General features: G+C 44.1%; 2 protein-coding genes and 1 long non-coding RNA gene across 8 annotated transcripts; 2 read left to right on the top strand and 1 right to left on the bottom strand.

Annotated features, from left to right (window-relative positions):
* Positions 1-55,861: 55,861 nt before the first annotated feature.
* On the bottom strand, positions 55,862-106,549 carry CDC7 (cell division cycle 7). 6 transcript variants are annotated; one of them, XM_075936506.2, is made up of 12 exons: positions 106,396-106,549; positions 100,039-100,139; positions 93,897-93,980; positions 82,689-82,824; positions 81,516-81,609; positions 81,290-81,432; positions 77,237-77,519; positions 76,547-76,642; positions 74,731-74,909; positions 63,956-64,038; positions 60,123-60,272; positions 55,862-57,840 (listed from the first exon to the last, which is right to left on the bottom strand). In XM_075936506.2, exons 2-12 carry the CDS (start codon positions 100,130-100,132, stop codon positions 57,443-57,445), a joined length of 1,740 nt encoding a protein of 579 aa, XP_075792621.2. In that variant the 5' UTR covers positions 100,133-100,139; positions 106,396-106,549; the 3' UTR covers positions 55,862-57,442. The 6 variants fall into 6 exon arrangements, with proteins under 6 accessions (XP_075792621.2, XP_089636653.1, XP_089636654.1 ...); XM_089780527.1 differs by having other exon boundaries at positions 77,267-77,519; XM_089780528.1 differs by having other exon boundaries at positions 77,381-77,519.
* Positions 84,175-93,280, top strand: LOC149523928 (uncharacterized). The gene is made up of 3 exons (XM_089780530.1): positions 84,175-84,592; positions 84,667-84,726; positions 91,899-93,280. The coding sequence occupies exons 1-3, from the start codon at positions 84,305-84,307 to the stop codon at positions 91,932-91,934; spliced, it is 384 nt and encodes a 127-aa protein (XP_089636656.1). The 5' UTR covers positions 84,175-84,304; the 3' UTR covers positions 91,935-93,280.
* Positions 105,674-127,112, top strand: LOC142830580 (uncharacterized). The gene is made up of 2 exons (XR_012905952.2): positions 105,674-106,247; positions 124,732-127,112. It is a non-coding gene; the product is annotated as an uncharacterized LOC142830580 (long non-coding RNA).
* The last annotated feature ends 1,647 nt before the right edge of the window (positions 127,113-128,759 follow it).

Below are 128,759 nucleotides of genomic sequence, written 5' to 3'. Positions count from 1 at the left end.
ATCTGATGTTAGTACTATAAACTATTCCCTTGTTCTTAAGCAATAATCAATATGTATGACACAGTTATATTAGGTAATTTTTTTCAGGGGACAAGGCAACGCACTGTGTTTGTTTATTTAAAATACAGAGAAAATATCAGCATATGCATAAATTCACACACAACACACACAAGAGTCCTGTGGTTTTATAATTACCAGGTTTTACTGTTGCTTGAGTCTGGCCAGATAGAACATGAGCGGGGAGCCAGGCTCTGTCAGACATTCTATTATTGTTGCAGCATGAACCCAAAATTTCTTTGCCTTGGCCCTTATGCAAAGACTAAGGATCTTGCCGTGTTATGTTTGGACCATTAATTACAAACTGATGGTTTCTGCACAAAATTGTTTTTGCAGTCATTTTTTATATTTTTATTATTGTGTACTCTGTTCTTTTGTTTTAAGGTGAGTACCTTTGCATTTTAGGGTCACCAATTGTGCAAATTTTTAGCTATAGAGAGATTAGCATTTTAATTTTTTTATGTAAACAGGTTTGTTTATGCTGGTGTCTTACTTTTTATTTCCTTACATTTAACACACACATTCCTTAGGCACACAGAATATCTCAAAGACTTAAAAAAACAATTTTTTTTTTTTACAGAACAAAGCTCAACAGTTCTAACCTTACTAAAAATAGAATTAAACAATTTCCTTTTGTTAATACTAAAAACAAAACAATTTTTCTTATTAATTTAAAATGCATCATCTTGTTGCCGGCACCCCCTCAGGCACTGTGTACCGGCAACAATATGGCAAAATTAATACAAATACTACCACTTAAAACAATTCCATCAGTTAGGATTTGGCCTACACAGTGACTGATCTAACAAAAAATACTTAGATTACAACTTAAGTAATCAGTGAAAACAGTACAATAAGCTAAGAATCTTTAATAGTTAAAATACATTATAGTGATAATCACAGGGAAAATAGCACTTATTTGACAAAGTGCTCTGTCAATTATGTGGACACCAAAGCAATTATGCAAAGTGGGAGACAGCTCTCCATATTACCTCTGCTAAGGGGGGATTCCGATCTGGTCTACACTACAGACTTAGATCAGTAAAAGTATGTCCCTCGGGGGTGTGGAAAAGTCACGGCCCTGAGAGACATAGTTATACTGACCTAGCCCTTTGCATAGACAGTCCTATGTCAGTAGGAAAGTTTCTCCCATCAACAGAGCCACCAATGGAGGAGGTAAATGGGGAAGCTGCCCCAGAGCCAGGTGATTTAAAATGGCCTGGAGCTGAGGACTGTCACTGCAGCTACCATGGCAGCAGTAATGGCTGGAGCCCCAGCTTTCTGAATTGCTGGTGGAGCTCCCCCCACCCTGTGGTATGGTCCAGCGGGAGGCTACCCTGCCAGCACCACCTCTAGGGGGCCTCTACCCAAACTCCCTAACACCTTGCCCAGGGCCCAGCGAAGTCTGTCACGAGCCATGTCTATTGACACAGCTACCATAACTGAGGGAGAACTCAGTGGGCATAAAATAGCTTCATTAAAGCTCTACAGCATTTTACACTCAGGCAGCATTTGAAGTGTAGACTGGCCCTCAGACCTTCACTCCTTGATCATTCACAGCCGGAAATGTAGGTCTGAAATATAGCAGGGAGGCTGGGATTTAAAGATTTTGTTTTAACAATTAGTGTGTCACTGAATATTGAATCCAAAGCCGCAGGGCGTGTTTTCAGGAACATGCTTTATTATATTTTAAAAAACTTGTATTTTATGGTTTAATGGGAGTTTGCTCTGCTGATTTATGAATTTTTACTTACAAAGAACCAAATATAAGACATTGAACTTTCAAATCCTTATTGGACTACTTTAAGAGTATATTTAATACAGAGCAGTCACACTAATAAATCAAGAACTAGTATACTCATTATCTGGCCTTGGACAAGTAATCAAATAAGATACAGAAGGTCGTTAAAAGCAACCTCTTGCTTCAGTATCCTTGAGATGATAACTACTGGAATCAAACGTTAAAAGAAGTACATTTTGTTCAGACCTGCACTCTGACACCTGTGCTTTATACAAAGTAATATTATAGTTTGACCTTTAAGAAACCTCCCAGCTGGGGGAGGGAGGGCATGGGGTTGTGACAATCACTGGTGCTTTATGGAACAGTTATATCTATGAGGCTCTGGCAGAGCTCTTGACTATGGCATTCACTCTCATTTGGTTTGAAACAGCCCAAATGAGGTGACCTTCAGGGCATTCTTCAAAGTTCATATTTTTGGCAGGCATTAATAAGAGTTGAGTTGGGGGGGAGGGTGTAGGTGTGGTGGTAATGCACACACTTTGTCCTGGTGGGGAGTGGGAATCTGGGAGGGAAGGAAATTCTAATATCTTAAGGAACAGATTTTTATTTGAGTCTCAGCTATCTCTCCAATAATCTATCATTATTAATTGGTTCAGTATCCAAACAAGCATTGTAATTTGTGCATTTCTCATTTCCAGCCCACTCTTGTAAAATGCATTCCCTCCCACTCATTTCAGTCTTTCCTTCAGCCTTTTCTGCCCTTTTTTGATAGTTCCCTCATAAGATTGAGGGTTTCTTCTGACTTTCTGCCCTGCCTCATTTCCTCCTTCAAAGCTCTGCCTCACGGTGTCCCTTCTTTGATGTGAGGAGAGTGAGACATAACATGTAGTTAACATAGTCTATGGACTCTGTTTGTTGCTGAACTGGGGGAAAGGATCCATATTAAATTCCAAGTCTGAGCCATTCATGCAAGTTTAGGCCATGTGGTCAGTTGTGATTAAAACAAGACTGGCTGTATCAACAGATGGAGGAGAGGTAGGGATCTAGCTTTTCTTTGGATTTGACCATTCTGCCAAGATGTCCTATGTTCATGATTAACATCTGTCCTTTGAAGCTGCTGCCATCTCTTTTCCTTTCTCTGTGTGCACTGCTGAGAAAATGTAAAGATCCAGCATTGCCAATCACAGGTACTTACAAATCATGAGTCTGGCCCCAAAAATCAGGGTGATTATCTAAACAATCATGGGATTTTTGCTTTCAGGGCTTTGAGCTTTTAGGCATCACGATTTCAAGGTTTTCTCTGCAACCAAAACGGCTAGACACTTTTTAAAAAATGAAAACTAAGTTGTCATGAACTGTATCCCTAGGACAAAACTCGACACTATGGATACAGTCATAATAGTTGCCAGCACTGATTTAGATCAGACTCTATCTCTGTCTTTCCCTCTTTTACACGGACAAAAAAACAAAGCAGGGGATGATTCCTGCTCAACTGCTTTCCTGAAAGCACACTGCTCTGTAAATTATTACGGATTTCTGAGGAGGAACTCTTCTCTGATCACTTTTAAATATAATTTTGGGATGAAGAAACAGTCTTTGTGATACTGTATATTTCCAAAGGCCTATCTCTAACATAATGCACAATTCGATATGTAAACCCATATATGACAGACACTATTTTCCTCCTCTTCTTTATTTGTGCTCTGCTTGAGTGAATAATGTTTTAGATACTAGATTGTCAAGATGCTGTTACCCAGATAACCTTTAATATTACCAGATATTTTCAACCATACACAGTGCTAGGAAGCAGAACAAGTGCAAGAAGTGTTGATATTCCATGGCGTTATATCCTGGTATGAACTTGCTTTCAGTGTTGATGGATCCTCCTGATAGTTAGCCTTGAAGGAAGCCCTGTCTCTCTTAGGACTAGTTTAATGAAAGACAAGTTAGCTGTCATTGCTCTGGAGAGCGTATACTATGAGAGGAAACCGAGGTCGAAACTGGAGAGCTGCACTAGCTAGGGTGGAAGGAATAGCTGAATATTTAAATAAATTAGAGCAAACTAAAGGGACCAAGAACAATTTGGAAAGAAAGTAAATAGCTTACCACAACATATGGGTTAAAATGAGGTTAATAAGTTAAATGATGAGGTTAAAAAGTTAAATGCTGTTTTGGTCTGTTTTGTTTCTACACGAGTCAGTTTAACAGCAGGGTCAGGGAAGCAGTGGTACTCTTTCAAATGCTGCTCTCTAACCAAGCTCCTTCAAGTAAGAATAGTCATATATGTTTTGTGTAACATTGCTGTAAGTTGTTAAAGATCTGTTGTGTTCCTCCGCTGCACTACTGGCATTTAAGTGGCAGATAAAGTGGTCCTTTCCTCTGCACAGTGAAGAATAATCAGTATTTGTAAAGCACTTGAGAACCTCAGATGAAAGGTGCTATGTTATGATGTTAGGCCAGAAAATCAGCCAAAGGGTTGATAGATGTTATATAAGTGTTCCCTTCGGATACAGAGTAGCACTGATTTTATAAAGCAGGTGGGAGTGGTGTTAGCTCCTAGGCTGTATCTGGATGCTCAGGTAGCAGATATGACCAAGAGTGTTATGCTTGGCAAAAAGAGTGCAACCTTTTCTGTCCAATGCGGACTTTGCCACAATTTAACACAGGCTTGTTACCTTAAGCTTACAATACTGTAATGCCTTCTGGATGGAGCTATGACTGGAGGCTGTTCGGAAGCTGAAAGCGCTTATTAAATGGAGCTGCACTTTGAGAGCACATCATGACAGTATTCCATGATTTGCACTGGCTTCAGTTCATGCTGTTGGTTCTATCCTGCAAAGCCCTAAGTGGCCCAGGACCTGGCTACTTTAATGAGTTTTCTCTCTCTCTCTCTGCACAGTTTACTGCCACATTTGAGATCAGGAGAGGTGCTTGAGCTGGAACTCCCACAGTATAAATGAGAGGACAACGTGGGCCAAGTGTTCTCTGTGAAGGGGGCCAATATTTGGGGACAATCTACCGCCAGTGCCAGAATTTGAGGCTGTTGAGATTCCAAGAATGATTCAAAGCCCAACTTTCCCCTCCTCTTCTGAGGCTGTGGGGAAGGGTATGGGCTCGAGGTGGCTATATGCATACTGTGGTTTTTAATTGTTTGGGATGCACTGGATGGACACCGATGCCTGAATTAAAGTTTGAAAAAATTTAATTAAAAATCAGTGGTATTGAACAAACGAAATGCATACACTTGACAACAGAAACCTTAAGGCAGCCCTGAAAGAGTCTCTTTAAAAAATGTTCTAATTCAAAGTGGGAGTTGGAAATAGATGAGCTATGTAGTCACCTTCCACCCCTAAAATTCCTCTTCTTGCCTCTGTTCTTCCTACATAGAGGCATTTTGTAAGCAGTTCATTGTTTGAACTGGGAATGCCTCTTTATGAGCCAACGTGATGCTTTTTAGGCCTCCAGAGTGTCATTGACAGTGAGGAGCTGTATATAACGGCTGCAGGGATACAGAATTTACACTGCAGTATTTATGATGTCTAAATAGTTGTGTGGAGTTGAAGCACATGTTTTATATTATATTTCATGATAGCAAATTAACCCTGTGTGGCCTAGAATAGAAAGAATTATTAGTACAATATTAAGGCTCGACCCTGTAAGGTTTGGTGGGCTGTTCAGTCTGAATGGAAGTTGTTCAGTGTCTGAAAGGCATGTACTAAAGTATGTTGTTGTTGCATTCTTATGTTGTTATTATCATACTAGGCATATTTTACTGTGTCTTTGTTCTATGCTTCTTTTAAAATCTATCCTTGGAAAATGAGGATTAGAATCTTAATTAAAACCTTATTTATGACCTAGAATTAATAGGTTTAAACTCAGACAAAGGCACAGGCAGTTTAATGTAAAAAATTATTATAAACAAGTTTAAAAATCCAGCATTTTTGTTTGGGTTGTAAATTCTTTGCAGCAAAACTATCTTTTTGGTCTGTTTATACAGTGCCTAGACCAATGAGTTCTTGAGCCTGAGTGGGCCCCTGAGTACTATCCCAAACAAATAACATCAATAATAATTTTCACTTTCTTCTGTTTGGTCTAAGGCTGTTTCAGAAAGTCTCTTGAGGAGGGGAGGCTTCAGCTATATCTACTTATTGTAAATTACAGTAGTATGCAACTAGGGTGCTGCACTTGATGAATTAAGAATAGAAAATTATGTGATAGGAGATAGTGTTCCCTAAAGGGGAATACATTTGATGTAAAAAGATCAGCACCGGGTTCTATCTACAGAGATTTTCCGGGCTGCTGAGTATCCAAAGCTCCCCTTGAAACCACTGAAATCTCATGAAGCTGTTGAAATTAGGTTTTAAACTCCCTGGAGCAGATGGGAATGGACAATCACAACACAGGTTTTTACAGAAGTACTCTTAAAAGCCTGATTCAAAGTCCTTTGAAATCAATGGAAAGCTTCTCATTGACTTCAAATGATGTTGGATCAGACATTGAATAAGATACAAATGTAAATAGTCATGGTGCCAGTGCTGAACAATATTCAGCAGAGTTTCTGGGGTGTTAGACTTATAAAGCCTGTTGCAACTTCTTGTGTGCAAGCTCTCTGTGTAAGAATCCTAACACCTCTCAGGATTGGGCTCTTAATGGTCAAATTTTACAGTTCTCTACTCAAACAACAATCCGAATGCCTTGACTGCAAGATCTTTGTCTTTCGCTGATTCCAAATGAAATGTCTGACCATCAGAAAAGAAAGCAGAGAATTTTCTGTTATTCAGGGAATTTACTTAGTTGCTATGGACTGTTACACTTCAAAGGAACAGGAACATTAAGAAATGGATTACAGCTACTTAATAGGCTTCCCTTCTGCAGAGTCCTGGGGTTAAAGTAACCTCCCTGGGTAATATAATCTTCTCTCAATGCAGAGGCATAATTCCTGTTAATGTTCAAAAGAGTTACAGGCTCATACAGAGAATGTTCTCTGCTATTTGCATAGGTTTAACATTCACTGTTTCTGATTAACCCTGATGGATGGGTATTTTAACTCCAGACAGGCTGAGACCATGTGGCAGTGTAGTAAATCTAATAAAACTTTAAACTATTTAATGTATTTGTGGCCAAATGAAGCACTGCTGCAACAACCTGATGACTTACTCATTCCATGTTTTTGAAGTAATCCTCCATGGAGAAAATACTCCCACCACAATTGTCCAAAACATTACTAGTTTACAATAGCAACACTACAGTATTTTTTGTTTCATATTGCTGCAGTAGGCCTTTTTAAAAGGGGAAGCAACCTCTGCCCTTCAGCCTTCTCTCTGTATGCTTTCTTCGGACCAATCTTTGGTTAAGAAGAATTTGAAGAAATCAATTTTCTGATATTGATCTTGCCCTCGGCATAAATTTTTACGAAAAGTATAGCACATTTTCATTTTTCTGCCCACAAAGAAGAGAGAGACTGATTTGGCTCTGCTGATTTCCTTTACAAAATTTAGTGCTTCAGAAATTGTACTATTTTGCTCTAACACTATTTCAGTGCATTTGTGAAATTATTTCAGAGGCATACTGCTTGTATCCCATTACATAGGATTCCTACCTCCAGCACTCATGAAAATCCTTGTAAGTGTGGTGTCATTAGTCCTGTTTAAAGACAGCTGTCTCCTAACCTCTTAGACTGTTTCTTTTTTTCTCCTGGGAAATTCTAGGGGGTTGTAGATTAGGATGTATGAGGAGACTGCGGGATGTTTTGTAGCTACGGCCACATCCGTCACAAACTTCAAAATCTACTCGCACTTTGAAAATGTGTGTTCTCCTCCAGTCACGTTTCCATTTGTGGCACTGGAGATCGATCTTCTGGCATTCGATTAATGGGACTAGTTAACACTGAGGGTAGCTCTGGTCAGCACTGGTGCTCCTCTCAGTCACAGGGAGTAAGGGAAGCTGATGGGAGAGTTTACTCCTGTTGGCCTGAAGACAGCACCAAGGTCAGCTTAAGCCGACTCCAGTTACATATTTTACGTAGCTGGAGTTGTGTACCTTAACCTGACCTGACAGGTCTAGTGTAGGCCTGGCCTCAGATGCTGCAGATTTTTTGAGACTGCTCCAACACTGAAGCTGCCCTCCCACAAATCAGTCTCTTTAAATCTGTATTTGCTGCCATTCTGTATTACAGTGAAAATGTAGGCTTAATCAATGAAAATAGAAATGTTGCCTTTTTAGTGTCTGCAGAAGTTTTTATTCACATTTGCCCTGCCTGTTTTTTTGAATATTGATTATTTTATTTCTTCCCTTTATTTTATATGACTGACTTGGTATACTCTATGTCCTGGATGGGTAAATGCTTAAAGATTGTTTACACATAGGAACAACAATTTAGACTCTTTCCATGATAAAAAGCACCCTCAGCTACATCTCCCTGGGCATGCAAATGCAGCTGGAGATATGACAGGCCACCCCATTTTGCAAAGCTGTATAACAAAAGGAAAGCGGCCTTCTCCAACAGAGGGTGCTAATGGCACCTCGGATACCAGCATAACTTTAGGTTTTCAGAACTGGATGAAATGTTAATATTGATGCACATTGGAAACATAAGCCGAACTATATGTATAAAATAATGGGGACTAAAGTTAAAAGTTACCACTAAGGAAAGAAATCTTGGAATCATTGTTGATTGTTCTCTGAAAACATCTATTCAGCAGCAGTCAAAAAAAGCTAACAGAATGCTGGGAATCATTAAGAAAGGGATAGGGAATAAGACTGAAAATGTCATATTGCCTCTATATATCTTCATAGTAGACCCACAACTTGAATACTGCATGCAGATGTGGTTGCCTCATTTCTAATTAGATATATTGGAACTGGAAAAGATTCTAGGCTTATTTTTAAATCTTTGGTTAGAAAATGAGGATCAGAATCTTAACTACAACCTTATTTATGATCTAGAATTAATGGGTTTAAATTCACAGACAAAAACTGCAGAGGCATTTTAGTGTAAAAACTGATTATAAACAAGCTAAACATCCAGCATTTTTGTTTGGATTGTAAATTCTTTGCAGCAGGACTATAAACACAGACCAAAAAGATACAGTGCCTAGACCAATGAGTTCTTGAGCCTGAGTGGAGCCCCTTGGTACTATCCCAAACAAATAACATCAATAATAATTTTCACTTTCTTCTGTTTGGTCTAAGGCTGTTTCAGAAAGTCTCTTCAGGAGGGGAGGCTTCTGCCAAATCTATTTTTTTGTAAATTACAGTAGTATGCAACCAGGATGCTGCACTTAATGAATTAAGAATAGAAAATGTATGTCTGGGAGATAGTGTTCCCTAAAGGGGAATACATTTGATGTAAAAAGATCTGCATCAGACTCTGCTTACTTGGTGATGCTTACTGGTAACCAGTTAATTGGCACCTACTCTGACCAGAGCAGTCCAGCTGGGACCACAGCGCTGTGTCCCCACCTGCAGCGTGGTGGGCCCTGCCTGGCCAGGCCAGAGCAGTCCAGCTGGGCCCACTCTTGCTGCATGCAGAGGGCTACTCCAGCCCAACTGGGCCTGCCATGCTGTGAGCGGGAGTAGCCCCTCTGCCCAAAGCGCGCCATAGTGGGCCAGTTACCTGGTTAAACATGTAGTTTAACCAACTGAGATTTTAGATTCCTACTGGCAATAAATCACTTGATGATTACCTGTTCTGCTCATTCCTTTTGGGGCACCTGGTACTGGCCATAGTCAGATGACAGGATACTAGGCTAGATGGATCTTTGGTCTGGCTCAATATAGCCATTCTTATATTCTTCTCTGGAAGAAGCCTCGGCCAACTTGTCCTCCTTTAGGCCTGGCAAAGAAATTTGTAAAATGGTCAGCAAATAAGTAGTATCTCTCTCTCTCTATCAATCAATCTGTTTTAGAGTGTGCCTGTCTGTCTGTGTTAGTCCATTTGTTCAAGAACTCCCCCTAACGGGTAATAGCTGGAACCACCACATTTTATCTTATCCTAACTTAAAGCAAGGTCAGGGTTTAGTTGTGTTAGGAAAACAGGAAGTCCCAGGAATGGGACTGTTTTCCATAGCATGGAAAGGGAGAGTAGGGATGCGATACTCATAATGGCCAATGAGGGCAATGAGTGCAGGGGTGAGCTACACTGCAGAGTGACCACTGGGAGCAGACGCACCATCTTGCCTGCCACCAGACTGAGTAAGTAGCCTTCCTGCCCCAAACACTTCCCACCCCCCTACTCCTTGGGGGGTAGCGCTGCAGCCAGAGAGAAAAGCATCCCTGCCAACTGTGGGTTATTGGGGGGAGAGCCCCTCCAGATGGGGCCCCACCCTTCACTCCAATCTCCTCACTCAAACACACACAAACACAGAGCTCCCTGCCCTCAGCTCCTTCACCCTGACTCCTGCATCTCTGACATGCCCAGTCCCCTGCCCTGAAGGACCCAGGTAATATGAGGTAAGTCTTCTAGTAGAGTTATAAAACACAGTACTGTTCATATTAGCTCATTATTCCCTATGTCCACTCTTCCATTTCAAACTGAAGGGAGTGATAAAATAGAAATCTGTAATATTCCAGAATAAATTGCTTGCCATCTAAATGAGCACCTGCTCAACTCCATACTCTGTCTGCTCCACAAGAATAAAAAAAGAACCACTGTAAAATGGTGCAGTGAAGCTGCATTAGCATTCTTTCATAGTCAATAGTATCACAGGCAGTTGATAAATGTAATAGAATCAACATAGATGCATCATCCTCATCCATCCTCAGTAGAAAGTTATCAAGTTTAGTTTCTCTAGCTTCCCTTTTAAATCTTTGTCTCCCAATTACAGGCAGTCCCCGGGTTACGTACAAGATAGGGACTGTAGGTTTGTTCTTAAGTTGAATCTGTATGTAAGTCGGAACTGGCATCTAGATTCAGCCGCTGCTGAAACTGATCAGTTTCAACAGCGGCTGAATCTGGACGCCAGATCCGACTTACATACAGATTCAACTTAAGAACCCCAGGTGTCCCCAAGTCAGCTGCTGCTGAAACTGATCAGCAGCTGATTCCAGGAAGCCCAGGGCAGAGCAACTCTGCCTCGGGCTTCCTGTAGTCAGCCACTGGTCAGTTTCAGCAGCGGCTGACTTGGGGACGCCTGGGGCAGAGCAGCTCGGGTGCTGCTGGGTTGGTTCAGTAGCGCGGCCGCTCCTCGGCGCTACTGGACCAACCCAGCAGCACCCCAGCTGCTCTACCCCAGGCGTCCTGATTCAGCCGCTGCTGAAACTGATCAGCAGCGGCTGAATCAGGACTCCTGGGGCAAAGCAGCTGGGGTGCTGCCGGATTGGTCCAGTAGCGCCAAGGAGCGGTGCTGCGGGACCAACCGGCAGCGCCCCACCTGCTTTACCACAGGCCCCGGGCTTTGCTCCACATCTCCCTGGTCTGCTGGGGGTGGGGAGGACACAAGCTTCCAGATCAGCGCCGCGGGTCCGGCCCGGGTCCTCCGCCGCTTTGCTCCCCGTCTCCCTGGTCTGCTGGCTCCCCCAGCAGACCAGGGAGATGGGGAGCAGCTTTTCTTGCCCCGGAGGAGGTGGGCGGCGGGACCAGGCGTCCCGCCGCTCCAGTCCTCCGGGGCGAGAAAATCCCCGTTTGTAACTGCGGATCTGACATAAGTCGGATCCGCGTAACTCAGGGACTTCCTGTATCTTATTCAGGAATCCTAAGTTTCAGTCTGCCTCCCAGTAGTTCTCTAGGCAGAATAGTCAGGGATGAACAGTACTATAGAACTGTGATAAATTATACTGAGGGCCTGTTTTAGTTTAACTCCTCATTTTATAAGGCGTAAGAGTAATTTCAAAAGAAGGGTTTTCTTTCAAAATAACCGTGTCTAGACTGCGTTTCTTTTTTCGAAATAACGCCCAGATGCGATTATGCAAATGAAGCATGGGAAATTCAAATCCGCACTTCATTTGCAATTTCACTCAGCTGCATTTGCATTCCTCTCTTGAAAGAGTAATGCAGTGTAGACATACCCACAGTGTGCATAAAAAGTGTGTCCCAAAGATTACTGTGACTGAGAGAAACACATGACAGTGAATTGCAAAGCGAAGTAAAATTCATAAAACAAAACTTCACAGGCCTCCTAACAAAATGAAAATTGTAAGATTCTACCTGTAGTGAAGATAGTAAGGCCTTTACAAGGGCCTAATTATAACTCCATGGCATGTTTCCAATTTGCAGTGTAAATAGATGTTATGTTCCAGGGCTAGCTGCATCTCTGTCCTATACAGTCCTATAGTTCTTCCACTTTTACACCAGGCCATGGACCACCATGCTTACCCAGCAGGTCTCAATAGGTTTGACACCTGTCATCCTTCCCTTGAGAGTCTATGACCAGTGGCCTTCTGGCTAGCTTGGCTTAAACTTTAAAGTAGTCAGGGCCAAAACTGAAACTGTTCTTTGATGTGGTTCAGCTAGAACAATTCATCCATCCCAAAACTCTACTAGGAGCCTGACCCTGAATTCCCTCAAACACTCAAAACTCTCATTGAAACTAATGGGGCTTAGGCTGTAAGGAACGAGAAAATGGGCTCTGGGTCTTCAGCTTAATGAGGCTTGCTAACAGGAAATTGTTGATTGATTTTTTTTTTAATCATCTCTGTAAACCTTTAGGGCAAGATGGTGCTCTCTGATTCTTGGATTCTGTTTGTGAATTGTCTGGAAACAATATGGAACTGCACCTACCTACTAGTGAGAGCACAGTGGTGAGCACAGCTGCTGCTGCAGATGCCATAGCTGTGGTTTTCAAACTCTTTTCTCATGAACCAGATGAAGAAAATTGTTGATGCCTGTGACCCAACATAATTTGAATATAGTGTTTGCTCTGGGGTGGGGCTGCAGATGAGAATTTGGGGATATAGGCGGGAGCTCTGGCTTTGGGAGGGTGTCAGGGCTGTAGAAGGAAGGGCTTACTTTCAGCAGCTCCACAGTGGGGGTGTTAAGGCCGGCTTCTGACACCACAGACCATGCTGAGCCTCAGAAGCAGTCAGCAGCAGGTTCCCAGCCAGTGGGAGTGCGGAGTAGTGCTTGGGGACAGGAGCTGTGCACGGAGCCCTGTGTACTCTATTCTTCCCCACCTAGGAGCCGGGCCTGCTGCTGGCTGCTTCTGGGGTGCGGTGCAGGCAGCGGTGCCAGGAAGGGAAGGTAGCCTGCCTTAGCACCCCCCACTGGTCACCTGATCACCCTGCAGCAGCAAGACTTGGGTGCCTGACATTCCACCACCAGTACTTGGTCATGACCCATAGTTTGTAAACCACTGTGCTATACGCTCTTAATAGATGGAATCTGTCCTCTCTCCATTAACTGTGGAACTCCTCTAACCATTGAAGAGGAAAGGGAGTGCAGGTTCAGGGCCCTGTCTGCCCACCAATACTTCTGTAGTGCTAACACAAGGCAGACTTTGTATTCATGTGAGCTCAAGGACTGCAGTTGGGATGTTCCACAGGTCGGAGAGGGAAGGCTCATTGTGTTCTCCTGGGGGCCTGTGCAAGCATTAACACAGCTCTTAAAAAGCTTCCACTGAGCAAGTAGATTTTTGTTTATAAAAAAACCTCTTTAGAAGTAAAGCTCTGTAAAGAGAATAAAAGAGGAGTCTGTTGACCAAAGAAAAGCTCACCTTGTCCCCATGACATGTACCAGAGTAGGTTGTTTATTATTAATGTATTAGTTTTACTGTGTTGTAATAACAAATCTGTGTATGCAGGCCCACACACAGGGACTTATGTCGAGGTGTGTGTGTGTGTGTGTGTGTGTGTGTGCGCGCGCGCACGCACTTTTTTGTAAATGTGGACCACAAGGCTGTGAATGCACCCCTCATGGTCCTCCAAGTAAGCGGAGAAATTAGCCCCAACCTTCCCCCAGCTGGTCAGAGCATGGGGGAGGGAGGCTCAGGAAGCGCACCACTCCTGCCTTCCGCTGGTCGGCCAGAGCATGCTTACCTGAGAGCTCATGAGGGGGATGTGCTTTTGCACCCTTCACATCCTCCCGCATACGGGCTTGGTATGTGTGTATATGAGGTTGTTTTTAAAAGACAGCTGGCCAGTTGTGCCTAAGTTAAATAGATCTTTAACCAAACTATGAACAAGAGCTACTTTAACGCTTTCTTCGATAGAAAGAATGAATTTATCTAGTTCAGAGCCCCAAAATAATTTTTGGAAACCCTGTACAATCTTGCAACATGGTCTCTCCCCTTCCCCCCCCGCCCCACCCATATACAGCTTGCAGCCTGGGCCAAGCCCATCACAGCCTCAGAGCCCCACTAAAGTGTACCCCTCCTCTTCATGTGGGGGCTCTGGATGGAAGATTTAGTGATGAGAAATAACTATGCTGAATGAAGGTCAGGTTACTCTCTTAATCAAGTAGCTTTGCCAAATATTTACTGGAATAGGACAGATTTGTAAAAGTATAAATAATTTGTTACTTGTTTAAATAAAAGATCCTTGCAAACCTTATTTGGTTATGATTCTTTGATAGTGTTTATGCTTTTTTTATAGTAGGATTTCCATTGTGATTCTCTCAGTAAAAAATAACTGTACTTTGCCAGATAAATTATATTTCATATACATTTTGATAGAACGCACATTGCCTAGTAAATTATGAGACATTAGAAATACAGCTACAAACATTTGCTAATTACATAGGTAGTGGTAAGGCTATTGCCGTGAGTGGTATATAACCAGATCCTTAATCTCCAGAGCTGTACAAATTATAGCAAGTTTTGTATCCTTGGAAAACAAGTCATTGCAAGCAGTGGAGAAAAATACAAACTTTATCTCTCAAAATAAATGTAAAAAAAAAATCTCTTGTGGAAAAATAGTTTTTTTGTCGTTCATGCTAGAACATTTTTTATTCTTTAGCTGGGCAGAGCCAGAGGTCCTGTGTGTATATATAACATGTCCAGTTTTGGTAGATGCAGTAAGTGTTGTGGCTGAGGCAGTGTTTAGAAAGTTTGATAGGTGCTTTCCCTAGCCATCCAGTCTGAAGAATGAAGTCCTGCTGTTTATTAGAGAGCAAAAAGAATATACTGTAGTTTGTTTAAAGCACTTGAATGGAAATGCTGATATATTTACAATAGACTGACCTGCTTCAAAAGCATAACTTTCTTTTTTAATGTGGTGTACTATAGGGTTCGGAAAAGTGTGGGTGAATGGCCAATTTGCAGGGGTATTAAGGGCCCTCCTTACCCATTTGCAGAATATGCACCTGTGTAGGGCACCCAAAAATCTGGGGCACCACTGGGTCTTATTGTCCACCCACCCACCTTTACCTATTCTTGTTCTGTGCTACTTCAGCCAGGTGAGTCTAACACTCTACAGTAAAGCTAATTAACTTAAAAGTGAAATAGCTACCAGACCTACCAGCAGAACATTGAACCTGTGAAAGAGCCATTCAAGTGGTAATGAAGCCATTTTAACAGGTATTTGTAACCACCAGGGTAATACTGTCAGTTTCTCAATTTGTGTTAATCTACAGGTCCTTAATTTAAAATGTGCTTTAAAAATATTTTATTAGTATGTTCCTGAAGATTATAAAATCATCTCTCTAAAAAATTGTGCCCCACCCCCAGCTGCTATTGGGAATAGGGCCACTAGTTTAATAGTATTTCATATGGCCCTATAAATCCTAAGGATGATTGTGGGGGTATTGGGTAGTTCTTGGAAATCCAGCCCAAAAGACAAGACCATAAATTATGGCTGGTACAGTGTCTGATAGAAGTTAGGAGGACTCAACGAGAATCTAAAGGACAACTAGCCAAAGACAAACAAATGACAACTCTTTAAGCACATCAGAGTCAGGAATCTTTGAGAGAATCAGCAGATCTGCTGGAATTAAAGTGAACAGTTTAGGAGGAGGAGGACCTGGGATAAGCTACATGTTTTCTTTTCCTCGGCCTTCACTACTTAGCAGTCCTGATACTCTTTTTCAAGTAATAAACAAGAATTCTGTGAGAATTATATGTCAGAAGAACAGATGCAGGAATACACATGATACGCTATATTATTAGGAACCAACCAGGGCCAGAGACTAGTCAGCCTTGAGTTCTGAAAGAACTCTCAAATGAAATGTCTAACCTGCTAACAAAAATTGTCCTGAATGACTGGAGAGTGGTAAATGTTGTGCCTTGTCTTTTAAAAAGGCAGTAGGGTTATCCTGAAAATAACAGGCCAGAGATAGTTACTTCAATCCCAAGAAAGCTGACTGAAATAATTAAAAATAAAATTTGTATATACATAGAGTAACATGATTAGATTATAACACGCAAGCATAGCTTCTGTAAAAGACAGTTGTGCCTCTTTAATAAAACAGAGGAAAAAGAGAACCAGATGTCAGTTCGTTTAGACTTTCAAAAAACCTTGTTAAAGCCTCTTTACAAGAGAATGACAACATTAAGTTGCCATGGGGTGTGAGAGAGCATTGTTAAGATTTAGAAACTGCTTAAAACACAAAAAGGACAAAATAGTTCTCAAAGCGGCAAAATGTTAAACTCTAGAATTGGTGGTGGTTTTTTTTATTTACAAGTGGTATGGGGAAAAGTGAGGATGCAAAAATTGTTGCCCACTAACTAAAGAAAATGTCCATAGATTACAGTATTCCATAATAGTTCATTATGAGGGTAAATGGCATTTCTTCTGAGGCCAGAAACTGGATTAAATGGACCAACTGGTCTAATCTGAAATGTCAATTTCTAGATTTAAAAACAAAAATGTTTACACTGCCTGACCCAGAGAGTTAAAAGGCTTGCTGACTATAAGACCAAAGTGCCTTTGAGTGAAAAATATCTCTGGCTGAAGAAAGGGTAACTGACTGAAAGTTTTTCCACTCAGAGGGGATTGTAACATGTTGGAGAGGCATTCAGACAGACACTGTGTTTTCAGACAGTCTGCATGTAAAAAGTAGTTTGGCTAGAGAATTTGAACTCTGAGTTCTCTGTCTTGAAAATAATAATATGTCTGTGTAAGTGTTGCTGCTATTTTTAGTTCCACAGTTGTGTAACATTTACTTGTTTTGGTAAGTACTTACACAAGTAGTCCCATTGGCTGTTGGGGGATTGCTCACGTGAACCAATGTATGAGACCGTAAATTCAGGCTTTCCCCATCTTACAGTATTCCCTGTGTTATAGGAGGTATTTGTATATTTTACTGAGAGCCTATCATGGACTTGTGTCTACTAATTTCTCTCTTGTTGATGAGGTAAGCTACTCCATGACTTAAAACCCTTCTGAATGATGTAGTACAGGTTGGACCTCCCTGGTCTAGACTTGAGTGATCCCAAACAAAGGAGTTTTCCATACCAGGGAAGGTCCAGGCTCCCCTCCCAGCTATCAGCCCCGCTCCTGGGTGCCAGCCCCATTCACTGGACTTTGCTCCTGGCCCTGGCCAGGGCTGCACTCCCTGCCACCAGCCCCAACTGGGGCTGTGCTCCCAGTCTCTGGCTCTGCTGCCACCAGCCAAGGCTGCATTTCTGACTCTGGCCACCCCCATTCCCAGCTGGGCTCTCTGGTCCAGCAATACTGTGGATCTTGCTGGACCATGGATGTTGCGGGACCAGAGTGTAACGGATTTTAGAGATTCAATCTGTATGATGATTGGAACGGAGAAAGGTCAGATTTCAGGAGAGACCTAGTTTTATATTTTCCAGAGGGTCTCACAGTAAACTGAGTACAGACTCCAACTATCAGATGTTAGTGCCCCAGCACATAACACTGGCTACTCAACATACTTCTTAAGATGCCTTTCCTACAACTCTGCCTGCCTGAAGCACCATTGATTGAAAAAGAAAGGCTGTTTGTAAGCAAGAACTTAGTTATGAAAATCCTTTCAATTCAAGATGGAAAATAATAATACAATTTTGATGCCCTAATGGGAAAATGTTAATTATTTTGCATTTCTACAAAGACTTAAAACTATGAATACTACTTTTTCAAACCAAGTATGCAATAGGACAGATGAGGCCAGTAAAGAACTTGACTGGCAACTGACTTTAGACTTAACATCCACTTAGATTTTGCAAATCTAGGAGTTCCCTTGATTCATTATCCGATTATTATGAGACTTATTAATACCAAAGGCTTTTAAGGGACAAAAGATTAATCCTAGACAAAACAATACAAATTTGTCAAGCCACTGAAATTAAACAAATTCAACTGGAAACACATTTGGAAAAGGCAAAAGTACACAAGGAAACAATGTTGCTGGATGAAATAAAAAACAGGATTAGCTAAAAGAAAGGAAAATTGAACTAATGTAAAGAGTGGGATAAGGAAGCACAAAGGTGGTTCCAAACTGTGGAAAAACTGTATTTCCAGAGGCCCTGCTTGTGAGAAAATACATAAAATTATAAGATAATATACAAAACTGCTATGCAAATAACGGCTACCAAAATGGGAACAGATATTGCTGGAAATTAAATGCATCTCAGATTCAAAATAGAGATTTTTCACTGGGATTGTAAATGAAAGAAACCACAAGCAGCAGTATTTTGAAAGTTGAATCAAGTAATTTGTATGTGATACAAAAATACCATTATTACAAGCAAATTGCACGTTAGAGCTCAAACTAATGTGCTTACGAAACATAATTTGCAGAATCTGAGTACTAAATAAATGACAATATCTAAGACAGCAAGACTTACACGGAAGAATGGGTTCCTTCATGACATTTAATTGTAATTCAAGTAGAATATAAAGGCAAAGTGAATTGACTCACTTTTGTAATATCAGAGGGGACAACCAATAATCTAACTTCAGTGTGTGAAAAATCTGGAGAGAAAAATTACATATTGATTGTGAAACAAAGTGAGTAAAATATAGATTTCTAGGTGTTGGGTGTTTACAAGTTACTACAGCAAGAGCGTAACACTGCATAGGTTCAGTGATTTCATTGTGTTTTAGTACTTTAGGGTATGTCTACACTACCCCGCTAGTTCGAACTAGCGGGGTAATGTAGGCATACCGCACTTGCAAATGAAGCCCGGGATTTGAATTTCCCGGGCTTCATTTGCATAAGCGGGGAGCCGCCATTTTTAAAACCCCGCTGGTTCGAACCCCGTGCAGCGCGGCTACACGGGGCACGAACTAGGTAGTTCGAGGAGTCATTTCACGAGGAGTAACGGTAGTTTGAACTAGGAAGCCTAGTTCGAACTACCTAGTTCATGCCCCGTGTAGCCGTGCTGCACGGGGTTCGAACCAGCGGGGTTTTAAAAATGGCGGCTCCCTGCTTATGCAAATGAAGCCCAGGAAATTCAAATCCCGGGCTTCATTTGCAAGTGTGGTATGCCTACATTACCCTCCTAGTTCGAACTAGGAGGGTAGTATAGACATACCCTTACTGAATTGAGGCCTATATGACCAATAGAAAAAGCAAGGCCAGAGACAGATTTCTGACAAATACCATTTGATGGGGGAAGGTTTCAGAATACAACCATATAAATAATGAGTTAGGACAGCATAGATTCCTGTTTTCCATTTAGTTTATACTCTTTACCTATACGTGATTAGAGCAATGTTAGAAAGAATTCCTGGTGCATAGTGTCTGTTGTCAGTAATCTGCATGGCCACACCAAGGGAACGTGACAAAAGTCTATGTTCTGAATTCAAAATTGTGAGAATAAGAAACATGTTTGAAATAGAAATCCAGTCCATGAAGAAAATATGTAATTCAGAGCAAGGAAGGCCAGAAACGAAATGTGACACTAGAAATGCCCACACCCCAGAATTCAAAAGATGCCCAATGTGTAATGGTAAAAATATATTTCCCCGGCAAAATTATTAGCAGCATTTTAGCTAAAACAATTTTGCTGTCCTTTCAATGGTGGGAATGTACAAAACTTAAATGAAAATGGGCTGCTTTGAAAACAACTAAGTAAAAGAGGATTGTTAAATTACTGTAACACAGAACTGCTAATCAGACCAGTGTTATCACAGGATGATGTAGTAATCCTAGAACTACAACAGTAGAAAAAGAACGGATTCCAACCAGGTATACCCAAAAGGTACTGAGCAGAGCTGAAGATACTCCATGCTTACATGGAGCTATTACATGGTGCATTGGCTGTATAGACAGGTATTGTATACACAGTTATGATTGAATCTTTCACAGCTTTTGTGTGTCATGTGTCTCGGATTGTAACAGGACAGGGACTTGTGTGCATGCCCTTATGTGTGACTTTTAGACACTATAGTTATTGATTAATTACACATTATTGTTCACCTAATTCAGGCATGTCCAAAGTCCGGCCCGCGGGCCAATTGCAGCCCGTGTTCCGATTTAATACGGCCCCCGCTTCCTCCCCCTCTCCTGGCTCCCTGGCGCTCTTTTCAACTGGCGCGCCGCTTCCGGCCGCGCCGCCGCCGCCCATGGCCTCCACGGTCCTAGAGTCTGCCCTGTAGGGCACGTCCGCAGCCCCGCTCCCCCGCTCGGCTGCGGGTTCGCCTTGCCCCCGGGCCGCCGTGAGGCCGGCGTGCCCTACGCTCTCCGCCCGCCTCCGACCCTGCGGGCCCTCCGCCTTGGGGCTGAGAGTGCGGGGACGGCCCTCACGCATGTTCACTTCTTCAAATCTGGCCCTCTTTGAAAAAAGTTTGGACACCCCTGACCTAATTTAAAAAAAAAAAACCCTAAAAGTGACTGAGGGAGTGGATCAGAATCCTTTTGAATGTAATCTAGTCTATATAAAGTCTTGATATGATTGTCACTGAAGTTACAAAACAAAAAGGGATTTGAAAGTGAACCTTCGCCGTGAGCAGCATGTGGCTGACAAGCATGTCTGACTCAAGGCAAAGACACACTGTGCATATACACTTGTTACAGACCCACCAATGTCTCACAGGAACAGGCCAATAAAATCTGAAATTGTATACAGAGTAATGAATATTATTAATAGCAGCAACAGCAGGATGGATACATTAGGACTTACAACAAATGAAGAAACCTTATTGAAAGGAAACTGTATCATAATTGCCTTTAAAGACAGCGAAGCAGGTTCTGTAGTTGAAGCATGAGTAAGCTAGAATTGCCATCAGTGTAAAATGGGAGTTGGCAAGAACTGTGTGTCCAGGGAACCTTTCTTCACAGCAGTCAAACCAGTGGTGGGCAAAAGGACCTTTCAGCCATAGAGGCCCTGTCACTCCCTGTCCCCAGGCCAATCAGGGAGTCTCCTCCTGTCCTGCTCTGCAAGGAGTGCACGATACTTAGAAGCACTGTATGCTCCTGGCAGGGTGGGAGGAGACTTCATGTGCTCCCTCCGCTGCCATCCCTGATTGGCCTGGTGGTTGGGGGAAGCACACAAAGTATCCTTCCACCCTTCGAGGGGTGCGGCGCTTTTAAGCACCACATGGTCTTTGCAGGATGGGGGTAGGGTGGGAGGAGACTCTGCGGGCTCCCCCCTACTCCCAGGCCAGTCAGGGCTTGGGGGCAAGAAGAGCACGTGAAGTTTCCTCCTGCCCTGCAAGGGGTTTAGCAGTTAGTCAGCTGGCAGCTGTTGCTCAGTTTTCAAGTGCGGCGCTCCCTTGCAGGGCCGGGACATTGACCTAGGGACAGCGGGGGGAGCACATGAAGTCTCCTCCCACTGCCAGGGGCACGGGCAGCTAAAGGGAACCATCAGCTGTTCAGAACAGCTGACGGACTTTGTGTGCTTCCCTATCCCCAGACCAATCAGGGTCTGTGGGTGGGGAAGCACAGAAGTATCCTGGTCATGCCCCTTCCACTTGAGGCCCTGCCCCTTCCGGGGTGGCCCGGAGCCACTTCAAAAATTTCTGAAGTGGACCTTAGTCAAAAATGATTGCCCATCCCTGAGCCAGATTATTCCATACTTTGATATGGGAAGTAGAATTTTTCCTTTGAATGAGTCATTTCTCATGTCGGTCAATTTAGCTTCTTTTATGACTCTCCATCAACCAATAAGCACAACCCAATGTAGTAGGCGGCATGTTCCCTCAACACATCCAGGACTTTTTGTAGCCTGAATGGGCTGACTTCAGGGACAGGAGATGGATGGTGTTAGGCTTGTGCAACGGGTCCATAGTTCTCCACTGCTTGAGATATTGATAAATCATTCCAGGCACGTAATGAATTCTAACAAGTCAATTTAAAGGATAATTTTTCATTGATCAAAGACAGCTGTTCAAAATGAATATTAATTTGAATGAACAGCCTATATAGAAAAAGTAATGTAACCAGGCATGTACTTAATCTGTACTTCAGAATCTGTAAAATATTTGATTCTTCTAGACTACAATTGGTTGAAATGCTCCTATTGTGCACTAATACAGCATTTCTCAAACTGTGGGTCCTGACCCCCTGGGGGGTCGTGAGCAACTTAGAGGGTGGTTGCAGCAATGGAGGGGGGTGGTCGCAGTATCACAAGTTTGAGAACCCCTGCACTAATATATAGACACTAGCTCAATGACCTACAAGTAATTAGACAACAATGACCTGTAATTCATAGTTACAATATGATGTATACAGGCCTAACCTACATTGCCGTATTTGATTCCAGCTGAGCCCTGCTTCACTAAACTGGCAGCATGTTTGCTTTGATGCCCTCCTTATTTTCCTTTCCCAGACAAGTGTTTCATGGAATAATCACCATACATAGCACATCCAAAGCCTAAGTTCAGTTAGCTGCTCCAGATTCCACTTTTATAGCTAGTAAAATATAGACTTGCCAAGGCTGCAAACAAAACGTCAATCAGTTATGCAGCATGCTGAATTATTGTGGGTAGCAGAAAGTTATACAGGTTGAACTTTCCTCGTCTGGCACCCTTGCAACCTGACTGATCTTGAACCAGGGAATTTGCTGGACCCAGGGAAGTCAATAACCGCTCCTCTGCTGCTGCCCCCAGCATTGGTGGAGCGGGGACAGGGGTACACATGGGAGAAAACGCAGAGGAGCCCTATGGCCAGGGGTCAGGATCAAAGTCCTGAAGCTGGTGGTTGAACCCTGTGGCTGTCAGATAATGTGCCAGGCCCATGGCTGGTCACAGGGCTGTGCTCCAGGCTGCCAGCCACTGGACTCTTTAACTGTCCCACCTCTTCCCCAAGTGCCCTGGGCCCGCTTCTCCCCCTCCCTCCCTGAGCTTGAACACTGCAAATCAGCTGTTTGTGGTGCTCCTCCAGAAGCTCTAGGAGGGCCAAGGAGGAGTTGCTGAGTGTGGGGCCTGACTTTTCCCTGTGAGTGCTCCAGTCTCAAAGCAGCCATGGATGCTGGACCATGGATGTTGCTGCACGAGGGAAGTCCGGCTTATAGAGGTTCAACCGGTATAGCAGAAATTCACTACGCTTTGAGATTCATTATATAGAGACAACAAAAAGTAAAGGCTGTGCTATAGTAGTAACTACCTGGTGTAAAATGTCCAGAGAATGAAAGAAGTCAATAATAGGTTTAAAGTAAGTCAAAGCAGTGAAACTTTGGTTTAAACAGTAACTTAAGTCCCTAAGGCTAGTTTTTAAAAGTTTAAATGAAGCAAATCTCAGAAACTGCATGGTCAATTTATTTGACAGCATGGGTTTAAATTACCTTAACAGCTGGGCTAATAGTTCTTTTCTGGGAGAGAAAGAAAAGTATCAAGACAGCTGCATTTCTGCATGAGGACTGACCAAGAAGGAGATGTCGGCTAGTTTAATTTCATAAATACTATATGGAGGGAAATGGTGACAATTAGGGGCTGGACCCTGCACTCTTATTGATTTTAGTTAACAGTACTCCCTGTTACAGACTACAGGATAATGTCTTAAATTAGTTTTATGGTATAAATTAAGGCTGGCATACTAGCATGTATTCATATTTAATTTCTAAATGTAATACTTTTGACTGTCAAAACATTTTAGCCTGATCTAGCTCATATGGAAGCTATCGGTAATTGATTTAAATCCAAGCAAGATCATGCCCTTAACAAATCTTAAGGGTTGTTTCATCCTGAGACCCTTCTATAGGGCATACAGACCTAATGCCCTTCCCCTCTCCTCTCCCAGCATCACGCTGTCCGCCCTCCCACTGACATCTCCCCTCCTGCCCTTTTCCTCATTGTCTGCACTTGGCCCCCTGCCATTCGTATCTTCCCTCTCTCTTCCACCTCCGCACAAGCCCCTTCCTCTCCCACCCCTTCCCCCTAGTTTTCCCCCTGCCCTGCCGTACCTTCTGCCTTCCACTTGCAGGGCTGGAGTCTTCGCTCGGGCCCCGAAAGTCCCCGGAACCTAAACTGGAAGCTAGGCCAGCATCACGCGGCACCGACCACTTTTAAAGTCCCGGGCCGTGATGTCATGTCACACCCGGGTGTCTCCCCAGTCACCTGCAAACACTGTGCAGTGTGCGCGGGCAAGGGGGAGCTGACTGAACGCTGCACACGGCAGGGACGGTCTGGGGCCGGGGGGGACAGCCGTAGAACTCACCTCCCATGCCAGGTAAGCCTGTGCAGCGTGCGCTTGTTTTCACCCTGGCCCGGCGCCCCCTAGCGTGGCGCCTGGGGGCAATTGCCCCCCCTGCACCCGATTTGCTACGCCTCTGGCCCAGGAGCCTTCAAATGGCAGACAAGGATTATGTCCTCTTTCCCCCTCCACATCCAGATGATAGAACTGGCTGGATACTTGGTGGGAAGCAGGCTGTACCATTCTATAAGATGGCATAGCAAGCATATTGCCCTGAAAGGCAGAGAGCTTTAACATGGATTTCATCACATCTCTCCTGGAGCTCCACCTGAATCTCTGATTCTACAGCCTGCTCCCAATGCAAGACATTGTACAGAGTAAGCAGCCTGACCCTAACTAAGACCAAGTTAAGAATGTAGTGGTAATACAATGGCTATATTTTATCGGATAATGGAAAAAGTTATCCTATTAAAACATTAAATTAAATGCTTAAATTGCAGAAGGGAGGTTTAGGTTGGATATCAGGAAAAACTTCCTGCCTTTCAGGGTGGTTAAACACTAGAATAAATTGCCTAGTAGGGATTGTGGAATCTCCATCACCAGATATATTTAAGAGCAGGTTAGACAGGCACCTGTCAGGGATGATCTAGACAGCGCTTGGTCCTGCCATGAGGGCAGGGGACTGGACTCGATGACCTCTTGAGGTCCCTTCCAGTTCTAATGTTCTATGATTAAAAATTGAATCTAACAGCAATTCACTGCTCAAAATATTGTAGCAAATTAAAAAAGAAATATTTGATAGAATAGTGAATTCAAAACACTTGGTAGCATAATATACAGAAACTGTAGTTTTTGCCACTTCAGCCATCAACAACTCAGCTGTTTAAGAAATGCTTCTCAATGTTAAATGAAAAATAGATTGTTCCAAAAAAAATCACTATGGATTTTATTTCATATGCCATGACAAAATTGAAATCAAGTATAAAACTCCCCCTAAATTAATCTACCAGGATGCTGGAGCTCTTGTTTCATTTTGTCACAGCACTAACTAAATGAAAATCCAGATTGCCTCTGAGCACATGAAGAAATAAACAGTTCCTGTATACTTCACAGAAAAGGAATGCATTTAATGCTGCTGTGGGAGCTGGTTATTTCATAATTTAGTCAGAGGTTGTCTTTGTCATCAGAAAAATGCATTCTTGAGAGATGAACAAGACTGTTTTGTTGTTGTTTAAAATTAAATACCTTGATCAGCATCTTAAACTAGAATCTTACTACGGGGTTTTTCATGTTTTTTTTTTTTAAATTATAGTTCTGTACTATGGCAACAGCAGGCCAAAAAACTTTTAAACAGGTATATTGTATCATGAAAGCTGTGCATGCTAGTAATGAAGGAATATTTCGGTCATGTAGAATTTATTATACAGGGACGTGTGGATTAGAGTTAATAGTTCACTGGCCTTCCTAAGTGCTTGATGGACTCACTAAACTATGTTTCATTAATGAATTGTTACAGCTTCTAAATTATATAACAGCAGTGTACAGAGTCAGTGGCTACTGATCGTATCCTGTCAGAGGTGAATTTATTTGTACTGTCAAAAGGCAGTTAACCATGCACAGAAGAACCCCCTCTAAGCTATCACATTAATATATGCAAATTTCCAGAGATAATTTGTCCAAAACATTTATTCTTAGCAAGGCAAGATGGTAAAATCAGATTTGAAAAAGGCACCGTAGATTCTATGATGGAGTTTTCTACAGAATCTTGGTCTTGTAAAAATAATGAATTTTCTAGCATGGTCTATTGCATACATACTGGAGTCTTCCCTATAAAACTCGATACTGATTTCCGATAACAAACTAGGCTTGCAAAAAATTATCAGCCAACTAGCAACAGAAAAGGTTTGAGAGTTATAAGCATTTTTTTTTTTTTTGAAAAGTTGTAGAGGTTTTATGAAATGCCAAACATAGCTTGGTTCTTTCACGCTTAATTCTGGTATGCCTGTTAAATCTAGCACAGTAATTGGAGCAATAGGTTACTTTGCTTTGTAAATTTTTACAATCTGATGGTTTGAAAAATGCAGAGGATATGGTTAATTCTATGTTAATTCCGACTACTTCCTGTATTAAAGCTTTCTTGGGACAGAACGCACAAACAACCACATTTTAAAGTCTACTAGAAACTATTATAGTAGCAGAAAACAAAATGTCAGTCTGATTAAAAATGCACCATATAGCATATTTACATCTAAATGATAATGAGGTGTAGCTCTAACTGTATTCAGGCTGTCCTTAGGGAGGTGCAGAGCTTCAGATCAATCAGCTTGTATGACACCCCCCCCCCCACATGGGGCAGGAGGTAGCATGGGTCTCCTCAAGGAGCGCTGGTGGGGAGACATGGGGCAAGAGGCACACTGGGGGGGGGGGGGTGATGGGGCTCCAGCTGCTCCTCAGGGCATTGGCCAAGGAGGCTTACCTTGGAGCAAGGCACACCCACTGGTGATCAGGGATGCCCATCTGCTGGGTGCTTGTGCTGCCTCCTGTCCAGTCTGGGCTGGAACCATCACCAAATGTCAGGGCCAGGTGGGTGCATCGGGAGGAGGTGCTGCATGCACATCACCCTCCTGCCAGCACTGCTATAGGCCCAACACAGGCCCAAGAGACCTTGGAGCAGTCAGCTGCCATGAAGGAGACAAACTATTTGTACAGCAACCAGAAATCCCTGACCTGGGACTCCTGGGCCCTCCTCAGCTATGCCAAATGGTGTGAGCCACTAGCACAGGGGTGGGGAACCTTTTTTGGGTCGGGGCCATTGATCCACAAAAAAAATCAGTTGGGAGTCACTCACAAGTGAGAAGCACAAAAAAACCCCCACAACCCTCACTGGCCTGTCTCCCAAGTGAGGAGGAGAAAAAAAACCTGCATAGATGCGGGGGTCCCCAACTGAGAAGTAGGAATAAAAAGACCCTCCCCTTAAGCTCCAGCCTCATGGATAGGGGAGAGGCGCCGAGACTCAGGTCTTACCCCTAAGACTGTATTAACTCTACTAGGGGCCCAAGTGTGACAGACCGGGCCGTGTTTGGGCACAGCTGAGGGCGTCCGCTCAGGGCGAATTGCTCAAATCCGGGGCTCCTTACAGCCCCCAGACTGGTGACCTCTCCAAACAGGCCACAAACCAGTCTCAGAGCGCTTCAGCTGCCTGCCTGAAGCCTCATGAGCAAAACCCCTCTGACACCCCAGCAATATCCATGCCCCAGATGGCCCCGGGCCTCATACACAGGTGGGGGGGTCCTAGCACCCAATCCCATCTACCCCGAACACGTCCTGTCCGGTTCCAAGAAACCAGCCACAGATCCCTGGTCAATTTACCCCCTGAACCTTACCCACAAATCACGCTGGGCCAATCCTTTAGAATCTATATCTAAAGGTTTATTATCACAAGAAAGAAAAGCATGAGAGTAAGGTTGTTAAAGGATAGTACATTACATGCACCGAAACTCCCAGTCCTCGATGCAGGCTCTAGCAGAGATGTTACAGCTGCTGGTTTAAAAGTTCTTGTTGCACATCCTAGCATCAGGATGGGTTCACAGGTCTTCCGGGCTCTTCGATCCCTGCAATGCTGCCTCTGGGATGAAGTGCTGAGCTGAGAACAAAATGGCATCGACCACATGGCCTCTTTATACCTCCTTCCTGGCCTCTTCTTGTATGCAGCAGGTCACCTGGTCAGAGGCCAATCTCTGTGTTTCCTGCTGGCTGCTCTCAGGTGACAGCCCCCATTCTTTAGGTGTGTCCTTGGCCCATCAAGTGCCATTGTCCCACAGGGCCTGGCTAATCAGCCTGTCCATAGCAATGCTTAACCACATTCAGAGAAATATTCAGCTTCCACACAGATTACAGATTCCTACCTACACACACAGACATTATACACTCACATAAATAGCGTACATAAGATCAGCAAACAATAAGCTCCCGTTCAATACCCCACATGGCTCCCTTTTATACCAATTTCTGGGGCCAACACCCCCACCTAGGGGTGCAGCAGCGATCTGGCTGCTTCCCTCCAATTCGGTAATGTGACACCAAGGCTACCGGATTTTGTGGGTATTCTCCTAGGCTCTTGGGCGGGACCAAAATGGGATGTTCCGTGTGCAGGAGGGGACTGCCAGTGAGCAGTCTGGAGGTAGTGGTGTAGGGTCTGGGCAGGACGTAGGGGGCAGCAGCGGGTTTGAGGTGGAGATACAGGATCTGGGCAGCAAGAAAGGTGGGGAAGGGGATTGGAGCACCTCCATGGCTCAGCTTCCAGGGGGACACAGGTGGCTCTGCACAGCTCTGTGTGCTGCAGAGATGTGCTCCTTGCAGATGCTACCTCCCAGTGCTCCCATTGGTTGCAATTCTGGCCAATAGGATTGACAGGAGGTGGTGCCTGCATGGAGCACTTCCTTGAAGTATGCAGAGCCACTTCCTCCTCCCCACCAGGCAGAGCCTGCAGGCCAAGTTGGGCCCTGGCTTGCCTTGATTGGGTCTGTGAGGTTTTGGTCTCCCTTCCCACTTCCACAGTAAGGATCCAGCACTAGTGCTGCAGCCACGACACCCACCACATGGCTGAATCACCAACGCTGGCTTGCACTCCTATGGGGGGGCTGGGGCAAACCTTGAGCCTTGTGGGCCAAATCAAGGCAAACTTAGAGTTGCCAGGTTGTCTGGTTTTGAGCCGGACAGTCCAGTGTTTGAGCTTTCTGTTCGGGAAACAAATTGAGAAAATATAAATGTCTGGTATTTTCTAAATAAGATGTAATGTAGATTGTGATGTAATGTCAAGTGTGTCCGGTATTTTTGTTGAAACCATCTGGCAACCCTATGCAAACTGCAGGCTGGATGTAGCCCACAGGCCATAGGTTTCCCACTCCTGAGCAAGAGGCAGCCAGAGCCAGACACCCCATGTCTCCTGTTTGCTGCCTGCTCTGCTCAAGACAGACAGATTCTGTTCTCACCTCATCTGACTCCGTGACATCAAAATGCAGCTCCCCCAAAGTGTAAGGCTAGGAGCAGTTGCCCTGATTCACCCTTCCCTCTCACTATATTATATCATACTCAGTCCTTTCCTTTTCTCACTTTGAGCATTAAAATTGTAAGCACAGAAGATGCAATATGCTTTAAAAGCTATTGACTGGCTGGAATTTTATTAATCTCTGAGTGTAAATTTAGGAAAATATTTTCAACAAAATGTCTACTATATAATAATAATTATATATATATTATAGCTATTACACAGTACATCCTTTCTCTAGCGTGTATATTAAATTTCATGCTTCCATGAACAGGAAGAGGAGACAAGGTAAGAGATCAGAGTCAATGTTGGGGGTTTTGTTTTTAAACAGACACAGAGTGTAGTCTCTCATGTTGATGCGTGATTATGCCCTGTGAAGCTAGAGGGTTGGGTAACTATGCTCAGTATTCATCTACTGCAGCAAATTCAGTGCACATTGTACTACCAATTCCTTATGTGGACATGTAGGCAGTAGATTTTTTTTCACCTTAAGGGAAAGGCACAGATAAAGGGGCACTACTTAAAAGGATCACTATCCTGGTTGCTGTAAATGCTCATCAGGCACAAAGGGAAATTTTAAAAAGCCTCTCAAGATGCAATTAGACCCACTCAGGTTTTTCTGTATGTTGCAGTCAGAGAGGTCAGTTCCTTATGCCTGTAAAAGCAAGTTATAATATATTGTATTTCTAGTCCCTTCATAATTTTATTAGCAAATACACTATTATACTGTACTTGAGTAAGTGGGTGCAGAGTGCTGGTGGAAGACCCTTTGCTCCTGCTAAAGCTTTGTGTATGATAGTGCAGTGGCTATGCCAAGGGGCCTTCACACTTTTTTTCTTTTAAATACTGAACTCTTACAATCCATTTCACCACATCCTGTGTGGGCATTTTGCCAACTGTAATTGATGCACTGCTTTCTGCAGAGAATATAAGAGCACAATCTGTTTATGTACAAGCTTTGCACAAAATCCTATGGTATGTATTAATTATGTTGTTGAGATGGCTTTCCATAATGAACACTGTTCTCTTGGAATTTGGTATCTCTGCAGTTGTATTGCTAATCATCCGAACCTGAAACTTGGCCTACAGTTGTCAGTTTATGACTGGGTGCACTTTATTTAGTTAAATTTGTGGGTCTCTTTTTAAAACAAAAAGTTCAGATTTCATGCCCAACTGCTGCATCTCCTTTTATTCTCTCTTTTCTCAGTCCTTGGCAACTTTTTTTAAAAAAATATGAGCTTAGCTTTTAAAGTGAATTCAGCCCCTTTGAAAGAACCAATAAATTGCAGTCTAGAAAATGACAGTGTTCAAACAATAGTCAAGAGAACAAACTCAAGTGTTTGTAAATGTAAAGCATGTATCTACTTACAGGTACTGTAGACTCAGTACATTCCTGACACCTCATTGGTGAGGGCTTTTGCTGTACTTTAGAACTATAGCTGCTTTTATGACCCTTTGAACACTACAAAACTTAGTATTCCCCTCACTACTTCCACTAATGAACACTCTACATAGCCACACAACAAACCTGTTACCAGTGCACAAGTTTACATCACCTGTGGGATTGCCCTTGCATTGCCCTTACTTAGCAAACTCCATTTCTTCATCAGCCATGTGTATCTGCAGAGCTGCAAAGCCAGTGTAGGCCCCAGTGCAGCAAAGCACTTACGCATGTGCTTAAAACTAAGCATCTGTTTGAGTTCCTTTGAAGTGAGCCTCCAGGATAGTTTCTGCAATGTTTGTTTTTAAAAAGTGAGGTAAAAACATTCTTAGGCTAACCAAGAAATGCTGAACAGGCATTTTTGAACAGTTTTTCAATAAACTGGGCAGGGTACATTGAAGTCATTGGTGTGTGGGTAAGTATTGCTGCTATCTCCAAATTCAGAGTCAGCTCAGAGATTTGTGACTATGAAAGCTTGCAAAGGATCTGCCCGTCTATCTTGCTTTAAATTACAACAGCAAATAACTCTTCCGCCTGAATTTCTTCCATGAGTCATTTTGTCTCTGGTTCAATGTTCCTCACCCCTGTTTCCTTTTTTGCTTTCCTGTCCAGGCCTATCTTGCTCTAATTGTGGCTATTAGCCAACCTAGATTAAACTACACAATCTGGTTACACTGTATTTTAAGTTCTGAATTAATTTAAAATATCTAGAGTCCAAGTTCCTGGATACACCAGGAGAGAACTTTATAGAGAAGCTGTCAGTCACCTGGCTAAATAACTAGGAAACCTCCTAATTCAGGGGTGAACAAGAGAAAGCCAGCAGGCCGGAGGCAGCCTGCCAAGCCACCAGATCTGGCTTGCAGATGCCTCCCTAGAATCCTTAGGCAGAAAATAGCTCACACTTTAAAAAGCTAGCTGTTCTCCATTCTGGATATCTGTGGAGGGAGGAGGGAGACTTTTTCATTCTGTTCCCACCTCCCCTCCCACCCCTCCCAGCAAAATCTCTTAGCTCCCATTGGCCAATCTCTCAGTTTCTAGCCAACAGGAACTGAAAATTTTTGCAGGGAGCAGGGGCAATATAGGAAGCCGTCTCCCTTCCTCCTTGACCCGCTCTCTCTTTCCCTTCCTCTCATGACCAGAGCAGAGACATATGGAACAGCCTGCAGCAGTCAGTCTGCCTCAAGTTTCTGCTGGTAAGTGCCTCCCAGACAGAGCCTGTCTCTGGCACCCCAGCCCCTGCCTTCCCCAGCTGTCTGCACCACCACCCCACATACGCAAATCCTCTTTCCCCTCCTGCACCCGTACACCTCCTCCGAGATCTAGCACCCCAGTCTCCAGCCCCAGATCACAGTCCCCTCCTACCCTAGATCACATTCCAAAATCCTGCATCCCAGTCCTCTGCCCTAGGTCACAACTACTTCCTTCACCCAAACTCCCTCCCAGACTCCGTTCTCCCTCCCTTCTGCACCAAACCTCCATCCCAGACCCTGGAATTCCTCTATTAACACCTTGGAAGGCTGTGGCAGTCGACCACTTTCCAAAATTTTGGAGTGGCCACCCCTGCCCTAATTTGTACCTTACCTCACTGCATAATTTTATCATGCTGACATTTTGAGACTCAACTGGGTGGATCACTACCATCATATTTTCACTAATTAAGGCTCCCTCTCCAGGAAGTGGGATGAACCTGTGATGAGTTGGGTCCCTCTCAGGACTGTCACCTGATGTGTTGAGACCCCACTGAGCCTGTTTTTCCTGACACACTATGCACCTGAAAACCCTATCATGCTGAGCCCAGCTCTCTAGCCTGCTTCAGCAGAGACAGGTCCACACCCCCAAGGCTGCAGACACACTGTAAGCAACGCAGTGTGAGACCTTTTCCCAGCACTCAAGTACGCAGCCCCTCTGGGAGCTGAACCCTAGATAAATCTGTCTTACACTGTACAGATCTCCTTACAGCAGAAGTGTATGAAATTTTCTCCCTTTCTCAATATAGAGAAATCTGCACAGACTCTTAGGCTTCCCCCAGTAACAATTATTTACACTGGGTTTGTTAATAAATGAAAGTGATTTTATTAAGTAAAAAGAGTAGATTTTAAGTGATCATAAGAACAATGTAGGTTACTAAGCAAAATAAAACAGAACACGGAAGCTAAGCTTAATACACTAAGGAAACTAGTTACATGTATTATCGCACCCTAGAAGTTGTTCTAATAATCACAGAGTAGACATTCTTCCAATCTAGGCCCAGTTGTTTCCAGCGGACGTCGTGAGTGGCATAGTCAGAGAGAACTGAGAACATGGATTAGCTCACTCCCCACCAGGGTTCCCTCTAAACCAGTGGTCCCCAACCTTTAGAGGCTGCCGGGCGCCAGAGGGCGGGGACACATGCACGCCCGGAGGCGGGGCCCCCCCATAGCCGCATGCTCAGAGCAGGGGGCCCCCCCTGCAAGCGCCGCACGCCCGGGGCCGGCGCCCCCCCCTGTAAGCGCCGCGCGTCCGGGGCTGGCGCCCTCCCCCCAAGCGCCGCGCGCCCGGGGTGCAAGCAGCCAATTCGCGGCGCTCCTGGGCCAGTGTCTGGCTCCGGCTCCATCCATGCACCACGTGCCAGGTGCCAGGCCAGCCCCGAGCACTTGGCGGGTGCACACAAATGGCCCCGCGGGCGCCATGGCGCCCACGGGCACCATGTTGGGGACCACTACTCTAAACTATGCGGCCGTGTAGCTGTCTAATTAGCTCTGTGTGTGGGTGCGTTTCTTCTAGCCTCACCAGGAAGCTGCCGTAGCTAGGAGAAGAGGCAAGCTTCTCTGGCCCCAACAACAGGGCTGGATTAAGAAAGGGGATTCAGGGGCTGCAGCCTATAAAGCATTTGTGTTTTGGGACAGCCCTTCCTGCTGGGTGGAGGGGGGGCAGCTCCATATGCTGCCTTCACACCTTGACTGGTGCTATGTTGTCATGAGTGCTGAGAAAGTCTGTCCCCATGCTGCCCTCACCTGGAAGCTCTGGCCCTGCAGCTCCCATTGGCTGTGAATCGTGGCCTATGGGAGCTGTGTTAGATCCTGTAGGTGAGCATGGAGTGGGGCAGTGCCTGCAAGCAAGCACAGGGCAGGGCAGAGCCACCTGTTTCCCTCACATCAAATAGGAGCTCCCCAAAGTAAGGCCCCCACCCCCAGAGCCTGAGCCCCCTCCTATACCATAACTCCCTCCAAGCCCTTCACCCCAGCCCAGAGCCTCTACCATTCTAGCTCCTTCTAGTCTTCCCATCCTAATCCTGAGCCCCTTCCTGCACTCCACTGCAACCTCCTGCCCTGAGCCCCCTTCCATACTCTAAACCCGTTGGCTTTAGCCCATACCCCCCTCCTGCATCCCAATGGTTTATCCCCAACCCCATCCCAGAGCCTGCACTCCAGCCAGAGCCCTCATCCTCCCCACCCCCCCACCATGAACGCCCTCCCACATCCCTTGGCCCCATTCATATCATATATCATATTGGTGGGCACAAAATTAATTCTGCACATGCCATAACAACTTAGAGGGAACACTGCTCTCTACCCTTAAATAGGATTAGTGTCAGGCAGGAATCCTTTATTCCAAGATTTATCCCCTTTTCAGCTTCTCATGGAAAAGTACACAATCCAAGAGGAAGTCCAGTATCAGGTGATATGGCCACGTCTCTGCAAAGCCTGTCTCCATACCTCACAGGCTGACCTGCACATCTGCAGGAAACTTAAGTTCCCTTCTCTCTTGCTAATGAGCCATCACAGCCCTGAAGTGTAATCAGTGGGAGTGACCCAAAGCAGTGACTACGCAATTACAGCTACACAGTTCTATATTCTTAACATGATCTACAAAAATGATACAGGCATACAAGTCGGATAATCCTGTTCAGTAGATTACAACCTTTCCAACGCTAGCCCACATGAAGTATCTCACATTAAGCATATTCCTATAAAGAATATGGAATGCCTGTCACAGAACCAATCCATGGTTCCATCTTAAATGTCATTATTAAACTCTTCTCTACCTCCCTTGATTTGTCAGCTCTGAGCATCTGTTGGGAACGTTCATCTCTCTAGCTACCAAAAAAGTGAGACTTTCTCTCAAACTCCTCTTCACATCTTGTTAGTCTTTAAAGTGCTACATAGTCCTGTATTTTGTTCCTCTTCACATGTGATTCTTTGAATCAAGGTACCAAGGTTTAAGTCACTAGATCCTCTCTTTGGGTTGTGGGGAGATATGGTTGCAGTTTTCTTTTGGAGATACCTCCTTATGGAAGAACGTTTCTTTCTCTGTCTTGGAAGGTTGAGAGCCAAGTCAACTTGGCAGGACTTGAATCTCTGGCTTAATAGAGTCTTAAGTAATATGCTTATTATACACTTAATTGGGGGAAAAAATGGCTTCAACATGGCTGTCTAGTGTGATTCAGATGTATTCAATACCAAAGCACTTTTTAAAAGATAACCAGGTGGTGATCAAAGGTTTCTGGAGTGAGAACTTGACAAACTATTGTTAAATGACACCCAGAGTGAGAAAATGCTGATTTTAATCACTATGATGTCTTGAAGATGGCTGATGTAGGGGAAACATCTATAAATACCATGCACATTTTTATAAGCCTCATTAACCATTTGGCAATTTACAAGATGCTTATATAGTAATCCAAAAACAATCAAAGCACATGGAAACAAGAGCCACAGGATTCCAGAAGTTAATTTTGATACAAATTGGTTTGTTTAAATGTTGGTGAGAAAAGCATGCATAAATAAGACTAATGATTTTGTGGGTAAGGATCAGAACTAGGAGTCAGAAAATCTGGCTTACATGGCCAGGCTCTGCACGGGGCTTTTTTAGATGGGGTGATCAGATCTGCATATAGTATTCAAGGTGTAGGCATACAATGATTGTATGCAGATGCAATGTGGTATTTTGTATTATTATCTATTCCTTTTTTTAACGATTTACAATATTCAGTTAGCTTTTTAGTTTTCAAACTGCCTCTGCACATTGAGCAGATGTTTTCAAAGAACTATCCTCAAGGATTCCAAGATCTCTTTCTTGAGTGATAACAGCTATTTTCAACCCCATCATTTTTCTATTTATAGTTTGGATTATATTTTTTCGTGTGCATTAATTTTGCACTTATCAACGCTGTATTCCATGTGCCTTTGTGTTGCCCAATCACTAAGTTTTGTGAGATCCATTTGTAACTCTTTGCAGTCAGCTGTAGATTAGTCAATGTATACCCCTTTTTAAAGAACATTTAAGACATTTAACAGCAGTGATCTAAATGCAGATTCCTGCAGCACAACACTTCTCCTCCCTATCTTTTAAGTGGAGTACTGGGCAATGTTGTCATGATGATTTAATGATCCTTCAGTTACCTGAATAACCAGCCATTTGTTATTCTTAATCACCCTGCCCCTCCCTGTTTTTATAACAAACTCCCTGCCCCAAAGGCAAAGCTTCAAGCAGAGGGATCTGTTACATTTGAGAACTGCCTCTGGAGTCAGGGCGTGGGCTTTAAGCAGACCCCAATCATGAAATCCATGAGTTCAAACTTGGGAGGGGAGGCTAGTGTCTCCCTAGCACCTTCCCCACAAATGGCGCCCCTGTCTGCCTCAGGTCCCAGCTCAATAGACTGGGATAATATTTACTGCTCTCAAAGTAGTGCAGAGTGTAGTTTCCTTAATGTCTTTCAATGATTTGAAATCTTCAGATGGAGGATAAATTGAAAGGCTTATGATATAAGTAAGAAGTCAATAGGAATATCACTAATATAAGCCCCACTGAGCTAATGGTTGAATGAGAATAGCTAAGTGCTCATGTTTTCCCGTAAAATAGCATAAGAGTAGTATTAGTCTAATTCCTGTAGTATTTTGGGGGGTTGATCTAGCTTTTCTCTTTCTGTTTTTTTTTTTTTACAGCAAAATTGGGATTAGTTGCATACCTATACACACACTTTGGGGTACTGTCTGGAGTTTGTTTGGGCAGTGAGCACACACAAATATTTTCCAACGAAGCTAGGAAAATAATTTTTTTCTATTGAAATTTATAAAACTCTAAAAGAAAGAGGAATGCTTGAAATGAGAGAGATTTTGAAAGTCTTGAGTGAAGTCTCACTCACTGGAGCTGAAACACTCTAGAAAATAGGCTCTGAAAGTCCTCGAGATAAAATTAGAAACTAAAATTGATCTTATCACTTCCCTGTCAGATGAATTGGATGGAAAAATTTTTGAAATTGAAGGTGAAATGAAAACATGATCTGATACTAATGATCCTTTTGCTGCTATAAGAAAACCAAGAGTCCTTGAAACACAGTTAACTACTGCACCCTGAGAGAAGTTGGCCTAGTAGAAGGGGCTGAAGGGTTGCAGCCTTTTAGGAACTTTGACTCTTCAAGAAACTTGATTATGTTGTAATGTTGATCTTCCTTTTGGGAATTACTAAAGCTCTTTTGATTCCAAAAAAGATTAAGAATATTTGTTCAAGGCATAGAGGTCTCTAGGTCTGGGTTATTTAATTAACAAATTATTCCATTAGCCTAATTTTGGGAAGAAGATGATTAGATAAATATTGTATCTAATAAGTTTATCATAACAATACAAATATTTGTAAATGTAGAGAACTCCTGTTTATAGACAAAAGTTAAATACTTTAAAAGTGCCTAATATTCACTTGATGTTATACTAGACTTTATTCTGTTAGATTGTATCAAAACAAAACTTTGTAAAAACCTAATCCTTTCTTAGACATAAGCACGACCTAGAGGAACGACCATTTTGGCACAGGAAAAAAATGAGAAATTGCACAGATCTTTGTTAACTATCATTTATAAGGCTTTACATCACTCTGGCAATGTAGGGGCTTTAAAACTTTTACAGGTTTTATGCTCCTGGGGTATTGACTGAGGGAACATTAACAATGTTACTAGGCAGGCAGGCCTCTACATTTCTGCCTCTTGCATAATAATAAAATGACCTACTCCTCCATTTCACTTTGTCTTGCTTGCTGGCAGACATGCACACCCAGACCTGCTTCCTGACTCTGATAAACTCCCAAGAACACCCAGTCAACACTTCTCTTGCAGTGAGTGATTTGCATCTCTGAGGCTGCTCAAGGCTGGAACATACACTCTGGAGCAAACACTCTGCCTGGGCAGCCTGGGAAGAGGCACATGTCCCCCACAGATTTCTTTTGCATTTTCTGTGTGGGGGCACAGAAATATGCAGACCATATGAATTCTGTGCCCCTGTAAAGGGTGCAGATTTCTGTCCGGAGTAAAGTATCCATCCCTTGGTTGTTTTGTATTGATAGCAAAAATCTTATTCTCTTGTAGTACACTTCATTAGAAAAAATAATCAAATAGCATGTTTTATATCTTCCTTTAATGATTATACATAGTTATATTAGTTTGTTTTCTATTGTCAGCATTACAAAAGAGGAATAGAACTCTGTGGGACCAGAAATGGAGAGCTGTCCTGTTCATACAAAAGGATCTGAAGGTGTTCTCCAATAAAAGCTAGGGAAGAGGTAGATATGTTGGAGGGCATAGGGTCCAGAATGACCTAGACAATTTGGAGGATTGGGCCAAAAGATATCCGATGAGGTTCAACAAGGACAAGTGTAGAGTCCTGCACTTGGGACGGAAGAATCCCAAGCATTGTTGTTATAGGTTGGGGGCTAAGTAGCAGTTCAGCAAAAAAAGGACCTGGGGATTACACTGGATGAGAAGCTGGAGATGAGTCAACAGTGTGCCCTGGTAGCCAAGAAGGTGAATGGCATATTAGGGTACATCAGGAGGAACATTTCCAGATCTAGAAAAGTTATTATTTCCCTTTATTCAGCACCAGTGAGGCCACATCTGGAGTATCGTGTCCAATTCTGGGCCCCCCCACTATAGAAAGGGTCCAGTGGAGGGCAACCAAAATGATTAGGGGGCTGGAGCACATGACCTATGGTGAGAGGATGAGAGATTTGGACATATTTAGTCTGCAGAAGAGAAGAGTGAGGGGGACTTGATAGCAGCCTCCAACTTCCTTCAACTTCCTGAAGGGAGGTTCCAAAGAGGATGGAGAGAGGCTATTCTCAGTAGTGAGGGATGGCAGAAGGAGCAATGGTCTCGTGGGGAAGCTTGAAGTTGGATATTAGGAAAAACTATTTCACTAGGAGGGTGGTGAAGAATGGATTACCCAGGGAGGTAGATGTTTTTAAGTCCCAGCTTTACAAAGCTCTGGCTGGGATGGTTTAGTTAGGATTGGTCCTGCTTTGGGCAAGGGGTTGGACTCGATGACCTCCTGAGGTCTCTTCCAGCCGAAGGGTTCTATAATTCTAAAAGAAGAAGCTAATGTCTCAAAGAGCTGTGTGACGGGGGCGTGAGCCCCCATAATAGAAGGAGCACCGCTTTGGTGCTCTGGGGAGCGGGCGCCGTGCCACGCTCGCTGCACATGGTCGGCTGTGTGGTCAGAACTGGCGGGGCTTAGGACCCCACAGAAAGAGGTGGCAGGGACACAGCAATGTCACCCCGCCACCCCGTCAAGTGTGGGGAGTTTAAAACTCAGGCAGGAAGGCGGAAGCGGAAGAGTAGGAGAGCCAGGAGGAGTGGAGGCTTGCTGTGTTTTCCTGCTCCCCCACCCCCCAGCAGAAACCCGAGGTGGCGTGGCCTAGCATGTGGTCTGGAGCCCCGGAAGCAGCTGGGGCCCAGGCTGCGGGGACTTCTGGGGCCCGACCACAGACTCCAGCCCTGCAAACTGGAAGGCAGAAGCCAAAGGTAAGGTAGGGTGGGGAAGGGGGAAAAATAGGGAGAAGGAGTGGGAGAGGAAAGGGCTTGTGCTGAGGGGAGGGGAGCAGGTCAGGAGAAGAAAGGGGAAGGCACCAAGGGACAGGGTGGAGGAGAGACACAAATGCCAGGAGGCCAAATGAAGACAATGAGGAAAAGGGCAGGAGGGGAAGTGTCCATGAGAGGGGGGACAGGGTGATGCTGGGACAGGAAAGGGTAAGGGCATTGGGGGCTAGAGGGGAGAAGGGGAGGAGGTGGTGCTGGGAGAAGGTTTGAAAGCAGGGGTGGGCATGAGGAAGGCGGGGATGGAGCAAGGCATCAGTCAGGGCACAGGGGCATGACGGGAACGGGGGCAGAGGGTGGTGGGCATCAGGGAAAAAGGGGACAGGGCCAGTGAGGAAAGGGGGAGGCACCGGGAGGGTGCAGGAGTAAGGGAAGGTGCAGGTGCCAGAGGATTCTGGGGGTGAAGCAGAAGGGCAGACACCTGCAGGGAAGGGACCAGCACCAGAGGAGAGATTCAGGGCAGGTGTATAGAGGGAGGTGTTAGAAGAGGGGATGAGGAGGGGTAGCTCACATGATCAGAGTGGGGCTACTGGAGGAGTGGGCACAGGGGGGAAAGAAGGGCTGGTGGAGGGGGGCAGGTCTCAGGAAGGCTGAGGGTAGCGAAAAGGGCAGGAGTCAGGACAGCAAAGGTAGGTGAGGGGTTGGGGGCACAGCAGGCACCAGGGGAGCTGATGGAGCAAGGGGAGGAGACATGGCAGCAGAGGAAAAGGTAGAGGTTTATAATATATTTATTAATAGCTTGGGTGGCACATGCAAACAAGCCACAAACTCAGTACTGGTACACAACACAATATTTATTCTGTTCATGGGAGGAAACTCTTAGAGGGAACACTTCCACCATCCTCTCCACCCCCCGAGTTAATGTCACACACATTGGGTTAATGCATTGGAAGGATAGTTGTACGAGGGGGGGTTGGTGGGGGCCAAACTAATCCCTAGTGGTAGGAGGATGGTGGGAAAAGTCCTTGGGGGGGGGGGGGGGTCACATGACACCTTTTATTTCTGGTCATGTGTCCATCTTGCCCCAAGAGTGTTACCTCCAGAGGCGTGGCTAATGGGAGTCAGGGAGTGTGGCCAATGGGGGCCAGTGGTGTGGCTAATGGGGGTCAAAGAGTACATTTAAAAAAATTATTTTGGTGCACACCCTAATGAAATGTGCTGCCCACGCCTATGCTTCTAATCATGTTTCTGCTTCCCCTTCGTTATGGGTAATCCACTGCCTAGCAAGGACAGGAGCAAGGAAGGAAATGCACCCTGCAGGTGGCTCTGTGAGAATGAATGATGCCTGAAGCAAGGCTAGTTACTTACTCACACTGCCCATACCAGGGTCCCCTGTGATGCAGGACTCTGCACAGCCAGCACTAATGAATGGCAAAGAGTCTTCCTCTGCCTTCCAAACAGCACCATGACCACTCTCTAGGAATAAACTCCCTCTGGTGGTTCTCTCATGCACACCACCACTCACCCACAGAGAGAGAATCAGCACCGCCATGTCTCCTTGTCTCAGTCAGTCTTCCTTGTTGACACCTGAGGTGGAGTCATACTCTTACCACCACTGAGACTACCCCTGCTACTTCCTACACCCTCCCTACTCAGCCAAGACATCAAGTGCCCCTGAACACTTGACCTATGGGGCTGGCACTCATGTCCTCTTAGTCGGAGAGATCATATGCTGTAACCTGAGAGAGTAGGGAGCCAGGAGATACCAGACCTGACTTTGGTGTTGAACTCAGTACCAGATCTCAGCAGCATGTTCCATAGATCTCGGCTAAGACAGAGGAAAGGGCAGAGGACCTACCACCCTTACCCACTGCTGCCACCTCTTCACTAGATAAGATGTTATTGGCTACTGGGGGATCCTTATTCCAGGATGAGCAAAAGCTCACTATGACACATTCCTCAAGATGACAGACGAGATCTCTCCATTAGTTGAAGAAAGGAAGACAGAGGCCCAGGCTTCCATACAAGCAGCCTTGGATGCAGCTGATGCTGTGGCCAGAACTCCCTCTGCATTTAATCAAAGTGCTGCTACAGTTCAATCAGCTCACCCTACAAATTGTAGGTACACAAGCACAGTTAGCAAAACTACCCTATCCCTAGAGACCCTCTTGGTTATGACAATCTTGCTACCTACTGAGACAAGGGAAGACCACTCATGCAGCCCACTCACTAGCCTAGGTTGTCCATCACTAGCCTAGAAACATCTTACCTACAGAGTGCACAGAACCAGCTCGCTGATTGCATCAGCAGGTCTTTCTCTACTCACCATGAGTGATCCCCTCACCCAGATATCACAAGGGATATCTTCCAAAAGTAATAGACTCCCTCTATAGACCTGTTTGCCACCTACGCTAACAGGAAATGCAAACAGTTTTGCTCCCTTCGGGCAATAGCCATAGCCCTGGTATGTCTTCCTGCTAGCATGGGTAACTTACCAGTATTATGCCTTTTATACCTCTCCTCCCAATCTTAATAATTCACAGGGCTTTGTCAAGCACAACTGAGCAGAGGTCATCCTTACAGCTGTGTGAGGCCCAGACAGCCCTGGTTCACTACTCTTGTTGGCTTTGCAGGGAAGTCCCCAATCCAGCTCCTGATGCACCCAGACCTGATCACACTGGACCATGGTTAGCTCCTCCATCTGAATCTCAGATCTTCTCATCTGATGGCCTGGAACCTTCATGGCTGAACCTTGAAGAGCAAACTTGGGAGCTTGCAGACTGGGACAATAGAAAACCTCCATTAGGGTGACACAGCTGATCAAGTGAAGATGATTCTCCACCTGATCTTTTCAGCACTGAGTTCCACCTACGTAGTACTTACTGTAGCTCGTTTTGGAGTATCTTCTGCTTTTGAAACAGCAAAGCCTTGCCCTTTCATCAGTCAAGGTCCATCTGGTGGCCATTTCATCTTAAAAGGTTGACAATAGGTTCATTTTCTCACCTGAAATGGTTTAGTTTTTCCTCAAAATCCTGGAGAGGGCATTTCCTCAGCTAAAGGAACAGATCCCCCCCATGGCACCTAAACAGTATCATGTTGATGATGATGGGCCCCACCAACAACATACTAACTGTGCACTTCTCCTAAAAGATGGCCTTTTTGGTGGCTGTTATATTAGCCAGGACAGTTTCAGAAATCCAAGCCCTCACTTTAAAGTCCTGCCATATACAATCTTCTTAAAAAATAAAGTGCAGTTATGCCTAGATTGAAAGTTCATCCCCAAAGTGGTTTCTCAGTTCCACTGCAAGTAATCTAATTTTCTACTAGTTTTCTCTCTTAAACTGCATGCAGATAGGGAAGAACAACATCTGCACTCTTTGAATATCAGACTGGCCCTGAAATGTTATATTCAAGGGACCAAACCATTCTGCAGATTGAGTTCCTAATCTCCACCCAGAGGATTTCATTTTGGATTATGCCATGAATCTAGACATGTTATGACCTCACAAGTCCCTTTCTGCTGATCCTGACTGCTTATTCCATAAGGTCTCAGGCCTCTTCAGCTGCTTTATTTACTAGGGTTCCTATTTAAATTATCTGCAGGGCAGCAACATGGTCCTCTGTGCAGTTTTTCAGTGCACTATGCCATTATCTAGCAAACCAGAAACGATGCCTACTTCAGCTGTATGGTGTTGAGGTCTGCTTATCTTTCTGAACTCTGTGCAACTGCTTTTGGGTGACCTGCACTTGATTGGACATGTGCAAGCACCCTAACTTTTCTGTACCTGTTCTTTGAGACGTGTTGCACATGTCTATTTCAAGACCTCCCTGCCATTCCCTCTATTGGAGTGGTCAATAAGAAACTGAAAGTGTGCAGGTATGGCAGGGCCTTTTAAAGCGGTATTTATGAACACACACAACAAGGATGTTAGAGCTGACTTGATGGATTCTACTGAAAGAGAAATTCTGGTAACTGCTCGGGGTGCACACCTACGTTGGAATGGACATGTGCAACACAACTCTAAGAACAAGTTACAAAATGGTTTGTAACCATTTTTTCTATGGGTCCCTCCACAACTCCTTCCCTTGCATCTTGAGGGGAATGAATTGAGAGCAACTATTAATTGATTTCCCCATATGCATTCCCATCCCATGGGCTAGTCCCTGGTTAGCTAACACATGGCTCTAAGAAAATATCAGTGCAAGCTAAACTCTTTATAAAAATGGATGCAGCTAATTGTGAGTAGCCCCACTTTTTTCGGTTAATGAGAACTTGGCAGCGGAAGTCCACTTTCTAGTCAGTCCCTACTTCAAGATAGTGTATTCATTTGTTTTTCTCTGCCAACTCAATTTTTTTCTCTTGAGCAATTATACTTCTCATAGAAGGCATATAAAATTAGGTAGCCTGACTATCTAATGTCTATTAAACCAGGTCATAGAAGCTCATAGCTGTGTGTGTGTGTGTGTGTGTGTGTGTGTGTGTGTGTGTGTGTGTGTGTGTGTGTAAGTGCCATAAAAATTATTTTTGACTAACACACATCTGAGCTTTTTCATGTCCTCTAAAAAGTAAACATCCATCCCTCGTTTTCTTTATTAATTTCAGATATCACAATTGAAACCATCTGAATATTTTTTGACCTTATCAGTCCCACTTTTTCCAGAAGCATTTTATGCTTTCTAATACAACCATAGGAACTCTTCCAAACTGTAACAAATGATATTGATTAGAACCATGTTAAGATTAACTCTAACATGTGTGTGGCTGGAACACAGAACTGTATTTTTCCACTTGAGACTTCAATACCTTTTTAACTTTAGACATTTGTTGTACCAAATTATTCCATTAGACTGCCACAATGAATATAGGAGGGATTTAATAAAAATTTAAAGTTACAGATGTAGAATCCAATTTTCAAACTTGATTGCCACAGATTAGCTAATCAAATAGGTACTTGAAACAGGCATTTGGCAGTTCAAGCTGCAGTTTGACAGCTTGGATGCAAAGCTGAACATATTCTTCTAGGTATTCCACAGTTTGAAACTTGAGCCCTATAGTAGACTCTCTCAACATTTTTGACCATGAAATAGGTAAGATTCAGGGAAGGACAGTAAGGAACTATAACTTGGATCCATTATAGTATATCTAACAAATATGTTTGTTTGAAAATGATAGTTTTTAGCTTTCTTCGGTGATGATGGCCAATAGTCACTCCAACATAGGTGGGTTTTACTACTTGAGCAAACTGTACATGTCTAATTTCTTACACAAACGAAACAAGAAAAAAAGGTCTTCAAGAATTAGTATGTGTAACTTAAAATAGGAAAGGCAGCAAAACCATTAATTGTATACAAGCTAGAAGACTAGTGATGTGACTGGTGATGTTTATGTACTCAGACCTCGCCAGCCAAGCTTGTAGCGGTCTGAGTCTCAACCTAGTGTGCCAAACGACATACGTGCAGGCTACCATATGGCTGAGCAGCTTCATGCAACTCCAGGCTGTTGTAAGCGGGGACAGTGTAAGGTCGTGGACCATGGTCACCATAGTTTGGAATCTGGCCATGGAGAGGTATGCCCTTCCCCTTCTGGCATCTATGTAAGCTCCCACAAACTCTATGTCCTGAGAAGGAGGTAACAGGGATTTCTTCTCATTTATCCTTAGCCCAAGTTCCCCAAAGAGGGATCTTGTAAACGTTATATGGGCTAGCACCTGATCTTTGGACAGACCCCGGATGAGCCAGTTGTCCAGGTATGGAAAAACTTGAACTCTGTGCCTTCTGAGAGAAGCTGCCGCACACTTTGTAAACACTCTGGGGACAGTGGAGAGCCCAAAGGGGAGCACTATAAACTGGAAATGATTCTGGGCCACTACGAAGCGAAGGAATCTCCTGACTGGCCACATGAAAATAGGCATCCTTTAAATCGAGGGCCGCATACCAATCCCCTATCTCTAAGGCAAGGATAATGGAGGTCAGCGTCACCATCCTGAACCTCGTTTTCTTTGTTGAGGTTTCTGAGGTCCAAGACAGGCCAGAGCCCACCCTTCACCTTGGGGATAATAAAATAGTGGGAATAAAAAGCTCTGCCCTCCAAGTGAGGTGAAACCACTCCTTTTTTGATGAGCTTGAGGACCTCCTGCCGGAGGAGGGCCTCGTGAGATGGGTCCCTGAACAGGGACTGGGAGGTAGGGAGGGAAAGGGGCAAATTCAGATAAGGAATGGAGTAACCCATCCTTCTAGCACCCACTTGTCGGAAGTAATGTGGGTCCGGGCCCGGGAAAAATGGGACAGCCTGTCCCTAAAAGGCGGGATGGTAATGGGGGCTAGTAAAGGGTCCTCGGCGGCACCTTCAAAATGCCTGCTTAGCCTGGTGGATAGGAAGTCTGAGTCACCCCGTGGGCAGCGACACCTAATGCTTGATGAAGGGGCCCCTGTGGCACTACTAATACCATCACTTGGATTTTGAGGCCGACGCCTCCATTGGTACTGCCGGGAAGGCTGAAACTGCAACCTTCCTGATTGCTTAGCAGGGAGCTGCCTTCGCTGGGGGGCTGGTGTATGAATGCCCAGTGATCTAAGCGTGGCACTCGTGCCAAATCCTATGTAGTCTTGAGTCAGTATGCTCAGACAAGAGGGATTACCCGTTGAACGGCAGGTCTTGAATCATGGGCTGCACCTCCAGAGGGAGCCCCGACACCTGCAGCCACGCGCTCCTACACATGACCACACCAGAGGCCATGGTACGGGCAGCAGAGTCCACAGTGTCCAGTGCTACTTGCAAGGCTGTGTGTGCTATGGTCCTCCCTTCTGTGGCCATAGCCGCAAACTCCTGCCTGGAATCTGGAACTTGTCCATCGCCTGCCACGTGTAGCAGCTCAACATCGCTTGCTGATTAGCGATGCACAACTGGACGCCGCCTGTGGCATAGACCTTGCGCCCCATAAGGTCAAGGCACTTGGGCTCTCTGGATTTTGGCGTAGGTCTGGGCTGTCCCTGCCTCTCCTTTTGAGCGGCTGCCTGGACTACCAGAGAACCTGGAACCGGGTACGCGTAGAGGTGCTCATGCCCGGACTGTGGAATGAAGTACCTTTTTTCGACCCCCTTGAGAGTGGGCAATGGTTGGTGCTGTGCGGGCCATCACAGCCTGCTGGGCCGTAGGCGGTGCTGCTGGTACTGGTGCTGCTGCCTGTACCGCCAGTGCCAACCAGGCTATTGGCATGGTCGCTGCAACCGGTGCCACCTTGATCCCAGGTGCCGCAGGCGAAAACTCTCTGGGATACGGAGGCAACAGAGGCGAAGCAGTTAGCTCAATGAGCTCCTGTGCTGCCTCAAATGTCTCCGGAGTGGAAGGACAGTGCATAGGGATCGGCCCCGGACTCTACCCACGTGGAGGGCCCTGTCTTCTTCCCTGCGTACTGGAGACATGACTGCTTCTAGGAGAGTCCGGGTATGGAGATTGAGGGCAGTACCGGCTGCCCTGGGTCTCGCAGCTCGGTGATCTGTCCCAACCTCCCTCCTTTTCTTTGGTGCTAGAGACTGGGACCGGTGCCTCGGTCTTTGGTGCCACAGTACGGGAAAGTCCTGGCTGAGTATCCCGCACCGATGCTGGTGCACTGTGCACCGCTACCTTGCGGGAAGGAGCCGGTTGGAGAGCCAACTCCATAAGTAGCAGTTTTAAGCGGGAATCTTTCTCCCACTTGGTGCGTGGTTTAAAACTCCTGCAGATCTTACAGGAGGCAGCGAGATGAGACTCTCCCAGACACTTTAGACAAGAGTCATGGGTGTCTCCTCTTGGCATCGGCTTAGCACAGGATGCACACGGTTTAAAGCCGTGTGGGCCTGGCATTGCCCTCCCCCAGAGGGGAGAGAGAATGAACTGCAAACAACTAACTACTTGAACTACTACAATTTGAAAAACAAAGAAACTGCCAATGGGCAAACAATTAACTCTCGCTGGGATCTGTCACAAGAATAGCGAAGCTCCAATGACTGTCAAGAATGGTAAGAAGGAACTGAGGAGGGGGAGTGCCGGCAGGGATACTTATGCTCTGCTATAGCGGCGCCACTCCAGGGGGCAGCCTGCTGGGTACCACTGGGGGAAAAACACTCTGGAAACCGTGCATGTGGTGCACGCACACATCATTCAAATGCACATGAGCAAGCACTCGAAGAAGGGGTTACTTATCAAGTGTAAGACCATTGTTACTGAAGCCTGTTCAAGGTGGATGTGGCTTACTCTCAGCAATTGATGGGAAGATGTGAATAACAAAAGAAGGAAAATTTCCTTTGTCCTGAGAGAACCATTCTAAGTCCTTATTCGGTCCTAATTTGATTGTGTTAAATTTGCAAATGACCTAGAGCTTTACTGTTTCTCTTTGTAGTCTGGTTTTGAAAGGTTTTTGTGTTTTGTATTTTTAAATCCATTATAGCGTATCCAGGGAGGTTAAAGTGTTGTCCTACTGGTTTCTGTACGTTATCTTTCTTGATGTCTGGTGTCCATTTGTTTTTTGGTGCAGAGACTGTCTAGTTTGGGCAATATAGCTGGCACATGATGGTATATATCATGTTAGTAGATGTGCAGGTGTTTAAGCCACTAATGTGGCTTAAGTGGTTAGATTCTGGGATGGTGTCACTTGCACAGATATGTGGACAGAGTTGGACCCTGAGCCTGCAGGGCTATTGTCACCCCACGCTGTTGTCTCTGTATTAGAGGCAACAGTGTGGGGTGGCAGGTGGAAGCTGATCAGTGCACGGAGCTGTTTTTTAAAAATACAGAGACAAAAGCACGGGATTGCAGGGGGCTCCCCAGGAGTGAGGCTGGGAGTGCACTATAATCTCAAGTTTCGGTGTGGTTACACAATTATTAAATTAGTAGATATCTAAAATCACTAATGAAAATAATTTTTAAAGGCTTAGGTCATGGAGAAGGAGATTCTGTAAAGATCAGGCACAATGGTACCATTTAAAAATCTGAGATACCCCTACCCTGATTACCATTATTTAAGTCTCATGCTTAAATTTCTTTGAGCTGTGAGTTTTGAAATGCCCAGTCTGGCCTGGCTGGACTAATTATCTCCATGGTAATTTTTTAAAACATATATCTTCTATCTAGGCTTTTGGTTTCTGTTAATGGTGCACATCTGGACTTTACCTAAAATGGTGCACATAAAATGAATTCCCTCTAATTTTTTCCACCCATGTGTGGAACACTTGCCAGGAGTTTCCTGGAATTGGGCTCGACCTCCTGGGGGTTTCTGCAGCCAAATCAGGAGATTGCTGGCCTGCTAGTGGCCAATGCAAATGGGGCTAACTGAGGCTCCTCACACCCGTGGCCCTGCACCACTCCTGGAAGTGGCTGGCATGTCCCTTGGGCTGGGAATGGGAGGGATCTCTACGCACTGCCCTTGCCTGCAGTCCCATGGGCTGGGAATGAGAAACCATGGTCACTGGGAGATGCAGAGGCAGTGCCTGTGGATGAAAGGCAATACCCAGAGCCACCTGCCCTTCCCCGCTGGAGTTACTGCCGGACATGCCGTTCACTTTAGAAGTGGTGCAGGGTTAGGCCAGTGGTCAGCCCTGGAAGCCACCTGAGGTAATTGGTGCCCAGTTAGAGCCCACATCCTGAACTCTGTCCCAGCCCCAAACCCCCTACTAAACCCCAACCCCCAGCCTAGAGTGCTTCCACACTCTAACCCCCTTGATTCAAGACCAGATCCTGCAGCTCCTGCACACCAACTGGCTGCTCCACCTGCTGAAAGTTAATGAGGAGAGAGGGAGGATGGAATGAGTAAGACTCAGAGTAGGATGGGGCGGGGCCTCGGAAGGGGCTGGGAAGAAGGCAGAGCAAGCGTATCTGGGTTTGAGGTAGATCCTGGATTGTATTTAAATTAAAAAAGTGACCTTGTGCTTAAAGGTTCAAGACCACTGACCTAATCAAGCTTCTGTCTATCAGGTACACAGAAATATAAGTAATGTGAATCTTCTGATTACAAAGTCACTGTATATGGATAGTCACAACATACTGAACTATGTTCAGGCTGCCCTGCAAAATTCCTCCAACTCATTTGCCCTAAAAAAGTTGAGGCAGTGAGCAGAAAAGGCTTTCGGAATGACAAAATTACAATCAATCTGATGCAAAACCATTGATTTATTAAAGCCTATGTCACCTCCATGGCACTAGAAGCTTTAGGAACAATGTTATATGTGCCAGCTTTAGCATGCATATGATCAAAAAGTCAAATTTTCTTATTTCCACTCTGTGCTCAGGCTGCCAATTTAAACATTTACTACCCTTTGAACTGGTCAAGCAGGAATGCAGCAGTACAAATGAGTATGAGCCTCCGATCCAGAACATGCATTACTTTCTGGGAAAGAAACCACAAAGTAAATTTGAAATTGGAGAACATACTGTAGTTACACTAATAGAAATACCTATCTTCTAAGCTGTATTTTCTCTCTCTCTCTTTTTCTCTCTCATTCTCACACTCACGCACACACACAATCTTTCTATAGTGTAAAAAACATTGAGTATTGTCTCAGAGAACTGTAGTCTTATTATCATTCCACAGATTGATCATTGTCAGGGTCTAGATTATACCTCAAGTACTAAAAGCCATAAAAATAAAACAGGGGAAATACAAAAACTGACCAAATGCAAAGTGCTATCAAATGCACAAGGTCTAAATAAATAGATCTCTTATCTTAGGGTTACTTATTCTAACAGTTCATCAGGAAATCAGTGATATTTAAGTTGGCATTCCATTAATGTAAACTTGATCTTGTTTGGTATCATTCATTTCAGAGTGATTTGCCTCTATAGCTTTTTTTTTGGCATGTAAGAGGCATGGTGTAGTCGTATAATACTTCTTGTACAACTTTTACTGAGTGTTAAAATATAATGGCCAATGAAAATAATTAAGAGATCATAAGAAATACTGTGAATGCCAAGCAAAAATTCTCTGCAGCACAAACCTTCATAAAAGACTGAGCAATTTCAACAGTCACAGATGTAGTCATTCCTAGATTACATATTACATACATAAGAAGGACCTCTAAAGGACATAAATGATTGCTCTATATTAAAGCCAAAATCCAGCCATGGGGCTGGTTTGGGTGTAGGAAAGGTATTCAGAGGGAAAGGGAAGAAGGAATACACCCTGCTATGCTCCATCACAGATCTAGCTGCCTCTGGTGAGGTGAACGTTAGAAAATTAGATATATGTAAGACATATCTTGACATTACTTGCACCTGCACTTTGCGGCTATCCCCATCTCCAAATCATACATTCCTCTTTCCTGCACAACAGAACTACACTGGTGAAAAAGCAAGGAGAACATCTTTTCCAATTGTGCTGATACTGTAAAGATCTGGCAAAATTATATTTCTCTGATACAGAAGCACTTTGCCATTTTGTAAGTTGTTTCCAAATATCAGAATTACAGCTCACTTTGCATTTGTCTTAACTAAGAGGTTCATCATCCCTTCGCTTCCTTTTAAACCAGTGATGGGCACATATAGCCTACTGTGGCTACCCCTGTGGTCCGTGGACCCGCTAACTGTTCCCCTCTTCCTCATGTGCCTCTGATGCACTGGAGACCTGCACTTCCTATGCCTCCCGCTCACTCCCAGTACTTTCTGAGAAGTTGTGAATCATTTGATTTGTGCTCCATGATTGTTCCTCCCCTTCTCTCCCTCCCAGAGCAGGAATGTTGCACATTGGCTGTTCATGGTGTTGCAGCTCTGGGAAGGGGAGGAGTGGGGACCGAGCACGAATCAGCTTTGCATGCTCTGAAAGTGCTTGGAGGGGGAGGAACAAGAAAATGTGGGTCTCCAGTGCCCCACTGTGCAAGAGGCCTGTGAGTGAGAATCCGTGAGACAGGTGGAGTCCCAGTGCAATCCACTGAAGTGAAAGAGGGGCACTCATGCATTGCATCCACTATTCATGATTGCCCATCTCTGTTCTAAACCCTCCCCCAATATAATACATTTGAATAGATTTTGAATATTCTGGCTTATTACTGCTACTGATCACATACAAAATTCTGTGTACAGGCAGTCCCCGGGTTACGTACAAGATAGGGACTGTAGGTTTGTTCTTAAGTTGAAGCTGTATGTAAGTCGGAACTGGCGTCAGCCGCTACTGAAACTGATCAGTTTCAACCGCGGCTGAATCTGGACGCCAGTTCTGACTTACATACAGATTCAACTTAAGAACCCCAGGCGTCCCCAAGTCAGCTTCTGCTGAAACTGATCAGCGGCTGATTCCAGGAAGCCTAGGGCAGAGCAACTCTGCCTCGGGCTTCCTGTAGTCAGCCGCTGGTCAGTTTCAGCAGCGGCTGACTTGGGGACGCCTGTGGCAGAGCAGCTGGGGTGCTGCCGGGTTGGTCCGGAGCGGCGCTGCGGGACCAACCGGGCAGCCCCCAGCTGCTCTACCCCAGGGGTAGGCAAGAAAAGCCTGGTCTGCTGGGGGGAGGGTCACTAGCTGCACCTCCCCCCCCCCAGCAGACCAGGGAGACGGGGGTGGCGGGACCGCCCAAGTCCTCCACGGATTTGCTCCGTCTCCCTGGTCTGCTGACCTGGGAGACGCGGAGCAAAGCCGCAGAGCACGCGGGCAGCAGGACAGTCCAGGCGCGCCGCGGCTGTCCTACTGCTGGCGTGCTCCGAGGCTTTGCTCCCCATCTCCCTGGTCTGCTGGTCAGACCAGGGAGACGGGGAGCAAAGCCACGGAGCACGCCCGCAGCGGGACAGCCCAAGCGCGCCTGGGCTGTCCCGCTGCGGACGTGCTCCGCGGCTTTGCTCCCAGTCTCCCTGGTCTGCAGGGAGACGGGGAGCAAAGCCTTGGAGCACGCCCGAAGCGGGACAGCCCGGGCGCGCTTGAGCTGTCCCCCTGCGGGCATGCTCCAAGGCTTTGCTCCCCATCTCCCTGGTCTGCTGGTCAGGAGACGGGGAGCAAACCCTTGGAGCATGCCCGCAGCGGGACAGCCCGGGCGTGCTTGAGCTGTCCCCCTGCGGGCGTGCTCCACGGTTTTGCTCCCCGTCTCCCTGCAGACCAGGGAAACGGGGAGCAGCTTTTCTCACCCCGGAGGATGGGAGCGGCGGACCGCGGCGCATTTGGGCGTCCCGCCGCTCCCATGCTCCAGGGCGAGAAAAGCCCTGTTCGTAACTGCGGATCCGACATAAGTCGGATCCGTGTAACTCGGGGACTGCCTGTAATTACTATTCTAATATTGCTTTGAATCTCTCCGGAGATGGCAATTCTGCAACTTCTTTGTAGTTCTGCCCTACTGGTTAACTGCCCACTACTACAAAGAGGAGAAACCCCTCCCCCCCACAAAGTAGAATAGGAGGAGGCAGAAGTCAAGTATAGATGATTAATTTCTGTTCTAGGCTTGTATAGCACTGAAAATAATCCACCCCTTTCCTCTCTTACATCCATAAGAATTGTTATATCTGCTCCGAGGCTTCTTTTCCTCAAGATTCCACATAGTGATTTCTTTTGTCATATGTCATGCTTCCCAAGTCAATCATTTTTGCTGCCCTCCTTTGGTCTCTGTCCAATTTATTAAAATTTTCGTAGTACAGTGTCTAAAAGTCAGTATTCCAGCTGTGGTCTCACAACTGCTGTACATTTGCTGCACCAGCAACTATCCTTGTGCATGTTTAAAACTTACATTGAGACAACTCAATATAAATGGCTTTTATTGCATTGCAGACTCTGGTTCTGTTACCTATCACCCAAATTAGTGAGGTACTAAAGAGGAATCTTGAGTGTTTCACTATGACACAATGGTGGGGGAATTATCAGAGACTAGAGAGAGAGAGATGGGTGGCAGTTTTGATTATTTAACCAATATGATGGGTACTTCTACCATCCAGTACAAAAGGGTGTTCCAAGCTCTGACTAATAGAAGTCAGGACATAGATTAAATAATGACTCTAAAGCAGTTTAGAGAATTTGCATTGATAGCTGACATTTTTGCTTGGTGTTTGTGGTCTTACTAGAACACTGACAGCACGAGTGATCGTAAGAGGAAACAATACATCTGCAGACACTGGCAGACAGCACCGCTTGCCAAATTTGGCCACAGTTCCCTTAGATAAATAATTTCTCAGTGATGTGCTGTGCTGAAATTACATAAACAGCAGAAATTACTAAAACCTGGCCCCCAAGGTTTTGTGGGTTTCAAGATTTTCTGCAATCAATATTCTCACATCTGCAAACATTTTTTCTCTAACAGCTGATGCCAAAAACAGTATGAGATTACCATTGTTTAGTAATTCTTATTCAAGATCTTTATAAGTTTAATTATATTGAAATAATTGCTTTTCATCAACAGCTGTGGTTAGGGCATTTTCACTATCATACTCATCACCTTATAAGGGAAAGTTTTTCATAAATATGTTAGAGCAGTAATCGTTTCAGGGTAGTGGTCATAACCTTTTATAGTAGAAACTATATTAGTAGTTGAAGAAATTTACATAAAGATTGTTTTAAACTTTCAGTAGACAGCATGAATTTTTTTTTGTTTTTTTTGTTTACAAACTGCTGAAAACAGACCAACTTCACTTTGCATGATGAAAATATTGAGAGTTCTGTGACGTCTATTACATTTATGGTTTCACTCTAACCGTTTTAAATACAAGCCCCACATTTGTTCAGAATTCAGGGGACAGTTGCTTTGGCCCCAATCCTGCAAGTACTATGCCTTGTTACAGTTTTTTGCTGCATCAGACCCTTGATTTATAATGGAAATTGTATGTATTAAATGAGGGAAAACCCTGTATTAGCCACAACTGTGATTATGATAATGAAGCCAAAATGCAATGCAATGCAAGGTGCTAAAGCTGTATCACTCTGGGAAATCATTCTTGCTAAATCTACATAACTATGTAGCCAAAGAGAAGATGTCTTCAGTTTGAAGGTATTTAGATTTATACTGTAGAACTGAATTCTTTTCCTCTTCTCTGCAAAGGACTTTCCCTAGGCTTGTGCATATGCAGAAAGGGGACCAGAAGATATTTCCTCAGTGGAAGGGGCATCTTCATTAGATTTTTTTTTTTTTTTTTTTTTACAGGCGGTTATAACAACACAAGCTTGAATACCCAGTTTCTTTTGCCAGAAATGGGACAAAACTTTTCAATACAATTCAGTAGAAGATTGCTTGACACTTATTTCTTAAAGGTCTGGATTTTTTTTCTCTCTCTCCTTCCTCCTGTAACAGGCTAAACCAGGCCTGGGCAAAATGCAGCCTGGGGGCTGGATCCAGCCCACAGATGCAGCAGGGAGTCTCACACAGACTTCCTGCTTGCCCCATGTGCTCCCCCATACCGTTCAAAAAAGGCTACTGCAGCCATTTCTCTCTCAGCTGTGAGCCTGGGGGGAGGGAGGAGTGGTGCTTCACATGCTGCTTCTGCCTCCAGCAGTGTCCCATTGGCTGATTTCTGGCCAATGGGAGCTGTCTGTTTGAAATATTGGCAGTGGACAAAGCACCACTCCCCCGCCTGCCCTCAGGCTGTTATTCACCATCGCACATGGCCCCTGCAGCCTGTGTGGGGGCAGAGCAAGGCAGGCTGAGAAACCTGCTGGGCTGCTGGCAGGGAAGCCTCCCAGCCAGAGCCTGCCTCTGGCACTGCAGCCCCACCTTCCCCCCAACTCTGCCTCCCCAATCCTGCTCTCCTACCCCACAAAAGCCAAACCCTCTTTCCCCCTCCTGAACTCTCATCCCATCTCGAACAAAGTATCCCAGACCCCTGCCCAAGGTCACAACCTCCTCCTGCCTTAGGTCACAACCCAAACCTCTGCACCCTAATCCCTTGCCCTAGGTCACAACTGCCTCCTTCATCCAAACTCCTTCCCATATCCCACACCCTTTCCTGCACCCCAGTCCCTTACTCCAAGCTCCCTTATGCATGCAACCTGCATCCCAAACCCTGCACTTCTTCCATTTATGTCAGGGAAGAGTGCAGCCCTTGACTACTTTCCAAAATCTTGAAGTGGTCCCTCATCAAAAATTGTTGCCCACCTGTGGCCTAAACCCATCTCAGTACTATGACAGACCCACTGTTGACTACTCTTGCTGCCAACAGCTCAATCTGCTATTATACTGGAATCGCACATAAATTGTTCTTCAGTCTTTTGCCACAAAACTCTACACTTTCAGCATGGTCTTTGATTAACTTACCAAAGTTTTGGCCCCAAGTGTCAATGGAAAGTAAGTGGTACATACCATAAATCTTTTCCAATTGACTTCCTTGTGAGTTGGATTGTTTAGCTGTGCAAGTGCACACCTAATAAATGGCTTTGGTGATTCATGCTTTTCAACTTGGTTTCAGTGTTTAATCATTCCACAAACACAGCTTTATTGATTCATTTATATCTGTGAGAAAAAAATCACCTCTGAACTACTTTTCTGCATACAAAGTGTAATATTTAGAACGGCAGTAGGTATTTTACAAATCTTATATTCTATCTCACTTATCAAATTAAACATTGAGTTTTAAGATATCAAAAATGAATCCAACTTTAAAAACAAAGCAATATTTACAAATAAATAATTAAATCTGCTTTAGTAAATTTGAAATATTAAAGACTTGCTTTTAGGCTGAGATAGTTTAAGGCAAATTTCATCCTGGAGCACTTTTTACAAGCAACCTAATAGCTCCTTTTAACTCTGTTGAAAAACTTGCTCTAGATTTAAACATTAACAGACCCCTGAATATAGCAGCACTATGGTGAAGTCAGTTCAACTGTTTTCCCATCATGGAGAGACTTATGTAAGAACACAAGAAATATCAGCATTTTAATATATAATTTTTTTGCAGAGACATGTACTTCAGGATGTCCCTTTCTTACCAATATTTTTCACAGTTTTAAGCTATTACCACAATCTTTCCAAGTTATAAAAGCAAAACTTTTATTCAAAGGATAGTTTGTGAAAATAAAAATTTCCAAAACAGTCATACTGATATGCATACATGCCACATGAACTAATCAGTGAGGTGTGCACTGACAGTTATCCATGTTACTTTAGTTGAAAAAGTACAGGTTGTGCTCAATACAAGCAATTGTGCTAATCCCCACTTCCCAAGTAGAATGGGGAAGGTATTTTTCTTGGAAAACTTGTTCTGTTGGTGGGCACACAATCAAAACAATGCCTGACTCCTAGATTAGAGGTTTATATAAAACAAAGTATAATCTGGGGATGACTTCGACAGACCAACTATGGCCAGTACCAATGTACCTAAGCTGTCCCAATACAAAAAGGACAAGACACTAGATAAATGGGACAAGTAAATGGGTCATAAGAAGGAAAAAAAAAGGGAATGTATTCCTGTGGACAGAATACTAAAAGATTGTAGGTTAATCAAAAGTGTCACATATAACATTTCCTTATATAACCATACTGAGTAATACACAGTTATTTTACAGGAAAGATTAGTTATAAATTTTACTAGATTTAAAACAATTAAATTGACTTGCCACTTATGAAAATTAATATTGACAGCCTTAGTAAGACTAAGTCCCTTTCCTCACAGAACAGGTACAGCAGACAGATCTTTCCAATAACCAATGAGCTTCAGCAATCACCTGGGGAGGGCGGGGGTAAAGTATGTCACTTGTCATGCTTATTCAATCTTTGCATTACCAATACCCTTCCTTGCTGACACTCAGATACCAAACACTTGTCTTCTGCAGTTGGACTGCAACCATAAATTGACGTTTCCATCACCAGTAACAAGAAATAAACTTGAATTTGTGATTTAAAAGGTGAAATGCTCCATATTCTTTTTCTCCATGATGCCAACCATCCTCCACAAGAAACATATTTCTGGGTTTTTTTGTGTTTTTTTTTTTAAAGAAATCTCTTCCACACAGTACAAAAAAAGCAGATGCCATGCCATAGAGAGAAATAAATTCAAAGTGAGCAAACATTTAGTATATTGATATGAAGCAAATATCAAGGAAATAATGAAATCGGGTGTCTTTTCATTGTCTTATATCTTTAAAAAAATGATGCAGCAAAGCGTCATTTGCAGTTATTCTTGTGGCTGGGTTCAGATCTAGTAGCTTATCAAGTAGGTCATAAGCCTCATCAGGAACTCTGTCCCATCCTTTCAAATCAGTTGCCTTTTCTCTTGTTGTGATTTCTAAGTCATTGTCACCTTCATCACAGTTATTCTTCAGATGCTCGATTTTTGTGCTTCTTGATTGGGGAGAAAACTCTACCTTGTTGTCTGTGTCACTTGCCAAAGCAGGTTCATATAAAGGATTGATGTGTACATTGCTTGTTGCTTTAGTATAGCTGCTATTTGTTACTCTCAGCCTTTCACAGAGTATTCTTAAATCCTGTGCTGGAACTTCTTTAGTACACAATATTGATTTGCCTATGAGGAAGATACTGTTAATCGTAAGTAGTTTTAGTAAACTGTTTTAGTACACACGATATACAATTGCAAATAATTGGAGGGTTTTTTGAACCATCTGAAAGACTGTCCTTGGGTAAGGTGCCTTCTTTCAAAAATCCTCCTAATTTATTTTTTTAATCACTGCCTCCCATGGTTTCCTGCAAGCTGAGTCAAGCATCCTGTGGCCATGGCCCTATTGGGAACAATGAGATCTGGTGGCCATTTTGAAAGAGTAGTTCTACATGATATTCTCTAACACATTATTCTTCATACCATTTTAAGAAAAAAAATGGGAACAAATTACCAGTGATCCTACAAAAAGTCATCTAAATGAAAACTTGTGAGTTTACTATAAGGTAGTTTGAAGTATCTATTATTCCAATATTAAGATCACTTTGGTGGAAAAATTAATTGCAACAAACTAAACCAATTAAATTAAGTCTCAATTCATTCTGTACTCAAGAGTAAATGCTGTAATTTTGGGGAGGATAAGCAATATTTTTCATACATAAAGTAGGTAAATCCCTGCTTTATGTGTAAAACTCAACTCAGTCATGGACACACTGCCAGCGATTCCATAATATACTGAGCTCTCTGTATTTTGGATAACATACTATGTTAAGTACATTTGAAGAAAACAATTATAAAGATCTCTCATACTTGGGTTTTTTGGCTATTTGTGAAGTGGCAAATAACTAACTTTTCATATAACTTGAGAGAAACTAGAACCATTAACATTTTACTCTCCTTTTGTTAGCTTTTGCAATTTTTCTGTTTAATACTTTCCTTATATACATGGTAGCTGTGCTTTTTTTGTGATGGTACTGCCTGGTATGCAGTACCAGCATCTCCAGCCAGAGCTCAACAACTTTTCCCCTGGAGTACCGACACCGTTTTTTTGTAAACAAAAAAAAAGCACTGCTTGGTAGTCAGGAGGCTTTTATGCTGACATTTTACAGCAGGCTACACAGCTACTGGTCCCATAGAAAATAGCTGAGTGGCATTCTGGAGTTGTAGGAAATGAGAAAGGAGAGCTCTTATTTAAACTAAGCAAGGACACCCATAGCAACACTCCACATCATCCAGAGGTACACTTCTTAAAAGGTACAGCCAGAAATCAACCCACTGAATGATTTTGAAAAGCTTGGTTTTATCGCGATGTGTACAAAAGTAGGGAGTGAATGGTTAATCGTTAAGCATCACCTTTACCCGTTGATGCTTATAGATTATGGTTAACTGGTGGCCTGACCAAGTCAGAGCAGCCCCGCCCATGGTAGGAAAGGTGGCGGGGGAGAGGGGAACTAGGCCTGCCATGTAGCAGGTGGGCAGCACTCCAAGGGAGAGAGCCTGGCTTAGCCAGAGCAGTTCCTGCCTGTAACAGGGAGAAGAAGGCACAACACTCCAGCCTGGCTGGAGCAGCCCCCACATGCCCCCCCTTAAGTGATTAGCAGGTTAACGGATTGAATGGGATTTTATATCCCTACACAAAATAGGTAGCTTTAACATATTTTAACTAATTTGTCTATTTTGCAACTACTGCCTTAGATAATAAAAGAAACATTAAAATCCCAAATGTATCTACCTTTATTTATGCTGTTTTCCATAATTTGAATCTCCCAGTTTAAAGAATGAAAATTAATGCTGTCAATTGTATTTTTAGATATTAAATACTGCAATACTTGAGTTTTGCAATGAAGAGGAATGTTTACTTGTATGCCCCCCACCTCCCCGTGTCTCCATTGGAATTTTTTTAAAATCCCAAATATTTCTAATGGCTTTTTTTAAAAAAAAACAAAACTAATAGTTACAATATCTATATTCTGAGTCACATTTAAACCTCCAGGACACTTTCTACAGTATTAAGGATGGTAATTCAAATGTTTGAAGCAAACTCCTATAGAACAATTATATAATGACTCCTATGCCATTCCCAAAATTGGTGCATTTCAGCCAAGAGCAATATATAGTTTGTAAGCATTCCTGAGAATTCTTTAGGATGAACAGCTCTATATAAATGCAAATTATGACGATTAAATAGAAAAGACATTTTGTTTTGTTAAAGCTGTGTTTTGCATCAGAATATTACTAGCATCTTATTCCACGCTACCAAATTGGAATTTACTTATATTTTATTACTCTAAAATTTGTTGGTTACATTGAATTTAGAGATATAAACATGTCAGTAGAACTTTAAAGTGATTTGTACAAACTAAATATACTTTTTTTTATTTTTTTGTGTGTGTAATTAACAACTTGCATACCAAATGTTTTAGCAGCTTGAATAGTTTCTCTGGATCCACGAATAGTCATGATTTGTGCCAAAGCAGTTAAATCATCACTTGCTTTGTAAAATGGATACCGTCCACTGAGCAAAGAAAGGAATATGATTCCTGCAGACCACATGTCAATTGCTACAATAGAAAACAAGCTTTAGTAAAAAAGAACGCACAACTTTATCACCTGGAGTCTAAAGTAACCTTTCATGACCAGCAAAGTTTCAAAAGAAATAATATAATGAATTATCTATTTAGCTGAAATGTAATCTACATGGTTAAAATTGAAGTTAAACAGTTTTAGTCCCAGACCTACAAGCACTTAAGCATGTGCATAACTTTACCCATATGAATAGTTCCAATGACTTATGGAACACTTTAAGTACAGTTGGAATGTACTTCAGTGTTTGCAGGATCAAGCTTTAGTATGATGCTTGTTTTAAGTGTGCAGACATAATATGCAAATTTAGTTCTAACCAGTAAGCTTTTCAGGTGGGGGAGGAGGTAAAAAACTAGACTGCTTGATTACAGTGTTGCCAACAGCCATTAACTAAAAGTATGTTAGTAATAACACATGCTCTAGAGATTATCTTAAAAATTGCCTGAGGAAAAGAAGAGTTAAAATATACAGCCAGTACTCACTCTAAATAATTAAATAACTGAGGTAATTATTTTTCTGTAGCAGTGGATAATTTGGCAATTCCAAATAGATGTGTTATACTGAAGACTTTAACTCTAACACAGGGGTGGGCAAAAGGGCCTCCATGGGCCGGATCCAGCCTACCAAGTGGATGATCCTGCCGCTCCCCCACCCACAGGCCAATTAGGACCTGGGGACAGAGCATGAAGTTTCCTCCACCCTGCCAGGAGTGCGCACTTAGAAGTGCCACACACTCCTGGCAGGGCAGGAGGAGACTTTGCATGCTCCCCCACCCCAAGCCCTGATTGACCTGGGGGAGCACGTGATGTTTCCTCTGCCCTGCCCCACTCTGCAAGAAGCATGCAGTACTTAGAAGCGCCACTTCACACTCCCCGGCCCACAAGGTCTGATTGGCCTGGGGGGCAAAAGGGGTAGCACACAAATTCTCCTCTCACCACTAGGGCCATGGGTGCCATGGGGGAAACAATAATCACGGTCTGTGGGTGGGGAAGCAGGGAAGTATCCTGGCCCCACCCCTTCCGGTGTGGCCCCCAGCAAAAAGTTATTGCCCATCCCTGCTCTAATGTGAAATCCCCTGAAAAAGGAACCATCTTAAGAAATGTAGCAGTTAGAAGTTGTTGATCATTTTCATAGCTTTATGAAGAGTATGAAGTGTGTGTGTTGGGGATAGGACCTCAAACATGATGGAAACTTTCAGCATTAGAGTTAATGACAGATTTTCTCATTTTTGGCTCACCTATTTGAGGGATGTTAGGGAAAGGAAAAAAGGGGTTGAAGTGTTCTTTGGGTGCTTTAGAGAGGAAAAAAATAACAGTTTTTTTTAAAGGCCAAGGTAATTCAATTTTCATGGGGGGGGTTGATGTTTTTGTAGAAAATATTACACCAATCTGAGTCAAATTATTTCATTTACAAACAAGCTGTTACAGTGTTTTGAATATGTAAATTAACTGAAATTGCCAAACTTTTTAATGCAGTTAAACTTTTTAATGAAGAAATAGCTAAACAGATTAATTAAGGGCAAACAGTTGCAAAGTGGTACTTTGCACTTCTGCACACTCTAACAGAGGATCGCAAAACGAATATGAGAGAACTGGATTCAAGTCCCTGCTTCAAATCCAGTGCCCATCATACCAGGTGAGTGCTCTAAGCAAACAGATACGTGTTCCAATCTATGGGAATATGCTTTCTTTGGGAATGTTGTTTCAGACCTTGAGCTAGCACTTGGATTATTTCGTTAATTTAGTGGTGGCATCAGCATTTAAATATCCCAGAAAATGTTGACCTGTAGAAATTTAATTATCTGCAGGATTAGGCAGCAGCTGAGTGGAAGTTTTGAGAGTGTCAGAGACACTTAAATTATGGACATAGAAACCTAAAGAAGCAGTTAGGCACTTAAATACCTTTGTAGCTCTAATCTTTAAAGCAGCAGGGATTCTCAAACTGCATACCACCTAACCACCCTATCCAGAGGTGGGAATCTTTCCTGCTGAAACTGTTGCTCTTTGTATAAATAAATATTCAGAGAGTGTGAGAGAGCGTGCAATTGACTACTGCCAAACAGTTAGGGCATTCACATGGGATGTGGGAGAGCCAGGTTCAAGTCACAATTAATATTTAATAAAAAGTGGAACAGTTCCAATAGGTTACAGGTTGGCAAGTGTTTGTGTACTTAGGGCATTCACTTGGGATGTAGGTTCAAGTCCCTGCACTGCTTGACTTAAACCTACAACTCAAGTTCACAAGTGCCTTAACCACCAACCATTGGGTATTACAGAAGTTGTTTTTTCTGTGAGGTGTGGAGGTGGAAAGGCCTGGGGTTCAGCTGTTAGGACACTGGATACTCAAGTGGCTCACCTGAGTTAGGCATCTAACTGCAGAAGAAGGTTCATGGATGAGAAAACCTGAGGGAAGGAGCTGCACGTAAGGCCCATCTCAGTGGAAGTTCAATGGTACCTAGACATTTAAGATCTAGACCTAAAGTCCACCCTTTAGTTCTGCTTTTTATGGCTAGTTAGCTTAGCTGGCTTCTCACTCCATTTGCTGTCTTCTGGTGATGCCTCCCTTAAATGCCTAACTCTCTTCAGGCCAAGTACCTAACATGGAACAGAGGAGTCCACTAGGCAGCAGAGCATTTAGGGGTTAGGTGTTTTAACACCTAATATCTTTGTGGATGCAGTCCTAACTGACATAGGCCACACAAATAAATCTGGGAAAACTAGGTTTAGGAAGCATCTCTCAACCTTAAAACTAGTTTCTCTCAATGGTTTAATCTACAATTTGAGTGTTTGCATTTCCTTTTATATTTAATCTATCAGACCTTTCAATTTCTTCACTGAATACTGCCTTTCACTTTTCACATAAACATACTCCGTTCCATGGTATTTACATCAGTGGTCTTATTTACAGACTAACCATCTTTTTCCTTTGAACTACTAGGCTATAATGGTCTTTATCTTCAGATAATTTTGAACTCAGAGTGTATGTTTTAACTGACAACCTAATAAGTACGCATCTCAAGAAGAAAAAAAAAAAAGCTTTTTGAAGTCTGAACCCTGACTTTTGGTACTTAGGAGTAAAAGTTGTGGAGATTAGAGGAACCTGAATAGAAGCAATATTGATTATTCAACTATTAACTATATTAAGATTATTTATCTAATTTCCATTGATTTCTGGATGCCTGCAAAGATCTGCATCAGTTTTTCCTGTTGTCTTGAGAATATTTGCAAACATACTGTGGTAATTATGTTTTCTCTGAAATCAAACACAGTTTCATACAATCTCTCTTTTAAAGCATAAACAGGGCAGGGTGGGAAGGGCATTTCAGAACACTTAAATCAACACAGCCAAAAAGTTGGAAAAAGCTGAAAGTTCTGTCTCTTTAAAAATACAAACTCTAGTGAACTGCTGCACTGTACCTTAAATAAATTAAGATTTATTCATGTTTCAAACATGTTAAAACATTCTTAACTTGTTCTTCATTCTGAGTAAGAAATGCTTTAATAGAAAACAGGAAATGCTTGAACAATGTTAGAAAGGACAATAAAACGAATTCCTTATGTAAAGAGAAACAGTTTTCATAGAATCAGAGATAAAGTAGTATGTGCAAATGGGAAAGATCAAAATGTAGAAGAGTCACTAATATCAGTCAGATGCAAACTACCTGTAGTCTGAGCAGGGCACTTAGTCAACACCTCTGGTGCTCTGAATCCTGGTGTGCCTGCCCTCGGAGCAACTTGCTGACGTCTTGTAGTAATAATAATAATAAAAAAAAGAAAAGAAAAGAAAAGAGAGAAGTGTATTTAAAGTGCAATAGGAAACATACATCATAATGTATCTGGTTATAACAAAAGAGTCACAGAAGCTACATTAGAAATGGTTTTAAAAGATAGGTCAACGTTATAGTATGTTAATGTATTAACATTTTAAACAGGCAATATTAAAAGTGGTAAATATACATATTTATATGTATTGTGAACAGTACAGAAATAACTTGCATTCTTAAATCATGATAATGCTTTCAGTTTCATTCAATTGCAGTATGATCCCATTAAGGGCTAGCTTACCTGAGGAGGCTCAGAAAAGTTAAGATGCTTTAAGTAAACAGTGTGAAGTTAAAGCACATGGCTTGCCTTAAGGCAACTTTATTTCTGAATGAGAGTACAGGTTGAACCTCTCTAGTCCAGCACTCTTGGGACCTGACCGGACCGTATTTATATTATGGGTCAATATTTTCTAGCAGAATTACAACACTTCCAGGGCTTATTGGACTCTGAGAAGACATTTAGGGAAAATCAGAGTTAAACAACAGCACAGAACACCAAGAGCCTGGACTGGTGGCTATAAACAAACTTTTTGGGACCATGAGAAAATTGGCCAGACCCAGGATAAGTGGACATCCAGGTAACTAAAATAATTCCAGATCAGAGAGTACCAGACTAAAGAGATTTAACCTGTTTCTGCACAGGAGTGTGAAGTTAAAGCACATTTAAAAACTTCTTAAGCTGTTGAGTGTCCTCACATAGCCCTACCTGTCTGGTTTGTTTTCTGAACTTCAACCCCCATGCTCCATATATAGTAAAGACAGCACATAATTAGTAAAGATGGCATATTTAATTAATGAGATTAAACAACTGCCAAAGTACAGTCAAAGCAGACAAAGTAGTAAGGGATCACACAGTATTTTGGAAACCACACCCAGCAAACAGAACTTTCTCATTAATGCAAAGAATTGCTGGAATAACCCACAGCCCTGATGGGGGAATGGCTCATATGGAAGTTAACTCCACATATGGGATGGATTTGAACTGAAATACCAAATTCTTTGGCTAGTCTGATAGTTAAGGCGTGTACATGATAAATGTCCTTTCAGTAAATTTGAACATGTACGGAGGAGGGGAGGAGGGGAGACCTAGTTTCCCTCCTCATCTCAGACTAAGAAAAATTTATAGTTTTCCTTTTAGCAATGAACAATCAAATGTGGAATATGCTAAAGGGCAACCAAAATACTTTTTGGAATACCAGACCCTTGTTAAAATTTCAAATGAAGAGAGACAATTTCAGATGTAGTTTTGCTGTTTTTGAAACAGTTCCTGCAGTGTTAAGTTTCCAGAAACAAGTTAAACAAAATTGTTTCCTTTTACTTACTTGCCAAACCCGAGTTCATGATTCTATATTTTCCTTGCATTGCATTAAGGGCATGTTTACACTACAAGATAATGTTGAATCTACTATGATCAGTTTCTGGGCAACTGATTTCAAGAAGTCAAAGGTCATCCAAAGTACCACGTCCCCATTAGGAAGCCTACCATCCACTCAGAGCAATGTACTATGAGAAGCTTTGCTGGGACCAAAACTGGGCAACAGATGGTTAGAGACTCATTGCCAGAGTCCCAGAATGCACTCTTCTAGTCCCCTTGCATGAGATAAGGGGGATGCAGTATATTTGCACTTCATGGTGCCTTGATCGCCCACACAGACACCATAACAGTGCCGGCATGGAGCCCAGTTTGCAGCAAACCATAGTCATGCTCACATCTGTTGTGGTGCACCTTATGGCGCAGTACTTGGAGAATGTATGCATGGCACTCTGCCAGGAAGAGGACGAGGACAAAGCTCGGTGTGACATGCAGGCACTGCTCAGGCAAGACCCGATGCTCATGCTATCGCACCTGCCAGTCAGTCCTCTGGACACAGTGCAATGCCAGTTCTGGCAGCAGGAGAAAACTCAGAGTGGTGGGATTGCATTGTGATATAGGGATGGGACGATCAGCACAGGCTACCGAACTTCCGAATGCACAAGATCACCTTCTTGAAACGGCGAATGGCTTGCCCCGGTGCTCAGGCACTAGGATACCCAAATGACACCTGCTCTGACTGTGGAGAATAGTGTGGCAATTGCCCTATGAAAGCTTGCAACACAGATAGCTACCAGTCAGTCAGGAATTAGTTTGGAAGAGGGAAATTGATACTGGGGGCTGTTGTCATACAAGTAGGGGACTCTGGGGAACATTGACACCATAGCAGATGGCTTTGCTGCGATTGGGTTCCCTAACGGTGATGGGTTAGACCAGGCATGTCCAAAGTCCGGCCCGCGGGCCAATTGCGGCCCGTGTTCTGGTTTAATACGGCTCCCCAGGTAATTTGGCAATATCTATCTTTTATGGCCCCCAACGAATCCATATGTATTGAGATGAATACATTGTAAAATCTCAGTTAATGTCAGTTGGTCTAAATCAGTTATAAATATATTTGGACACAACATGTATACTTGGTGTTATGTTACTGTTCATATTTTTTTAACTTAAAAGTTGACAGACAACCTTTATTACCAATAATATGTAATGTACTTTACAATGTTCCTGACATATATTTCAGCTTCCTGGATTTTTTTTTCATCTGGCCTTCATATATGAAAGGCAGAGTGATTTAACACCTGTTTAGATTTGTCATCCATGTGACGAAATGAAAAGTATGCCGTTTGCAATAAACTTTGCATAAAATAGTTAATTTGCATTTAATTTTAATGGTTCAAAGAATGTCAGGCAAAATGGTCGGCCCTCACGCATGTTCACTTCATCAAATCTGGCCCTCTTTGAAAAAAGTTTGGACACCCCTGGGTTAGACGGAATACACGTTCTCATTTTGAACCCTCCAAGCACCTTGCCTTGGAGTAAGTCAGCCACACGGGGTACTTCTCCATGGTACTGCAGGTGCTGGTGAATCAAAAGGGCCATTTCACCAACATCAACGTGGGATGGTTGGGAAATGTGCATCTTTAGGAACTCCTGCCTCTTCCAAAAGATGCACACTGGGACAGGAGAGATCGACTAACCACTGTGTTTAGCGCACACAACCTCCTGGAGGGAGTGCTTTTTCCCCCCAGTCTCACCTGCAGGAGGATGAGGGTGGGGCAAGGCAGTGAATGTGTTTCCAGCATATATAGCCTCCTGGAAAGAGTGCTAATAGGTTTCTTCTTCCTTCCTCCAGGTTGCCATGCAAGACATCAGTCTTCTCCAAATTCCACCAAATGATCATGAGTGTAAGCCAGAAACCTGGGCTTTAGGCTCCACTGCGTTGTGGATCGATGATGCCAGACCAATTACTGATGGCTTGGTGTGGGAAGGTGTCCTATTGTGGAGGTCAGAATAAGGCTGGGCTCCCAAAAGCCCTGTGAGAAGAATCAAAGAGTTCCTATGTGAGAGCTTCATGTAGTGGGAGTCTTGCCTGCTCAGCTCCATCTGCAGGCATATTACCAAGCACCCCCTGTGGTGTGGTGAGGGACCACACCACACCCCATTGCTTGTAGTTAGAAAAAGTTTTTGAATTCACCAGAAATGTCCTCCCCAATGTCAATGCTGGACTGGGAGACATCCTGGGAGGAGGGAACTGGCTTCAGTGTCATGACAAGCTCCTGGCTCTTAGGGATTAAAAACTAGCTACTGTCTCCCTCCATCACCATGCTGTCCTGCATGCTCATGCCGAGTGAGTCTTGGGTAGACTCTGGAATGGTAGCCAAAGCAAGAAAGGGCAAATGAATGTCTTAAGCATATCTGGCACATAAATATCTTGTAACCCCAGCTACAAAAGGAACATACCAAACTGATGATACCAAACTGGGTGGGGTTGCAACTTCTTTGGAGGATAGGGACATAATTCAAAATGACCTTAGCAAGTTAGAGAAATGGTCAGAGGTAAACAGGATAAGGTTTAATAAAGAGAAATGCAAAGTGCTCCACTTAGGAAGGAACAATCAGTTCCATACATACAAGATGGGAAGCGACTGTCTAGGAAGGAGCATGGCGGAAAGGGATCTAGGGGTCATAGTGGACCACAAGTTGAATATGAGCCAACAGTGTGATGCTGTTGCAAAAAAAGCAAATATGATTCTAGGTTGTATCAACAGGTGTGTTGTAAGCAAAACTCGTGAAGTCATTCTGCCGCTCTACTCTGCACTAGTTAGGCCTCAGCTGGAGTACTGTGTCCAGTTCTGGGCGCCACATTTCAAGAAAGATGTGGAGAAATTGGAAAGGGTACAGAGAAGAGCGACAAGAATGATTAAAGGTTTAGAGAACATGACCTATAAAGCCAGGCTTCATGAACTGGGCTTGTTTAGTTTGGAAAAAAGAAGATTAAGGGGGGACATGATAGCGGTTTTCAAATATCTAAAAGGGTGTCACAAGGAGGAAGGCGAAAATTTGTTCCTCTTGGTTTCTGAGGACAGGACAAGGAGTAATGGGCTTAAAGTGCAGCAGGGGAGGTTTAGATTGGACATTAGGAAAAAATTCCTAACTGTCAGGGTGGTCAAATATTGGAATAAATTGCCAAGGGAGGTGGTGGAATCTCCCTCTCTGGAGATATTTAAGAACAGGTTAGATAGACATCTGTCAGGGATGGTGTAGACGGAGCTTGATCCTGCCTTGAGGGCGGGGGGCTGGACTCGATGACCTCTCGAGGTCCCTTCCAGTCCTATTATTCTATGATTCTATGATACAAGTTAATAATTTTATTAAATTTGTGACTGAACTTGTAGGACAACAGCTGTGTTTCCTCCTCTGTTTTACCCACATTCTGTCCTGTATTTCATGTTATAGCAGTCTCAGATGACTGAGCACATATTTGTTTTTAAGAACACTAATTGCAGATTTGACAAAACAAAAGTGGGTATCAATATGTTATTTCTAAAAATAGCTACAGCTCTCAACCCAAGATTTAAGAATCTGAAGTGCTTTCCAAAATCGGAGAGGGATGAGGTGTGTGGTACACACTTTCAGAAATCTTAAGAGCAACACTCTGATGCAGAAACTACAGAATTCAACCACCAAAAAGAAACTCAACTTTCTGCTGTTGGTATCTGATTCAGATGATAAAAATAAGCATGTGTTGGTTTGTACTGCTTTGGATTGTTAGTGTGCAGAATCTGTCACCAGGATGGATACATGTCCTCTGGAATGGTGGCTGAAGCAGGAAGGGACATATGAATTGTTAGGGCATCTGGCATGTAAATATCTTTCAATGACAGCTACAACAGTTTTATGTGAACACCTGTTCTTTTTTGGTGACATAATGCTGCCTGCTTCTTGTGTAATATCTCCTACATATGTAAACAAACCTGTCTGAGCAATTGGCTGAACAAGAAGTAGGACTGAGAGATTGATACTAGGAGCTCATGTTTTACTGCTTTGTTTCTGAGTGCACTTATTAAGTATTAAAACAAAACAAAACAACCAACCCTGCATTCGTAAGTTGCACTTTCACAATAAAGAGACTGCACTACAGTACTTGTATGAGGTGAATATAGCCCCTCCTGTTCACTAGTCCAGTATGAGGTTATTCCCCATAGGGAAAGCCTTGTGCCCTTTTACACAACTTTGAGCCTAGGCCTGAGGCTCCTTTGCGTGCTCTGTGTTGTGCATCAGTATTTGTGCATCTCAGAGACAAGCCACCAAGAACAGGCTTAATTATCGGAACACAGAACAGGATAACAGTTCAGCAGTCTCTTCTCTACTTGCAGCCTACATGGTCTCAGCTCAGTCAGTGCTGAGACCCTGCTAGGATTGCAGCATAGGGTACATTGTACAACACTCCCCACCCCTTACAAACATGTTCTAACTCCCACAATAAGTAAGCCCCAAAACAAACAAGCCCATGTTCTCCCTGGCTGTGTCTAGAGTACACAATTCTTTCAGAAAAAGGAATGCAAATTGCAAACCACAATTTGTGTAACTTTTTCCACTTTTTTCTCTGAAGTGTCTTTTCCGACATTTGGCCCGCCTACACTGGGCCAAATGTGGGAAAAAATCCTTTTTGGAACATCCCTTCTTCCCTGTAAAACGAGGTTCACAGGGATGCTGAAAAAAACATGTCTGCTCTTCCAAAAAAAATTTCAGAAGAGCAGATGTGTTCCTTGGACGCGGCAGAGTTTTTCCGGGAAAACTCCAGTATCCTGGAAAAACTCTGAAGTCTAGACGTACCCCCCTTGTTTCACTTAAACTCCTTTCAGGTGCTCTATAAGCTCTTTTTGGTCCTACCAGTAATTTTCACAGTGCAAATATTTGTAATAATGAGAGCGAGCACTGTAGTTTGTATTCTATGTTGTGATTTAAATTGATATTTGACAATACAGAAAAACATACAAAAATATTTAAATTTCAATCAGTTCTATTATTTAACAGTGCATTTAAAACCGCAGTTTTAATTGTGATTAATTTGAGTTAATTGGATGAGTTAACTGTAATTATTCAGTTCACTTATTTATTTAAAAGTCCCTGGAAGCATCATACTATGTGGCTTGGCCTACATTTACATTTTGCTGGACTAGCTATGTCGGTTACAGATGTGAAAAGTCATGGGGTTAAGGAGACATAGATATTCCAGCAAAACCTTAATGCAGACAGTTATTTCAAGGGAAAAAAAAATTATCTTCCCAGTTTAGTTTATTCTGTGTGGGAAACTGGTTTAAGTTATACTTTCAAAATAACTCTTGCTGGTATAATCATAAAATTAATTATAAAGCTGTAGAATTGGAAGGGGCCCTTGAGAAGTCATCAAATAATGAGGCAGGACCATCATCAGACTATCCATGACAGTTGTACAACCTGTTCTTAAATACCTCCAACAAAAGATTACACAACCCTCTTCGAAGCCGATTTTGGCACTTTACTACCCTTAGGGCTTATCTAGACTATAGAGAAAATTAAAGCTGCTAGTGTCAATCTTCCGGGGTTCAAATTAGCAGGTCTAGTGAAGACACTCTAATTAGAACTGAGAGGGCGCTCCCATCAGCACCAGTAGTCCTGCTCCTCACAAGCAGTAAGGGAAGTTAGAGTGCGTGTTCCCATCAACCCCCAGCTGTGTGGACAACGCCAAAACAGGAATTAAGATACTCTTACTCAAGATATACAACTCCAGCTATGATAATTATGTAGCTGGAGTTAGGTATCTTAAGCTGACTTTTCCCTTTGGTGTAGTCGAGGCCTTAGAGTACCATATCTGAAGAGCTATCTGATCCCCAACTCTTTTTCCTCAAGTCTTTTAACCTTTCTTCATATTCCAGATTTTCTAAATCTTATTTTTGATCCTCTCATCTGGTCTCCCTCAAATCATCTACATCTTTGTCCAATTCAGGGTGCCACATTTTAAGAGAATACAACAGATGAAGTATTATGGACTATTACTGTCCACATCTTACAAACAACGCTCCTCTTGACACATCCCAAAATCATACTGACCTTTTTCACAACTGCATCACATTATTGTGATTCATTATTCATCACCTTATTGATTCATATTCAATTTGTGATCTACTGTAACTCCCAGATCTTTTTCAGCAGAATTACTATCTAACCAATTATTCTCTATTTTGTAGTTGTGCATTGGGATATGCACAGGTAACTGGTTAACCAGTTTCCTGGCAAGCATCACCCTTAACAGGCTGCTGGCTCCCAGCTGGCAGCCTCATGTGGGGGGAGGAGGAAGGTTAAAGGGAATGGAAGCAGCAACCCTCCCCTTGTTCTGCTGCCCCTCCTCACTTGCAAGCCTGCCAAGCCCCTACCCATGGCACACCCCCTCCCTTTTAATCAGTTAACCACTTAAACTTAAAGTTTAGCTGGTTAACTAATGAAATTGGATTTTATATCTCTAGTTGTGCATTAGATTTTTACTTCCTGATGGCTGGTCTATACTTACCAGGATATCAGCACTGCAGCAGTTGATCCCTGATAAATTGACCACTGATTCATCTCTCATCTACTACAGTACTCCACCAACAAAAAGCGCAAGGGAAGTCAACGGAAGTTTCTCCTGTCAAACCTCTGAGGTGGAGACCCTGTGGCACCTCAACCTAAAATTACATCCGCTCTAGCTATGTTATTCACGTAGCTGAAGTTGTGTAGACTGTCCAACGTAAAGTACTTTGTACTTGCCTCTATTGATGGTCATCTTGCTAATGTCAGACTAATTCTACATTTTATCAAGACTGTTTTGCAATCTATTCCTATTCTCCAAAGTGCTTGTAATACCTCCAAGCTTGGTCTTATCTACAAATTTTATAAGTGGACTCTCCACTCCATTATCCAAGTCATCAATGAAAATATTGACTAGTGCCAACCCCACTTATACATGCCCTCCCAGTATGACACCAAGCCATTGATAACTATTCCGAGTAGTCTTTCAACCAGCGGTGCAGTTATTTCATTTAGACCTGAGGTAGCCAATAACCAGCCCATAAGCCAGGAGCAGTTTGCCAGGGTTAGCCTCTGGCAGGCTGCCAGACACTTTGTTTACCTGAGCATCCACAGGTACAGCCTGTTCCCAGCCTGTCAGAGCTGTAAATACCTGAGCATCCACAGGTACAGCCTGTTCCCAGCCTGTCATACCTGCAGACGCTTAGGTAAACAAAGCATCTGGCAGCCCAAAAGTAGCTAAGTTCTCTCCATGCATTAGGCCAGAAACCCACACAGTGAAGAAAATTAAGGTTGGTTTGGCATATCCATATTGGCTATTCCTTATAAACCTATAATCTTCTAAGTCAGGGGTTCTTAACCTTTTTATCTTTACACCTCCCCTGAAAGTGAACTTCATGTTCACACCCCCCTGGGAGCCATTTTGTGCACAGCCTAGCCCCGCTCCCTCACCTGACAGGAAGCTAAGGGGCATGGCTAGGACTATAAGAACTCTGCTAGGGAGCTCAGTTGGGGCCCAGCTTCTGAGGGAGACAGAGGCCTGCCAAGAGCTCCTGGCTGACAAGGCTGAGACCTGGCCCAGGCCTCCCACAGCCGCCTTCCCTCAGGCCAGGGAAGGCTTCCCTGCCTGGGCCACTGAGACCTGTCCAAGCCAGCCAGCAGGGCTACCCTCTGACCTAGAGGAACGCAAGGCTTTACTGGTGCCTGGTGATTCGGAGGACCGGCCTGAGCTGAAGGCCTGGCTCGAACCCCGAGGCCTGCCTGAACCCTGGGACCTGGCGAACCAGCTGGATGCAGCCGTCTGAGCAAATTCCCAAGTCCAACGGCTGGTGGCGCTGTGGGGTGAGTGAACCCCTTTACAATGCCTAAATGAATAATATGAGTTTTGTACTTTGAACCTTTTCTTAACAAATTTATGTAATATTTGAAGATGAAAGTTGGCAATGCTTGCATACTGTTATTGTAGTGTGTCATCACATAGGCCTGATTGATTTGCACTGCTATTGTAGTGTGCTGATCTCTAGAAGTTAAGAAATTGTTTATAATTTTAATTCATAATATTAATGATGAAGAAATCTAAACTTTAGAATTTTATCCAGTGAGAAGGCAATTGCGATAAACTTTCTGGGAGGCACCTCACACCTCCCTTGTATCCCCTTCACGCTTCCCCTGGTAGGTGCACTTCACTGGTTAAGAACCCCTGTTCTAGGTGCTTACAAATTGATTATTTGTTCCAGTATCTTTCCAAATATCCAAGTTAGGCTGACTGATCTATAATTCCCTGGGTCTTCATTTTAGTTTTTAAAGAAAGACACAGTATTTTCCCTTTTCCAGTCTTCTGGAACCACACCAATCCTCCATGAGTTCTCAGCAATAACTACTAATGGCTCAGAATGCTTCACCTATTTATTTAAGTACCCTAGAAAGCATTCTATCAGTCCCTGCTGACTTGAATACATCTAACTTACCTAACCATTATTTAAGCTGTTCTTTCCTTATTTTGGCTTCTGTTCCTTGCCCTTTATTATAGTTGGATTGACCATTTGCTCATCATTAACACTTTTAGTGAAAACTGAAGCAAATTAGGCAAACACTTCGGCCTTCTTGATGTCTGTAATAAGCACTACTTCCCTGCTAAGTAGTGGGCCTACATTTTTCCTTATAAACTGTGTTTCCATTGAGAAGGGATCCCTCTATAGATGTGTGGAGTATAGATATGTTGGGAATCCCATATAGGTGTAAATAAAGCCTCTCTCAAACCCATTTCAGGATTTTAATGCAGAGAATTGTTAAGCTATTTTAACTTACTGAACTTAGAGTCCTCCCCCACTTTAAAGTAACTGTCTGTATACACCAAAATCCAAAGATTTTGATATGTACATGATATAGGGCAAGGATAATGGTTTACTGGGAGATGGAAGAACTGACAAGAAGGTTAAACTACAATATAGTTATATCAAACAAGTCAAGTGATTTTCTGTGGGTTAGACAGAGGGTTGGTAAAAATAAATGGAGAAGTTTTTTTCAGACTATTTTAACTACATATAATCACATTTATCTCAATGAGAAAGTTAGCACTGGAAGGGAGTACCATATGAAATCCATGACCTTTATCAGGTTAATATACACAGTGTGTTCTAATGCATAGGTCTAATGTTATCTTTCACTTACTAAATCAACTGTCCAGTAAATCAAAGTTTCTAACCTTGCTTGACAGCACAGAAGTTGATTTTACAACATCATCAAAGCAAATTACCTTGAAAGGCAAACACTGCAAACTCTATCCGTTGCATAACAGTCACAGGTCAAGATAGCTGGGCAATTGTTGGCAGACTTCCTGGCAGCACCATTGTTCACTGCTTTTGTAGAAATAATCTTCTTCTTTGTTGCTAATTTTCTAGATGCAACATCCGTCACCTTTGATTGCTTTATGAGCTGTAATACAGACATTATATGTTCCAAAGATTTCAAACATTTAATAACTATTTCCCATTTTTCTATTCCCCTTCCCTTCCCATTACTGTGCTGAAAGCACTAACAAACATGTTGCCTGTTTTAAAACAGGAAACTGCCAAACCTGTTTACTGATCTCTCAATGGCTAATAAAACAAGCAAGGGATTTAAGATTTCTAGTTATTGATTTTCCTGGGAAACTAGATATTTTTCAGAAACTACTACTAATTAATATCTAAAATATATCTATAAGCACTTTGAAATTACAATAACATTATGTTTTCAAGGACAATGTATTTTGTTATTGGCTAGGGATTTTGTTTTTAAAAAGAGACTCAATGGGAAAAGAAAAATACCATAAAGAGTGGAGTTAGATGCTAGAGTTTGGCTACATTATTTCAAAGCCTAAACTTCTCAATTAAAATATCACTGTTGGCCAAACCATCTCCTTTAATTCATTGTTAGGATTTTTCTTGCTAATGTCTAGTTTTTCCATCCATGAGACATCATGCCCAGGTTATAAACAGTGTAGTAAAACGTCTGTAAAACTGTGTTCTCTGTAGTCTTATCAACTGCAGAATACAAAAGCAAGATTTTTTTTTTCAATTTCCAAACTACACAGATAGGAAAAGATTAAATACTACAATTAATCCATTAAACAGGGGCGGGGGACTACTATGGACAAGGGCCAGTCCAGCCAGGCTGGAGCTCCCTTGCCAGTGGTGGGTCCCACAAGGCTGAAGTAGCCTCCTGCTTGTGGTGGGCTGCTCCAGCCCCTACTGATTAACCATAACCAAGGTAAGGCTTACCGGTTGACCATTAACATCCCTAATATAACAAAATATAATATAAACAAAATCAGGTGGGGCAACATCTAGACCATAGCTGTAATAACCGTGTTATCCAAACAGTTTTAAAAAAATCACTTTAAGTGTCAAGTGTAATTCTGTTCTAAGGATGTTAAATTGCAGTTAACTGGCTAATCGTGCAGCCGATACAATTTGTATTGATTACATGATTAAGGATGCTCTGCAGAGCCACAGCAGGGGTAGCTCCGGAAGCCACCAACCCCACAGCTCTGCATTTTAAATGTAGAGCTGCTGGGCTCTTATGACATTTAAAATGCAGAGGCTCAGTGTCCTGGACCAGTGCAAGCCAGGACTGCTCGGTCCCAGTTCGCGCTGGCTGCAGCGAACAGAGGCTGCTTGGTGGTAGCAGCTCCTGTCCGCGGTGAGGCCCAGCTCCCTGCTGGGACCCCCACGGACAAGGGCTGCTGCTGGAGCAGCCTCTGTTTGCAGCCAGCCTCAGCCCGCTGCCAGCAGAGAGCATAGCAGCAGCCTCTCCTATCGCTTTACTGCTGCCTCTGATAGAGGCAGTGGGTGGTGGGGGAAGGCAGCGCCATTGAGATGGTGCAAGGGGGAACCAGCATTTAAGTTGGCTCCTCCAGCACTGACTCCTGTTTTGGGGGGAGCAAGTAGTTGTTACTTCGTCGACTACTTGCTAACATCCCTATTCTGTTCAATAATTTTTAGTGCCCTAACAAATCACAGATGGTTAACACAATTAAGTTCCACAACAATTTAAATATTATTGTGCACATGGTGAGCAGTCTTGCTTACTTTTACTGTGGTGTTTTCCTGGTATGTGGAGCTATGGATATTAAAATTTCTCTCTCCAAAGACAGAGCGTTGGACAGAAGGATGCACAGACCCCTCCTACAACAAAAAAGGACAGTAAGATTCTATCTGTAACACTGTCGGCTGTAATCTGCCAATATTTAAAAATGTGATGTGACATAAGACAAAAACAGCTGCATGCAAGCCATTTTCAGGCACCAGATTACTGTGAATGAAGACAACAGTCTAGACAATTATAAACATGCTTGCAAAATACATCACGCTCCAGAAATATACCAAGTCACCCTGAAGTTCACATGTACAGCAGTTGTATTTTGATGTAAAATGGAGATGAGACTTTCTGTGGGGAGGGAAGCCATGGGTATATATTGCTGAAAAGTTAATTCCTTTTAACATAAGGAGAGTCAGGTGCTCACTAAATATTACCACATTTTACACAGCATGCACTATTATCTGACAATCCACTATTTTCATTGTGAGATCTAGTAGACAGTAAATGTGAAGTAATATTCAAGGCCAATATAGTTATACAGAAACTATTTAACTCCTACAAACTTTTGCAATGTGTTGTGTGAGTTCATCATACACAGTAAGATTTGGAATTAGAGACTGACAAATTTTGTTTTAGTACTACATCTCCCCCTGTTGGATGAAGTAATACATTAAACTAACTCGTGGCAACATTGGTGAAAAAGACTCAACCTTTCCTTCTTTTCCTTGTTTAATCTGCATTTGTGAAAGCGAGCAGCACCATTTATCATGAGATGTTTTTGAGGCTGACTGTGGAGCTATCTGTCTAGATGCCATAATACTGACAGAAACCGTGTTTCCCAAGGTCAGGTGAGGCTTATATTGTGAACAACTTTCCTGTTGGCTTTCAGACTGGACAACTCTGAGTAGTTCTATTTTCGTATCAGGGGTTCCTTGTGCCAAACCAAAATCTACTAGGGCATACCTAAAAGACAAATTTAAAAAGACAATTTAAGAAAATATACTATACTTTACAACACAGTTCCTTAAAACAGAAGCGAAGGAATACGTTGACATTCAACCCACTCGTAAGTGTCAGGTTTTGAAAATTTAGCTCACCCTTCTTAGAGGATTTGAGCCTATTAACCAGGTGAAATATAATTGTTGCACCATATCCACCGCAATTTAAAGAACAATTCTATGCTATAACTATAACCAATTTTCTAAATTTTTTTGAAGTGGCTCTCATTCTTAAGTCTGGTCAAATATAAAAAAAATCCAATACAGTTTGACAAACTAGTGAAAAGTGAATAATAATCACTGAACACTAATCAATAAGCCCCTTTACTTCTATTTTGTTATACTTATTCTCATCTTACATTTTCTGTTCTATATCATGTACTGTTTCCCTGAGGTTTTTTTTCAGCATCCTATTCCTTTTTACCTCTATCCCTTACTTTCTCCTTATATTTTGTCTTTTTCCCTCTGAAATCTCATATGCACTCATTCTCTTCCCCAAGTACCCCCTCACACATTCCCACTAGGCTTGAAAATTGTATTACGCATTTAGTAGCCAGAGAACTAAACCTAACATTCTTAGACTTATGAAAGATAGAGAACATCACTGGCTAGGGGCAACGTCTATGCAAGAAGTCAACTGCTACTAGAATGCATAAATGGTGTTTGAATGTCTCTCTTGGTACTGCTTGGGCACTCCATTTTCCATACCAGCCTCTAACTAATACATACCTGATACATTGAAAGCCACCATCTATCCTACACTTGATGATAGAAAGGAGACTGAACATTATTTTCTATAACTTATAGAGTATTATGAGACTCCGCTGCTACATTAACTTTTCCCCAGTCCTCAGGATTATTTGAGTAGAGCCCTTCCTTCAGCTTTCTGGCTGCTACCAAACAGAGGTTTACTACTCTCTATCTCGCTCTTAGGGTCTATTTCCTCAGTCAATAACTCACATGTCTGAGATAGCTGTTGTCTACCTCCACTATTATTCAGGCCTGAGTGAATCTGCCTTGATTCTTATTGATTTCACTGCTGACCAAAGAGATCCCAGACAAACAGTGAAAACACACAAGATCTATCACATAAGCCTAGCACATTCTCAGCAGCACCACTGGCTGCAGACTTACGAAATTATGACTGCTTTAATTTACACTTGATTCACAACAAGACTATAACGAATAGCCTTCCAGACAAAGAAGTCTTGGAGGGGGAAGATCTTGCTCATGTGAAGCAAAATGGGGTAAAACAAAGTACCTTCTACAGAACTATGACTCCAATCCTATTGGGAAGGTATGTGGTGTGGTGGACTAGATCCAGAGACTACCTAGAGGAGGAGTGGAGAGGTCTGCCAAAACAGGATAACGTGGCTGCAGGAGAAGCAGGTAATCAGGGCCCAGGAAGGCCCCATTTAAAAAAAAAAAGCTACAGAGACAGATACAGGACTGTTGCTACTCTGAGGTGAAGGACTGTATACCTAGCTGACTGAGGGAACTAGCACAACAGACAGCAAAGTAGGAGTAGGGACCAGAGGACCGTGGACACACCCAACCATAAGAGGTGGGTGCCAAGCCAGTTATATTTGGTACCAGAAGTGGGATTCTTCAGACCGACCCCGATTAACAAGGAGCACAATTATGGAGAATATGATCTGCCTGTTGGTGGCAGGCCAGCAGCAGGAGGTACCTATGCAGAAGCAGCAACAGACCCAGATCTTGCTGATGCAATTAATGAAGAATCTGCAGAAGCAACAGGAGGCTAGTTTGTGGCATAGCAACACAGGCAGGAGAACCATTCCAACCAGCAGGAGTGGATTCAGGGGTGGTTGGGTCGCACGAGACCCAAGAACCCAGAGATGGACTGGTGGTCAGTTGGTTCCAGGCCTAGCAAAGCTTGGCATGGACAGACTCAGAGGCCTTTCTCTGGACCTTTTTAGAGATTATCCAAGACAATAGACTAGAAAAGGTTGACCTGGGAAGCCTGTATAGCACCATTCCTGATGGGTGAGGCACAGGCAGCTTAGCACAGGGGTGGGCAATAATTTGATGGGCGGGGGGGGGGGGGAACCTCCAAGAATTTGGAAAGTGGTGAAGGGCTGCACTCCTCCAGGATATTAATGAATAAGGTGCAGGAATCCGGGATGGTGTTTGGGTGCAGAAGGGAGTTTGGGTGAAGGAGACATTTGTGACCTGGGGCACTGGACTGGGCTAAAAGGGGTTGGGATTGTGACCTAGGGCAGGGAATTGGGGTACAGGATTAGGTGCAAGGGTTTGGATTCTAAGCTAGGGCAGTAGGGGACTGATCAGGGCAGGGAATTGGGGTACTGGATCTGGGAGGGGGTATGGCTGTAAGAGGGGGGCAGAAGATTTGGGTATGCAGAGTAGGGGAGCAGGAGTGGGCAAATGGTTGGGAAAGGGAGGACCTGGGGTGCCAGAGGCAGGGTCTGGCTAGGAGACTTATCAGCCAGCAGCTCATTCCTGAATCAGCTTTCCTGCCTACCCTGCCCCACTCCCCGCAGCCATGTGCTCTGTAAATAACTACGAGCCCCTTGTGCTTTGTGGCTGCCTGTTATTGAAACAGGCAGCTCCCATTGGACAGTTTTTCACCAGAAGCCAGCCAATGGGATTGTACTGGGGGTGCAAGCAGCTCCTAAAGCAGCTCTACTCAACACGTGGCCCGTTTGTTTGCAGCCTGTGATACGATTGGGGTTTATGTGAAGTTATAATTTAAAGCAAAGTAAGGGCTTGGTTGTGCCAGGAAAATGGGATATGCTTGGAATAGGATTGCTTCTCATAAAAATACAGAAGAGAGACAATAACCATGCAAGTGAAAGGGGCTGGCTGGAGATTGCCCCCCATCTGGCACTGCTCTAGCCCCAAGCCTCCTACCCTCCCCCAGACCCTCTCTGGAGAGGGCAGGGGGGCGCTAAAGCACTCTCCCCTCCCAGATTCATATCGGGACATTGCTGGCTGTTCCTTTTTAACAGGGAGCAAGGGATAACTGCAGTTTTCTGCATTTCTCACTCTGGATGGGGAGTGCAGTGGCAGACTAGGGGTACAGCTACATAGTAGCACATACTTCAAAATAAGCTACACGATTTGAGCGACGCAAATTGCGTAGCTTATTTCGAAATTTGGTGCTGTCCACACAGCACTTATTTTGAAATAAATCGCTATTCTGTTGACTTCCTTAATCCTCATACAATGAGGTTTACAGAAAGTTGGAGTAAGAAGCCTGTTATTTCAAATTTATTTTGAAATAATGGGCTTCTTGTGTAGACAGCGCATAACGTTATTTCGGAATAACAGATGTTATTCTGAAATAACTCTGCAGTGTAGATGTACTCTATCTGTGCACTTTGCTTTCCCTCCCTGACAGGGACAGGAAGGAGGAAAGCAAGCAGCCCTGGTACGAATCTTACAACAGGATGGGAGGGGCACCAGCCCCCTCGCTTACTTCCCTACACCCACACAGACTGTTCCTTATCCAGAGCACCTTCTCACTCTTCCCCACCATTTTAACTCCCGCAACCCTCATACCTCCTGCCCTGAGCTCCTCCTTAAGGACCTGAGCAACATTGGGTAAATGTGCTTGTGTGAGAGTATGTAGCTATATAGTTTTACTGCTTAAGCATGTTATATAGCTAAAAAGGAAAAATGCAAACTTTTACCATGCTCTGCTAAAGCACACATTTCCAAATGAGACAGTAATAGTCACGTGTGTGGACTTACTCTTTCAGCCGCCTGTTATACAGGAAGTTACTAGGCTTGACATCACGGTGAACAATACCAAAGTGATGAATGCGCCTCAATGCTTTAAATAGATTAAACATGTATTCTCGTACTTCTTCAAAAGAGAGAGAGTTCAAAATGTCCTGAAAAATTATTTGAATATTGTAATTTTGCAACTGTTTGTAATAGAGTATTTTACTGCTTATATGAAAAGGCTAGGACTCACCAAAAAGGATTCATGTTCCAGATATGGCATAACGATAACTACATGATCATTTTTTCTAAAGCAATATTTAACTCCCATAACGTTATCATGACCCCTAAAGGAAAAATAAAATACAATCTTGAAACAACAAATAGAATAGGTTATTTCATCTTGCTCACAGAGAGAACTTCAGAAATTTTGTTTTCTGTTTATATATTGCCTGCAAACTAACACTAACAGCCATAAAATCTACCACTATATACTCTGAACAAAATCACCTCATTACTTTTTTTTTCCATAGTGCTTCATTCTGTGATTTGCAACAAAGGGTTCTGCAGACCATTGGTGCTTCATGGCCCACTCTTAGGGCTTGAGCCTGCTGTCACGGATTTGCATGATCGAGGACTAAGCTCTTTGACAGCAACTGGCTTAAAATGTCAGGAAAGAACTATTTCAACCTAGGGTTGTGAATGGTTGACCAGTAAACATCACCCTTACCAGGTTATGCCTACCGGTTATGGGTAACCAAAAAAACAAAGTATTTGCGCAAGAGGGTTTTTGCCCGAACGGGAGCAGCATAGCATTTTTGCAAGAACACTGACAATTTTACATGAGATCGTCAGTGTTCTTGCGAAAATTCAAGCGGCCAGTGTAGACAGCTGGCAAGTTTTTCAGCAGAAAAACTTGCCAGTCTAGACGCAGCCTTAATGTTTAACTGGTTAACTGATTAAACGGGATTTTACATCCCTATTTGAACCATCTGTTTTAGAACCAGCAAATATCAGAAGTGAAATTCTATTCATAAACAAGTGAAGAGAATTCAGTGCCATTTACCAGTATTTTCAGAGGCACTAGGGAGGATTCTATCACAGCCACTTCCTACCCAAATCATGTGCAACTGCATAGAAATACTATGGAACTCTTAGAAATAGTAATACAAAGTCAGCTGCAAATTGAGACTAACATAAGGCAATATGAACATTACAGATATCATCATTTATTTGTGGTATGCTAGTAATATAAAGATTTTTTTAATTTTTATTGTCTTATGGTAAAAACTTCAACATGCTAAAAGAGCTAAAGCTAAGAAGTAACTAGACACACACCCTAAACCTAGATACATAAATTCAGTTATGACCTCTTTAATTCCTTTTTCTAAAAAAACCCAGTTTTAGGTTGTTTTTTAAAACCTACCCTGCTATTGTAAGACACTGAAGTTCAGCAGCAATTCGTAGAGGATGACTAGTTGGAATCAGGTGTTTCAAAGCCATTTTTTCCTCACATCCTCCTTGTAGCTGGGCTGTGGCCAAATAAACTGAACTAAAAGTACCTGTAAAAGTATGAAGCCAATGTTTTTAACACCTTTAAATATGTATTTCATGTTACTGGTCTAACTGCTGTGTTTGTGGTGAAGAAGAATCTATTTGGGTCAAATTAAGGTTCTGACACAAAATAATACACTTTAAATTCAAGACAAAAGGCTGCGGACGACCTTTAAAAAGTGGTTTTACTATAGATAATAGTCACTTAGAGTTGTTTAATAACCCTGAAAAAAGAGAATTGCCCATCAGAATCCAGAAAAACATTTGTATTAATAAGACCATAAAACATAATTGAAGGTAATTACAATTATAAATATTAGACCAGTATTAGGGATGTAAGTGAGTAGTCAACTACCCAATAAGCCTAGGCTTATTGTGTAGTCAAGTCGATGACTCACATTTCTTCCCTCACTTGCTGCCTCTATCAGAGGCAGCAGGGGGAAGGAACAGGGAGAGAAGCAGGAGCTGGTCCTGGCGGGAGCCGGCTTACATCTCCGCAGTACTGCCCAGCTCCTAGTGTATTTTAAATCATAAAATCACAGCAAGAAGTTACTCACTTGGTGCAGTAATGATGGTTCTTCGAGATGTGTGTCCCTGTGGGTGCTCCACTCAGGTCTCTGCGTCCTCAAGCTGCTGATCGTAGCTTTTTTAGTAAGCAGTGCCTCTCACGCCGTGACTGCGCACCCTGCATCTCAAGTACACACATGGCACAAGCCCCATCTGTTCCTTTTCTACCTGAAGTCTCCTAAAGACTCCAAGCAGAGGGGAGGACAAGAGGGTAGTGGAGCATCCACAGGGGGACACATCTCAAAGAATCATCGTTACTGCAACAGGCGAGTAACTTCTTTTTCATCGAGTGGTGTCTTTGTGGGTGCTCCACCCAGGTGACTCAGTAACAGTACCCACCAGATGGTAGTGGGCACTGGAGTCATTTAAGTAGAGGAAGGAAGGACTGCATCTGCCAGAGATGTGGAGGGATTGGTCCTTTCTGCAGGGCGTAATGCTATGCGAAAGTGTGATGGGAGGACCATATGGCTGCTCTACAAATGTCCACCAATGGTATGTTTAGGAAGGCCGTTGTGGCCATCGCATGCATGGAGTGAGCCCTGAATCTGTGGTGGCTGCTTTCCATGAAATTCATAAGCTTTATGTATGCAGCTGGTAATTCTTTTGGATAGACGTCGTGCCAAGACAGCTGTTCCTGTATGTGGTCCAGATCATGCTACAAAGACCCTATCTAATTTTCTGGTTCCCCATGTTCTCTCCAGGTAGAACTCAATCGCTTGCCTTGCATTTAACGTGTGCAACCTAGCTTCCTTGGAGGAGGTATAAGGTTTAGGAAAATAAGCAGATAAGTAAATGGGTTCATTTAAGTGGAAGTCAGATATGACCTTTGGGAGGAACTTTGGGTGAGGCCTGAGTATACATTTATCCTTGGTAAAGGTAGTGGAAGGTGGGTCTACCCATCTTGCTGATGTTATCACCACTATGAAGGCCATCTCCATGGATGGGTATTGTGGTGATATAGTGGCTAGAGGCTCAAAGGATGGCCTGGTGCGTGTGTCGAGAACCAAGTTCAAGTCCCACGGTGGCACTGGGGGAGGGGGGCAGGTTTGGGCATGTTTTCTGCAGGCCTGTGAGAAATTGCTTCGTTATCAGATGCAAAGAGAGAAGTCATCCACAGGTTCATGGAACACCGTGACCACCGACAGGCGGACCCGGATAGAGCTGATGGAGAAACATGTGTTGCTGAGGTCCATGAAATACTCCAGCATGGTAGGTATAGGGGCAGTATTGGGATGTAAACTGCCTGTCGTGCACTACTGTTGAAAGTGTGTCTGTTTTGGTAGGTGCTTCTCATGGAGGGCCGTCAACTATTCGGACAGGGTCAAACATATCCTACTGAACAGGTAAGTTCTTCATGCTAGAACATGGAGAAGCCATGCCGTGAATTTTAGATTTTTGATGTTCAGATCACATGTCCTGCCGTGGTGCTGCGTCGAGAGGTTCGGCACCGTGGGGAGAGGAATGGGTAGATCTATCGATAGGTAGCGTGGGTATGGGAACCAGGGTTGTCTCGGGCAGGCAGGTGCTATTAAAATTACAGTGGCTTGGTCGGACTGGATCTTGTTGATCACACTGACGAGAAGAGAGATTGATGGAAAGGCATAGAATAGGGGAGCCATCCAGCGGATGGCAAAGTCATTTCCCTCCGACCTCTTGCCCAGTCCTGCACGGGAGCAGAACTTGTGGTATTTGCGGTTAAGCGGTGGTGCAAAATGGTACAGCTGGGAAAGCCCATTTGAAAAAAATGGAGAGGAGAATATTGGTATTGATCTCCCAGTTATGTTGCTCTGAGAAGTGTCTGCTCTGTTTGTTGGCCCTCACGTTCTGCTGTCCCAGTATATACGTGGCAGTTGGAGTTATGTGGTTCCTGATACACCAGTTCCAAAATCTGTTTCTGCACATAGTGAGTGTGATTGGGCACCCCATGTCGGTTGATGTAGAACATAGAGGGTGTGTCGTCTGTGAGGACAAGAATGGTTCTGCCCTTTATCAGGGTAAGGAAATGGGCGCATGCATTGCGAATGGCCCTGAGCTGTTGATATGGAAGTGTCGATCCTGTTGGGATCATGTGGCCTGTATTGACCTTGCACCACAATGGGCGCCCTAGCCCATAAGTGATGTCTGTTATAATTACTGACGGATCTGGGCAGTGGAAAGATATACCAGCAAGTAGGTTGGTTAGAGAAGTCCACCAGTTGAGAGACTGCAGTACTGGCAGAGGAAACATGAGGTGCTTCGTGAGGCTGTCGGATTGGAACATAGGTGGTTGCGAGCCAATGCTGTAGGCAGCGCATGTGTAGCCTCGTGAATAGGATCATGAAGGTTGTGGCTGCCACGTGCTCCAACAATTGGAGGCACGTCCGGACCGTGGAAAAGGGAGTATGCTTGGGCCCCCCGAATGAGGTCGCAGATTGCCTTGAATTTTTGTTGTGGCAGATAGGCTCTTGCTGTCATCGAGTCTAGAAGTGCCCCGATAGAATTTATCTTTTGTGGGCTGTATGGTGGACTTTTGTATATTGATAAGCAGACCAAATAGGGAAAAATATTCCCTGGTAGCGGTTGTCATTGTTATGACTTGTTGACAAGGGGAGCCCTTGATAAGACAATCGTCAAGGTAAGGGAAGATGATGACGTTCTGTCTTCTGAGGAAAGTTCTGACTACGGCTAGTGTCTTTGAGAACACAAGGGGCCGCAGAAAGTCCAAAGGGGAGGACCTTGTATTGGTAATGGTCTTGACCTATGATGAATCTGAGAAATCTCCTGTGGGCTAGGTGGATGGTTACATGAAAATATGCATCTTGAAGGTCAAGGGCTGAAAACCAGTCTCCTTTGTCCAGTGTAGGTATGATAGTTGCCAGGGTCACCAGCCTGAATTGTGTGTTGAGGATGAACTTGTTGAGTTTCCTGAGATCCAGGATTGGTCTCTATCCCCATGTTTTTGGTATGTTAGGAAATAGTTGGAGAAGAACCCTCTTCCTTAATATTCTGTGGGAACAGGTTCTATTGCCCCTAGGATGAGTAACTTTTGCACCTCTGTTCGTATTAGGGGCTTGTGAAATGGGTTCCTGAAGAGGGAGTTAGGGGGCATAGATGTGAAGGGGATTGTGTAACCCAATTTGATAATATCTAGGACCCATTTGTCTGTAGTGATTTGGGCCCACTGTTGGTAGAAGGGTCTTAGGGGTTGATGAAAGGTGGCACTGGAATGCACTGGAACTGTGGGGTGGCCACTCAGACTCCCAACCAAGACTTCAAATGTGGTGTTTGTGTGATTGAGTGGTGGAGGACTGATTTTGCTGCATTCTCCTCCTGTTAGGGCGTTGCTTAGACCTGTTGTCATATAGTTATAATTATAGTCCCTTGGCCTTTGGTAGGGGGTATACTTGTGTTTCTTATTAAGTGGGGTGTACATCTCCAGAGTTGGGGTGTGGTGTGAGTCCTTCATTGAGTGTAGGATCTCCTTAGTCTTAGTGGCAAATAGCTGTTTTCTATCGGGGGGGGGGGGGGACCTCCACCTTCAATTGCAATTCTTTTGGGACCCAGATGACTGCAGCCATGAGGCCCTATGCATTATGATAGCTGTGGCTCTAGCTGCAGTGTCAGCGACATCCATTGCTGACTGCAGGGCCATTTTTGCTATGGATAAACCCTCCTTAGTGATGGATTGGAGGTGTGGTCTTTTAACATCAGGAAGGTCCTGTAGTTCAGCATAGTTGGCATGATCGTAATTGGCCAGGAAGGCTACATAATTTTATATCCTGAATTGAAGGGTGGCAGAAGAGTACACCTTGTGGCCAAAAGTGTCTAGCTACTTATGCCCTTTGTCGCGGGGGGTAGACTTAAATTGTGGGTTCTTAGCCTTGTGATTAACTGAATCTACAACCAGTGAGTTTGGCTGGGGATGGGAGAAGTCGTTGTCCATATCTTTTACAGGGACAAAATATTTTCTATCCACTCAGCTGTTTGTAGGGGGGAATCATAGAATACTAGGACTGGAAGGGACCTCGAGAGGTCATCGAGTCCAGTCCCCTGCCCCCATTGCAGGACCAAAGACTGTCTAGACCATCCCTGATAGACATTTATCTAACCTACTCTTAAATATCTCCAGAGATGGGGATTCTACAACCTCCCTGGGCAATTTATTCCAGTGTTTAACTACCCTGACAGCTAGAAACTTTTTCCTAATGTTCAACCTAAACCTCCCTTGCTGCAGTTTAAGCCTATTGCTTCTTGTTCTATCCTCAGAGGCCAAGATGAACAAGTTTTCTCCCTCCCCCTTATGACACCCTCTTAGATACCTGAAAACTGCTATCATGTCCCCCCTCAATCTTCTCTTTTCTAAACTAAAACGTAATTTTTTCAGCCTTCTTTCATAGGTCACGTTCTCTAGACCTTTAATCATTCTTGTTGCTCTTCTCTGGACCCTCTCCAATTTCTCTACATCTTTCTTGAAATGCAGTGCCCAGACCTGGACACAATACTCCAACTGTCCTGAGGCCTAGCCAGCGCAGAGTAGAGCAGAAGAATGACTTCTTGTGTCTTGCTCAAACACACCTGTTAATGCATCCCAGAATCATGTTTGCTTTTTTTGCAACAGCATCACACTGACTCATATTCAGCTTGTGGTCCACTATAACCCCTAGATCCCTTTCTGCCGTACTCCTTCCTAGACAGTCGCTTCCCATTCTGTATGTGTGAAACTGATTGTTCCTTCCTAAGTGGAGCACTTTACATTTGTCTTTATTAAACTTCATCCTGTTTACCTCAGACCATTTCTCCAATTTGTCCAGATCATTTTGAATTATGATCCTATCCTCCAGAGCAGTCGCAACCCCTCCCAGTTTGGTATCATCTGCAAACTTAATAAGCGTACTTTCTATACCAATATCTAAATCTTTGATGAAGATATAGAACAGAGCCAGTCCCAAAACAGACCCCTGTGGAACCCCACTTGTTAGACCTTTCCAGCAGGATTGTGAACCATTAATAACTACTCTCTGAGTACAGTTATCCAGCCAGTTATGCACCCACCTTATAGTAGCCCCATCTAAGTTGTATTTGCCTAGTTTATTGAAAGAATATAATGCGAGACCGTATCAAACACCTTACTAAAGTCTAGGTATACCACATCCACCGCTTCTCCCTTATCCATAAGACTCGTTATCCTATCAAAGAAAGCTATCAGATTGGCTTGACATGATTTATTCTTTACAAATCCAGGCTGGCTGTTCCCTATCATCATGCCACCTTCCAAGTGTTTATAGATGATTTCCTTAATTACGTGCTCCATTATCTTCTCTGGCACAGAAGTTAAGCTAACTGGTCTGTAGTTTCCTGGGTTGTTCTTATTTCCCTTTTTATAAATGGGCACTATATTTGCCCCTTTCCAGTCCTCTGGAATCTCTCTTATCTCCCATGATTTTCCAAAGATGATAGCTAGAAGCTCAGATATCTCCTCTATCAGCTCCTTGAGTATTCTAGGATGCATTTCATCAGGCCTTGGTGACTTGCAGGCATCTAACTTTTCTAGGTGATTTTTAACTTGTTCTTCTTTTATTTTATCTTCTAAACCTCCCCCCTTCCCACTAGCATTCACTGCTAGGCATTCCTTCAGACTTCTCGGTGAAGACCGAAACAAAGAAGTCATTAAGCATCTCTGCCATTTCCAAGTTTCCTGTTACTGTTTCTCCCTCCTCACTGACCAGTGGGCCTAGCCTGTCCTTGGTCTTCCTCTTGCTTCTAATATATTTATAAAAAGTCATCTTGTTTCCCTTTATTCCCGTAGCTAGTTTGAGCTTATTTTGTGCCTTTGCCTTTCTAATCTTGCCTCGGCATTCCTGTGTTTGCCTATATTCATCCTTTGTAATTTGTCCTACTTTCCACTTTGACTCTTTTATGTTTAAATCATGCAAGATCTCGTGGTTGAGCCAAGGCAGTCTTTTGCCATATTTTCTATCTTTCCAACGCAGCGGAATAGCTTGCTTTTGGGCCCTTAATGTCCCTTTGAAAAACTGCCAACTCTCCTCAGTTGTTTTTCCCCCTCAGTCTTGATTCCCATGGGACCTTACCTATCAGCTCTCTGAGCTTACCAAAATCCGCCTTCCCTATTTTGCTGTTCTCCCTTCTACCCTTCCTTAGAATTGTGAAATCTCTGATTTCATGATCACTTTCACCAACTGCCTCCCAGTTTTGCCCTGACCCTCCGTTCTCTCTGTCATTGTAGCCCACGCTCCCTCACATGTCCGACCCATCTCCCAGGTCTCCATGTTCTCCACTTACCTGTGGGCTTTGCTTACCTGTCCCCATCAAACCTAGTTTAAAGCCCTCCTCACTAGGTTAACCACTGTATCCAAATAGGGTCTTCTCCCTCCTCGTAAGGTGAACACCATCTCTGCCCAGCAGTCCTTCCTGGAATAGCATCCCGTGGTTGAGGAAGCCAAAGCCCTCCTGGTGACACCATCCTCGCAGCCAGGCATTCACATCCAGGATGCAGCTGTCTCTGCCCAGGCCCCTACCTTCGACAGGAAGGATCGAAGAGAATACCACCTGTGCTCCAAACTCCTTCACCCATACTCCAAGCCTTGTAGTCACTCTTGATCTGCTCAGTGTCACACCTCGCAGTATCATTTGTGCCCACATGGATGAGTAGCATGGGGTAGTAGACAGAGGGCCGGATAATCCTCGACAATGCCTCCGTAACATCTTGGATACGGGCCTCCGGCAGACAACATACCTCCCGAGATGAAGTGTCAGGGCGACAGATGGGTGCCTCCGTCCCTCTCAGAAGAGAGTCTCCAACCACCACTACTCTAAGTTTCCTATTCGCAGTGGTGGCAGCAGACTTCCCAGCCTTGGGAGTATGAGGCTTCTCCTCCTCCGTTGCAGGGGGTGATAACTCATCTCCTGTATCAAGAAGAGCATAACGGTTTCCTAGTACCACGGCGGGAGGGTTTGGAGCAGGGGTGGAGCAGTGCCTACTGCCAGAAGTAACCAGCTGCCAGCGTCCACCCCGAGCCGTCTCCTCCTCCACCAGCAGTGTGCCCGCAGTCCTGTGTACTGGGACAGCTGTCTCCTCATGAACACGGTCCAGTAATTGCTCATGGATTCGGGTGCTCCTCAACCTAGCCACCTCCTCCTGTAGCTCTCTCACCTGCTGCCTGAGCGATTCCATTAGCAGGCACCTTTCACATTGGATGATCTCCCCAGCCTGGATATCAATAAGCAGGATTTCAAGCCACAGTCCTTGCAAAACCACATCAGGATCTGGGTAGAGGCATCCATGCTCAGGTGCTCTGTCTGGCTACAGGCACAGGTGGAGGAGAGAGAAGCAGTGCTGGCACACGTGTTGTGGGTCTTCCTGACATCTATCAAACTCCCTCTCAAACTCCCCTGTCTGCAGCCCCCTGTCCGCTTTTGCTCCCTGGTCGCTCTGCCTCTGGTTTTTAAAGCCTGCTTGCCTAGGCCAGGCCTGCCCCCTCGTGAGTCACACAGGGGAGGGCTGACCAGATGCAATCAAGAGAGCAATTGAGGGAACAAAGGGTCAGGCACTCAGTCCCAACTGCCACAGCAACTGAAACTGCAGTCACCTGAAATCAGAATTCAACAAACAAAATTCAAACAGTCGAGCAAACTCACTTTCACCAGGTAGCCTCGCGATTGACGGGTTGGTGACCCCAGTTGTAGGGAATGATCTCTATATGTATGCCAGGAAGCCATTGATCCCGATGGAGATGAATGGCATAATGAAAATCTGCTCCTATGCCCGCTGCCATAGTCAGTTCTTGGTGAGAACAGCGTAGAAGAGTGGAGAGCCCTTTCAGGCATCTTAAGGTGCCCCAGGTATAGGACACCACTGAGGAGCACAGTGAGCAAGCTCCTGATCTGAGCCATGTGCCTGGCTGAGGAGATTTTTGTGCAGCACTTTATGTTGCGGTGCTGGAGCATGGTCGGGTGCTGGAGTCCAGTTTGTTGAGGCACTTGTAGGAGGTGGTGGTGGTAACTGACTCAGCTCTCCTGGCTGGTGCAGACTTGTGTTTCTCCACAGTGCCAGAGACTGAGGGCACCAGGGAATGAGAGGCTCTGGACGGTGCTGGTAATGAGCATTCTGGGGAAGCTCTTGAAGCTTGTGAGCCTTTGCAGTGGTAAAGCAGCCATCACTGGTCTTCTGCTGTCCCTGTGTGTCCTCAGGTTTGTCCCATGGAGGTTGTAGGCACTTCTCCCAGAGGAGGTTTTTGAACTGAATTTCATGGTCTTTTGTGGCTCTGACTGTCATGTTCTGACAGTGCAGGCACTTATGTGCCACATGAGTCTCTCCCAGGCATTTAACACAGGAGGCATGGCCATGAGAAATGGGCATTGAGTCTCAGCAAGAGTCGCATCTTTTAAAGCTGGGAGAACCTGGCATGTTGAAGAAAAAAAAGCTGGGGTGGTGACACTTTTTTTATTAAATAAATGAACTTTGAAAATTAGCCTTAACTGACTAAACTAAGTATAGTAATTTTGTTTTTCCTGTCAGGAAGAAGAGCACTGCTCTGACTCCATCTTTGGCTGACGGGGCTTGCACTGCATGTGCACTCAACAAACGGCAGAGGCGCAAGATGCTGGGTCTGCAGGCACAGCATAAGGGGCACTGCTCACTAAAAAATCTCCGATCAATAGCGTGAGGACGCACCAAGACCTGAGTGGAGCACCCACAGGGACACCACTCAATGAAGAAAGTTTGGTTCTGGTGCAAGTCAGGACTGAGTCGGCTGCCTTCTCCTATCGACTAATCAAGTAGTTGATAAAAATTCTATTGACTATTAGATTAGTCAAAACTGCATTTTAACATCCCTAATCAGTATACATGTCTAACAAGTATTTAGCTGCATATACAGATCACAGTTGCCAGCAGGCATCAACTCCAGTACCTTCAGCCACAAAACCAGAGGACCCTCCATGTGAGCTAAAGCAGGGGTGGAGAATCTCACATTCACTTCTAGCAATAGGGTTAGAAACACCACTTGTAAATGAAAACCTTATTACAATTTATTGTTTGTTCATGACAAGAAGCATTTCATGCTCTTGAATTTTCAGATTGTTGTACTGAACTAAACATGTAGCAGCTTCCTTTTAAGCAACTTTACAGACTAACAAGTTTATAAACATTTAGCAAGCTACCACAAGTATTAAAATCATAAATAGCTGTTAAAAATCAAACATCTATCTACTTTATATACTTTCAAATATAAGAAAAAAGAAAACATTAACTTTAGTGAAAAAACTTTCACCAGAGATCTTGTGGACTCCCATCATGCAAATATTTTACACATGCTTAATTTTATTGACATGAGAGTGTCCATTGATTTCAATGGGAGTACGCTCAGTAAAGTTAAGCATGGGTGTGATCACAGAATTGGTGCATAAGTCCCATTGAAAATCAAATTTTGAAAATTTTTCTGTGTACGGGTTGGACCTCTCTAGTCTGGCACTTTCAGGACCACGCCCATCCCTCCCTCCAGCTTGGTTCCAGCCCCACAGCCACTGGGTTCCATCCCTGCTGTTGAAGGGCTTGGGCTCAGCATGGTGCTGCCAGCCAGCTGGGGCTCTCCAGAGACAGCTCTCCAGCCACCACAGCCCCACTTCTGCCCTGTCCAGCTGAGGGGACAGGGCTCTGTGGCTGCCCCACTATTGATGTGCCCCACCAGGGCTTCCCAGAGACAGGGCTCACAGGCTGCTGGTGGCCTTGTTGCTGCTGCACCCCACTGCTGCCGTGCCAGGGCTCCACGGAGATAGGTCTCTCCAGTCTGAGTTGCCCTGACTGGCTGGGGCTCCCAGGGGCAGGACTCTGTGGCTGCCCTGCTGCAGCTGTGCCAGGATGGGGCTCTGCAGGGATGGGCGCACTGGTCCTGCTGCTTCTCTGCCTGGCTGGGGCTCCCCAGTCTGATGGTAGAGCTCCCCTCCTCTGGACTTGCTGACTAGCTCACATTCCCGGGTGCTGGGTCTTTCTGGTTCAACTTGTACCTAGTTTGAAATGATAATCCTTCATTTTCCTCTCTTAGCGCTAACCAAAAGTTTTAATATTGGGGAAAAAAAAATTCCAAACAACTTTACTGGTAGTAAAATTTTTCACTAAAGTATAATTGTACATGTAGAATGTATTCTTTAATTTAGGTGGATTAAATCTTACATAGACACACTTGGCTAAATTTACTTCAAAACTACAGCAACCTATAGCATGTATTTTGCACTTTAAAACATATGGTCTAACTCAAAACAAGTTGTTTAATAAAAGTATTTCAGTAAGAGTTTAAGAACTTCTGGCAAGGAATTCTCGTTGGAAAAACCTTTATTTGTACTTAAAATTAAACATTAGTATTCCCATTTACTTCTAACAATACTAAAAAGCAATCCATAAAATGTCAGTCATACTAGACTTTGCCAACATTTAACTTCATAAATAGCTTTATACTCTTGAAGTTAATTTTGATGTACCTGAGAAATACAAATTTTAAGCAAATAAATACGCATTTACCTTCTCCAATTTTTTCCTTAATTTTGAATACATTTACAAGCTGTGGAACTGCTTCATAAAGTTTTTCAATATCTTTTTTTACTTCTGTTGGGGAAATAAGGAAAACAGAAAATATTTTGTTTGGTCTTAATTTACTAATTAAACTTCAGGACACAGGTTAATGACAGTGAAATTACATAAAAAGTAATATGAAACAAACCAAAGCTCTGGTTCTGCAGAGACACATCCAGATAGATTTGGAAAACACTCAGGTTTAACTTTGTTTAACTTTATGCACATGAATATGTTTGCAGATTTAGTGCCCAAGACTGTAGAAGAGTGGTTAAGTTTTATTCCAATTAATATGATGCAAGACACCTGACATATTCCTATTAAAATACTGTAAATGGTCAAAAAATGTACAGATGGCTTGAGATTCATGATCCAGATCTCTGTTTAAATTTGGTGGCTCTGATCTACCTTCATGGTAGGGATGTGAATGGTTAACCGGTAAGCATCACCATTATTGGGTGATGCTTATCAGTTATGGTTAACCAGTGGGCTAGAGCAGCCCCCTTCCAATGCGGGGAGGGGTCTGCTCCAGCCCAGCAGGGTCCACAACAGGCAGGACCTGCTTGGGGGAGGGGGAAGCTGGAGCCCTCCCTCCCCCCCATGCCAGTTTTAAGCAGTTAACTGGTTAATAATAATGTTTAAATGGGAAAACATTGATGATGACCTTGCAGCAGTGAAATTTGTTCTCTCCAATTGAGAGAGATGTTAAACTCTGTTCCTCCTGATATAACTGCTAATTGAATGTTAACTGAATACAAACCATATCACACCCCGTTCCCCCATCATGCCCCATCATTGCTGCTACAATATTTTGTTTAAAACTCTTAAATTGCTGCCACTCAGCGGTATGGCCAACCTTAATAGGATCTCAGATTATAGTTCAGAGACTAACATACATATGAAATTAATGTCACCATTTCATAGAAGATTTATCTGCACAGACTGCTGAAAAATTAGTATGTAAGAGGTAAACTTCAAAGAATAAAAGACAAAAGGGAAGTATTAGGAAGGCAAACTCAGACGTATCATCATTGGAGGGCTGTTAAATTTAAAAAAGCCTTGTTAATTAAATTGTATTTTTATACTAAAATCACTAGATGGCATCACAAGAATATTACATTCTGACTGGAAAACTAAGACATTTCATTTAAAGGTTGGGCCCTTTGTCTTTTAGTGTCATCCTTTATCAACTTCTGTAACACCAGTGTTAGACTCTTAAGTCCATATTAGACACCTAGACAAATGGCCTGATGTGTCAAAAGTAGTGAGAACCAAAAACTCATTGGTCCATACTTTTATGGAGTTTGTGGCTAATTACTGCAGCAAGGGTAAAATGTCCCTACAATGGATGTTATGGCATAACCACCATTATCATTCATAAGCTATTTTGTAGGTTTCCAACTCATATGTATTATGCATAGAAGCATAGAAAGCACTGATAAATATGAACAATGAAAATGAATTTATGAATACTCACTCATAACAGAGACTACAATAGGCATATAATAATATCCCAATAAAAAACCCATACATCACCCCAAATGAACAAATTTCACCGCTCCAACTTCAGCAGAAGTCTGAAATGTGACACCTGAATTTTTCCCCTGCTTTCAAGAACCTGAAAACAAATTTTGTTATGTCCTTGTGCAGAAGTAATTGTTATGTGGACCAATATGGAGATATGTGCTGCATCACCTCCATATTGGTGCACATAAAAAAAGATCTGTGGTAGGGGTGCAGATTGAGGGATTTGCAGTGTGGGAGCCCAAGATATTTGGAGTGCAGGAGTTAGCACAAGGGAGGAGGCTGAGGTGGGGGTGTAGGCCAGGTCTAGGTGTAGCACAAGGGAAGAGGCTCCAGTTGGGGTGTAGGATGGGTCTAGGAATTTAGGGTGCAGAAAGTAGGGACGTGAACAACTGGTCAACACACTAGTTGACTAGTCGCTTCCACCCCCTTGATGCCTCTTTCAGAAAGAGGCAGCAAGGGAGGGGGAGAATGGGGGTGCTTCAAAGCAGCAGCGCCAGGTGGATCCTGGGGTCTGCCATTTTTGAAACACCACGTGCAGCCCAGGATCAGCTGGGAGGCTGCAAGCAGCATTTCAAAGTGGCAGCACCACGTGGAACCCGGGTTCACTGAGGACTCCCCCACTGACCCTGGGCACCATACGGTGCTGCTACTTTGAAACGTTGGGAGGAGCATGGGGCTAGCGAGGGACTGCTTGAGTCCCCTGCTGGCCCCGTGCTCCTGCAGCACTTTTGCTTTTGAAGTGTAGCAACAGCCCTGGGGCTGTTACTACACTTCAAAGACGAAAGAGCTCTTATCGACTAATCAAATAGCTGATGCAAATTGCATCAACTATTCGATTAGCCCATTAATCTAAATTTAACATCCCTAGTAGGAATGGACTGAGGGTTGGGTTTGGGGTCTAGGAGAGAGCTAGGGTGTTGGAGTGGGGCTCTGGAGTTGGAATGCAGGAACTGGGAAAAAGTCAGGGTGTAGGAGGGAGTTGATGGTTAGGAGTTGGGGGTACATGGCAGTTACCTGCAGCAGCTCCCATTTGAGGGTGTGTGTGGGGGGGTGCGCGCACACCTCTGCTCACCTGCAGACAATACCTCCTGCAGCTCCAGCTGGCCTCTTACCCGCCATCCTGTCAAAAAGGGCTGGCCTAGAACCCAGAGTCTTTATGCGCTGCAGCCCTGGAAGCCTTTCTTAATCCAGCCCTGCTGCTGGGTCCAGAGGAACATGTCGCTCCCCTAGCTATGGCACTCCCTGCTGAGGGGTCTCCTCCAACCCCAGCAGGTAGCTCCTGCAGCTGGGGGAGAAGGCTCTATCCTGGCAGCTTTGTGGGTAGCAGCCCTGAGCTCCTCATTATTAGGCAACTGTACTGCAAAACATCTTAGAGGAAACCCTGGAAATTCCATTTTAAATAACTTTTAAATAAAATTTTACAACTAGTTGAATTAATATCAAACTGCTTTAAAACTGCTCAAGGCTACTGCCCCCCACACTACGTATTTTACCCAGTCTCCCTCATCTTTTCCCCCCCAATTGCTAAGTCTTTTCTCCTTTTAAAATATGCTCATTAATAGCTGTTACCCGTCCAGCCTTTCCACACTTGTAGCTATACTGCAAAAACAAAATTCATGTTAAATTGAGGGGTTTTTAAGACACTGCCACTAGTTGATATTGGGCAAGTTACAATGCATCAGATCTCTTTTAGAAGAAAAGACATTATCTATTTCACCCTGTAATACTTGTTTTGAAGTGTTTCAGTGACTAGACTGTAAAGAGGGTAAAAAAGCACAAATGATGAATTAAGCAAGGCAGCTAAGCATCCTACCCATTCCTGAATCCTATGAAAGCATGATAAACAGGGGACTTTGTATGGTAGGTATGTTACTAGGGGTTATTCCTTGTCGGTTCTAAAGTAAGAGCTTAATGTTCATGTCAACATTTTTGCTTTGACTAACAGAGCAAACAGTTCAGAAATTTATTCTCTGCTACACCAATGACATAAATTAATGCTTCAAATATTAATAACATAGATCTGCCCCTGTGGTAGAAATGGATAGTAACAAGCAAAAGCTTTTATTAAACAGTTACATAGTATATTAAACACAAGAATTACAACACAATTTGTTTTAACTCTAAGTGTTATTTCTTAATTTTGTTTTATTTGTACCAGGGATGTTAGATATCAGGTAACTGAACAGTTGTGTAACATCATGAAATTCTAGTGGTTACATGACTATTCTATAGTTCCTGGGGATGGAGCCACAGCCAGTGTGCTCCTGGCTTTACTCCGAGGGAGTCCCCTGCAACTCCGCACTGCTGCCTCTGTTGCCACTACAGCAACGCGTGATGACAGATGGGAGATGGTCTGTGAGGAGAGCCAGTTTAAAAACCAGCTCCCTGTGCAGACCAGCTGCCTGCTGCCACACGCTGCTGCCTTGGATACAAAGTCCAAGTTCCCCACTGCAGGAGTCCAAGCTCGCTGCGAACAGAGGCTGCTGGACTCAGCGCGAGCCAGGACCAAGCAGTCCTGGCTCGTGCAGACGCTGTGCCTCTGCATTTTAAATGTAGTAAGAGCCCAGCTCTGCAGAACGATCCTATCAACTAATCGTACAGTCGATACAATTAGCTTGGTAACTGCAGTTTAACATCCTTAGTTTTTGTCATTTTCACAAAAAAAACCCATCAAACTCAATTCTGTTAGGAATCTTGAGACATCTTTAGAAGTTTGATTTTTAAAATTTGCTATCGCAGCACACAAATATTTTCAGATGTTTAATAGAAATTTACCTCTTACATACCAATTTCTCAGCAGCCTATGCAGATTGGTTTTCTATGAAATGGTGATGTTATTAATTATATATGTATGTTAGTCTTTGAACTATAATCTGAAATTCTATTAGGGGTTGGCCACATTGCTGATTGGCAGCAATGTAAGGCTGTGTCTCCATTGGGAAGATATTGCGCAAAAGCAAACGCATTTGCGCAAAATCTTGCTGCCTGTCTACACTGGCCGTGAGTATTTGCGCAAGAACACTGATATTCTACTGTATGAAATCAGTGTTTCTTGCGCAAATACTCTGACACTCCTGCTTAGGGATAAGTCTTCTTGCGCAAGAGGCCAGTGTAGACAGGTAACATCAATTTCTTGCGCAAGAAAGTCCGATGGCTAAAATGGCCATCGGAGCTTTCTTGCACAAGAGAGCGTCTACACTGGCACGGATGCTTTTGCGCAAAAGCAAATCTTTTGTGCAAAGGCACATGCCAGTATAGACACTCTTGCACAAATACTTTTAACGGAAAAACTTTTCCATTAAAAGTATTTGCGCAAAATTATGCCAGTGTTGACGCAGCCTAAGAGTTTTAAACAAAACATTGTAGCAGCACATACATTATAGAGCATGATAGAGGGGGCAATATTGTTTGCATTCAGTTGATATTCAATTAGTTATGTCAGGAGGAGCAGAATTTAACATCCCTCTCAATTGGGGTGTTCCAATTTAAACATTATTACAACCGCTTAACCGCTACAATCAGAGCCTAATGGGTACCAATGCCCTTCTAAACAAATGTTAGTGAGATAATCCATTCAATCAGCTTGATTTCAGCCAGAGTCTGTGCCAGCTTCCATTGGCAGAATTCTGTCAAGGCACAGGACACTCCACCAGATGATCTGAAGCTTGATGTCACAGATACCAAAGTGGCTGGCATTAATCCAAGAGGCAGTGTGGTCAGAACGCTTAGAGAATGCACTAATTCAACACAACACTTGCTGTTGGGGATCCTGCAGAGATGTGGGAACAAATTATGGCTGCCCCAGTAGTTGCAACCACCTGTCTTCTCCTGGGGGTGGGATGGAACTTCCCCCATTGCTGCAAGAGAATGACTGTGCAAGGCTATTGATGATGTCTGACTTCTAGTTCTCAAGATCAAATCCTGCCCAAAATAGCAGTGACCTGACATCACCACCATTACAGTTACAGGGAATAACTTGGTGGCTAATTCCAATTTTAGTACTTTCACAAACTCCAAACATACCATCATAAATGACACCCAGAGACGCTAGCAATTGGGAATGGGAATGAAAATTCAGCTACCGTCTCACCATCTGAAGGACAAGGCTGAGACACATCCTGAAGTACAATAGAGAAGTAGCACCGTGTCCCTTGTCTTTAGCTAGATAACTTTGATCTTAAGGGCTTTCAATATGGAAGTCCTCACAAATATTATCTTTTCCTTATATATTAAGGAAAATAGCTCTCTTAGGACATAATTTTAGAATATATTGTTATAAAATTAACAAATTTCATAGTAGTATTATTTTACTATTCACAGATCCTATTGGAATACTGCTGCTGCTGCATATGGTGCAGAAATAAGCCTGAAACTATCAATTCAAAGCTCCTGAAAGCTATGGGGGTTTTTTTTTAATGCTTTTCCTTTCATAACTTATTACATGTATTCTTTGTGTAACAAGACCTTATCCAACAATAGTGAAAAGTCTCAAGTCAATGGGATGGGAAAGAGAAACACAGCAACAAAAATTTTTTATCATCAGCCTCTACTGTAAAATACATACCTGACAACTTGCTGTTCTTTTCATGTTTCCTATAGAAATTTTCAGCCTGCAGCGGAGGCTGTTCATCATGAAGAGCCTTCAAGGATGATTCCATCACAAAACTAACAAAAGTAAAATACAAGGGCTTAAGGACAATGACTCCTATGATCTAGGAAGAGAATGCCTAGGCCTACTTGCTCCCACTCTCCTAACCAACCTAACAAGACAGAGAGAGGACATTAGGGTTGGGAAGTCCCTTACCACTAACTGAAAGTGAAATCCCTCCCACATCCCCAGAAAGCAAGAGATTTAACATGAATCAAATCCTCATCAACAGCAAGAGGGGAGGCTAAGCAAGCAAATCATTACCTTCCATCCCCAGAGTGTTTCTTCACTAACACATAGCATCATCCTACTCCCAAATCCTGCTGTAGAGAGAAAATGCCTTGATTTGAACGTGGATGATTAGCCTGTGTCACCACCTGAACTGATAACTCTACACTGCTCTTTGTAACCTGCTAGATCAAATGAGTCTGTCTGTCAGGCTGGGAACCTCCCTCCCGCTGCAACATAGACAACCCCTGAATGCCTGGTTCAAAGTCTCACAAAAAAGCTGGGGAAGAGGAGAGACTTAAATCCAATCCTAGGTAAGGCCCTAACCTAGGGGTGGGCAAAAGGGTCTCCATGGGCTGGATCTAGCCTGCCAAGTGGGTTGATCGGCCCAAGGAGGCCCTGCCACTCCCCCTACCTCAGGCCAATTAGGGCTTATGAGTAGAGGGGAAGCACACAAAGTTTCCTCTGCCCTTGAGCGTGCAGTGCTTAGAAGCACCACATGCTCCTGGCAGGGCGGGAGGAGACTGTGTGGGTTCCCCCACCCACACACCTTAATTGGCCTGGAGATGGGGGGAGCACACAAAGTTTACTCTGTCCTGCCCCCACCTTGCGAGAAGCATGTGGCACTTAGATGCGCCATGCACTCCAGGCAGGGCAGGAAGAGACTTTGTGCACTCCCCATCCGCCCCCAAGCCCTGGTTGGCCTGGAGGCAGTGGGGGGAGCATGTGAAGTCTCCTCCCACCACTGGGGCACCTAGGGGGAACCTATTGAGGGAGGAGGCAAAGACTTCACGTGCTTCCTTTCCCCAAGACCAATCATTGTCTATGGGTGGAGAAGCAGGCAAGTATCCTGGCCCTGCCGGGGCAGACCAGGGTCATTTCAAACATTTCTGAGGTGGCCCCCGGCAAAAAGTGATTGCCCACCCCTAGACTAGAGGGTCATAGAGTAGCTCCAACAGTACTCAATTACTTTGTTAAACATCCAAGAGTTATTTGGCGCTGCAGTGTTGCTACCTGCTGTACACAATCTGGCTGTGAAAGCTGAGGGCTGCGTAGTAGGACAGGATGCATGGCACAGCACAGCAATCTGGTGGCAGAGACACACAGCATGCTTTTGCCAAACATTTGGAACCACCTAGTGTGGAAATGATCAATGCAGAATGCTTTCAGAATTCATAGGAAACCCAGGTAATTAAGATCATTTGCTGGTCAGTACTGCATGGCAGCAGCTGAACAAACACTTACTATCCAAAATGCCTGAATGGTGATTTGGATTGCATGTAGGTTAAATTTGTTGCTGTCCTTGAACATTTCTACATGTGTTTCCAGCCTTGTGAGCACGTTATTGGTGTACGATTTTGGCATCCCCCGCTGAGGTTTAGTATTTTATCAGCACTAGTCTGCAGCTAAGATTGCGATCAAGATTTATTTGGTCATGCTTTTTTTGGCCTTGGAAAGGCATGGATGTTCAGAAACTCATTTCCTCCTCATGAGACTGTGTTTAAAAAAGCTGCTAGTATGAAGCTACTGCTGTTGAAATAACATGGGATTTTTAACATGGGATTTTTAAATAAATCTGGATAGTAGTACAACCTGTAGGTAGGAAAAGGGGGAAGGTAGGATTTTGAAGTGATTGGAAGGTGGTTTTTTAAAATCTTTTAATATATTATATACCATTAATTCATAGATACTTATCTTTGGCTGTGGCAATGATACTGTAACTATTTATTAGGATGACAGTTACATTATACAAATTATGATGACTACCATCATGTAAACTTTTGAATAAACGTATACCTCTGCTTAATAATCTCATTTTTAATTGCCTTGTTCTTACTAATGCTCATTCCCCCCCATCACAAGTATATCAGAATAAATCATTATTTTTAAGGTACTGCTTGTATAGCTTAGCTTGTGATATAAACACTAAATTCATTAGCAGCATGCCTCCTGACATGCTGCTGCATGTCTCTACTTAGGAGGTGGATGGGGTAGAAATTTCCTTTGTGTGCCCGCACAAGCGCGCAGCTTAGAGAGAACTATGCCCACTGGGCCGCCAGCTGGGCATTCCTACAGTAAGCACCTCCTGGCCAGAAACTGCACTTGGCACCCCCTCCTACATACTCCTGCTTCCAGCCCTGATTCATCTAATCTTAGCTTCTCTTCCCACTTTGTCCCTCCTACTCTTTCCTCCCCGAGCAGCTTGTCGCAGTTCTCTGGTTCCTCATCATGTATCTCCTCACCTTCTGTCCCACATGTTCTCAGTCCCCTTCTACCTGACCCAGTGCCCCCTCCTTTAATGCCTCAATCTTCTCCTCACCCCCTGGTCCAGATGCATTTGAATTCAAATCATGCAGCTTCCTCATCCAGTGGGGAGGGATGTCATTCAAAGTTGAAGAGAGGATTTTCTTCCTGCTCTCTGTTGAAACGCTCTAACTGGCATGGCTTGCAGCAGCCAAGAGTTGCAATTGCAGGGAAGTCCTGCTCACCATGAACTGGAGCATGTCTGGTACAGATGAGAACTTCAGGGAATGTAGGTGGTAAAATCTTAGGTATCTCTACTGACTGGTACAAACTGAAATTTTTTTCAAAATGCTTATTCCTTGACCAAATTTGGACAGACTTTCATTGAGAGAGCAAAAGGCACATATCCCTGATAAAAAGGCCATTCCATGCTAGATTTCATGGTCTGCTCTAAACTATAAAGACACTACAAATTTAAGTCACCAAAAATTTTTAACATGCAGAAAATAATGCATCTTTCTGTTAGTCTTAATCTTGCTTTTAGAAATGGCTGAACTGTATTAGTTGGAATTGTCCAGAAAACTTAATCCTGAGGCAAACACCCGGCATGGAAAATATCAGCTCAAACCATTAAAATTTGGCAAAAATATAAACAGCTGAAAACAGGGTCTTACAATAGAAGAATCAGGCAATCTTACGAATAGGTGAGCCTAGTACATGGGATGAGGTCATTCCAAGAATTTGGTAAGTGGTCAGAGGCTGCAATTTTCTAGGATATTGATGGAAGGGCTGCAGGGTCTGGAATGAAGTTTGGGTACAGGAGAGAGCTCTGAGTTGGGTATTGGGGTGCAGGAAATGCTAGGGGGGTCTGGTAGAGAGTTTGGATTCAGGAAGTGGTCCTGCCATGGGCTGGGTGCAGGGGGGGGTTCTGACCTGGGGCAGGGAATCAAGTTTAGTGCAGGAGGGTTGTAACCTAGAGCAGATCAAGTGCCAGTAAAAAGGAAACGAACTGGTAGGGCAAGAAAATTGAGAACAAGGAGCTGTTGGGGGGAAAACTGGAACCAGACACACAAGGAGACAGAGTTGTGGGGGAAGGGTGAGACTAAACTTTTCTGAGTAAGGAGACTGGGGATAAGAGACTATGACCATCAGTAAGGAGAATGGGACTAAGATGGATTATAGGTGGAGGATAGACAAGGCTGGGACAGGCAGAAGCTGAATGCAATGGGCATAAGGGATCAAATTTGGAGGGAATGAGCAGAAGAGGCTGGGCCCACTGCTTGCTAGAGTACACTGCCCTCAAGAGCCTGGAATGGAATCCAGGATTCCAGAGTGCCATTATTCCTTTGCTGTCAACAAATATCTGTGAAATGATATTGCAGTTTCCCATCCTCATCTAGGATTGCTTCAAATAGTGAAGAACAAACTAAGGTAATTTCCTTATTTAACAGCATACAAAACTATGCATAGATTTACATGTAAAGAATAGTACTGAGATTGCAAAACCAAGGGCTCAAAAGTTAGAAAAAACAAATTAAGATTATGGACCCTACCTTAATTGGGCAGTTCTGCATATGCATTATAATATAGTTTCTCTTAGAAAGAGATCATGTAAATAAAAATAGACTACGTGGGTACATCTCCACTGCAGAGCTATTATGCTCATTCAAATTGTTTAGCCCTGCAAGATAATTAGCTGTTGTTAATTATCCCGGAATAGTATTCCACATATATTGAAGTAGTTCTTTATTTCAAAATAGATTTTGAAACAACAGTCAGATTATTCTGATGTCCCGATAACCCTCATTCCACAAGGGTTAAGGAGAATTTCAGAATAGTGCATTATTTTGAAATAAGCTATTTTGAAATACAATCGAAATAAACTATGCAATTTGCGTAGCGCAAATTGATTAGCTTATTTCGAGCTAAGGATGCTGTGTAGATGCACTCTGGGGGAAAATCATTAGAGACTCAGTAGCCCCTTTGGAAAAGCCAACTCATCTCTGACACAGAACTGAGGAATAAGCATTGCAACACTGAAATGCCACAAAATTCCATTGACGCTGCTTTGCCCTATACTAAACGACAATAAACAGTATATGATCTTTTTAGTGCTTGGCATATCACAAACAAGATATGCAGGTACAATTCTGCTAGTTTTTTCACAATTCAGCTAATGCATTAAGCTTATAACATTTCACATTTTCCACAGATAAGCCTTCTCTTACAGTACAAAAAGTAGACATACCTACATAATTAGTGTTTGAGCAACAGTATGTCAGTACTTCCGGACAGAAGAAAAACATCTGGGAGTTGTCAAAGCAGGTTAACTTTACAAGATAGCTCCCTTGTAGCAGACTCCTGGTCAAATACACACTTTCCACTGCATTTAAACTGCAGCCTCAACACATAAATATTAAAAACCAAGCATAAGCTAACAAACTTTGTCATTTAGTTTGTATATAATGTACAGACTCTGAAACGAGCGAGTAGAAATGCTGTCCAACAGATATAGAATCATAGACTACTAGACCTAAAAGGGACCTTGAGAGGTCGAGTCCAGTCCCCTGCCCTTACGGCAGGACCAAGCACTGTCTAGACTAGCAGTGCACAACCCCTGGGTTGCGACCCCCAAGGGGGTTGCGGCTGTCTTCCAGGGGGTTGCAGTGCCAGGTCGTCCGTTATTTTTTTCCTGACATGGTGTACATGTGGTGGCTGCAGGGAGAGCGGCAGGCAAGTGGAGCAGCATTTAAAGGGACTGCGATTTTTTTGGGGGGGGGGGGCTCAATCCAAATTTTCCCAGGCGTTGCATCAGGAAAAAGGTTGCATACCACTGGTCTAGACCATCCCTGAGAGATGTGTATCTAACCTGCTCTTAAATATCTCCAGAGATGGAAATTCCACAACTTCCCTAGGCAACTTATTCCAATGTTTAACCAGCCTGACAGTGAGGAAGTTTTTCCTAATGTCCATCCTAATATACACAGGATTTAGTATTCTACTTTTTTTTTTTTTGAAAAAATAAACCATATGGGTCATGCTTTCCAGCTTGGCGGACAATATTTATAAAAGGGAAAGAGGTTTTGGGGTCAATTAAGAAAGACCGATTTATGTTCAGAACATAGGTGTGGCTTCCGCTACTAAACAGCTATTGCCCAAAAGAATTTACCAGGTGTATTACCGGAGACAACCCCCAAATGCTAAACACGGTGGATCACGAGGCCAACGCAAGAGGCGAGCGCAAGTGCAGGGAACTGTGGAGGAAGGTGCTAACTCTCCCTGGGAGCTTGGGTCCAAGGAAGAAAGAGGGGAGGGTACAAAGTCTGAGCCGCGCGTCTGTATGAGGCGCTGGGTGGAAGTCACAGCAACGCGGGCCCCCGACGACCACGCAGGTGACCAGGACGCTAGTTGCCCTCTCCCCTTCCAGCGTCTCGCTCCCCAGCGTGGGAGACTGGTCGCACGCGGCACCGACCGGACCCCGCGTCAGGGCTCAGCCCCTCCGCCAGCAGAACGGCCGACCCTCACCCCAAGAGGCCCGAGGGCCAAAGCGCAGGCCCGGGCTGGCCGGTGGGAACGGGAAGCAGCTTTCTACGTACCAGCGGCCACGGCTGCCCGGGAGAGGAGCCCTCCCCAGGCCGCGCTCAGCCCGGGCGGTGAGTGGCGCGGTGGGGGGGGGGAGGGGGCATTAAAGGCCATTCAGCCACAGCACGAAGGGGGTAGCCCGCAAGAGCGGGAAGAACCCGGCGGGCATACGGGGGGGGGGTGGCCCGGTTGGGGGGGGTGATTCTTTCATTCACTCACAGGCAGAGCGGCGGCCGATCCCAGGAGCGCCAAAACTGCGGCTTTTGTCTGATGCCGCCTTTTGAAGACAGCCCTGTGGCAGCCAATCCTAGCGTTCGTTAGAAGCGACAAGCTTCACCAATAGCAACGCTCACAAGAAAACAGTGCTTCCATTGGCCAGCGGGCGTGGGACAGTCACCACTTGAGGGGCGTGGCCAGCACTTAATGCTAAAGCAGGGTTTCTCAACTTTGGAATCTGGGCCACAATACTACTCACAGCACAGGCAGGGCCACAACTTAAGTGTGGTTGCATATACATGCAAATAGCTTCTATCACCCTGAGGGGCATGGATACAGATGTAAGTAGGGGGTGAATTACTGCTTTCTACCAGCCAGCTAAAAGGAGAGAGCTGCCCTGGGGGGGTGGGTATGTGCACTCAAAGGCTACGTCTACACTGGCATGATTTTCCAGTAATGCTTTTAACGGAAAAGTTTTCAGTTAAAAGCGTTTTCGGAAAAGCGCGTCTAGATTGGCAGGACACTTTTCCGCAAAAGCACTTTTTGCGGAAAAGTGTCCGTGGCCAATCTAGACGCGTTTTTCCGCAAAAAAGCCCTGATCGCCATTTTTGCGATCGGGGCTTTTTTGTGGAAAATAAATTTCTGCTGTCTACACTGGCCCTTTTGTGCAAAAGTTTTTCGGAAAAAGACTTTTGCCTGAACGGGAGCAGCATAGTATTTCCGCAAAAGCAGTGACAATCTTACATGAGTGCTTTTGCGGAAATTCAAGCGGCCAGTGTAGATAGCTGGTAAGTTTTTCCGCAAAAGTGGCTGCTTTTCCGGAAAAAGTGGCCAGTCTAGACACAGCCAAATTGTTTAGCGCTGCAAGATAATTAACTGTTGAGATGTAAATACAGCTCATGCCGGGATGGGGAAGGAATCTGAGGTGTGGTTATATAAATCCAATTCAGCCAGGGCTGATGGAGGATCCGTTGTTAGAATGGAATGTGATGTATTGTAACTAATTTGGGCTGTTGTGGAGGTCACAAATCATGCTACCCCTAAATGTGAGAACTGTAAAATATGATACCAGTGCTTGCAGTAGACACACCATCATTGTTAGAGGTCTTAGATGAACAAGTCTCCCACTTCCAGAGTTGAGTGAACAGAGTTGGGGGGAAAGGGCTTGAGCTGGCCTGCTTCATGCTTGCCTGGTGTGAGCTGTAAGACTGATTCAACCTGCCCTCCCCCCCCCCCTCCTTGTTTTAAGGATAGACCTAAAGCAGACTCTATCAGGAGTCTTTTTACTAGTCCAGTGGAAGCTGGAATCTTTTAGGTAGTGGCTAAAGAGTTGAAATCACTAACAGCTGAACTCACTGGTTTGGCCTGGAGCCAGACCTATTGCAGCCAGCAAGATTGCTGGCGGAAGCGACCAGCAAGTGGCCTGGTAGGAGTGGGAATAGGCAGCTGGTGGGAACGACTGGTCAGCAGGAGCAGTAGCAGGCGACCAGTGGAGCGGCTGGCGGGAACTACCAGCAGGCGGCCAGCAGAGCGACTGGCAGGCAGCCAGTAGGAGCGGTAGCAGGCGGCGCCAGCAGACCACAGGAGCAGCACAAAGCTGGCATTGCCTCAGGCTCAATGAGTGGAATCATCAGGGTGATGTATTATGGTCCGCACTGACTGGATAGACCTGTAAGTGGGGCGTTTGAAGTGGGGTATGGAGAAAATTTGGGTAAATGAATGGAACCCTTACATTGTTGTACTAGTGAGCCTGAGGGGCAAAGAACACTGCTCAGTCTATTTGAGCTGGGACGGTTATTTGTGGGGGGTTAGAAACTATGTTTGTGGTATTTTTCTGAGCTAATGCCATGTAACTTTTCTCCCTCTTTCATTAAAAGTTTATTTTCTACAGTCAGACTCTGTGCTTGCAAGTGGGGAAGCATTGCCTCTCAGAGGCGCCCAGGGGTGTGTGAATTTCCCAGGCTATTGGATGGGGGCTTGAGCCAGTTCTGTGTGAGATGAATGAAAAGGGACTCCTAGATATTGAACCGGGTCCTAGCTGCTGCTGGCACTACCTGGCAGAAGGGTTACACAAAGATCAAGGCAAGACTACACAACACACAGGCCTCATTTAAGTCAGTCCTGCTGATATTAACAAAATGCAAGATTTACCCAATTTCCACCTATATGACAGCACTGTTAATGAGCAATGACAGTCCAGGAATTTAACTATGAAAACGCATATCAACAGAAGACCATTATATTTGTTTTGGCTCCCATTCGTGGGCCGCATGTTGAACCTCACGTAAATCCAAACTGCACCATGGGCTGCAAACAAATAGGCTGCGGGCCGCATGTGGCCCCTGGGCCACGTGTTGAGTAGCCGTGTGCTAGAATTTGGGAGAGTTCTCTCATCTAGCTTGTGAGTTGGTGTTGGGAGGGGCTCTGCAACTCGGGACTGTATGCCCCTAGCCTGGACTAGGTTAGAGGTCAGAAACACAACCCTTAACAATACAGTTTCTTCTTTCACCCTATTTTAAAGATCTAGTCATTCCCATCTGTCCCAACACCCTGAACGTATGGGCTCCAGCCTGCCCCCCTCAGGCTCCACGCTGCTGCCTCTCTATCAGATAACACTTTATAACCCTTGACCTGAAGTCTTATAGGTGGGCTGGGGTAGAGTGGGGAGGAAACAGCTTGGTAGGAAGACTTTAAGAGGCTCTGGAAGAGGCACAACTCAAGTTTTCCCATCAGGCAGCAATCCATCTTCAGTAATTTGAACACTTCTTTTAAATATTGCCACAACATTTTCTAACACTATTGGAAAGTTTACTTAGATTTCTGTTCTTGAGCCAAATAAGATTGCTTATTCTTATTCATGTAGCTAAAGGCAAAAATTGGCCCCTTGTGCACATTCTCTAAATCTTTTTTTTCCTAACTGCATTTTATTTCTACTTGAAAAATCTTTTTGAGTTGCAATTTTTTGGTTATTGTTCTGTGGAGTTTCCCAACATGTCTAATGCTTCTTATTGCCCAAATTATGTTTCTGTTCCCCTCGTAGATGTGTGGATAGCACCTAGCTCTTGCTTCGATATCTGACATAGGGCTGAATGTGGTAACTTTATTCACTTGAGTAATTTTATTGCCAATGGGGATACTCACAAATGTATAAGGCGCAAGATTTGGCTTCTCAGGCATATTTTTGTAATAAAAGCTAAAATTAAATTTTAGGAAATTGCAATTTATTCCCTTAATATTTATGGCACTGTCAAAATTGTATTGTAAAAATTCATATTATTTAATTCTCCACTCTGACACTAAAGCATCATTTCATTTATATGCAAATAAGAATATATTCTACTTCTGTTTCTCCATTGCAGAAACTGTTTGAATTATTTGGGTTTTCTTAATAAAGCTTCATGAATACGTATTTTTACACTCAATTGGTAGTACCTGGGAAGAAAAACTATGAATCAGACTTTTGTTGTTTTGAGCTTCATAATATGATGATATATGGAGTGCATAATTAGATGTCTTGTAATAGAAACAGTTAATCATCTCGATGAAAATACTTTTTTCTTTATGCCTTTCTTCTTGGTAGAGGTACTTTTGAAAAATGGACTACAAAAATTAACAAAGTTATACAAACTGCTTCTGAAAAATAAGAGTTTGCTGTCCCTTGAAGAGGTAGGCAAGCACACAGCAGAAGCAGAGAAACGGCTGTCAAGGGGGGGGTCCCTTTAAGCACGTGTATCTGCAAAGCACTGGCACCAGCACACAGAAGCAACTGGTGACCTAAAGCCCTACCTGAAGTGGTTCAAGGTGGCCTTTAATGCGAGATAGCATATACACTGATTGGACGTTGTCTTTCAGAAAAGCAGATCGCTTTTTTGATCCGCTTGGCAAGTGTGGATGCGCTCTTTCGGAAGAAGTTTTTTCAGAAGGTCTCTTCCAGAAAAGCTTCCGAAAGAAGCCTGCAGTCTAGATGTAGCCGAAGGGGATTGCTTCTGTAACTTCTTGTTCAACAGATTTGCAGCTGAAATGTATTTTGTGGCTGGTTTGGGGCCTTACAGAGGGGGAACCCCAGTCTTGGGCTGTAAGTAGCCCTGATTATAAGTAGTTCACCCTGATTTGACCCCTTTAGTGGTGCCGCTAGACCACCTGATATATTACACCCATGTACTGGGTTGTCAGATTCCACTGGTATCCATGCATGTAAATTTTTTCCTATCAGTATTACAAAAGTGGCAAGCATACCCCTTTCTGGGTTACCAGGGTAACAAAATAACTAGCATGGGGCTGCTCTGACCAGGCTCCCTCCATCTGTGGCACAGTGTGGTGGGCTTGGCTCAGCCTGGGCAGAGCAGCCTGCAACATAATGGGCTTAGTCAGGCTGAAGCAGCCTCCTGCCATGGGATCACGGTTAACTGGTTAAACATTACATTTAATCAGCTAACTTTTAACTGGAATTTTACATCCCTAAAGTGAGGGGCATGCTGATTGCACGCAACATTGACCGTGAGAGCTGCATGTTACCTCTGTGTCTAATCAAAGTGCTGCTCTGGTTGAATCCGTACACCCCGCATATTCTAGGTATACAGGTGCAGTTAGGGTAGTTTTGCTATCCCAGGAGACCATCTTAATTATGACAGGCTTGCTGCCCACTGATATGAAGGAGGGCCACTCATGAGTCTCCCGCAGTAGTCTAGGTTGCCTATCGCTGAGATAGGGTTTCCAACCTCAGTCTGTTGCAGAGAGACCAGAAATCAGGCTGTGAATAATTCACTTACCCAAAGTAACCAGTGAGGACAACGAGAAGTCCTGTGGCAACTTATAGACCAGTGGTCTCCAACCTTTTTACACCCAAGATCACATTTTAAATCTCCGAACAGGCGAAGATCTACCGTCCCACCCCTTCCTTGAAGCCACGCCCTCTCTATTCTCCTCCTGTCCATCACTTGCTATCCCCAGCCCTTACTTACACACTCTGATAAACAATTTATTTTTAAATTATGCGATATATAAAATTAAAATAACATATTTATAGTTATGAAATAAATGGTCTGGTTTTTATTCATGCTATTTAAATCTAAAATGAAGCATTTATAATTATACATTTTGTGAGGACAGAGTTCTGCGGCGGGGGGCAGGGAAGAGGGAACAGGGTGCTGGGAGGGCAGAGGACAGGGTTCTGTGGCAGGTGATAGAGTGCCAGTGGGGACAGGAATAAGGACAGAGTTCTGTAGCTGGAAACAGGGGAGTGGGAACAGAATTCTGTGGCTGGGGACAGGAAAGTGGGGACAGAATTCTGTGGCTGGGGACAGGAAAGTGGGGACAGAATTCTGTGACTGGGGATGGGAGTGGGGACAGAATTCTGTGGCTGGGGACAGAGTTTGGGGAGTGGGGACAGTGTTCTGTAGCTGAGGACAGGGGAGTGGGGACAGAGTTCTGTGGCTGGGGAGTGGGAGCTGGGGAGTGGGGTGCCAGTGGAGGCAGAGAGTCCCCTGCATCTTCCTCCTCCCAGGATTCCCCCCCCCCCCCCGAGGGAAACCAGCGCGTGCCTGCCCCGGGGCCGACCCCCTGGCACAGAAAAACCCCGCGTGCGCGCGCCTGCCCCGGGGACTGACCCTCCCCCCCGGGCGCAGGGAAGCCCCGCGTGCACCTGCCAAGGGGCCGACCCCCTTGGCGCAGGGAAACCCCGTACGTGCCTGCCCCGGGGCTGACTCACCCCTCCTGTGCGGTGCAGGGAGCTGATGCTCCTTCCCGCAGTACATCCGGCAGAGCAGCTAGCGCTGCTTCCGGAATCACCAGAAGTTGCGCTAAGCTGCGGGACTTCTGTCCATCCCCGGGAAGCCTACACTACCTCCATTTTCACTTGAGATAGGTAGTGGGGCTTCTCAGGGGTGGGAGGGAAATGGGGATGGGGCGGACAGGACGCCTCACGATCGACTGGTCGAGGCCTCGCGATCGACCAGTCGATCGTAATTGACCTGTTGGTGACCACGGTTATAGACTAACAGATTTATTGGAGCATAAGCTTTCGTGGGCAAAGACCCACTTCATCAGATGTATGTCAGATGAGGACAGTTTGTTCTTCCACAGACCCTCTTTTTTCTCTCATCTGCCTCACCAACCTACAGAGATCAAGTACAAAGTATGCCTGGAAAGGGGCTGCCATGACTTTGCAAACTGGCGAGAGCATGAGTAGAGAGACACTGCAGCTCTTGTCTTCGTGCAATTCTTCCCAGTTCTGCTAGCTTAAGCGCCTTACTACCTGCACTGGCAAATAGAAACATCGGTCTGATTACTCATCTAAATGAGGAACATTTAGAATAGAGGGCAAGGACATTTATAAATGTGAAGCGAATGTTGACCTCTCAATCATTTTTTAATGTCCCTACATGAATTGAAATCTATTTGGAAGACCACATATACTACATTGAGATGACAATTTCTGCTCTGAGCCACAGGAACTTGCAATCTATTTTCTATAGTACTTTATATGGTGTTTTTTACACGATAGCATGTAGTACATTTACTCTCGCCTGATTCTTCCCTCATTTCCTGAGACCACAACCCCATTTTTGGAGTTTGTGGATTTCTTTCATATTCTCTGTGGGAAATTATTTCAGCGCTCTGATTTGGTATGGCAGCATTCCAAGTTGAAAGATTTGGCTTGCACAGGATTTTTAAGGCAGGATTTGTATTAAGTTCTGATGCTTTCTTCACTCTGCGGTATACAAACCATGGAGCATATGGCCCAAACTAAATGTGTGAACCGTTCTGCAACTGCTTCACATTATGCAGATAAAATATAAATATGGTAAGTAAACTGAGATGATAGAGGTTAGGGTCAGGAATACTGTAGCTATTGAAGAAAGCAACAAATGTCAGGCAACTATCTGTGAAAATTTAAATGTTTCTGCCTGTAATGGAGAGAGTGTACCCCATACTGAAGGGGAGGGGGCTAAGACTCTGTGGGTGGAGGAAGTCCCACCCCTTTTCCTCGACTGGGCATGCTCCAAGTGCTGTAGCAGTATAAGAGGCAGTCGGGGTGGACTACCAGAGGGGAAGGAGCCCAGGCCGGAGCTTCTGAATCGCTGCAGCTACCCCAGGAGCAGCCATCCTGGCAGCAGCCATCACAGCCTCAGCCGCCCCAGGCGCAGCAACCCCAACAGCAGCTGCTTCAGCTGCAGACCCAGTGATAGCCCCGATCAGGGAGGCCATCCACGAGGGTCAGACACTCAGATCATCGCTTGGAGAGCCGAACAGAGCACTGGGGATGGTAGGAAGTGTCGCAGGGTGGAGGATTGTCCTCTGGGAGCTCAGCACACTTGGGCAGGATCCCCTGCTGAGCAGGCAGTGAAAGCCTCCATTGCCGACAGGGCCCTAGGCTGGGACCTGGTGGAGTGGGAGGGCCTGGGCCCCCCTACCTCCTCTCTCCCAATACCCTGTTCCCTAAGGCTATATCTAGACTGGCATGATTTTCCGGAAATGCTTTTAACGGAAAAGTTTTCCGCTAAAAGCATTTTCGGAAAAGAGCGTCTAGATTGGCACGGACGCTTTTCCGCAAAAGCACTTTTTGCAGAAAAGCGTCCATGGCCAATCTAGACGCGCTTTTCCGCAAAAAAGCCCTGATCGCCATTTTTGCAATCGGGGCTTTTTTGCAGAAAACAAATCTCAGCTATCTACACTGGCCCTTTTGTGCAAAAGAGACTTTTGCCCGAACAGGAGCAGCACAGTATTTCCGCAAAAAGCACTGATTTCTTACAGTAGGAAGTCAGTGCTTTTGTGGAAATTCAAGCGGCCAGTGTAGACAGCTGGCAGGTTTTTCCGGAAAAGCGGCTGATTTTCCGGAAAAACTGGCCAGTCTAGATGCAGCCTAACAGTATGGGGAGACTCACCTAGAGAGAGAGAGAGAGAGAGAGAAGTGTGTGTTTGGGGACTAGGTCTGCAGGGCCATATTTACCCTGGTGAAGGGAACTGTACTTTGGGACAAGGCCTGCAGGGCTGTATTTACCCTGATAAGAGGAATTGTGTTTAGGATTAGGGCCGCATTTGCCCTGCGGAAAAGAAACATTGTCCCTGATTTTGGGGCGTCACGACCGTTGACACTGGCCAGTATATTTCCAAGACATCTCATTTTAAAAAGACAACTATAAGGCAAGTCGTGGACTGGGTCTGTCCTCAGGCCATAATTTCACCACCCCTGAAGTATAGGATCCCTGGACTGGAACCCAGAGTAGTGGACAAACTTGGGTTCCTGTCCTACAAGGAAATTAATATATTTAATATATTATATGGGAAAGGTACTCTGATAGTTCTGCGTGACTGCAAATGGATTTAATTTTAAACCAACGTAACTTGAGAACTAAACAAATCTGGCTCTGGGGCTTTGTTTGTAGTTAGTTCATGAGGGTAGCAGGCCATCTAGTGGCAAGTAGATATATTTTCTTAGAGAGATGCTGATCTATTTTCTCTGTGAAATTGATACCTATATAGAGCAGTGTTAGTCCATGGCATCCTTATTACACAGGGTATGTCTATACTACAAAGTTAGTTCGAACTAACGGACATTAGTTCGAACTAACTTTCATAGGCGCTACACTAGCACTCCGCTAGTTGGAATTTAATTCGAACTAACGAAGTGCTTAGTTCGAACTAGGTAATCCTCATTCCACGAGGATTAAGCCTAGTTCGAATTTACTAGTGGAGTTCCTCAAGGGTCTGTTTTGGGACCCGTACTGTTCAATATCTTCATCAATGATGTAGATATTGGGATAGAGAGTACGCTTATTAAGTTTGCAGATGATACCAAACTGGGTGGGGTTGCGACTTCTTTGGAGGATAGGGACTTAATTCAAAATGACCTTAGCAAGTTACAGAAATGGTCAGAGGTAAACAGGATGAGGTTTAATAAAGAGAAATGCAAAGTGCTCCACTTAGGAAGGAACAATCAGTTCCATACATACAAGATGGGAAGCGACTGTCTAGGAAGGAGCATGGCGGAAAGGGATCTAGGGGTCATAGTGGACCACAAGTTGAATATGAGTCAACAGTGTGATGCTGTTGCAAAAAAAGCAAATATGATTCTAGGTTGTATCAACAGGTGTGTTGTAGAAAAGCCGGAAAAGAGCATCTAGACTGGCCCGATCCTCCGGAATAAAGCCCTATTCCGGAGGATCTCTTATTCCTACTTCAAAGTCCCCTGCGGATTTCCCTATTACGAAGTTTAAAATTAGCATGCCCCTTTCGGAAAAGGGGCCAGTGTAGACGTAGCTTCTGTGTTTACTATATTTTGTAAGAGGGATAGGGCATGGGAGAAAAAAAGTATTTTCTCAAAGGATTTGAAAGCAGAGAATTTATGGGATGAAGGACGGCAATTTCAGATGACACGATCAGCAAAGGAGAAGATTCACACCCTGTGATAGAAAGTTTACCCTGTGGAAGTAGAGCACATTTAAATTAAATTAATTAATCTGACAGGCTGCATCTGTGGGAGAGTCTAGGGTTGAAATGATGGATGATGACGTCCAATTGAGTAGTAACAAGATGGGCTGGTATAAAGCCAGGAAACTAGCAGCAGAAAAGGGACTACAGAGGAAGTAATCTGTAGTTATTTCCTGGGAGGGAGTTTGAGATGATACATCAAGAGAAAAGAAGCCAGAAGCTGTAGGAAAAGAGCAACAGAGTCTGAGGGAAAGTGGACCACATTTGCTAGGTATAGCAGGGATAGGGAACCTTTTTGGGGTTGAGGAGCCACTGACCCAGAAAAAATCAGTCGAGGGCCACATATAAGGAAGAAGCAAAACAAAACAATACTTCACTGATGTGGATCTCAACTGATGAGCGGGGGGGGGGAAGACCCCCCCACCTCACTCATGCAATTCGGGATGCTAGACTTCCCCTTGCACTCCAGCCCCGCAGTGGGAGAGGCACCAATGCTCAGGGCTTCCCCCAGGCCAGATTAATTCTTCTGGGGGTCCAAAACTAGTAGATTTTTAGGACCCCCTAGAGTCTGGGATTGGGGACAAAAATTAGGGGTTCAGTTGGTGTTAGGGGGGCCTCCTGGGAGCAGGCTGGGGGTGCAGGATTTGGGTGAGAGGTAGGGTGGAGGAGAAGAGTGTGAATGCAGGGTAAGATGCAGGAGTAGGGTGAGGATTAGGGGCCTGGACAGAAGGTAGGGTTTAGGAGTGGGTTGAGAGTGTGGGGGTCTGGGCAGTAGAAAAAGTGACAGAGGGGTCTGGAGGCCAAGATCTGAGCAAGAGGAGAAATGCAGGACTGGGCTGGGGATTTGGGGTCTGAGCAGGAGGGGTGCAGGAGTGGGCTGGTGGTGTGGAGTCTGGGCAGAAGGGTGCAGGAGATGGGGGCACCTGCCTAGCACAGCTGTGCAACGGATGCAGGCAGGCATGGCCCCACACTCCCATTGGTCAGGATTCCCAGCCAAGAGGAGCCTGCAAGCTAGTGCAGGGAACAGAGCTTCCTTGCATTGACATTCCAGCATGGAGCCATTCTTTCCTACCTTTCAGGAAGAGCTCAGCCTGTGGGTTACCTTGATCAGGCCTGTGAGGCTCAGAGTTTTCCCCCTCTCCAGCCACCGTGGGGGGGGGGGCACCGAAGTTCAGCATCTCCCCCCTCCGTGGCTGGAGTGCTAGTGCCAGATCACTCATCAGTGGGCAAGGGGGAGCCCCAAGTCTTGCAGGCCTGACCAAGGCAAACTAGGATGCATCTGACCCTCAGGCTGTAGTTTCCCCATCCCTGAGCTATAGGAACCCTGGACTGGAGCCCAGAGTAGTGGACAAACCTGGGTTCCTCTGCCACAACTGGGGAAGTGGCATAGAGCAGGCAGTTGAGAGTAGACAGTTCTCCAGTGGAACTTTGGTACCTTGTAAGGGGAGGACTTCAGTGACAGGGCCAGAGGGCTAACCTTGGTGGAAGTGTAATATATAAAGACATAGTGAAAGGCATCCTGGCACTTATCTCAAGCCCAGGTCAAACAAACAGTCAGGGGGAGAGGAGGCATACAAAACAATAAGAGTCAACCTCACTCTTTACTCCTCCAATGTATACAAAAGAGATTGTGAGGGGTCACATCCCCCCCCCCCGTCCGGGGTCCCCTCCTTCGCCGCCCTTGTCCCAGCCCTCCTGACTATGTCCCTCACCCAGTGGGGACGCGGACTCTTCCTTTCTTTATGCTTCCCCCTTTGCTCGGAGGTGGAGGGGGGCCTGGGCCCACCCTCTTTCCAGGCCCCAGCCCAGGGCCCTAAGGTGGGGGTGCTCCTTCCCTGGGACTTCAACTATCCAGACATATGTTGGGAAACTAACACAGAGAGGCACAGGCTATCCAATAAGTTTCTGGACTGCATTGGAGACAACTTTCTGTTTCAGAAGGTTGAGAAAGCTACCAGAGGAGAAGCTGTTCTGGATTTGGTTTTAACAAATAGGGAGGAACTAGTTGAGAACTTGAAAGTGGAAGACAGTATAGGGGACAGTGATCACGAAATAATAGAGTTCATGATCTTAAGGAAAGGTAGAAGCGAGACCAGCACAATTGAGGTAATGGATTTCAGGAAGGCAGATTTTGATAAGCTCAGAGAACTTGTAGGTAAGGTCCCATGGGAAGCAAGACTGAAGGGAAAAACAACTGAGGAGAGTTGGAAGTATTTCAAAGGGACGTTATTAAGGGCCCAAAAGCAAACAATTCCGCTGTGTAGGAAAGATAGAAAATATGGCAAAAGACCAGGTTGGCTTAACAAGGAGATCTTGCATGATCTCAAAATAAAAAAGGAGTTATATAAGAAATGGAAACTAGGACAACTAACAAAGGATGAATATAGGCAAGCAACACGGGAATGCAGGGGCAAGATTAGAAAGGCAAAGGCACAAAATGAGATCAAACTAGCTACAGGCATAAAGGGAAACAAGAAGACCTTTTATAAATACATTAAAAGGAAGAGGAAAACCAAGGACAGGGTAGGCCCACTGCTTAGTGAGGAGGGAGAAGCAGTAACAGGGAACTTGGAAATGGCGGAGATGCTCAATGACTTCTTTGTTTCGGTCTTCACCGAGAAGTCTGGAGGTGTGCCTAATGTAGTGAATACAAGCAGAGAGAGGGTAAGTTTAGAAGATAGGATACACAAAGAACAAGTTAAAAATCACTTAGGAAAGTTAGATGTCAGCAAGTCACCAGGTCCTGATGAAATGCATCCCAGGATACTCAAGGAGCTGATAGAGGAGGTATCTGAGCCTTTAGCTATGATCTTTGAAAAATCATGGCAGACAGGGGAGATTCCAGAAGACTGGAAAAGGGCAAATATTGTGCCCATCTATAAAAAGGGGAATAAGAACAACCCAGGAAACTACAGACCGGTCAGTTTGTCTGTCCCAGGGAAGATAATGGAGCAGGTAATTAAGGAAATCGTATGCAAACACTTGGAAGGTAATAAAGTGATAGGGAATAGCCAGCATGGGTTTGTGAAGAACAAGTCATGCCAAACTAATCTGATAGCTTTCTTTGATAAGATAACGAGCCTTGTGGATAAGGGAGAAGCGGTGGATGTCATATACCTAGACTTTAGTAAGGCATTTGATACGGTCTTGCATGATATTCTTATTGATAAACTAGGCAAATATAACTTAGATAGGGCCACGATAAGGTGGGTGCATAATTGGCTGGATAACCGTAGTCAGAGAGTTGTTGTTAACGGTTCTAAATCCTGCTGGAAAGGGATAACAAGTGGAGTTCCTCAAGGGTCTGTTTTGGGACCCGTACTGTTCAATATCTTCATCAATGATGTAGATATTGGGATAGAGAGTACGCTTCTTAAGTTTGCAGATGATACCAAACTGGGTGGGGTTGCAACTTCTTTGGAGGATAGGGACATAATTCAAAATGACCTTAGCAAGTTAGAGAAATGGTCAGAGGTAAACAGGATGAGGTTTAATAAAGAGAAATGCAAAGTGCTCCACTTAGGAAGGAACAATCAGTTCCATACATACAAGATGGGAAGCGACTGTCTAGGAAAGAGCATGGCGAAAGGGATCTAGGGGTCATAGTGGACCACAAGTTGAATATGAGTCAACAGTGTGATGCTGTTGCAAAAAAAGCAAATATGATTCTAGGTTGTATCAACAGGTGTGTTGTAAGCAAAACTCGTGAAGTCATTCTGCCGCTCTACTCTGCACTAGTTAGGCCTCAGCTGGAGTACTGTGTCCAGTTCTGGGCGCCACATTTCAAGAAAGATGTGGAGAAACTGGAAAGGGTACAGAGAAGAGCTACAAGAATGATTAAAGGTTTAGAGAACATGACCTATGAAGCCAGGCTTCATGAACTGGGCTTGTTTAGTTTGGAAAAAAGAAGATTAAGGGGGAACATGATAGCGGTTTTCAAATATCTAAAAGGGTGTCACAAGGAGGAAGGAGAAAATTTGTTCCTCTTGGTTTCTGAGGACAGGACAAGGAGTAACGGGCTTAAAGTGCAGCAGGGGAGGTTTAGATTGGACATTAGGAAAAAATTCCTAACTGTCAGGGTGGTCAAATATTGGAATAAATTGCCAAGGGAGGTGGTGGAATCTCCCTCTCTGGAGATATTTAAGAACAGGTTGGATAGACATCTGTCAGGGATGGTGTAGACGGAACTTGGTCCTGCCTTGAGGGCGGGGGGCTGGACTCGATGACCTCTTGAGGTCCCTTCCAGTCCTATTATTCTATGATTCTATGATGGCACCCAACTGGCTGATGGGGCTAACCGCCTAAACACGTCAGCCCACGAGCAGTTCTATGTCCGCCTGCCCTGGCTACTTCCTCACCCCCAAGTGTCTGGGCTTCACCGTCCGCCTCCTGTTCCACTATCCTCAGTTTTCCCGGTCCTCCCTCAGTCCCGGCCGCTCCTCTCTCTGTTCTCCACCTCTCCTCCTTTTAACACTGCCGCTTCCCCTCCTGCGCCGGCATCCCGGGGCCGGCTCCCTGCCCCTCCTCCGTTGACCTCACCTGAGCTGCCCCCCATTGCACCTGCGCCGGTGCAGCCATGTCTGGGGTCGAAGGCGCATGTGCCGCCAGGGAACTGGATGCTGCTCGCCAGCTCCGCTCCGGCTGCCAGCTCTTCTCTCGCCGCGGTCCGAGGGGAGAGCGGCTTGTCCGGCCCCCGGCGGAGGTCTAGTGGCGGGGTGCGCTTTGCTCCACGACCCCGTCACAGAGATGGTATTAAGACCCCAGACTCATGACGCCCACAAAACGATATAGGACCATAAGTTGTGAGGGGTGGGATCAGAGGCATTTGCTCCAGTTATATTTGGGCCTGCAAAGAAGCTGGAGATGAGAATAGTGAGTGGGGATATGGGTAAACACTCTGTGGCATCAGAGTTGGACCCAGGAACACTAGAAAATAGGCTTTATGGCATCAAAGCTATGGACATGCTTGCTTGAAACTAAGTCCAATAAACATCACATTGCCTGCACTTCAGACTTCTGGTCTTTTGCTTTCCATCTTCATGAAAAGAATCGGGCGGGGGAAGAGAAAGTTCCCTAACACAACCTGAGTCCTAGAGAAAACCAAACAACTGGGCAGTAGGGATGTAAAATCCTATTTTAAACCAGTAAAACGTTACATTTAATTGATTAACTAGGATCATGCAGGCAGGGGGGCCACTCTAGCCTAGATAGGCCCAGCTGGGTTGGAACAGTCCCTTGCCCATGGCGCAGGGGGCCCGGCCATGCAGGAGTGGCCCCACACCCGCAGTGTAGCATGATGGGTCCAGCCTGACTGGAGCAACCCTTTGCCCATGTCTCCAGTGTAGCCAGATGTGCTGCATTGCAAACTGCTTTGGCCACACTGGGCTGAGCCCATTGTACTGTGGGTGAGGAGCTTCTGCTCAGGCCAGGCTGGGCCTGCTGCCCTGTACTGTGGGCAGGGGTTGCTCCAGCCAGACTGGACTCAACTTGCTGCAGGCAGGGAGCTGGCTGATCCAGGCTGTCTGGGCCCACTGTGCTGCCCAGTTATCTGGTGGCTGGGCTGGGCTGGAGTGCCCTCCTCCAGCAGCGCAGTGTGATGGACCCCACTGGACTGGAGCGCAGGGGCTGCTCCAGCCTGGCCAAGTTGCCAGTTATCTCCAGCTTCCCCAGGGGACAGAACTTAAGGGGAGGGGACCCTGTGGTTCCTGGTCTCTTCTGTGGTAGGTGTGTTTCCTCTGGGGACACCAGGCCTCTCCTCAGAGGGGGCGGCTCTGAGTGGGGGCCTGGGCTATGGTTCCTGGCCTCTCTTCAAAAGGTGGTGTTTCCTACAGGATGGGGTGCACTGAGGTTCCAGGCTTCTTCCAGAACGGGAGAGTCTACTGCAGAGGGGACGGTGACAGGCCCTGGCCTACCTAGAGAAGGGGAGTCTCTTCCAGATGGGATGGTCCATGGTTACTGAGTCTCCTGTGGGTGTGGGCTTTGCTGTTCGGGGGGCTGTGGTGGCAGCCAGTGACTGATGGGACTCCCCCTCCATTCAACACTGTGGCCGAGGGCTGTGGAGAAAGGCTTGGGGCAGGGAAGCCACTTACCCAGTCCAGTGACTGGCCATGTAAACAGCTCTGTCGCCAGCTGGCCAGTCTCTTGTTGGTGTGGTCGCTCTCCAGTGGTCACTCTGCAGTGTAGCTATCCCTCCTGTAGCTCCCTCCATTTCCATGTGATAAAAAATAATCCCATTCCAGGCACTTCATGTTTTCCTGGAACAACCAAACCCTCACCTTGCTTTAAGAAAGGAAATCTTCTGTGTCCGCATATTTATCTATTTCCACCTCTACAATATTGCCTGGTTAAATATAGTCCATGGTTCAAGTTCAAGTTATTCTCCAAGTTAAACTTGCTATTGTCAGTGATAATTCACACAATGTTATTTTGAAAGTGTGATAATTTACAAATATATTTGTGCAAGGGATTGTACTAACTGTTTCTGTATTTGCATGTTTACTACCTTCCCCACAGCTTTTTTTTTAAAGTGGGTAATTTTTTTTCACCATAATGTTTCTATTTTTCCATATTTTGACTTCAGTGGCATAAAAAGCTTTAATAGAGTGAGAATCTAGCCAGCAATATCAGTAAGCAGCAACGATGACTACTTTAAAGCTGTCTTTTATAGTATTTCTTAAACTTACTGGTTTCACATTGTTTTCTTTAAAACTGGTCATCTCAGGGTATGTCTACACTACCCTCCTAGTTCGAACTAGGCTTCCTAGTTCAAACTACCGTTACTCCTCATTTCACGAGGAGTAACGGTAGTTTGAACTAGGAAGCCTAGTTCGAACTACCTAGTTCGTGCCCCGTGTAGCCGCGCTGCACGGGGTTCGAACCAGCGGGGTTTTAAAAATGGCGGCTCCCCGCTTATGCAAATGAAGCCCGGGAAATTCAAATCCCGGGCTTCATTTGCAAATACGGTATGCCTACATTACCCTCCTAGTTCGAACTAGCGGGGTAGTGTAGACATACCCTCTGTGATTTAAGATGGAATAATAGCCTACAAGCCATTTTATAAATAGACTACTATAATAATAAACATTCCTTAACTTACTGTACATTCTGTAAATCATTAAAAGTCATTGTAACCACCCCAGTCATTATAATCTATTCTTCCCCACTATCACCCTGGAGAGACTATGCCCCTAATATATGAACAGTTCAAAAATGTGATATTCCACTTAAACCTTCTGTAGAAACACTGGGTTTGATTCACCTCTTATTTATATTAATTTTGCATTGGTAAAACTGCACTAACTTCAGTTGAATTACTCCTGATTTATACTGGTGTAACTGAAAGCAGAATGAGATCTTCCGTTCACTGATTTTGAGACAGATACAGCAGAGAGCAACAAAGACATGATGTCTGTTTTCCGTTTGCATGCCATACTTTCACTTCTAAAGAGCTACTAACAAAAGAACAAAGAATTATAGTTCATAAGAAAACTGTTTCATACTCCTATATAAAAGAACAAAGAAATATATACAAAGAAAACCATGTCTTACCCCAACTCCAACAGGCCTGACTGAGGTATGCTGAAGTCCCAGCAGGCAGAATGAAGCAGTTACAGTGCCCCCAGCAGACAGCAGTGTTGGGGCCCTGAGATAAAAGCAGTCTATCAAAGAGAGAAATTTTGTACTGAAAGAAAAGTGATACATATATCACTTAAGGCAACTGGCTTAAAATATTAAAAAAGAGGACAGCATCATAGAAAGGGGGTTTCTTTAGAAAATTGCCTGTGGACTATATTTTAGTGTTCAGAAGCCTCTTCCTGATGTTATTTTATACAATACCCAGTTTTCTCCAGTTTCAGAAGTACTAATATTCAGTGGCTGCAGAATCACAGAAAGCTTCTGGATTCTGCTTATGCCTCCTCCACACTCCTGAAGTCCTATTTCCAGCAAATGTTTCAGAACTATATAGCCCTGCGCATGCACACACATGGCTGCGCACGCTCACATGCTCACACACACACACACACACACACACATACATCTACACTGTGGGGGTTTTCCAGGATACTGGAGATATCCCAGAAAAACTCCGCCACGTCCAGGGAACGCATTTGCTCTTCTGCTTTTTCTTTGCAGAAGTGCAAATGTGCTCTTTCAGAAGCCTTGTCTTCCTCATTCCATGAGGAAGAAGGGATCTTCTGAAAGAGGGAGATTTTCCAAAATTTGGTCCAGTGTAGACAGGTCAAATTTCGGAAAAGCCTCTTCCAAAAAAAAAAAAATAGGAAAAAGCTGTGGTGTAGACCTACATACCAGCCACTCAGGTGTTGATGGTTCCCTGCTTTGAAAAGGCTTCATTTTGAACTAAAGATATTAGACACCTTTGATAAAATATGTTGCCCCTTTTTGTAAAACACAATAGATTATTAAATTAAATATCTGGCTGAATGTAATTATTATATTACCTTATATTTTATCTCTGTGTAGTGCCTATTTTCTGCTAGCCTAGTTCTCATTTGTTATGTTGATATTTGTTATTTATGCTTTTTGCTTGTTTAAAATAACTATAACTAGGGATGTGATGAATTCCTGATACAGAATCTGATTAAAATAAAAAACCCTCCAATTTCAATAACAGTTCATAAATTTACTTGGACAGTGCTTTTCTGATGCCTTCTAAGAATATGGATAATGAATGTTCAATAGTGTGCAAATACAACCTAGTGCAAATTTCAGCTATATATGACCTTAGGAATACATGCTACATACCATCCGGAAAACATTGGTCATTTTTATAACATTAACAAATAATATTGCTAAAAATCTATTAATTAAAATATTAACAAAGTTTGCTAATATAAAGATGGATGGTAGTGCTGCTTAAACCCCCTCGTCTCTGTCTTTTATCCTGCAAAGGTGCTTGTTTGGGGATCACCACGTCAACCTTGACTGAGGTGGCGGAGGACTGGTGTAGGAGATTTTAAGGCTGTGGAGCCAAGCATTACTAATCTCAGAGAAGTGTCCTGTTCCCTCAAACAGGAAGTCTTGAAGAGTGGTAACTTGAAGAGAGGACTGTAACTAGGAGCTCCACCTACTGCACTGCTGACCGCCTTGCCACCTAGTCCGTAGCATCCCAGGCAATTTGGAGTGTGCCTTTCGCTATCGCTGTGCCTTCCTCCACTAAGGCAACGAACTTCTGGGCTCGGTCCTGTGGAAGGGCCTCTTTGAACTTGCCGATGGAGTCCCACGGGTTGGATGTCAGAGCATGCTATGGTGACAGATTTGGTGCTGTGCTTTGATTCTGGTGCCAGGGACAGTTTGTCCATTGCAATCAGGGAAGAATGGTGGGAGTACAGGATCAGCATAATAGGTATGCCCCACAGATTCCAATACAACCACTGAGTGGGCCACTGTCTCTGATGCTGCTGCTTCCGGAGCCACACTGATCTTGTGGGATGGTGGTGATTTACCTTTTCTTGATGAGGGGCTGAACTTTCCCTCTGACTTGGACCATTGTCCTTTTTGTAACCAGGGCAGAGCTGTACAGTCCTGAGTTGGCCAACTGAGCCTCACTGGCGACCAGTAAGGAGATGGCGTGGATCAGTGCCTGCCCAAAGAATGGTACTGGGGAGTTGGAGACCAATGCCACAACCGGGAATGATCCTGCATTGGAGAGTATCAATACCTGAGAGAGAGCCTAGTCGATGATCTTTGTCTTGACAATTTTTGGCAGGAGGCCCATTGATATCATGGGTATGGGGATTGGTATTTTGGTGGTGTCCCGTGCCTTGTAGGTGGAGATCAGGGTGTGAAGTACCTGGGTCTTCTAAATAACTTATTCTTTGTCCATCAAAAGCATTATGAGGAGCCATGGTCCACTGCTGCTTTCAGAATTCAGATCCCCGGCTGAACTAGGGGATCCAACCACAGCAGCGACCCTGTGCGAACATGTGGCCTGCAGAGTGAACATGTGGCCTCCAGAGCGAACATGTGGCCTGCCTGACACAGGTCTTTTTCCCAAAGTCCTCTTCCCCTCTGGTGCTGGTGGGCCCCTCATCTTTAGCAGCTTCTTAGGCACTAGTGAGGGGGAATGGTGCCTGGTGAATTCTGGTGCTGGCCGTGCGTTCTGCTTTGATGCCAAGGTGGTAGGTGTGGAGTCCAATCCGTAGGGTTCCAAGGCCAGACAAAGTGCAGTGTCCATGAGAAGATCCTTGAATTGGATATCCTGCTCCTTTTGATTTTGAGGCTGAAAGACTTTGCAGATCCTGCACTTGTCCTTTCTATGGGACTCCCCCAAACACTTTAAACAGCATCATGGGGTCACTAATGGACATTGGTCTTCTGCATGATGAACATGGCTTAAAGCCTGGGGAAGACGGCATGCCCAGCCAGGACTCTAACTACTAAACTATTACATTAACACTTAACTTAATAGTCTAAGTACCTAAAAACTAAATATAAAGGAAAGAGAACAATGAACTGTAAGAACTGGTAGGCTCCTGCAATGCAAAATAGGGCTCTTAGATCTGTAGAAATAAAGAAGAGAGAGGGAATAGGGCCAGTGGTGCCTAATATAGCATTACATAAGCAACTCCAGGGGGCGCCACAGCCAATCCCATGGACACTGCTAAGGCAAAAATCTCTATTGACTGTTCACATGGGCAAACATACACCTGGAATGGAATCAACATGAGTAAACATACGAAGAAGTCTCATTTCACTGTCCTGTTCTCTCTGAGAACCTGTTCAACTGAAGTAAAGCTGGTTGAAAAATTGTTAACAGAAGAGTTTTCTGTTGGAAAAATGCAATTTTGCCAAACTCGAAACATTACAAGGGAAAGTGTTGATTTCTGTGGCATCTTTGTCAAAAAATTCTTGAAATGAATTGTTTTGACTGCCTCATTTTGTTTTGATAATATCAAAATGTTTCCTTTCAATAAGATAAAAATGTTTCATTTAGACTTTCTTGTTTAATTTTGATTTGAGTTGATATAATGTTAAATGTTATATTTAACATTTGAAAGTATCTTTTATATTTGATGTTTTGATATTTCCAATACATTTTTTTAAAATTTTTGTCCTGTAAGTAATTTAGAAATTTCAGCTTTCCTACATCAAAAAACTAATTTTGAAATGTCTGAATTTCCCATGGTATAGCAATTCAGCCTTCTGACAAACTATAACTGAAAAATAAATCTAAACTTCCTCTCTCTTAGCAATCAATTTTAGCTTTATGCAGTACTTAGTTTTCTCCAGTTTCAAATGTATTAATAATTCAATAAAGTATGTTGATGATGGTCATGGTATGTCACAAGTTTCTGCTTTGCCCCAACCCCCAAACAACAAAAGTCTTTTTATATTAGGTCTAGAAGATTTACCCAGCATTGCTCAGGTCTTTAACTTACAAAGATTTGTTTTTCTTCATTTAAATCAGGCATGTCCAAAGTCCGGCCCGCGGGCCAATTGCGGCCCGTGTTCCGGTTTAATACGGCCCCCCAGGTAATTTGGCAATATCTATCTTTTATGGCCCCCAACGAATCCATATGTATTGAGATGAATACATTGTAATATCTCAGTTAATGTCAGTTGGTCTAAATCAGTTATAAATATATTTGGACACAACATGTATACTTGGTGTTATGTTCCTGTTCATATTTTTTGAACTTAAAAGTTGACAGACAACCTTTATTACCAATAATATGTAATGTACTTTACAATGTTCCTGACATATATTTCAGCTTCCTGGATTTTTTTTTTTCATCTGGCCTTCAGATATGAAAGGCAGATAACACCTGTTTAGATTTGTCATCCATGTGACAAAATGAAAAGTATGCCGTTTGCAATAAACTTTGCATAAAATAGTTAATTTGCATTTAATTTTAATGGTTCAAAGAATGTCAGGCAAAATTGTCAGCCCTCACGCATGTTCACTTCATCAAATCTGGCCCTCTTTGAAAAAAGTTTGGACACCCCTGATTTAAATCATTGTTATGGGATGGGGCTGAGGAAGAAGGGTTCAGTATGCAGGCTTTCCCGGGGAGAAAGGACAACTCGAGCCCTCTCTTAGCACAGTAGCTTGGTGAGAAGTGCTTGTCCATGGCCACCGCACCTGCAGTGGCACAGCTCGGGAAGGGATGCATGTCAGATAAACTCTCTGAAATATATAGTAGTTAGCAGTCTCTTTCTTCACCTCTGTTCCCCTGCTGGCCCAGTGTGATTATAGCTGTCCCAGTCCCCATCTCTAGCCCTTTGCTGTCTCCCTGTGATCATTCTACAGTATAACTGTCCTTATTATCAGATTCCCCCCTTTCCATTTTATGAGAAACCATTGAATTCTAAGCACATCCCGTTGTCCTGGCACAACCAAACCCTTGCCTAGCTCTTATTGTTTAGGAGGAGTCCTTGAACAAATGGACTCACATATGGATGGACAGGACACAGACATTTCTAAAATATATAGTAAGACTGATGGATGGTGGGCCTCGTTCTGTCTTTCATTTTCTCTCCACACCATTTATAATGCCTTTTTCAGAGTAAAGGAAGATGACAGTATCATTAAATTAATGCAAGATGTCATCAAAGGTGAAATCAAATGTCTATCCTTGGGCTAGTTGCCAACGAGATGTGCAAAAATAAGATCTTATGATGGATTTCCATGTCCATAGTAATCACCTATCTGATTTTCAAAAATGCTGAATGCTCAACAGGAACTTAACTTTATATTCCATGTGTGGGAGAATAGGCAATGCAGCTGGTACAGATGTGCAAGGTCCCATACAACTTATAGGGCTCTGGATGGCTTGAAAGTATGCATCTTAACTACATGGCACATATCAATAATAGATTTTTATCCTTAACATTATATTTCTTCACTTTTGTACCTATCAATCAGAAACCCTTTTGATAAAATGAGGAATGTGCAAATTGGGATTGCATGAAGTATA

Source organism: Pelodiscus sinensis, chromosome 9 (genome assembly GCF_052426305.1).
Source record: "Pelodiscus sinensis isolate ZL-2025 chromosome 9, ASM5242630v1, whole genome shotgun sequence".
NCBI lineage: Eukaryota > Metazoa > Chordata > Testudines > Trionychidae > Pelodiscus > Pelodiscus sinensis.
Note: the sequence above shows the minus strand (reverse complement) of the source record. Positions and strands in the feature narration are given on the sequence as shown.

Coding starts and splice junctions, on each gene's coding strand:
- LOC149523928 (XM_089780530.1), top strand. CDS start 84,305: ATGAAGGCCATCTCCATGGATGGGTATTGTGGTGATATAGTGGCTAGA. Junction 84,593..84,666: donor CCATGAAATACTCCAGCATG/GTAGGTATAGGG, acceptor CTGTTTTGGTAG/GTGCTTCTCATGGAGGGCCG. Junction 84,727..91,898: donor AAACATATCCTACTGAACAG/GTAAGTTCTTCA, acceptor TTTTCCTGTCAG/GAAGAAGAGCACTGCTCTGA.
- CDC7 (XM_075936506.2), bottom strand. CDS start 100,132: ATGGAATCATCCTTGAAGGCTCTTCATGATGAACAGCCTCCGCTGCAG. Junction 76,643..77,236: donor TTTCACCAATGTTGCCACGA/GTTAGTTTAATG, acceptor TTTTTGTTGTAG/GAGGGGTCTGTGCATCCTTC. Junction 74,910..76,546: donor AGGAAAACACCACAGTAAAA/GTAAGCAAGACT, acceptor TCTGTATTACAG/CTCATAAAGCAATCAAAGGT.